We start from the raw sequence: 109,209 nt of genomic DNA, 5'->3' as shown, positions 1-109,209 counted from the left end.
CACCTGTCACTCAAAACATGGAAATATACACATGGTGTGACTTCGTGGCGTGTCGACTGAAGCTTAAGCTGTTCAAATATATGATAATATGATTATAAAAACTCTTCTTGTTATTCTTTGACATCGTGTTTTGATAGCCTCACAGTAGATATATCCGACTCGCCCGTGAGATCGGCTCTATTCCATTTTAATACACTGTATCATAGATTTCAAATGACCTTGCACTTGCCGACGATGTCTACTTCTGCAGCACGAAACAAAGACTGCTAATGCAACATCGACATCGATTATATCGTCGAAATTCACACATACAAAGATTAACTGCACGTTCCTGAGTGTAACATACCAAAATTTGAATCCCCTTCAAATGTCTCTCGTTTTATCACTTACCCAAAATCGTCATCCACAGACTTGAAAAAGAATTTATAATTTGGACGGTTCAAAGCATTCTTGAAATCCCCCAAAGTGACACGATCGGCGGGTATCGGTAATTTTATCAAATAAGGAGTATCCTCGTCATCAATGTAGTAAATTATTTTGGTCTCCTCCATCCCGAAGGAAGGAGATGTTCACGGAAAATCCCACAATGATGATCAGTTATCTTCTGCAAGATGGCGTCCAAATATTTTCAGTGCTCCAAGACTGATGTCAGACTGAGGCTCGAACGGGAGACAGAAATATCGATTCCGAAAATGTATTACAGTATATAAAAAAAATTCGCGTGAGTTGATTCTTTGGCACTTTTCTACAAAAGGAAACAAGTTATCGTGCAAATATTTGATGAAAATATAATTTACGAAAAAACGAACATGGTTTTGCATGAATTTCACTGCTACTACTGAAAGTGTAAAGAAGGTTCTTATGATTTTCGATGACTAATCGTTTCGCATACTAAAATTAATCATTAAATGTCACATATATGTACACATTCTATTAATCTTAAAATTATTTTTGAATTGGGATGTTAACTTTTATATGATCATTCGAAGTGGACTTAATGTAACACCGATTACAGTTATTGGCTAGGGGGTGACAACCAACAAAATGGAACAGCGATAAACAATCCTTTCAGATTGCTTCCGTTCCTACACTGAAAATAAAAGATATAGAAAGTAAGATTTCGTATCATTTGTATGAAAAACTCAGTTACTGTACATTTGTTCATTTATTTATTAATTTCTTCATTAATAATAATTTATTGTTTTGTTTACATTTTATATTGGCAAACCAAATCATTGATTTTTCTCAGTGCGAACAATCAATTCTGCTTCCGGTTGGAATATCGGGATTTTATATTGGAGAAAGTATTTCTGTACTGTTTTTAGAAATACGGGTTCTTTCACAAGGAAGCGGTGTTATTGTAACCTCACAGGTATATATCGTACCCTTACGATTTAGAAAATGATATTCAAAATTCTGCAAGTTCGATTTAAGAAAGTTTATAGCAATATTGGTTTGACCTTATGGAAGGGGTTTCTTGTCTGTCATTTCTGGTCCAATATTTTTTGTCGATTTTCCCTGTTATGTCGTTTTTGTGTTTTTAAAACAGTCATATTATTCTTGAACTGGTCATTTTGAGATTTCGATTGAAATCGGAATTTTTTGTTGACTAATGTTCAATACAGTTTGTATTGTGCATTTTATTTTGGGTAAGGTGATGAAGACATGTGGATTAGGTACATTCATTGTAGCCTTCACACGTTTTATGAAATAAGAAGTGGAACGTTTCCTTTGTTTTAAGAAGTTCCTGATCTATTAAATTATAAAACAAATGTTTCCTTTGTCAAAGAAGACATATTGTCCCCTGAAATGAAGTGCCACACATATATTGTGAGATATAAATGAGGATGTTTATTAGAAATTCAGCAGGTAGGAAGTGACAAGATTCAAGTAGTTTCTGACATGTTCCAGAATTTATTTAGATAAGTGTACAGTCAGGATTCACTTCATTAAACTCGCTGTCGTATTACATGAAGCAACTAATACTGGATATGAATTTTCCCAAAATGTCCAGGAAACCTGTGGTTTTTCGTTTTTTTAGCTACTATCAAAGGTGTAGTGTTTCAGTCACCTGAACACAAAAATATTTCTCGTTTTTCTATTGCATACTTTCTTCCTGATAATATCCAAATACAGTTTCTTCCACTAAACAATTCAAATAGTTATCAGGTTCACTGCCAATGTTTTAATATGTATATTCATTTGATAGACAACATATATACTATTCTTTTTACTGCCAGTCTTTCGACATCGGTATGATGTCACTGGTAAGAGTGGGTTGTTATTGTTGTGCATTTGTTATGTAATATTTAAAACAGCATGTTACACTTCAGTAAAATATGGCAATATGTGATAAATAAATTTAAGTCCTTGTTGAAAAGTTTAAACCAATGTCTATGAGAATATTTGCACAGCAGCCTTAGTCAGTAAAGAGAATTTATAACTGAAAAGAGATATACCCAAATGAACGAATTCTTCAAAAATATGTTTGTAAAGGTATTGGTAATGCATTATATATCAAACTATTGTGATTTTTAATTTCTTTGACAGGCTATGGAAGTGGGGTTACGGGCTGTCCGCGGCCCAGACTGGAAATGGGGTAATCAGGATGACGGAGAGGGTCATGTAGGCACAGTGGTGGAGATAGGAAAGCCAAGTAGTTCCACTTCTCCAGATAAAACTGTTGTAGTTCAGTGGGATTCTGGAGCTCGCACTAATTATAGAGTGGGTTATCAGGGTGCCTATGACCTTCGAGTTCTGGACAATGCCCCAACAGGTTTGTATAGCCTCTAATACCTCCATACTCTGGTCAATCCCCCTGCAGGTTTATATAACCTCTAATATCTCCACATTCTGGACAATCCCCCTGCAGGTTTATATAAACTCTAATACCTCCACATTCTGGACAATGCCCCAACAGGTTTGTATAGCCTCTAATACCTCGGCATTCTGTACAGTCCCCCTTCATGTTTAAAAAAAAAATTGATATTTAAAGTCTGGTGGAGAATCTTTCTTAATTCTTGATTTAGCCGTGAATCTCACTTAACTTTTGTTGACGGTCATCACTGAATGAGTTGATCATTGATGCCTTTTCGCACAAATACTTATATATACACGTCTTGTACCCAGAGGGGAATTATTGTAGCTTAACATGGTGGTGGATGATTTTCTTAAATGATTTTATTAACCCATTTTGTAATTTCATAGGAAATATTTGAGATGATCAATTGTTTTGACATAAAATCTACAAACCTCAAACATGGGACCTAAAAAAAAATTACAGCTATAATAAGAAACTTTCAGTGCCATTTGTAAGTAATACAGTTTTAGATTGGGCACAATTTATTTTTGGACAAGAAAACTTGAGTGGATACATAATAATGATTTTTAAACTGGATTTTAATAATCTGTAAAATTGTAATATTTAGACATTTTGTGAGTAGAAAAGTTTCTACTTCAAATGGTTTAGATAATGTACTGGTGGTTACAGTTTGTACGGTATTCATAAACTTTATCATTTAAGGTGTAAAGCATCCTAACATTATTTGTGATGGCTGTAAGAAGCAGGGAATCCAGGGGATGAGATGGAAGTGCACCAAGTGTCATGACTTTGACCTCTGTACAGAGTGTTACATGTCTGATAAACATGACCTTGGCCACGCCTTTCTCAGGTTTGAGACGTCACCATCTAAAGGGTATGTACAGGTTCAAATATTGTATTATAACATGATAGACAAAATATAGCTATAGATATTATTGAAAGAAAGAATGTTTACTTTATATAAACAGTACTGTTACATTTCTGGGTATTGTCTTCTAATTCTGGAGAGGTTTTGTTATTTTGTGGATATGTCATGGTTTTTCTGTGAGATGTAATATACTGATTGTTTCTCATTTCTAGATTTACAGAGATGTTGATAAATCATCATTCTGATAGATTTACAGGATTATGTATTATTAGAACTTCTTCATGTTTATTAAATCATTAATTACAATATTTATCCTAAAATATGCCCTAGGGTCCAACACATCTGATTGAAAGATTTTATAGTAGCATTAGCAGACAGGAGCTTATGATTGGACAAATCGCATATACAGTTTTTGGTTTGAGTACACATACATTGTACAACATATTGTAGGGCATATCGTCATATTTTAGCCTTAGAAAGTAAACTATTGGTGCAATAATTTCAGGAATGGTGAATCTCCTTTTAGAGAGAAGATACCAGGGTAACATTTTGGCTATGATATACAGGAATGATAACTTTCCTTTCAGAGTGAAGATGCCAAAAAGGAAAGATAGTGTAAACAGCAACAAAATCCAATCCTGGGGAATCTTCCCAGGTGCCAGGGTTTTACGTGGCCCTGACTGGGACTGGGCTAACCAGGATGGTAAGCTAACACATTGTCAGATCATAGCAGTGCCCAGCATAGGAACACTGACAACACAATGACATGGATTTTATATCCCTTCTGTGAAATTTTTGAATATGTAGGAAGGATGGGGTGGAGAGGTCATGGGGCATAGCATTACCGGTCTGTCACAGTTTTTAGCTCAAAGGACCAATTGAGTTGTAGGTTTATCGCATTGTTCATTTCCATTGTTTGTCATCTTACCTATGAATATCTTTTAGTCATGAACACCTGAGCAGATTTTAACTAAATTTTTTGTCTGTAGCATGCTTGAGGAAAGGGGAATTTGTATTGATTAATGAATCTGGGCCCCAAGGAGCCTGAGGGGCGAGGTTCAATAGGGAAAATATATTAATTTCTTTAAAATCTATCTTGTTCCTTAGGAGTTGCAGGATATTGTCCAAATTTGGTGTGAAGCATGCTTGGGTGCAAGGAAATTGGTTTTTGCGTAAATAGTGAATGTTGGGTCTGATCCCCATGGGACAAGAGGATGGGAACCATATGGGGAAAGTCTACCAATTTCTTTAAGGTCTATCTTGTTTTTCAGGAATTGTAAGATATTGCACAAATTTAGTCTGAAGCATGCTTGGGTGAAGAGGGTCAGTTTTGTATGAACAGTGGGTCTGACCCTCCTAGGAGCAAGAGAGCCAGAGGAGTGGGACCCAATAAGGAAAATAAAGCACATTCCTTAAAATCCTACACATCTTTTAGGAATGATTGGATTCTGCCCACATTTGATCTGAAGCATCCTTTGTGAATAGGAATCTGTTCTGTATGAACTTTAAATTTTGACCCTTTGGGGCAGGAGGTACAGGGCCGTATAGTGGAAATGGAGCACATTTTGTTGTTCCAATTTGGCTGGACTAATGTTTGGGTTAAGAAGAATCAATCCTGTATAAATGGTTTGGAGTCCATCAACATAGAGCTCCGGCCTCATAAGGTTAGGGCAGTCAGTAACCCACACACCTGAGTCTGTGTTAAAACAATAATTATGGAAATAAATCGTCTTTTTCACATGCATATCTCAGATGAGTTGAAAAGTCTGTATCTACCCATATTTTGATGGAAATTATGCAGGAACTTAACCCTGTGACTTAATGAGATTCCATGATACCCAAGGTATTTCCCGAAAAGTTAATATGTATATTGTAAAAAAAATAACCAGGACAAATATATGAGGGCTGATTGGATTGATAAGTTGTGAGCCTTGTATTGAAGAAGTTAAGAAGAGGTGTCCTTCTTAAATCTCTGCTATTCCTCGACTTTTTAAGGCTGTGTACCCAAAGACTGGTGTCATTTGATCAATTTATGTCAAAGCGGTAGCACTGTAATGCAAACAAGGCGAGTGAATTTTGCAAAATGGACAAAATCTCTGAAAGAGCAGTACTGTATTTCAATATTTAATGGTAAAAAAGGTCTAGCACCTATGGATATTCATATTGATGTGGTAGCAACACTACGGGATGATGCCCCTTCATATGTCATAGTGAAAAAATGGATGGCAGAATTTTAGCCAAGCAAGCAGAGCCTTGGGGATGACGCCCATCCTGGAAGGCCTGTCACTGTTACAACCCCATAAATGGTGAATAAAGTCAATGATAACTGTTATGGCTGACAGGTGAAATACAGAGAGATATATAGCCAGTACAGTTGGGATTTCACATGAAAAAGTATATTTAATTCTTTTCTGGAAGATCTTGCAATGACAAAGTTCTCAGCCCGTTGGGTACCAAGACTTCTGACAGTTGATCAGAAGCACACCAGGCGGAATTCTTAGCTTGATAATCTGAACATTTTAGAGGCAGATCCTGCTATCTTCTGCAGAGATTTGTGACTATGGCTGAAATGTGGATCCATCATTTCACCCCAGGGGCCAAACAACAGTCTTAACAATGGAAGCACCCTGGTTCACCCCCGTCAAAGAAGGTAAACACTGTTCATCAGCTTGAAAGGTTATGGCCTTAATTTTTTTCTGGGATGCTGATGGTATTCTGACAGTAGATTATTTGCAAAAGGGATTAACAATCAATGGCACATATTATGCATTGCTTCTTAGCTAGGCAGTTAAGAGGAAACGTAAACACAAGTGCTGCAGAAAAGTCAGTAAAGGTTTGTTGTTCCACCAGGACAATGTTCCTATTCATAAGTATGCCATTGCCATGGCAGCCATTAAAGATTGTGGCTTTGAATTGATTGATCATCTGCCTTATTCACCTGATCTCGCTCCATCAGATTTTCATCTATTTCGAAAATTGAAAAAGGCCTTTTCTGGTACCCACATTCAGTCAGATGATGACATCATACATGCAGTGGCAGACTTTCTGAATGGTCAAGAAAAGGACTTCTTTAAAAGTGGCATTGTGACCCTTAAACATTGCTGGCAAAAGTGCGTAGATACTGAAGGGGATTATATTTTTAAAAAATGCAGTATGTCCGCCAAAAGTCAGATCCTTAGATATGAGGCTCGCAGCTTATCAATCAGTCCTGGAAAAAATGTGCTCTCAGCTTTATTTTACGTTCATTGAGTGTATTGGTATAATGAGGCAAGTTCTTTTTAAAAATATTGTAGATAAGGAACAGACCTTTCGATTCATTTGCAATATACATGCGGAAATGACACTTTCTTTCAGCAATAATTGTTCAAATGCAGACCCACATGCAGGTTTCTTGTTTCCTTCACTTTATATAGAGCTGGAGTTCTGATGTTCAGCAACTCCAGACTGATATGGAAAAAAGTCAATAGAATGTCAGAATAATATAGACTATCCCTGAGTGTTATCAAAAATTGATTTGTTTCATTTCATTATTTCACCATATTTAAATTCAGGATTTGAATCACACCTATGTATAGTCAAATCTGTCTATAAAAATATGACAGAAAAGTGCCCTATAAGCAGCTAGCCTTTGTACAGAGATCCTATTACTGTTATGTATTGTAAAACATTGGTACCTGAAATTAGTAACCTTTATAGACATGAATTTGTTACACACGTGTCCTTTACAGACAGGTATTACAGCTGACCTTTACAGACAGGTGTTTTTCTATATACATGTAACTGCAATTATAAATAGGTAGTTACCATATAAAGTGACAGGTATTTGTTATACACAGATGACCTTAACAAACAGGTATTTGTTATACACAGGTGTCCTTAATTATTGTAAGAATTTTTATATACAAGTGACATTTATAGATAGGTATTTGTTATACACAGGAAACCTTAATTATAGTAAGATTTGTTTATATACAGGTGCCATTTATAGACAGGTATTTGTTAAATACAGACAGGTAACCTTTACAAGGGACCTGTATAGACAGGTATTTGTTATGTGCAGGTATTTTTAATTATTGAGAGATATTTTTATGTAAAGGTGACATTTATAGACAGGTATATGCCATATACAGGGTACCTTAAGTATAGACAGGAATTGATTATATACAGCTGACATTACAGCAGTCCTATTACTGTTATGAATTGTAAAACTTGGGTACCTGAAATCAGTTACCTTTATAGACAGGTATTTCTTAAATGCATGTAACTTTTATAGACAATGATATGAAAAACCATTAAATTCATTTTCATCTGGTTATTTGACCTGATTGAATGTTTGGAAATGAATCTCAACATACAGGCGGAGAAGGAAAAATAGGCAAGGTGACAGATATACGAGGTTGGGACTCCGAATCAGGGAGAAGTGTCGCCCATGTTACATGGACTTCTGGGTCTACCAATGTTTACCGTGTAGGACACAAGGGTAAAGTGGACCTGAAATACATCAGTGCTGCCAATGGACCATCTTACTACAAGGAGCACCTTCCTGTTCTGGGTAGGTTAAAAGAATCTTTCCCTATCTTAGAGGTATCACAAAAAATTTACAACCCACGAATGACCAACCTCAGGCCCTGCCAAGAGTTTTACTTTTGTGTATTTGTCTAGAAAATTTGAAATTGAATCATCACACTGACAAGATAGGGATTCATTTTTTCCCCATTTTCAATTATTGCATATTCCAACTGTTGATGATAATGTGTATAGACAAACAATAGTCCATGAGGGACATGTACATCTGGTTTAAGTGCTTAGTGTAATTTGTCATACATGTGATTTTGACAGAAATTGTTCCCTCTAAAACAGTAGACAAATCAGTGAAACATATGTAACATCTTCAGGGGTATGGAGTCAGGCAGTCAGAAACAAGACTGTCTTCTAAGATCTCATAGAAATCTATGAAACTTTTGAACAAGACTGGTGGATTTAAAGCTTACTTCAATAACTGTTTCATTAAATCTAAACAATATTAAGTTATGTTAGTATGTTGTTTTCTTTTCAATGTCAGTGTTTAGAAAGTAAAAATAGTCATACCCTCTTTGCTCTTCTTAACGCTATTATGTTCAAACGTTCTACTTCTACACTGTGTGATATCTAGGGCCTTTATTGTGTGTTTTATTCTACTCTACAGGAGAGTTCCCTGATATAGTGACATCAGGAGGTGTGCAGTGTCAGTTCAAGGTCGGAGACAAGGTTAAGGTTGACCTTGAAGCAGATATCCTGAAGGCTATGCAGGAAGGTCATGGTGGCTGGAACCCACGTATGGCAGAGGTATGAGTACAATTGGATTTATAATGGTCCAGATAATGATTTAAAGAATACATTGAAATCATGTGTAGAGAATTCATGTATATCAGATACAATAATGAGGTGATTGGAACCAAAGTATGGTGGAGGTACCAAAAAGACTAGGGTATATTGTAATCATGATATAGATATAAGGAAAAGGATTGATTTTAAGATGTAGTTTAGATAGAATTCATTAAATTAAAAAATAGTTTGTCATCATACTTGTACAGATGTTTGTTTGATCTAAATTCACCCCATTAGTGAGCATGGCTACTCAGATATAGGATAATAGTTTTTGTGACAGAGTGGCCTACATTTTGATGGTATAGGTACTCCACCCACTTGATGAATATCAGTGCAGTTAATGGATCTTAGATTTATGATCTTTTGACATGTATAAGAACAAGGACTTACATATAGTAGGTACAAGGGAACAGATAATGTTAATGATACCTGAAAAAACCTTTAAGCTTTACATGGTATTATTAAAAGGTTTTTGTACCTTAAAGTTTTTTTTATGTCATTTTGACTTTGACAGATGAATGCTATTCTAAGAACTGAATCGTAAATCACTTACATTTAGCGAATACATATTTGTGAATACATGATGTCAGGAACGCTTATCTAGCAATGAGTTTAAAATTCACAAATTGCAAATCAGTATGGATGCCATCCAGAGGTATGTAAGTACAAATAATAGTGAGAAATTTTAATTTACGATTGACTCTCATCGCATATTAGCATGAAAATAAATCCCACACGAGATATGATTTACAGTAACCATTTTTGAAGACAATATAAAGCCCTGGTGATGCAAGGTTTGAAGGATTTAAATCATTTTGCTGGTTTTCAGTACATTGGCAAGATAGGTTCTGTCCATCGAATCACAGACCGAGGAGATGTAAGGGTTCAGTATGAAGGATGTAGTAACCGGTGGACATTTCATGCGGGAGCCTTGACCAAGGTAAAACAAAGTTTTCATCGAGAGATTCATATTCATGTTGAAATCTGGTTATGTGATATCACAACAACAGTAGTTTTCTGCTAAAGACTTTCCACATGTTTATGAAAGAGGATTTAGGTCATCATGGAAATAGTTTTTTGATGTAAGTTAGATGCAGCTAGATGAACAGAAAAGCAAACTCAACGTATTTAGGTAGAAGGAACTATCTGTTATCTTATTCGTTGATATGATTTGGGTTTGTAATTTCTTCATGATCATCTATTCCTTAAAATTTTCCATTTTCATTAAAACTAATTTGATACTGCACGTGAAGATGCTAATTGATGCATTTCATTCATATGCAATTTCTTGGAAATCATGGCACTTAAGTCCCAAGTTATCAAAAATTAACATTACTGCAACAGAGAATGCATTCACTTTCTATGAATATTGACTAAATCAGTCAATTATGTAGATGGCTAATTACGCTATAAAGCCAACCAACTTTTAACTCATAATCAATTTGGGATTTATAACTTATTTCCCATCACTAGAAAGAACACCAAACAGGTTCTGAGAGATAAACTTTCCTCCCTCATTTATCAGTCACGCTTAATCTAAGATTGAAAATGCAGTTATTAACCATCATTCAGCAACATTAGATACCATATTTTTATGGAATTTTATTTTGACAGGTGCACTTGTTTGCTTTAAATGATATTGTTAAGATATCACAGGACATACACATTGTAAAGGAACTACAGAAGGGTCATGGCGAGTGGTCAGAAAACATGCGACCGGTCAGTATATTGACTGAGAAATGTCATTTAATGTTTTCCTATTAATTTTCCTGTACTTGTGGTGGTTTGTATTCCTCAGGAAGCTGAGAAACAGATTGGTCTGTGTTTTCGTGGCCTTTGGGTAAACACTTATCACAATTTCTCTGGATGGCATGCTTCAAGTCTCCCATATGTTTTTCATTGAAGTAGCCACTAGCTTCTGCAAGGAGACCCTACCTCAAAATAACCTTTGCTGTTACTGGGATGATCAACAAATTAATACTTAAATTTTGCAAACTTGCATTATGTGTCAGAATTTTGAATGGGGTTGATGTCTTTCCATACTTCTCTTGTTGATTTATCTTTGTTTTTCTCCGTGATAATTCTTATCAGTGTAAAAAACTCTGTAGTAAATAAAGAAAAAAAACCTCAGTAACAAATAGAGACAATCACAGCTCTTGATTTGAGGAATTTAGAGTCGTAAATATACAGTTTTTTTTCATCTGAGACAAAGTCTCTTGGTGTCCTATTGTGAAAGCCTTTTGTCCAGCATTGTGCATCCATAAACTTTTAACATTTTTGACTTCTCTAAAATCTCTGAACAGAAATCAATGAACTTTTTTTAAAAACCTTTCCTGGCCAAAGATGAACAAGAGTAGTGAATTATATGGTCCCCATTCCCCATAGGCCTGAGGTTGACCCCAAGGGCTTAAAACATATTACTGAAGTTTTATTATCGTTAATGTTGCACTTGGAAGCTACTTACTCAACAACCTTGATATTAAATATTGTTCATCTCAGGTGACTGTCAAGGCCACTAAGTCGCTTGTTTAAAGTCCTGATAGTTCAGAGTATATAGATTATATTTTGTTCAGTGTTATTTTCTCCTTTAAGTATTGAAACATCAACTTTTACCTTTAAACCAGAAGTTGTCTCCCCTGTTGTAGGCCCTTGGGAAGACGGGTCGTGTGCTGAAGGTCTATCCAGATGGGGACCTAAGAGTGTCTGTGTCTGCTGGTCAGACATGGACCTTGAACCCTGCCTGCTGTACACTAGCTCAGCATTCACATTCAAATGTTAACAACACCAACGGAGCTGCACCTGAGAGGGAGGAGGCATCAGGGGGTAAGTAAAGGTCAAAGGTCAGCACCTGAGTGGGAGATGGCATTAGGGAATAGGTATAAGTTAGAGATTATTTGTTGGGTTTGGGCTACATAGGTCAGGGGTCGCCTGTGCCATCAAGATTTTAGATTTCTTTAGTTGTATAATGTCACAAGTTGATTATCATGTATTTCTGGATATTGTGACTAATTTATGGTTATTACATTGTGAAAAGTAGGATGGCATTTACATTCCATTTATACAGTAATAACAAGAAAATATCAGCTTGTTGACAGAATTATATTCAGCCTCAAATTCAATAAAACGAGGATAAAATATTACATGAGGACTCCTGAAAAAAATACAAAGATAATAAGACCAGGTGTTTTCTGGAAGAAATAGTATCTGAAGCATCATCTACTACACCCACCATGGTTTAGATGTTTCGATTCACTGTGAAAAATTATTGCTAGGTAGTTAATTGTGTGCTATTTTTATCTGCAAATATAGCAAAATGAAATCCCCCATAAGTATTACCAGCTGACCATTGGATCATTATTGTGTATGTATATTGAATCACATAAAAAGTAGCTCAGTATAACTCTTATTATCTATCTGATAATGAGGACCTTATGATGAAAACATCTTTGTTTACAGCGAGTTTGACATCCCTATTGGAACAGCTAATGGAAATAAAATCCTTGGACTCAGGACCAGACAGACTAGTGAGGGAGGCTGCTCAAGGTCACACTGATATCGTCAGGGAGATTGTCAGTAAACATCCAGATAAGGTCAGTTATCTCACAGAAAAAGTCATAAACCCCCAGATCAAGTCAGTTATCTCACAGAAAAAGTCATAAACCCCCAGATCAAGTCAGTTATCTCACAGAAAAAGTCATAAACCCCCAGATCAAGTCAGTTATCTCACAGAAAAAGTCATAAACACCCAGATAAAGTCAGTTATCACACAGATAAAGACATAAACACCAAGATAAAGTCAGTTATCTCACAGAAAAAGTCATAAACCCCCAGATCAAGTCAGCTATCTCACAGATAAAGTCCTGACCAACCAGATAAGGTCAGTTATCACACAGATAAAGTCAGTTATCTCACAGATAAAGTCATAAACACCCAGATAAAGTCAGTTATCACACAGATCAAGTCATAAAAACCCAGATAAAGTCAGTTATCTCACAGAAAAAAGTCATAAACCCCCAGATCAAGTCAGCTATCTCACAGATAAAGTCATAAACACCCAGATCAAGTCAGTTATCACACAGATAAAGTCAGTTATCACACAGATAAAGTCAGTTATCTCACAGATGAAGTCATAAACACCCAGATAAAGTCAGTTATCACACAGATAAAGTCAGATATCTCACTGATGAAGTCATAAACACCCAGATAAAGTCAGTTATCACACAGATAAAGTCAGTTATCTCACAGATAAAGTCCTGACCAACCAGATAAGGTCAGTTATCTCACAGATAAAGTCATTAACACCCAGATCAAGTCAGTTATCTCACAGATAAAGTCCTGAACACCCAGATAAAGTCAGTTATCACACAGATAAAGTCAGTTATCTCACAGATAAAGTCATTAACACCCAGATAAAGTCAGTTATCACACAGATAAAGTCAGTTATCTCACAGATAAAGTCATTAACACCCAGATAAAGTCAGTTATCACACAGATCAAGTCATAAAAACCCAGATCAAGTCAGTTATCACACAGATAAAGTCAGTTATCTCACAGATAAAGTCATAAACACCAAGATAAAATCAGTTATCTCACAGATAAAGTCATAAACACCCAGATAAAGTCAGTTATCACACAGATAAAGTCAGTTATCTCACAGATAAAGTCATTAACACCCAGATAAAGTCAGTTATCACACAGATAAAATCAGTTATCACACAGATAAAGTCATAAACACCCAGATCAAGTCAGTTATCACACAGATAAAGTCATAAACACCAAGATCAAATCAGTTATCACACAGATAAAGTCATAAACACCAAGATCAAATCAGTTATCACACAGATAAAGTCATAAAACACCCAGATAAAGTCAGTTATCACAGATAAAGTCACAAACATCTTGCTAAGGTCAGTTATCACACAGATAAAGCCATAAAGACCCAGATTAAGTCAGTTATCACACAGATCAAGTCATAAAAACCCAGATAAAGTCAGTTATCACACAGATAAAGTCCTGACCAACCAGATAAGGTCAGTTATCACACAGATAAAGTCCTGACCACCCAGATAAGGTCAGTTATCACACAGATAAAGTCATAAACACCCAGATAAATCCTTTATCACACAGAGAAAGTCATAAACACTAAGGAAAGGCCATTTATCACACAGATAAGTAATAAAACATCCAAATAAGGCCAACTATCACACAGATAAAGTCATAGGCACCCAGATAAAGTAGGTAAACACCAGATAAAGACAATGAATGCCCAGATAACATCATCAACTCCTAAATAAACATAGCAAACTTTAAGGTTAGGTCTGTAAACATCCAACTGTAGTTTATTAACTTCCAGATAAAATTTATAAATGTCTTGATAAAGTTAGTAAAATTCCAGACACAGAAAGGCTTGATAAAGCTATTAAACATATTAATTTCGTCAATTATAGAAAGAATGGTTTTTAATGGGTACTCTGACTTTGAGTTTGGGTCTAAAAGCATGATCAGTGTAACTTGTAAAATAGATACAGTTTTATATTTATATCAGTCATTTGGTCAAAAGATGAATCAAAATTCTGTACTGTTGCCATCTTGTACTTACTTACTTTTTGTAAGATCTTTCTTTTGTTCATGGTGTCATGATTTTGGCAGCAATGATGCTGGACATTATGGACTTTGGATTTAAAGATAAAGAAAAAATATCTGTATCTTTGGTGAATATTTACATTATCAAAGGTTGATAATCCGATCTACAGGTTCGTTAATATGCATATCCAACTCAGCCATTGTCAGTAATTGTATGATATATAAATATCATTTGTAGAAACCAAAAGTTGTATCATCATTTATGGCGTTTCATGGATGATTTTAATTTACCATAACATGTAGGTGGACATGAAAAGTTCAGGTAAGACAGCTCTACAGGTGGCCAGTCATCAAGGACACACAGAAATTGTACAGATTCTGCTTCATGCTGGAGCCAACCTCGAGCTCCAGGACGAAGATGGAGACTCTGCTCTCCACTACTCAGCATTTGGGTCAGTACCTCACATATGCATTTTTATGCTTTGGCAATAGCTGTAACATAATGTTAACAGTTTTCAAAGATTGCCTTTTCATATAAGATGACGCTTAGCATAAGAAATGTGTGCCAATCAAAAGATTCTTACCTGACAATGTGTCTAGCTGCACTTGGAAAGCCTTTTATAAAGATCTGTTATTAATCATCCTGCTAAAGTTTCCAAACACCATGCTAAATATATTGAAATGAGAAGTGTAAACACGGAATACTTCCCTTGTGGCTCATACTCATATTTAGCGTATGATTTACTTACACTTCATTCAGTTTTGGGTATTGTCTTTTACAGGAACCAGGCGGAAGTAATGCGTCTACTATTGAGACAGAATGTTCATATTAACTCTCTAAACAATGGTGGCTGTAGTACTCTTCATGTGGCCGTGAACAAACAGCATGTTGACTGTGTTAAAATTCTTCTCTCACATGATCAATGCAATGTGAACATACAGGTATATCTTACACTTTTGCTTTTTTAGGTCATCTGACCCGAAGGGTCCGATGACCTATAGTCATCATGCTTCGTCCGTCGTCGTCCGCCGTGCACCGTCCGTAAACTTTTCATTCAAACGACTTCTTCTCAAATACTAGAAGGTCTAGGGGGCTAATACTTGGCACAGAGGATACTGGCATGGAGCTCTACCAAGTTTGTTCAAATGAATGACCTTGACCCACTTTAAAGGTCACAGGGGTCAAATATGTTAAAATCTTTAAACAACTTCTTCTCATTAACCAAAAGGCTCAGAGTGTAGATATTGGGCCTGTGACATGCTGGGATGAAGGACTACCAAGTTTGTTCAAATGAATGACCTTGACCCACTTTAAAGGTCACAGGGGTCAAATATGTTAAAATCTTTAAACAACTTCTTCTCAATAACCAAAAGGCTCAGATTGCTGATATTGTGCCTGTGGCATGCTGGGATGAAGGGCTATCAAGTTTGTTTAAATGAATGACCTTGAACAACTTTCAAGGTCACAGGGGTCAAATATGTCAAAATCTTTAAATAACTTCTTCTCAAATACTAGAAGGCCTAGGGGGCTAATACTTGGCCCAAAGCATGCTGGCATGGAGCCCTACAAAGTTTGTTCAAATGAATGACCTTGGCCCACTTTCAAGGTCACAGGGGTCAAATATGTTAAAATATACAAAGGACTTCATCTCAATAAGCAAAAGTCTATGAGTGCCGATATTGGGTCTGTAGCATGCTGGGAGGAAAGGCTACCATGTTTATTTAAATGAATGACCTTGAACAACTTTCAAGGTCGCAGGGGTCAAATATGTCAAAATCTTTAAATAACTTCTTCTCAAATACTAGAAGGCCTAGGGGGTTAATACTTGGCCCATAGCATGCTGGCATGGAGCCCTACAAAGTTTGTTCAAATGAATGACCTTGGCCCACTTTCAAGGTCACAGGGGTCAAATATGTTAAAATCTTTAAACAACTTCTCAATAACCAAAAGGCTCAGATTGCTGATATTGTGCCTGTGGCATGCTGGGATGAAGGGCTATCAAGTTTGTTTAAATGAATGACCTTGAACAACTTTCAAGGTCACAGGGGTCAAATATGTCAAAATCTTTAAATAACTTCTTCTCAAATACTAGAAGGCCTAGGGGGCTAATACTTGGCCCATAGCATGCTGGCATGGAGCCCTACAAAGTTTGTTCAAATGAATGACCTTGGCCCACTTTCAAGGTCACAGGGGTCAAATATGTTAAAATATACAAAGGACTTCATCTCAATAAGCAAAAGTCTATGAGTGCCGATATTGGGTCTGTAGCATGCTGGGAGGAAAGGCTACCATGTTTATTTAAATGAATGACCTTGAACAACTTTCAAGGTCGCAGGGGTCAAATATGTCAAAATCTTTAAATAACTTCTTCTCAAATACTAGAAGGCCTAGGGGGCTAATACTTGGCCCATAGCATGCTGGCATGGAGCCCTACAAAGTTTGTTCAAATGAATGACCTTGGCCCACTTTCAAGGTCACAGGGGTCAAATATGTTAAAATATACAAAGGACTTCATCTCAATAAGCAAAAGTCTATGAGTGCAGATATTGGGCCTGTAGCATGCTGGGAGGAAAGGCTACCAAGTTTATTCAAATGAATGACCTCAACCCACTTTCAAGGTCACAGGGGTCAAATATGTTAAAATATACAAACGACTTCTTCTCAACAAGCAAAAGTCCATGAGTGCTGATATTGGGCCTGTAAGATGCTTGGAGGAGAGGCTACCAAGTTTGTTCAAATGAATGACCTCAACCCACTTTCTAGGTTTGGCTTGCTTTTTGTCAGATGACCGTTAAGGCCCATGGGCCTCTTGTTTTTATTGTACTGTATTGCAAGTACAACATTCAAGGAATAATGGTTGAAGTTTACATGGAAATGAATTTGATGAATAGGCGGTATTAACATAACTTGGGGATTTAGGCTTAAAAAATCTTGTATGCATCATGTTTGTCTTGTGAATAAAATTAATACTGTTTACCAACCCTTTTAAACAGCTGCTAACTAAGCAATTCGCCATTTGTTGCAGAGATTAACTTCTGTAAACTATACCATGCTATATTATAATCTTTGTTGACTTGAGAAAATTTGTTTTGATCACTAAATTCAAGAAAATAAATCATACTTACAATAAAGTTGACGTATAATGATCTTAATGGTCATACTGTTACATTTATGGCATAATAATCGAGGCTTTTGTGAGATTTTTCAACCATGGACTCTTCTTAAATGTGTAGGATTCATATGAAGACACTGCCCTACACGATGCGATTGGTAAAGAGAACCGGGAGATTATTGAACTGCTGGTGAATGTTAATGTGATTGATTTCACACTAAGAAACAAGAGAGGATTTAATGTGCTACATCACGCTGCACTTAAAGGAAACAACTTGTAAGAACATGAGTATTGAGATTACTTACGATTTCAGTAATGGGTTTATCATTATCATAAATATCCTACAATAATGCCTGGACTGCTTTCATTTTGAATTAACTGGTTCATTAAGATTTCAGATTTAACATTTTAAGTATAAATAGGGATAGACTTGCAGAAAGTATGACAAACCTTAGGCTTAGATTCATAAATGAACAATTGTAGTCCAACTGGTCAAAGCATAAAACAAGAGCTACTCCAGCGATCAGCAAATACCATAATAATTCCTTTGGAATGTCAGAAAACATTCTTGTTACTGGTGTTAAATGTATGAGTGTAAGCAAGATTCAGTTGATCAACCATATCTATGGTTGTGATAAATAAGATACCTCTTTATGTGGAATTTTGGACAAAGTGTGATAGGATTTTATGATATTTTTACAATACATGTATCAGAATATATATTTGTATTACAGTGCAACAGAGAAAATTCTTACTAAATGTCGACAAATAGTAGATATAAAGAAAGATGATGGATTTTCTGCCCTTCACCTTGCCGCTCTAAATGGACATAAGGAGGTGACAAATACACTTATAACACAGGTATGTAATATCCAATATGTAACATTAACACCAACTCAGATAGTCTCAGACAGCAATTACAAACTTCCATTTTACACAGATCTACAGGAATGATTTAAGCTGTTTTTGGAAATTTTAACAACATATTCATGTTTAATGAGTGTATGGTATGTATCTTTATATCAATCCTTATGAACATTAAATGAAATTTTAATTGACAAGTTTTGAAGTGCAAAATGCTAAATATTTCTTCCACTATTATTGCCCCTTATACAGTACTGCATGTTGGGGAAATCAGTGGTTAACATTCAAACAATGTTATAAATATTCTGATGTGATCCTTGTTGACAGGGTCATGCAGATATAGAGAATCGTAATAACCGACAACAGACCCCTCTGTTACTGGCCGTGTCTCAGGGCCACACTTCTATCATTGAGCTCCTAGTGGTATGTGGAGCAGATGTCAACGTGATGGACGAGGATGGTGACACATGCCTCCATCTTGCCCTTATGAGACAGACTGTTGCCACGGAGAAGGAAAATAGTCCAATGTTGGATGCTGTGAGTTGTCTCCCTTCTTCTGTCCAAAGAAAATGATTAATTTGAACGTAAAGATATTATATCGTCATTCATCTTCAAATATATGTTTTAAAGATACTCACATTTATAACACCAATATAGAGTAAAAAGTAAGATAAAGTTTCCTTTTCAAAGTGTAAGTAGGCAATGATTGAAAGATTGAAGACGTATTAAAATTGTAGATAGACCTGTGTATCGGCAACCAATTCACCATACTGATGTTGTGATACAATATGTATTGTATATGCTTAATCCCATTATAATCATCTTAGACCCATGATCCTTGATAGGTTTTCGCCCATTAGGAACAAAACGAATCATGAAAACCGTACCAAAAATCTTCCCTTCCTATGCCTTTACTTCAAATTTTAAACAAACTTTAAACTTTAAAATTAAAAATAACATGCAGTCTTGATCACTGTCTCTCATCAACCATTTTATAGATATAATATGCATGCATGTAATATGCATGAAATTTTATAGCTTGGTTTTCTCAAGAGTATCAGACAGCATCATCAATAATACACCATAGTAACATTCTAGGGTTTCCTTGATCAAATACAGTAGAACTTATTCAAAATGACCATGGGACATGAATATTTGGCAGGGTTAGGGAAGGTTTGTAGCAAATTGTTAGGTCCAGATTGATATAATTGAATTGATTCCATTCTTTACATTACATTTATCATTCAGTATTACAGAAAAAATTTCATATAGTAAAATACAGTGATAGTTGTTGTATTCTATTTGTGGCTTAAATCAGAAGGAAATAGGCACATTAGCCGGCAATCTTGGAAATAATGTTTCGTTACATATGGCCAGACATAGCTCCAGTCAGATGGTCAGCTTGTCTGAAAGTTAACATTCAATTACTCACAATGCGAAACTGTGGCTTTCTAACTCTGCATCAGTACTCATTTTCACTTTATCTGTATCTGTTTCTTGCTTTGTTGAAACGATGAACTCGTTCAGTATGGTTTCAATTTATTATTGGAATATAACTATACATTAGGTTTAGTATAATCCTCGCAATCCTGGGGAAGAGTGGGTGGGGGGCATTGTTTTCATTCGTTACCACAGGTGTTAATTTCACAGTCTGCTTGTCAGAGCTTGGGTCTTGATTGGTCAGGTAAGGCTCATTTTCAAAAGTGAATTTCAGAATGTTTCGACCATTTCGGACACAACATCAGCCTGGTATTCAGAATTGAGAGGGATCAGCATAGGGCATGTTTATATTACTGTAATAAAGAGGACATCATTCTGTACATTACTATTTCCTTTGGTTTGAAGTGGTGATCGGTTTAGAGAAGGTTCAATGTTGGGAAGTTGCAATGTGTTTGTGGACCAATTCTCACAATGGGAAACACACATTTAAATCAATATGATAACAAAACATTCGTTTTCATTAGATTCGCGTCCAGCTAGGCATGACAGAAGACGATGAACAAATGGGGCCAGCAATTGCTTGTTATCTTGCTCAGCAAGGAGCGAAACTCACACAGAAAAACCACCAGGGCAAGACTCCTATGGATGTTATCAGTGACCAACGCACAGAGGATCTGATAAAACAGTTCGCCACATCAAAGTACAACTTTTACCATTATCAGTTACTTGATAAGCTCTGTATTGTTTTTAAAGTCACTCAGTCAGTTTTTCTATTCAGAGTATCCTATCCCTTTAAAGTTATTTATATAAACATACTCAAATTCAAATCAGAAGGTCTCATTTTTACTGATGTTCACATTCCCTTCTAGATATTTGTTTTTTTTATTCTCTATAAGTCACTTTCCAGGGGCAAACCTGGATAAGATTTTGAGGTAGGGCTTGTTATGGTCTATTGCAATCAGCTCGGAAGATCGGGTACAAATTGGAACTTCTAGGTGATAATTATTCTCAATGAGCACCGTAAAGAATGTGAAAGAGATTTTCACTTGTAGATTAATTTGGAAAATAGTTCTCAAATTTGAAAGTTGATCAAAATCCCAAAATCATATCATAATCTTGATCAAGTGACTTATTTTTTCAGTGCTTCTGGGTCAAGGTCTGAGATGCAGTCAGCCGGCGATGGAGATATTGAATGTGTAGTGTGTTCAGAACAAATGGCATGCATCAAGTTTCTACCCTGTGAACACATGATCACTTGTCAGGAATGTAGTGTAAAACCAAAGCGTTGTCTGACTTGTAAAGTCAACATTGAAGCCAAAGTCTCCAAAGGTAACTTGATGGTGTCTCTTCTTGATATTAAACAATTATGTGACATTATAATAAAATTCATAATATTGAAATGTGTCCAATTAATTCTTATATTACCATAATTTTATGATTTTCTGTCAAAAATATTTGAAGTTTGTTATCGTTACTTCTTCAGAACTCTTAAAAAGGTATAAATTTGTCTGGTATATTAAGAGTTTTATTGGGTGGTCACCAATGGTCTGTTTATAACATAACATTTGAAGTTTGTTTCCAACATTTCTTTAAGGTCTTGAAGATGAATTCTTCATTTTACTCAAGATAATGTTAATAATTCATAGCATAAATACATGTCTGATCATTACAGAGGCAGATACTCATTCTTTGATTAATTTATGTCATCTTCAGCTGAAATTTGGAAATTTTTGTTTATGAATACAGAAAGATATCAATAAAAATATGTATATGTATCATAAATATGATTTCAGATGGATCAAAACTACAGATTCATGGTAATTCTCGTTCGACGGACTCGGAATCAAATGTACTACAGCGCCGCCTACAGGAGATGGAGGAGAACATCTTGTGTACGATTTGTATGGAACGACGACGGGACATGGTCTTTCTGTGTGGTCACAGTGTCTGCAACAAGTGTGGAGAGGCACTCAAAATCTGTCACATGTGTCGTAAAACTATCACCAAAAAAATCACTATCTACAGTTAAATTCTGCTTTGTATTATAAACACAATCACCAAAAAGAAATTACCATCAACAGCTGAAATCTTCTACATGGGCTGTAAAGTGATTCCAAGAAAAACCTGCCATTTGCATTTTAATGTGTCAAGCGAGCTATAAATCAATCATGATATCACTGTCTATAGCTTAAATCTATCACGGGTATCACAAACCTATCAATAAAGAATCATTTACATTTTAATCCTTTATCATAAATGTGTTACAGATAATGTATGCCATTTTATCCAATCACAGACTTGTATAAGAATAACAAAATACTAATTCTGTTAAAATATCATGTCTCACTAACAGTTTTCGTAACTTTATGCTGTGGTAAACATGTTTTTGCAGAAAGTTTTACTTGGCATTATAAATGAAATCAGCTCTAACGGACCCAGATCTGTTGAAACCTGAGGCAGAAGCCTTGTACAAAAAGAAAAGCTGTCACTTTTATTTCGAATTAATTTTGTAAGACGTTAAATCATCATTTTGATTGTCTTGTACATGGTTATTCTATTAGCATCTACATGTTGTGATTCTTGATAAGAAATCAAATGTGTTATGAAAAAAGGTTGTTTTATTTGTCTAAATAACAGCATGCAAAATGGAATGATAGTCTCGGCTTTGACAGATTATTTGAATAGGGTTAAATTTTTGTATTGGAATTCCAGAATCTTTTTATTTAAGCAGCTTAAATTTATATTCTTTTGGCAGCAGCGTAACCATAAAGACATGAATACTGTATTGGAGTTAGATTCTTTGATATCTGTAATTCCATCACTTGCAATAATATTTTTTATTGAATTTAAAAAATTAATTCAGAGAAGGTTAAAAAATTCAAAATACAGAGTAAAGCCTCTGTTATGGAAACAGTATTCTAGGATAAAATCCAGTACTTGCTGAATCTATATTCTACAATGAGTGGTGATATTTAGTCTACAGCTTTCTTTTACTATGTTTTACAGACGATACAAATATTTACTAACAACACTACTGTGTTCTTGCCTATCTCTACAGATGGTGCTCGAACAAAGAAAGCCTGAATTGGTTTGATAGGTAAATTGGTATCAAAGAAATTGCACATACTTACTACGCTGTGTTCTACACTGTATTTAGATTTCATTCGATGTTTGTTTACTGTGCCATCAGAATTAGATATGCCTTAATTTTGTGATGTTGTGGAATTTTTTTAAAAAAGAAATTCCATAAATAAATGATTATATAATGTAGAAATAAGCCAATGGAGAAATATGCTTCCCTCAGAAATTGAGTCAAATTGCTAGCAGTGTTAATAAATGATCTTCGTGTTCATTTCTGAAATGGGTCTGAAAAGTTCAATATGTGAAGAGGAAATGGTATAAATAGGTATATATAGATAGAAGTAAGTTCTTAATTCATTGATTTGAGAGAATTTATAAGGCCTGTTATTTAATCCAATAGACTATGCTATCTTGTCAATAAAATTTTATGAATTTTCAGTAAATCATGCTGTAGTTAAGGTGATAATACTGGAGATTTTTAATTCAAACATCTGACGAGGTTGTCTTTGGGATCATGTATTCAAAGTTTCTAACTGTTGTAAGCTATATATGTTGTACTACAGAAACAATGTGATATTGTTCAGATAGAATGGTGATACAGATTTTATTTTAGATATGAAAATGTTTTTAAAAAGCTTAAAAGTTGCAGCCTTGGTGTTGTACAATGCATGTACAGTGGAATATCACTGGCTGTCAGTGTACACATGTATCTCTAGTCTAGGTGAGAAAGATACATTAAGAATTTCAAACATGTATTTAAGTATGTTTTAAAATGGTTCTGAAAGGAGAAAAAGAACACAAATTTAAAACTTCGTACATCAAATATTTCATTGTGATGTCTGCCAAGGCAGTTCTACTAAGCATTTATATTTAGGAGTTGTTTTTACTTGCTCAGGATGGGGCATTTTTACATCATTTTGAAAAGTATTGGCGAATTGGGAAGGAAATCTTCAGGAGTAAATAGCAAATGTTGAGATTTTTACCTCAATATAAATAACTTCAATTGGGAATGGGACCCTATATTGGCCCTGAAAAGTCACCAAAATATGCCCTGTTGAAGTGAAGTGGTTACTGGAGTGTATAAATGTCTTATAACTTTATAGAATATTATTTAATCCTCCTTATGTTTAACACTAGAATTTTGGGAAAGGTGTTTAAAGGGAATAAATGGGAATCAGTCTATTATGAACTGTCATTAGTAATAGTCACATTGTACAAATAAACAGTGGACAGGTTTCATTAAATCAAGTTATCAACAAAAAATATGTATAATAAGGTTGAAGTAAGTAATGATATAACCTACAGATTTAATTGGAAAGCATTTTAATTAATTATGATGTATATATATGTGAGTGAATGTGTGTGTTATCTGTTACAGCATTGCAACACTGAATTATTACCTCCCTTGCCAATTTTGATTATGTCCCTTGTACATATAATGCTGAACCTTAATTATTGTTTTGCAATTAAGCTTCATGTATGAAAATGTGAAAGTTTTACATCATTGTATCAATTGTTGCTTTACTGTTATCGTCCTATTGCCATAAGGATGGTCTAATTACAGACATATGCCATATGTTACTGTATATATACCAAGGATTTGCTGGAAAATTTAGACTTATATAATGATTGCATTTAATTAAACTGATATATAAGTTACATTATAGTGTGACAGGGTAAAAACCAACACATTTATATACGCATCCCAGTCATTTTACATATATACGCATCTTGTACTTGCTCACATTTTTTTTCTTTTCTTTTTTTTTTTTTTTTTTTAATTTTGGCATTTTAATATCGTATATTTGATAATTACAAAAATGCCACAGTTTTGGAGATTTATATATGAAATGCTAAATGCGTTTACATTGAATTACTGATATATGGAATTATCCCCAATGGCAGTCTCATACCTGTTCCTCTGAAATCAATGGCATTACTTTACCATCACTTTAACAAATGTCTGCTGTGTTGACATAGCGAGGATATGTTTATTTCTTCGGTTCAAAGGTCAAGTCATGATGACTATTGATAAAGAGTCATCAGCTGGTCTGCATGTGAGTGAGGCATTAATGTCTTGTAGACCTTTTCCAGCATAATAATTATAGCTGATATTAGTCGGAGAACAATCTTTATTTGTAAATTTTCTACTTAGAAGCTATTTGTACAGTACGGCAGGGTGATTTTGACTAAAATTCTGTCTAGAGCATTAGTATTACAGGAAAAGGGGATTCAGTTTTATATAAACAAAGAATTATGTCACACTTAAAGAATAGGGGCTGTGCCTGAGAGGAAATTATTATTGGATAAAAAAGATTAGGTTTGTAAAAAGCACAGAATTATGTACTGCAGAGAGGATGAGCGCTATTCTCAAGAGGAAATATTTATTGCAAAAGGGGGATCAAGATTTGTAAAAGTAGGAAATTATGTCCCACACAAGGGATATGAGGAAAAGAATTTCTGTAAATATGCAGGAATTTTAAACTAATTTAACCAGGAGTACCTGATGGTAAAGAAATACCACAGGTATGTCAGGTACAAAAGATAAAGTCAGAAAATGCCAGGTGTACATGTATAACAAGAAATAACAACATACTGCAAAGTTGTTATCAAACATGAAAAATAAATACCTTGAAAATAAAGTTTACGAGAAAATATAAGCCTTTTCATAATTTCAGAGTTTCTGATATTGACAGGAGACTATAGTCCATTTCATAATTTTAGAAGTTCTTATATCGACAGGAAACTATAGTCCTTTTCATAATTTCAGGTTTCTTCATCTTGAATGTATGGGCATGTTTGTTTTCTCTCTCTCTCTCTCTCTCTCTCTCTCTCTCTCTCTCTCTCTCTCTCTCCCTCTCTCTCTCTCTCTCTCTCTCTCTCTCTCTCTCTCCCTCTCTGTCTCCCTCCCTCTCTCTTTCTCTTTGTTTCAGTTTTAATCCTTGATGTCACTGGTTCATAATTTTCATGAACTTTTTATGACACTTCCTAATTCTGATGGATACTTTATTGCAAGTCGTTATACTGTAAATTGTCAAAGAACTTTTTATGACACTTCCTATTTCTGATAGTTATCTTACTGCAACTTATTACACTGTAACCTGTCTTAGAACTGTATTTGACACTTCCTAATTCTGACATTTACCCTACGAGAAGACATTTTACTGTAACTCATTTCATGAATATTTATTTCTAACTTATTTGTTTGTTGGTTAGTTTGTATTATGCATGAGTTTGATGAGTGTATATATATTATTTATGTTGTAAATGGTAGATAGCTTAGATATTCCTTAATCATCCTTAAAGTAGAGCATATCATGTCGACCAGTATCTGTAATGCTATTTTTGTATGAATTCTGATTTATTGGAATCCATTTTCTTCTACAGACACTGTTGGTTACTAAACCCCCACTCCCCTCTCTCCAATATTATTTATTGAAATGCCTTGGAATTTTTTATATGAAAGCTTATTTCAGTATGCTTAATTACTGTAAAATAATATGTTTTTGTAGGGGATTTACTTTTCGCTTAATTTCGTTGTACAAATTGTACTCTTAATCCACAAATTGATATGGGCATGAACTCTTGAAATAAAAATAACAGGCCCAACTTTCGAGAGTCTTCCTTAACTTCAGAACAAACATAGCTACCATGATAAAAACATTATGTCAGTTAAGGAAAAAGTTGAATTAAAAGAAATTTCATTAACTTATGTAATGCATTCCTATGGGCAATTTTAAATTAAGGAAAATTCCTTTTGTTAAGGAAGATTAATGAAACTGTGGCCAGTAAGTAGATTAATTGACTTGTTCCTATACACAAAATACATTTTTTTTAATCCACGAAAATTGAACACCACAAAAATATAAGACCCTAAATAAAGCGGCTTTTTGCTAGATTTTGTATTTCTAGTGAGGAGTTTCAGATTCCTATGAAGTACTTTTAAGAAATTTGTGATACAAAAAGCACACCACAATTATAAATACTGTTGCTTTACTACACTTAACAGAACTATTGAGATAGAAGCCTATTGTGAAAATTTTACTACCCCTTATTTTCATGATCTGTTGAAAAAAATATTCACTACAGAAGTATCAGGTTACCTGTATCTTGTTAGTATCAGATAAACATATTTATTTGATACTAAGTATCGGATAAACATATTGTTTATTTGATACTAAGTATCGGATAAACATATTGTTTATTTGATACTAAGTATCGGATAAACATATTACTTATTTGATACTAAGTATCGGATAAACATATTACTTATTTGATACTAAGTATCGCATAAACATATTGTTTATTTGATACTAAGTATCGCATAAACATATTGTTTATTTGATACTTAGTATCGGATAAACATATTACTTATTTGATACTAAGTATCGGATAAACATATTACTTATTTGATACTAAGTATCGGATAAACATATTGTTTATTTGATACTAAGTATCAGATAAACATATTATTTATTTTATACTAAGTATCAGATAAACATATTCTTATTTGATACTAAGTATCGGATAAACATATTATTTATTTGATACTAAGTATCGGATAAACATATTACTTATTTGATACTAAGTATCGGATAAACATATTGTTTATTTGATACTAAGTATCAGATAAACATATTACTTATTTGATACTAAGTATCAGATAAACATATTATTTATTTGATACTAAATGGAAAAAAAAGTTCAGCATGGAATAAAAAGTTTCAAATTTGGTATCCAATGATTAACAAAGAAAAGTTTCAACCAGAAGAATTGCACAAATTCCAAAACTCCATTGCGGCCCAAGTCAATATGAGGTGCATATGCCCCTGAGAATTAGTGATTCTGATGAATGCAATGTAACTTTTCACACTTTTATTTATAACTGAATACATTACATCAATGTAAATCAATTTTATCATAGGTATATGTTTTATTTTCAGGTTTTTTTTGGTTTGAAATAATTTTTTAATTGAGATCAGCATAAAACTTCTAAAATTGTAACTGAATGTCTGTGTGTCAAATTACTTTTGAAGTGAAGGATATGTTTATGTTTGTATTCTTAAGAGAAGCAGTCATCTGATACTTGGATTGGTTGTTTGAATTTTTCAAAATAGAAATTAAAGGGTTTTTTTTTTTTAATTAATGGTCTAATTATGTTTGTCAAATCAGGCTCAGGTCGTCAGACCTACATCTTTGAAAACATAAATAATTTCCTCACAAAAAATTATTCATTGACTGATTGTTCTGCAGATCATGAAGGATAGGAAAGAAAACCAAACTTGTTTTTGAACATTTACTAACTTTATTATTGTTTGTATTTTAGGTTTTGTTTTTGTTTTTTCATTAGAGTTCACAGCTCGAAGTCATATCCTCAGAATTTATTTTCACATGAACATATCATCCACAAGAAAAGTGTAACATCCATGCAAACATAACACCTTTATTTATACTTCCAATGTTCCCTATAGTATAGTTAAACACCTATGAAGTAAACTTTTAAGTAACAAAATGATTATTTAAACAGAACCATACACTTGGTGATTTTATTCATTCTAGGCATTAGTAGTGTTCTCGGGTAAAACACATTCTTGCCGTTTAAAAACTTGTAATTTGTTTATTCCTTGTCAGTATTTTTATGCCATGTTCATTACAATGGAATTATGAGGAAAGTCTTGTATCCATAGATACTGTTCCTCCTGTATCCATAGATACTGTTCCTTTCCAAATCGATAAATATTGTCCCCCCCCCCCCCCACATAGATACTGTTCCCTCCTGTATCCTTGGATACTGTCCAATCTTGTATCCATAGATACTGTTCCTTAACCCAAAATCATTTAAAATGCCCCCATATACTTAATAACATACTTCCAATTTTACCCAGATACATTTCACTTGGTACATATTCTGCTACACTACACTTTGATACATATTCTGCTACATTACACTTTGATACATATTCTGCTACACTACACTTTGATACATATTCTGCTACACTACACTTAGATACATATTCTGCTACACTACACTTTGGTACATATTCTGCTGCACTACAATTTGGTACATATTCTGCTACACTACACTTTGGTACATATTCTGCTGCACTACAATTTGGTACATATTCTGCTGCACTACAATTTGGTACATATTCTGCTACACTACACTTTGGTACATATTCTGCTACACATTGATACATATTCTGCTACACTACACTTTGGTACCTATTCTGCTACACTACAATTTGGTACATATTCTGCTACACTTTGATACATATTCTGCTACACTACACTGGTACATATTCTGCTACACTACACTTTGGTACATATTCTGCTACACTTTGATACATATTCTGCTACACTACACTTTGGTACCTAATCTGCTACACTACACTTTGGTACATATTCTGCTACACTTCTATATATATTCTGCTACACTACACTTTGGTACATATTCTGCTACACTACATTCAGTACATATACTTAATACAATTCCCCCATTCTTCGCCTACTGCACTAGGTACATCAACATATATCAATAATCAAACCACCCACCCCTCCCTCCTTGCCCTACTATGCTACACTCCAGATATATATGCCTGACTATCATTACTACTGCGTTAATATGAAATTATTGTAGGGCGACTTTGTACCATAGCACAGTTTGGTGGATGTTATTACTGTGTGTTGTATATATCAATGTTGCTCTAGTACCTATGATAATGATTTTCTAATTAATTGAAACTGCAACAAGCTGCATTATTTTCATGCTGTTTGTACAATGGAATACAACCTCTACACTTGCATAAAATAAAAAATCTAAAATGTTATTGTGTTCTGTTCTTTCTAGAGAAATGATTGTGGTCTCAAGTTTATGAGGAGTTTAAAAAGACATGTTGGTACAACCAGGATTTCACAAGTGCTGGTACAACCAGGCTATCACGTGCTGGTACAACTAGGATTTCACAAGTGCTTGCATAACCAAGATGCCCCGTTTATATTGGGTCAACCAAGACAAAATCTCATGGCGACGTATTGTGATTGTCTTTAGTTGTGCAACATGCATCCCTAAACTTTTAATTTTTTTCAGCTTCTTTTCAAAACCTTCCTTGGCAAAAGAATTGAATTATACAGTCCCAACCCCTACAAGGGCCTGTGGGCCTGGGCCAAAAGCAGCCTCAAATTAAAAACAAAAAACAGTACAGTAACAGTAAATTCCCGTCATGGATGGAAGTGACTGGAGATTCTTTACCAAAATTGTGAATTTCATGGCCCCAGGGTCTCCTATTTCCTCCGTGGGGAGGAGGTTAAATTTATTATTATCTCTTGTACATCAAGGATGTGACACGTGTTCAAACTACAAAAGTTCTCAAAAACTAACCGCAAACTTACACTGAAGCCCGTTTTAAGCTTACTTTTGTTTGTGTAATGTCATAATTTTCCATCAATGAAAAGTAAATGATAAAGATAGGCACTGTGGCATAAGCTACCTGAAACAAGTCTCATGCATTCTCGATAATTCATGGGTTACAATCACTTTCGCTCTGTGCAGGGGGTATCCAGGATGAGTCTCATAGGGTATCCAGACACAAAGCGAGCAACTCAAGAAGACATTTAATCACGAGGACATGAAACATCTTGCCTGTATATTGTTTCAACTTATTCCGTGAGAAATGGTTATCGCGTGTGCACACAAACAAATGACCTTGACCTTTTTTCTCATTTGCGCTCTGACGATTGTTTCAGTTATCACCAAAAGAAGTATAATTGGTGAAGTGAATTTTGAGAGATAAGAGATGTTGTCTGTACGCCTGTGTAGCTTTAAATGGGTCAGACAGATAGCAAATATACGGAGATCAAGTATCACTCCGTCAACAGTTGGAGACACCAGTACGGCCGTTAGGGTGTCATCGTTATATCCTGAAATCCCAGTAGTAACATCAAATACGGCCGACTTTAGCAGAACTTGGGAGCAGTGAAAACCCACAAATCGGAAATACCGTCCAGTATTTCCTGCGAAAAGAAATAAAAAGAATTGCGAAGTGACAGAGTGTAAACGGATGGTTAACAGGAGAGGAATAATTTGAAAAAGTCATTATGTTTGGTGTTATAGGTACCTCATATATATAGTCTTGTTGGAAGATCTTACCACCAAAACTAGGGAAGATTATTGTCAACAAGAATTCAACTATTTTCACGAATTTCTATTCGAATTTTTCTGTATTGGCTTGATGTTATTTATTTATACTGCCGTTCCCCTTTCTTATAAGAGAAAACCGCCATGACCAGAGAATGAGGGCGTTCCGTTAGCTTATAATGAATAGAGTATGGTAGTGTACTCTTGTGTCAAAACATCAAATGTTCTTATATAATCCATCAGTTTTGTAAGATTATTGACAAACCTATCTATAGTTCCGTCCTAAATGTTCCTATTAGCAGTTAGACTTATTGTTCAATGGTACATAATTAATCAGTTTTGTAAGATTATTGACAAACCTTTCTATAGTTCCGTCCTAAATGTCCCTACTAGCAGTTAGACTTATTGTTCAATGGTACATAATTAATCAGTTTTGTAAGATTATTGACAAACCTTTCTAAAGTTCCGTCCTAAATGTCCCTACTAGCAGTTAGACTTATTGTTCAATGGTACATAATTAATCAGTTTTGTAAGATTATTGACAAACCTTTCTAAAGTTCCGTCCTAAATGTCCCTATTAGCAGTTAGACTTATTGTTCAATGGTATATAATTAATCAGTTTTGTAAGATTATTGACAAACCTATCTATAGTTCCGTCCTAAATGTCCCTACTAGCAGATAGACATATTGTTCAATGGTATATAATCCATCAGTTTTGTAAGATTATTGACAAACCTTTCTATAGTTCCGTCCTAAATGTCCCTAAATGTCCCATCAGTTTTGTAAGATTATTGACAAACCTTTCTATAGTTCCGAGATAGACATATTGTTCAATGGTATATAATCCATCAGTTTTGTAAGATTATTGACAAACCTTTATAGTTCCGTCTTAAATGTCCCTACTAGGAGATAGACATATTGTTCAATGGTATATAATCCATCAGTTTTGTAAGATTATTGACAAACCTATCTATAGTTCCGTCCTAAATGTCCCTAAATGTTGTTCAATGGTATATAATTAATCAGTTTTGTAAGATTATTGACAAACCTACTAGCAGATAGACATATTGTTCAATGGTATATAATCCATCAGTTTTGTAAGATTATTGACAAACCTTTCTATAGTTCCGTCTTAAATGTCCCTACTAGGAGATAGACATATTGTTCAATGGTATATAATCCATCAGTTTTGTAAGATTATTGACAAACCTTTCTATAGTTCCGTCTTAAATGTCCCTACTAGGAGATAGACATATTGTTCAATGGTATATAATCCATCAGTTTTGTAAGATTATTGACAAACCTATCTATAGTTCCGTCCTAAATGTCCCTACTAGGAGATAGACATATTGTTCAATGGTATATAATTAATCAGTTTTGTAAGATTATTGACAAACCTATCTATAGTTCCGTCCTAAATGTCCCTACTAGCAGATAGACATATTGGTATATAATTAATCAGTTTTGTAAGATTATTGACAAACCTATCTATAGTTCCGTCCTAAATGTCCTTACTAGCAGATAGACATATTGGTATATAATTAATCAGTTTTGTAAGATTATTGACAAACCTTTCTATAGTTCCGTCCTAAATGTCCCTACTAGCAGATAGACATATTGGTATATAATTAATCAGTTTTGTAAGATTATTGACAAACCTATCTATAGTTCCGTCCTAAATGTCCCTATTAGCAGCTAGACTTATTGTTCAATGCTATTTTATTGAGGAAATATCCGATGAAGATATTAATTCTAAAAAATATCAGAAAAATATCGAGACAGAAAGGTTTCGATTCGCTGTCGGTAGAAAATTCCTAAGACGGGCCTTAACACTATGACATAAGCCGAGACTTTCAACCGAGTTTAAACATAACTCCACCTTTGCTGGCTATCTGCCAACCCTAACGTGGCATATTAGAAATGACAGGTAACAACTTTGATTTGGTTATTTTAAGCCCGTTGTAGAGGGCGCCTTACAGCAGGTAGGTTCATATTTCTTTGCCGATTTTTTAAAAAAGTTTCCTAAATACCAGATAGCTAGGATTTAGTGCTCTTGTCGTTGTTGCTGTTGTTTACTGATCTGTCGATATTCAATTATTGAACTTATTAAAACCAGCTAGATATGCCCTCGTTCACATATGTATATACACACAGGTTAGCGGTTTATAAATTATTATAGAGTAAATAAACTTAAATTACACATATCTCACTTAAGTATGATGTCGGATGAATATTAAATATAATTAATGCAGAGATAACTGAATGTCTCTTTTTTTCAGTAAAAGTTGTTCATTTTGAAGTTTTACTCTTTTGGTCGAAATTTGTATAAAAGGTTTTCTCAAAGGTCTTTTCTCATTCCATGGTAATGCCTGGCTAGGTTGACCTGTAATACACATAGAACTGGTTTTATTCGGATTTGTTGGCCTAAGAATTGATAAAATTAAAAATAAACAGATAAAATATAAATAAATCATATACATGTATACTCAGTAAACAAACAATTGTAAAAAAGATACAACTCCTCAAAAAAGAACAAAACAAACAAACAAAGTTAAAATAATAGCAATAATAATATGCTTAAACATTTATGTTAAGTGACCATGTCAATACATCGTGTTGATGTGGTGAATAAATGAATGTGTATACGTAATATCTTATTTAATATACAGATAATTTCAAAATGATTAAGTACATGTAATCATTTATAATTATCATAAAACACAAAATTTGTACATATAATTTCAGGTAGACAATCAAAATAATTGCGATGGAATGCGAACAAAGGAAAAGTGAAATTAGGAACAAATCCGCCCTGAAGAAAAACAGAAGTCGGTCTGGAAGTAGCATATTTAGCTGTACTAAAGGACAACGGGATGATTCTATATCTGTTGACAATTTGGAACATCAGTTGGAACTAAAATCACGAGAGAATGGTGAACTGAAGAGACAGAATGACGAATTGAAGAAACAGGTTAAAAAAATGGAGAAAACATTTATGACCATGATGGAAAAGATGGAAACCACCGTGATATTACAAAATTGTAAAAATGTGATGATGAAGGACGACGGCGTATTCCTCGTGGAGGAAACTATGGATACTACAAAATTAGACCTGTACATAGAAACGGTAACCAAGGCCCTCAACAGTGCTGCGGAGGAAAAGAGCCAGTTAGAGGTCAACGTTCGACGTCTAGAAGTAAGTTTTTTGTAGAAACCGTGGTCACTGTGACACTATAAAATAATTTTGAATCAATTTATCGTTGTTGTAAAAACCTTGCATATGCTGTACAAACTGTTTTTTCCGTGGGGTTTTATTTTCCACTATCTATAAAGATGGAATAAAATAGCAAATGCTATATAACTTGAAAATAAAAATACAGTAGAAAGCCTTGATAAGTTTTATGACTTGTGTGAAAATTATCTTTTTTACTTCATTACCTCGTTAAAACTGTGCATTACAATGACTTTTGAGATGACCCCTGGGATTTCCAAATCTATTTTTAAAGAATTACTTCATTGGAATTATAAATACAACTCAATGTTGTTGGTAACTCTAAGGAAATACCATTTGATTTTGTCATATATCCACTGATCAGCACATGATTTACTAAATAAAATGTCAGATGTGACCCTAACCATATTTCATGTACATTTAAAATGCTTTCATCGCTCTTTAATTTAACATTGCCTTGCACTTTGTATTCGGACGCAGTCAACTTTAAAGCAAATAAAAGATAACTTCACAAGTATATTAAATTGTTAATATTCAGAATCATATCAACGTCATAAATTATGGTAGATGTTTTATTCAAACCTTTTATACTGGTCCGAATCCCAGTACTCATCAAAGATACCAGTCTTGTTGGTTCACTACACACATCAAAAGGAATTCAGTTAGAACAGGGACGTATATATGTTATATATGTCTCTAGTTAGAAGCATGTTACCTTGTAAGAAGAACGAAACACACTCTATCCAGAGACATATATAACGTTATATACGTCTCTGCTCTTTCCCTATATATTTATTTTCATTATTTACAGCACATATTTAATTTATCAGATACTTATGTTTACTGAAGTCATAAAAAAGAAAGTTAGTGAATGACGAAAGCATCATAATGCTGCCCAACAGGGGCGATGATAAGAATCAAGTTACGCGTGCATAGTAATTTTTACCGTATCAACAGTGTTAAATTCTACCGTGTATCTTTTTCATAAAAAGGAAAATTGATCTGACTGAGAGAGGTTGTGGAGTTCTTCATTCATAATAAAATAAATTGTGATGTTTCATAGGATTAATCTGATACACTCGCTGTTTCAAGCCCTTCTTTATCAATAGCGGTAAGCTGTTACTTTTAACTTTATACAAGTGACATAATAAAACGATATGATGTTAATTAGGTCACGGGCCGGAGAACCGTACCCCTTCCATCCTCGTTACTCCAGGGGTTCGCTCTCTGTACCCCTGGAATATGTCATGGCAAAATAGAAGGCACAAGCGAAGTAATTTGATTGATTCCGACAGGAAAAAACTGACCAATCACAGGAAAGGAGAGAAACCCAACTTCAAAGCCATTGCAATCTACCATTATGTGACCGCAATTTTGTGTGTTTTGATGTTTATCAAAGGATCAAATTAATCTTTTCGTCTTGTCCACATGGTGTCGCACATGGAACGTTTGATTTTGCCATGACATGTTCCAGGGGTGCTGAGAGGGAAAGTAATCTTAACCCCCGGAGTATCGAGAATGCACCTCTTTATCCGTGGTGAAAACGTTTTTGTTTACATGTTTACATAGCAGGTTTAGACGAATTATAGGTACTCATCCAATATCAGTCATAATATCGGTGATACCAACCTCTCTATTAAGATTTGAAATGTGAATATGATTGAAAGAAGAATTTTGCTTAACCTATAAAAACTTGGTTGTTTGGAAATACAAAACGTTCACTATCTATATCGACAGAAACTCGTTAAAGAGCAGAGTGGATTTTCAGCAATGCTAACCTATGTGGTCTTTTCCTTATTCAGTTCTGAGTGAAAAATAGTGAGCATACGATTTTTGAAATAACTTTGTTATGTGACGACTTATCTCAAATGCCAAAGGAAACGGTGTGTCAAGTGAGACATAAAAAGGGGAAAAGGTCTTCAAAGGCAGCAGTTTGGACTTCTGGGAAAATAAGATTCGTTAGGGGTTTTGATTGAACTATTAAAATTAAAAGCGATATATTTAGCACGACTAAGCCACCTGGTCCCGGCTGTTCAACCATTGGTTAGTGATTTCTTTTGAAAATACAAATTTAACAAGATTAGAAACATTTTTCTAAATATATCATAGCTTTCTTGTTGTTGTGTTAGGCCAGATTTTAAAATGAATTGTTAAATTTGACATAACACTCATTTTTCACTAACCACATCGATATTAACTAACTGTTGAACATCTGGGGCCTGACATGTACATATGTATGTCAACTACAAGTAGAATATATCGGTCTAGAAGTATTTAGAGGAATTTGCATAAACCATCCACCGAATCCATTTCGTCCCTAGTTAAACCACGTTTTTTTTTAAACAACAGAGTCCACGAAGTCACGTGACAAGTTTGTCGAAAATATCTGAAACGTCAATTAATCCTATCTTATCACGTTCGCTCAAACAGAGAAGGAGACTTCATCATTTCCCGTAAACCTCTGGGTTGATTCTTTAATCCATGTCCTGATGAATCATAGTCTCGGCTATTTGTACAGTACCAATCAAATAATTAAACTATTACATAGAGGAAGATTTCCTGGTGAAATGTCAAAAGGTTTACGCTAAAACGTGTTTGTTTGGTAAATTTTACCCCTGAGGCCTGGTCATGTGGTAAATGCTGTTACAATTCTTTTACAGGAATCTCTTGACAACGTGGAAAGCAAAGTCAACGTGATGGAGTCTCACTTCAGTGATCTCAATGCAAAACTGACACGAGATTTCGCCAAGGTCGCCAAACAGTTGACACAACACAACCTGGACATTGCTGATCAGTTTAGCAGTTTGAGGACAATATTCCAAAGGGCTCAAAGAAGTAGAAATCTGGAGACTGCAGAAGGAGATGAAAGTCGGATAATTGAGGAAGGGATCAATTCCATACGAAACTGGAGTAAACCAAACATGGCGGTGACGGCTTCTACACTTCCGGTTCCTGCCGGAAAACTTAACAAGATGCTCACAGAAAAATATGGTAAGCGCAAAAATTGTAATTTGTGTTAACATTATAACATAATTTTAATGTTTGTGGATCTTGACCACGGTTTACTATCGTGGTAACACTTTAATATCAATGTTTGTGGAAAACAACTTTTTGTGAAATCCATCCATGGTACAAGCGTTTGTAGTGATTAATTACAATCATAGAATATTTTGTTTACTTTAAGCGTTACATATATTAACTCAAAGATTTAGGCAGATACCTATACTATCGATATGTCAACATTAAGTTTTATACGAATTTCTTTTATATATTCATCAACATGATAATCTTTCGATTAAATTATTATGATATATAAGTTAATCGAATGCAGACCGATATAAAATAGGTAGATAGAACGACCGAATGATTGCTAGTCGTGTATTTGTTTCAAAGGTAAGGTTCCCGTGCTGTTGGAGCAGCTATTCACGTCCAGTTCCGAGGGTTACTACAATTCTAACGACACCTTCGATAACACAGTGGCTCGGTGGATGGTAGGATGGGTGCGTAACAGTACAGAAAATACGGCAGACCTTCTACAAAGGGAACTCAACGATCTCTACGTTGTCACGTATGTACACAATTTATTTCTCTTACTGAAAAAATTATAAAAATAAATTGACAAATCATGGTTCGTTTTGACCAAAATTAAGTCAGTAAGTGCTGCACACTAAAACGAGTAGGGATATACATCAACAATTTGATGACTGCAACACAAACACTGTAGCAGATTTAGACTAGAATCGAAATTTGCTAAATTAAACGAAGGAAAAACATTAAAATAATTTGTTGTTATCATATTCTTTATCTAATGTGACATTCATGTAAACAGTTAGTGCATGGTTTTTCTTCGACCTCGAAAAAGTGTGACCATGTATGGCACTTTAGTGTTGGAAAGGAATAAATGTCCTTCCCCTCAAAACGTGTTTACGAATAATTGGTTTATGTTTCTAGCATATATATGTATTCCTTAACCAAATGTTCTAAATCTCAATGTTCTGTTTACCTTTTCAGTGACAATGAAGGCTGAAACTACTTGTCACTCTCGGAAACGGAAGGAATCTCACCCTGCTGAGAAATCGTTTGTCCCAGTGTTCGATGTATGGGGGTTTAGTTATTGTATCATTCCATATACTCATACATTGTCACCGAGTAGGGCAGCTTTATTAACGGGTAGCCTAATTACCAGGTAGCGTAATTACTGGGTAGCCTAATTAATGGGTAGCCTTATAACTATATAAAACCTTCAGGCCTGTTTATTAGCAGTTCATAGAAGTACGTAATAAAATGATATATCCTAATTGATTTTTTTATCACAAAGATAATTTTTTTTAATTCCATCCTTAATTTTGATAGTATTTTATGTGATTGGCGGGATCGCTGATCCGGTATACGGTATATCACTAAGTTTATTCAGAATTCCAAGGACGTCAGGATATCTGTTCCTCTGTTAACACGATTTCTTTCGTAAAATAAGACAGGTTTTGTTTTCCTGATTAAAGGCATAGATTTAAAACCAATGAAAATACCATCGTGTAAACAAACCGATAATTGTGCCTCACAATCAATATAACGAAATAGAAAGGAAAACAAATAAATTATTATTTACATAACCTTTGAACAGGCACCTGAAGAACGTTCAGGGAGGGTTAATGTCTCCAGGTCATACGTCCATGTAAACCGTGGTAAGTACTTTACTAAGAAATTATTTGACGAGGTTATAATGACAACCATACAGCATTCTCTTTTATCATTAACCCTGTGTTTCCCGTCAGCAGTCCACGTTTTTCATAGAAAGCGTGATGTTCACTCGCCATTGGCCTTCTTCGCATAATTTATATGTGTTCCAGCATTGTGTGGGTAATAGGTTCGGCTGGTCCACTGCCCTCAGCTGAAGACATCTGCTGTTCGGTTAATTACCGTATGATAGTAGCGGGTAAAAAAATAATCTGTCCCTTTAAATTACATGGTAATTACACAACATTATCACACCTACACACTGTTTTGACTTACCTTCTGTACATATACATTGTATATACACCACACTATCACACCTACACACAGTTTTGAGTTACCTTCTGTACATATACATTGTATATACACCACACTATCACACCTACACACTGTTTTGACTTACCATCAGTACATATACATTGTATATACACCACACTATCACACCTACACTGTTTTGACTTACCATCAGTACATATACATTGTATACACACCACACTATCACACCTACACACTGTTTTACTTACCATCAGTACATATACATTGTATATGCACAATATAATCACACTTACACACTGTTCTGGCTTACCATCAGTACATATACATTGTATATGCACAACACCTACACACTGTTTTGACTTACCATCAGTACATATACATTGTATATACACAATATAATCACACTTACACACTGTTCTGGCTTACCTAGTACATTTCTGTCATAAGATTTAAAAAAATTATATCTCATTCACTGTCTCAAACTAAAAATATGATTATTACCTATTTAAAGACAGGCGACACCTGATCTCCATCTAGTTACTGCCTGGACCATAGTCTGTCTCCAATATAAACACTGTCTCGTATCAACGATATTTTTATCCTATATAACATTATTTAAACACCTTAGTGCAATTTCCAATAAATAGCGTTTGTTTTCTTCTTTTTAAAGAGTGCAATCTTGTAGCACTGAATTAAGCATAATCCAGAGAGAGAGAGAGAGAGAGAGAGAGAGAGAGAGAGAGAGAGAGAGGGAGGGGGGGGGGGGGGAGAGAGAGAGAGAGGGGGGGGGGGGGGGGGGGAGTTTGACTGTTTCAAGAGAGGAAAGCTGTAATTTTCATTATATGTTTTTTCAGTACGAATCAGCTGACAGACAACACTTGATTAAAACCGGTATCTTTTATTAGAAATGTTTTTTTTCTCTGTAGTCGTAGTGTTAATTTCACGTTTCGTTAGAAATCACGTTACACGTTATTTTCTTACAACTTTGTACTTAATGTTTGTGTTTAGTAAAGGATTTGTGGTGATGTGTTATAGGTTACAGTAGTATAATGTTGCATAGAATAATTTGATATCGATTAGATTTTTTAAGTTTGTGGTTTATTGATAGTTAGTAAAAGACTTTGTAGCGATTTTGTGTTACAATGTAGTTAGTAGAGACTTTGAAGAGATTTTTTGTTACAATGTAGTCCGCAGAGACGTTGTAGAAATTTTGTGTTACAATGTAGCCAGTAGAGACTTTGTAAAGATTTTGTGTTACAATTTAGACAGTAGAGACTTTGTAGAGATTTTGTGTTGCAATGTAGTAAATGGAGACCTTGCAGAGTTTTTGTGTGACAAAAAAGTTAGTAGAGACTTTGTGTTACAATGTAGTTAGTAGAGATCTTGTAGAGATTTTGTGTTACAATGAGTCAGTAGGACTTTGCACGTAGAGATTTATTTTCAAGAAAAAAAATGTTGATAGTATTGTTTTGGCAATAAAGACTTTGTAGTAATTACATTTCGGTAGTTTTTTTTTTATTCAAATAACAAATTAGTTTGGTTTCGGGCTGGAGCAATGTTAAAAAGAAAGTCCCTTCCAACAGACTGTTAATATATTGTAAATAAATCATCTTACCATTTGATTATACTTCCCATCCGATGTCGACATTTCTGGACAGATTCATAGTCGTAATAATTTAAATGTTTAGCGAAAATATGCGAAGTAAAGTTTGGTATATACATGTTTTACAAAGATACCTTCTGACAGGAATCGTTCACATTTTCTGTGTACGTAAGATTTGTACTCTGAAGTGGAATGTTGGAAAATGGTGTTTGCACATAAATCTACTTATGTTCACTAATTCGTAATTCATGATAAAATTGAATTGGCTTTACATCAAGATTGTATATATCATTAATAGCGTAGTATTAACCTTTTAATTAGTATAGAATGTAAATACATACTAATTTGTTTAAATTTGTGACAAAAAGATAATGAAGATATCACATGTGTAAATGACATACAGTTAATGACTCTCCATCAGTTATCTCCCTTCTTGTGGATGGAATAAAATTGAGACAAATAGTTCATCGAAAATATCATTTATATTATTAATAAAGAGAACCGTTTTACTTTGCTTTTTGTTAGAAAAAGAATACATACACTTTTGTCACTAACCATATACATTGATAGATACGAGTATAAAAATCAAATGTCATTAAGACGCGAAATTAATCATTGGAAACACAGGATTATTCAAATAAATACTAATTTTTTTCCTTTTACACTAATAGACATTGTGCATTACTGATTATGGGCCAGTCAACTACTTTTTTAAAAGTTTGATTAGAGTTATCTCCCTTGACAAAAAACCTGCAATATCATTAGTTTCTCTTTGGTTAAAATACCATAACAAAGTGTAACGAACGTTATTTGAATGTATAAAATAAAAAAGCATTGCAAATAAATAATGATTATTTGTGATATTCTTAATTTTAATTGCCTCAAAATCATAAAAAAAAGACCTCAAATCAATGTAAAATCAAAGAAATCAAAACATTTTCTATCAAAAATGTAAATATTTTCATTCAAATATATGGAATAATACATGCTTAGCTGCATAAAAGAATCATCTAATGAAATATCAGATTGGAAAGAACCACTGTGTACAAAATACAATCCTCAATACACAAGGGATAGAACAACACAGTTTCATCAAAATTCTAAATTGGAATGATTAAGAAATTGAGGGCTTATATTTCTTTTTATAAAATGTATAAAAAAGCATCACTACATGTCATTATTATCATGTTAAAATACGAAAATAATATCATGATGATCCTGTCAGATGACAAGCTAAAACAAACATGTTGATGTATGACCAAGCTATGAAAATTGATCAATGGAAATTCCATGTACATGCCACAGGATTTGGTGATATTAATAAACAATACTTTAAAAAAAAAAAAAAAAAAAAAATTTTTTCCTTTTTTAATATGTGATTAGCTATAATTAATGTCCGTATAAAAATCTTATAGGTAAATAATCAGTGATAATACTTACCATTCTAGAAATAGGGAAATATATCAAGCATTGTTGTTAATTTTCAGAGAAATAAAATTCTGAGCAGTACCAGTAACGTTAGATATAGTCATTTTCAGTAAAGGCTAGTTCCTTTATGCATGGAATTTGCCCCGAAAAGAGGTAGTATATATTAAATATACGACCATATGATGTTTTCAGAGCTCATGTTAAGATACTTGACATGTTCTACAAAAAAAACAGCATATGCAATACTAGGCCGACTCCTTACAGCAATTACCTCCCTTCTTGACCTTTGACATCAAAACCTTTTGACACAGTCAGTTTCCGTAGCAGCCGTATTCTAGAGATCAATGAAATTACATTTATTGCGACAAAGAATATGTGTACAAATTATGATATCACATGTTGCACGAGTTGGCACTTTGCATACATTTATCATCTACACGTAAACAAGTAGACGCTGGTTATGTGCCGGACTATTTACTTACGTGTATGGAATGCGCCGAAGGTTCCCGATTGTGACGTCAGTGGTTGTCAACCAGAAAAAGTTGATGTTGGCGGGAGTTCCGGTCTGAGCTCCCCAGAAAATCTCCAGAAAACGCCAAAAAACATAGCAAAACAAGGAAAAAGGGAAAAAGGTGAGTACATAACAAAGTTCTTAATTGCACTATTGCTTTATTTTAAGTCATAAAGTTGATATGATATCAGAATGTTGATTAAGATTGATGTCGATCATGTCGGAGAGCAGATGGGCGGAAGTGCTAAGAACAGGACAATAATCCTAATTTATGGTCTTAATATTCGGTCTCAAAATATTTTTAGTTTGAATTTCATTGCTATTTGATCGGGTGATTGATTTTTTTCACGAGTTTTTTTATTTGTTGTTCATAAAATTTGTTTTTTGAGACTGATCAGGCAGTTGGTCCGATCACTTAGGCTTTACTGGGCCTAAGCCTAAATTTACGGAAATTAACTTCAGACTGTAGATTCCTTTGGGTAATAGATATGTATTTAAGGCAAAAATCCTTTGTGTCAGGTTTTGGTTTCCTTTAAAAATCTCTCCAAAATGTTTTATTTACACAAGATCTGATTTGTTGAAATATTCAAGATGAACTCGTCTGTTGTGGACTGTAGTTTTGTACCTAAGGTTCACTTTTTATCTAAATATTATTCTTCAACTTCTTTTGGGTTTTTAATTGATACATGCCTATTCCATAATATTCTCTTGCTTCCTGATTATACTGGGTAAGTGAGACTGGAGGAGTTGGCCAGGAGCAGCACTGAAAACTACTGAGATCAGACAGTGAAACATACATCTAATATATACTAACATTTTCTCTGTTCACTGTCATCATTACAGCTACTATCTACAGATTTATATCGATAACACTTTAAATTGCCTTGCATTTATTATGTAAGTATAGATTCCATAAACCAGAAATACTTGGCTTAACAACTGAGATTCACACATGTAAAATTAGAGAAAAGAAAGAAAGCAAATGGTATCAGAGGGAAGATTACTCTTCAGTATCTTTAATTTACAGGTTCACTTGTTTTATGTTTTGTGTGTGTGTGCTTTACAGATTGTGTCTTAAAAGAACAGTCATATGAATATGAATATATTTTTGGTGCTAACATCTTTTTCGATGTTCCAACATACTGTTTTCTTTTTAACCAATTATACTATGATAATACCCAACCATGTATTCTTAATATACAGATACAATTGTATCTATCTTTTGGAAAAACTTGTTTATTTTGTGAACTGATTATATATTTCTCTGCATTCAAACAGAAAAATTTTAACTCCCTTTTATCATAACATACATATGTATTTTAATGTTTTAATTTATTTAATATATATTTTGAATGTTAAGAATTTGACCAAATTGTCCAAATTGACATTTTTCTTAAAGACATTGACTTACATTTTTTTACAAACTTGTACCCGAAATATGTGGAATTGATTGTTCTCCTGTTAAAGAAACAATTTTGTTCCTATGATAACTTTGCAATATTTCAATATATAAAATTCCTCATCATGCTTCATTGACTCTTACAGATTTGCCAAGATGGTATTGAACCGTGGCCATCACCGAACTGACCAAGAGTCAGTGTCGGATGGTAAAATCAACGAAGGAAATCGTAGATCTCAACTTCCCCCTCTTCAAGAGCCAAGGACAAGCCTTAGGTCATACCCTCCTCCAGAAGCAGGAAGGAGAATTGTGTTCCCCACTCAGCCAGACAACAAGAGGCAACACCCTCCCACTGAGGCCAAATGCCCCCCACAGGGCTTACTGCCAAAAGTACAGGGCACCAACAGGGGTACAAGCAAATGTGAGTAAATAACACAACTGACAAGTAGCATTTGAATGGATGAAAAGATTTGGATTTAATTATTGGATTACAAATATTTGCTGTGAATGAAATATTAAGCATTCATGGAGGTCACAATATTTTTTTCAGATTGTAACTTAGTTTTAAATTAATTGATCCTATTGTTAAATTTCAAATGATATCTAAGTGAATGATCCTTTTCTGATCTCTAGTCAAGGGATATGTTCCTGGCCTTACTGTCAGAGATGCAGAGCGCCAGCCAATTAAGGAAGACCTTTCCTACATTGATAAGGCAATGGGCAAACCAACAAACCTTTTCCCAGATGTTAAGGTATTTATTTTCTTTATGGTAGATATTAGTTTGATAATCAGCTATATTACTGATAATCTGCTATGCTACATCTGGTTAATACTTTTGATAGTGCACTCGTACTCTCTATCCTGTATTTTGCATGATGGCCTTGCTGTGAGATATTCCATTTTAGTTTTGTTTTGCGTAGAGTAATCGTAGGAATCAATTAAGTTAAGTTTGTCACTATTAAAAATATAAATGATGCAGTCCTTATTCTATGTTGTAAATCTCGCACTCATCATCTTTTGTATATGTCTATCAGGATGGACAGGGGATTGCTACTCGCCATATGCAGAAGATCAAGATGAAGCCAAAGGCACTGATCACATTTGAGGTCATTGAACAGCATGAGCCCCAGCCAGATAATCGCTACAATGACGTAAGTTCTTTTTTCTCTGCAGTATTAACAGTCTTAGCGTGATGTCTGATTGTTTTAATGTGTAATTCAGCAATCCTTGTAGATATTGTTTTATTTTTTAATTGCAAATGTTATTCTACAACAGCCTGTTTCTGTAAAAAGGAAAAAGTCTACAAGATTTGCTTTCCAATATGGAGGATGAATTGCTCTATTTGGAGAGAGCAAATATTGATATATCATAATAAGATAGCAGAAATAAACTATATTTGACTTTAAATCAGGGCAAAAATAAACAAGGCAAAACAAACTGAATATATGGTTTCACCTTCACTTATGTGCAATTAAGATGGCCAATTTTGATCAAACTGTCTCCATGAATGAAGCTGGTTGAATGCCAACAAGGATTTACTAAGATAATAATATTGATCTTGACCTTTACCCTACAATCCCGAGACTCCAACTCATCCCAGATAATGTGGCTTTTTATTTATGTCTGAAGTTTGATCATAAACCCTCAAGAAATGAAGCAGCTAGAACACTAACACTGATTTTCTTAAACAACCTCAAATTCAAACTTTCAGCTGCCTCGTATCCAGCCAAAAGTATCACCTCGTAACATCAGCCAGCCCAAGATATCGCCTCGCATTAGCAATCAGCCAAAGATGTCTCCTCGCTCTAATGAAGGCAGGGTGAACACCCCACCAAAAGGCGAGACACGAGCAGGAGGACAGAAGCTACCTTCTCTGGCAGGAGGACGTCCTGGCACAAGCAAAGCTCGCCGGGGTGTCCCAAAGCTTGGCTACTAAATCACATACCTGTACTGACCACAAGGGAGACAACTTCTCTAATTCATATGTCAAGAAGATGTATTATGAAATAATTTTCTGTTAAATTAGTATGTCAGTCTTATTTTAAGGTTATGATGCATGTTAAAGATAAGCTTTATCGGAGAATACTTTGAAACTTTTTTAAAAACTCTACCAAAATAATTGAATTGCATGGAATGTACGTTCAGAAGAAATCTTATGAAAAAAACATTGTGATAGTCTCCTTGTGTGGAAAGTTGCCCAGATTTATTACCTCCTCATTCTGGGTAGTGTGTGTTTTACCTTATCGGCTGGATCTGTACATGGCTCACGAGTTTGGATCAATGGATTTTGGTGTTTGTCTTTGCTTAAGTAATATTTATGCTTGAGTAATACAACACTCCAAACACATATCTTGCAAATGATGTTTGGTTGCATAGAGCTGATGGATTTTTTATTCAAGGCTGCATTGATGCAGTTATATTTTTTATTATATATAATTGTATGTTTTTTGATGGAATACTTTCCCAACTTCTGTAATTGTTGTATCAGATATTGCAATTTACATTGCTTTTGATAAGAAATCTTTAATCTGTATACACTATATCAGTAATTGTGCAAGGCACACATTTATTTGTGAAAATGTTCATTGTTGTAGTCATGTGTACATAGTAGCTTCTCTTGTACGGATCAATACTTAGCATATACAGGGCCACATCAAACAATGTTACTGTACACAGTTTCACACCAAAATGTGCTACTGTGTACAGCACCACACCATGAAGTGTTAAAACCAAACAGTGCTACTGAGTACAGCACCTCACCAAACAGTGTTACCGAGTACAGCACCTCACCATGCAGTGTCACACCAAACAGTGCTACTGAGTACAGCACCTCACCAAACAGTGCTACCGAGTATAGCACCACACCAAACAGTGTCACGCCAAACAGTGCTACTGAGTACAGCACCTCACAATGCAGTGTCACACCAAACAGTGCTACTGATTATAGCACCTCACCAAACAGTGTTACTGTGTACAGCACCTCACCATGCAGTGTCACACCAAACAGTGCTACTGAGTACAGCACCTCACCATGCAGTGTCACACCAAAGAGTGCTACTTTGTACAGCACCTCACCATGCAGTGTCACACCAAACAGTGCTACTGAGTACAGCACCTCACCAAACAGTGCTACTGAGTGCAGCACCACACCAAACAGTGTCACGCCAAAGAGAGCTACTGAGTACAGCACCTCACAAAACTGTCACACCAAATAGTGCTACTGTGTACAGTGCGACACCAAAAAGTGCTACTGTGTACAGTGTCACACCAAAGAGTGCTACTATGTACAATGCAAAACCATACTGCACTAGAACTATGTTCACCAAATTAGCAGATCTAAAAGTGTAAAGTATATATAACAAGGTGCTGATATGTATTTTCTTTTCATAGATATTGTTTATTATAATAAGTATTTGAACATAGATTTTTACATGGTCACAATTGTGCAATACATTGAAATCAGGCTATTTGTATATTCTATTTATCTAATCTTTTTATATAGTATTTATATATGAGTCCAGTAGGCATTGTATATCTGTGCCAAATCAATAGTTTGTTATATTTCTAAATGAGTTTTAATATCTTGAAACAACACTGCTTATTGTTTTCTAAAAATCTAAAGATATACATGTGCTTTTAATACATATCAAAATTTAACAGATACTCACTTCCTCAAAACTTCATGTGCTGATTCCTTTAATCTGAAAGAAAACTTTGATGTCTGAATTTTTTAAATCAAAGATAAATCACTTTATTAAGGAGGTTGAAATAGGGAGATTCCAGATAATTATGTTCGGTTTTTAAATTTATCCAGGATAATAGGGAAATTCCAGAAAAATATGCTGTTTTCAAATTTATTCATGATAATAGGGAGATTTCAGATAATTCTGTTCGGTTTTCAAATTCATTAAGGATAATAGGGAGATTCTAAATAATTATGATCAGTTTTCAATTTTTTCATTATAATGGAGATATTCCAAATAATTATGTTCAGTTTTCAAATTTATTCATTATAGTAGGGGGATTCCAGATAATTATGTCCTGTTTCATATTTATCCATAATAATAGGGAGATTCTAAATAATAATGTTCTGTTTTCAAATTTATTCATGATAATGGGGAGATTGTGATTCAAAATAATTATGTTCAGTTTTCAAATTCATTCATTATAGTAGGGGGATTCCAGATAATAATGTTGTTTTCAAATTTATTCATGATAATGGGGAGATTCCAAATAATTATGTTCTGTTTTCAAATTTATTCATTATGATAGGGGGATTCCTGATAAATATGTTCTGTTTTCAAATTTATTCATGATAATGGGGAGATTCCAGATAATTATGTTCTGTTTTCAAATTTATTCATTATGATAGGGGGATTCCAGATAATTATGTTCTGTTTTCAAATTCATTGATGATAATAGGGAGATTCCAGATAATAATGTTCTGTTTTCAAATTCATTGATGATAATAGGGAGATTCCAGATAATAATGTTCAGTTTTCAAATTTATTCATGATAATGGGGAGATTCCAAATAATTATGTTCTGTTTTCAAATTTATTCATTATGATAGGGGGATTCCTGATAAATATGTTCTGTTTTCAAATTTATTCATGATAATTGGGAGATTCCAGATAATTATGTTTTGTTTTCAAATTTATTCATTATGATAGGGGGATTCCAGAATATTATGTTCTGTTTTCAAATTCATTGATGATAATAGGGAGATTCCAGATAATAATGTTCTGTTTTCAAATTCATTGATGATGATAGGGAGATACCAGATAATAATGTTCTGTTTTCAAATTTATTCATGATAATGGGGAGATTCCAAATAATTATGTCTGTTTTCAAATTCATTCATGATAATGGGGAGATTCCAAATAATTATGTTCTGTTTTCAAATTCATTGATGATAATAGGGAGATTCCAGATAATAAGGTTCATTTTTCAAATTTATTCATGATAATGGGGAGATTCCAAATAATTATGTCTGTTTTCAAATTCATTCATGATTATGGGGAGATTCCAAATAATTATGTTCTGTTTTCAAATTCATTGATGATAAAAGGGAGATTCCAGATAATAAGGTTCATTTTTCAAATTTATTGATGATAATGGGGAGATTCCAAATAATTATGTCTGTTTTCAAATTTATTCATGATAATGGGGAGATTCCAAATAATTATGTTCTGTTTTCAAATTCATTCATGATAATAGGGAGATTCCAGATAATAATGTTCATTTTTCAAATTTATTCATGATAATGGGGAGATTCCAAATAATTATGTCTGTTTCATTCCAAATAATTATGTTCTGTTTTCAAATTCATTCATTATAATAGGGGGATTCTAGATAATAAGGTTCTGTTTTCAAATTCATTCACTATAATAGGGAGATTCCAAATAATAATGTTCATTTTTCAAATTTATTCATGATAATGGGGAGATTCCAAATAATTATGTCTGTTTCATTCCAAATAATTATGTTCTGTTTTCAAATTCATTCATTATAATAGGGGGATTCTAGATAATAAGGTTCTGTTTTCAAATTCATTCACTATAATAGGGGGATTCTAGATAATAATGTTCTGTTTTCAAATTCATTCATGATAATGGGGAGATTCCAAATAATTATGTTCTGTTTTCAAATTCATTCACTAGAAATAGGGGGATTCCAGATAATAATGTTCTGTTTTCAAATTTATTCATGATAATGGGGAGATTCCACATAATTATGTCTGTTTTCAAATTTATTCATTATAATAGGGGGATTCTAGATAATAATGTTCTGTTTTCAAATTTATTCATGATAATGGGGAGATTCCAAATAATTTTGTTCTGTTTTCAAATTTATTCATTATAATAGGGGGATTCTAGTTAATAATGTTCTGTTTTCAAATTCATTCATGATAATGGGGAGATTCCAAATAATAATGTTCTGTTTTCAAATTTATTCATTATAATAGGGGGATTCTGGATAATAATGTTCTATTTCAAATTTATTCTGTTCTACATTGGGTAATGTTGGATTTAATGAATAAGTTGGTGTATTAAAGTAATTGATTTTCAAATTTTGGGGAGATTTCAAAATGTATTATTGTTGGGAAAATTTTCAAAAAATTGGTGGATTTATTTAAATTTTGCAAGGATAGAAGGGAGATTTCAAGATAATTTTATTTGTAAAGATTGGGAGATTTAAAACTATAGGGGATTATTCAAATTTAGTAAAGTTCATAGAGCCCTATTGCTAGGTGATGTTGGGGGTTCCTGAATTGGTATGGTTGGGAAGGGACACACATGTTTGGAACCATAAACCTCCTGGGTTAAGGGATATCTGATAGCCTGTTGTGGACTGAACTGACTTGATCTGACTAGACCAAAGGTGTCACGATCCTCTGGGGAAACCAGGATTAGTGGTAGAGTAAATCTTTGAGGTAGTGTTGCTGGGTAAGGTTGAGTATGTAACCTGTCTGGTGACAATACTTTATGGATTTAAGTTCTCGAGAATGCCCACCTGGTAGATCTGGAGGGGATGTGGTACTGGAGGTTTGGGATTTGATGGGAGGGGAGGAATACTGAAGGCTGGAGGAGACACCACCTTAGGAGTAGGGACAGAACCTCGGTTGTGGACCATCTTTAGTGGGAAAGGCAGGAATGTACCATGCATGAAACAATGGGCTCTATATGATGTGAGGTATGGGTCTTTGGCTTTAATGTGGGAAAGGTCTTTAGGTTTAATTTGGGAAGGGTCTTTGGCTTTAATGTGGGAAGGGTCTTTGGTTTTAATGTGGGATGGGTCTTTGGCTTTAATGTGGGAAGGGTCTTTGGTTTTCATGGTGTGGGATGGGTCTTTGGCTTTAATGTGGGAAGGGTCTTTGGTTTTCATGGTGTGGGATGGGTCTTTGGCGTTAATGTGGGAAGGGTCTTTGGTTTTCATGGTGTGGGATGGGTCTTTGGCTTTAATGTGGGAAGGGTCTTTGGTTTTCATGGTGTGGGATGGGTCTTTGGCTTTAATGTGGGATGGATGGATTTCATGGTGTGGGATGGGTCTTTGGCTTTAATGTGGGAAAGGTCTTTAGGTTTAATGTGGGAAGGGTCTTTGGCTTTAATGTGGGAAGGGTCTTTGGTTTTCATGGTGTTGGATGGGTCTTTGGCTTTAATGTGGGATGGATGGTTTTCATGGTGTGGGATGGGTCTTTGGCTTTAATGTGGGATTGGTCTTTTTCTGTAGCGTGGGGTGGGTCTTTGGCTTTAATGTGGGATGGGTCTTTAGTTTTGATGTGAGATTGGTCTTTTTCTGTAGCATGGGATGGGTCTTTGGCTTTAATGTGGGATGGTCTTTGGTTTTAATGTGGAATTAGTTTTTTTTTTATAGTGTGGGATGGGTCTTTGGCTTTAATGTGGGATGGGGGTTTGCTTTAATGTGGGATTGGTCTTTTTCTATAGTGTGGGATGGGTCTTTGGCTTTAATGTGGGAAGGGTCTTTGGATTTAATGTGGGAAGGGATTTGGATTTAATGTGGGATTGGTCTTTTTCTATAGTATGGGATGGGTCTTTGGCTTAAATGTGGGATGGGTCTTTGGCTTTAATGTGGGATTGGTCTTTTTCTATAGTGTGGGATGGGTCTTTGGCTTTAATGTGGGATGGGTTTTTGGCTTTAATGTGGGATGGGTCTTTGGATTTAATGTGGGATTGGTCTTTTTCCATAGTGCGGGATGGGTCTTTGACTTTAATGTGGGATGGGTCTTTGGCATTAATGTGGGATGGGCCATTTTCTATAATGTGGGATGATCTTTTTCTATAGTGTGGGATGGGTCTTTGGCTTTAATTTGGGATGGGTCTTTGGCATTAATGTGGGATGGGCCATTTTCTATAATGTGGGATGGTCTTTTTCTATAGTGTGGGATGGGTCTTTGGCTTTAATGTGGGATGGGTTTTTGGCTTTAATGTGATTTAATGTGGGATTGGTCTTTTTCCATAGTGCGGGATGGGTCTTTGACTTTAATTGTGGGATGGGTCTTTTTCTTTATGGGTCTTTGGCTTTAATGTGGGATGGGTCTTTGGCATTTTTTTTGGTTTTAATGTGGGATGGTCTTTTTCTATAGTGTGGGATGGGTCTTTGGCTTTAATGTGGGATGGGTCTTTGGATTTAATGTGGGATGGTCTTTTTCTATAGTGTGGGATGGGTCTTTGGCTTTAATGTGGGATGGGTTTTTGGCTTTAATGTGGGATGGGTCTTTGGATTTAATGTGGGATTGGTCTTTTTCCATAGTGCGGGATGGGTCTTTGACTTTATTGTGGGATGGGTCTTTGGCATTAATTTGGGATGGGCCATTTTCTATAATGTGGGATGGTCTTTTTCTATAGTGTGGGATGGGTCTTTGGCTTTAATGTGGGATGGGTCTTTGCTTTAATGAAGGATTGGTCTTTTTCTATAGTGTGGGATGGGTCTTTGGCTTTAATGTGGGAAGGGTCTTTGCTTTAATGTGGGATTGGTCTTTTTCTGTAGTGTGGGATGGGTCTTTGGCTTTAATGTGGGATGGGTCTTTTTCTATAGTGCGGGAAGGGTCTTTGGCTTTAATGTGGGATGGGCCTTTTTCTATAATGTGGGATGGTCTTTTTCTATGGTGTGGGATGGGTCTCTGGCTTTAATGTGGGTTGGGTCTCTGGCTTTAATGTGGGATGGGTCTCTGGCTTTAATGTGGGATGGATCTTTGGCTTTAATGTGGGATTGGTCTCTGGCTTTAATGTGGGATTGTTCTTTGGCTTTAATGTGGGATTGGTCACTGGCTTTAATGTGGGATGGGTCTTTGGCTTTAATGTGGGATGTGTCTCTGGCTTTAATGTGGGATGGGTCTTCGGCTTTAATGTGGGATGGGTCTTTTTCTTTAATGTGGGATTGGTCTCTGGCTTTAATGTGGGATGGGCCTTTTTCTATAATGTGGGATGGGTCTTTTTCATTAATGTGGGATGGGTATTTTTCTATAAGATATAAGATCAAAATTTTCTTTCAAAAGAGGATTCATCCCTTCAAATAACTTTTCCATAGTTGCTCAACAATTAACACTGTAATTTACCTGTACAATTTTCCTGTTGTTTCAAAATTTAGAAAAAAAATATAGTATAGATATTGGAACTCATACTCTATCTGATATCCCACTAATAATGTAAAGATATGAAATTTAAAACTTTCATTCAATATATCTTACCACAAACTGAAGTTTTATATGTTCTATACAAAAGTTCCTCTGAACAATGCCTACAGAGGTAATATTGTTAACAATAAAAGATTGATGGAAACAATTTCTGTTATTGTTCTTATTGTGTATTGTCTACTGACTGGCGTGTTATCACATGGTAATGTCCATCTGTCTGTTGTACACTTTAATTTGTCAACTCCCACTGCTTTTAACTGATCTCTTTGAAACTTAGAAGGTTTATCAACATGGCATCAAAGTTTTGTTTTCTCATTTATATTTCATTCAACAATCTTAGAAAGAGTTGCTGGTCTTTGTTTTTCTTCTGTGTTTTTATTTGTCATCATATCACATATATCAGTTTTTGATAATTTATTTTAAACCTATTTTAGCAAGTGCTTAATAGTATTGTGTGTGGAAATTGAAAATGGAACCAACCAATGACCAACATATTACATTTATGATTCATGTTGATCTATCATTTCTGGTTTAAGTACAGTTATCGGTATTACCAAGTGTGTTTTGTATTCAATGTGGAATCCAATAACATCCAATATATCATGCTCGCTCATAAGCAGGAGGAGCCTGTGTATTCCTGAAAAGCGTTTTGATTCAATAATTTTTGTAGGAGTTATGACTGCTTGTTTTTTTTAGCATGTTCTTTCTCTGGATACTTCTTGTACCTTGACTTGATCTTTCATCCTGACCAACAGAAACAATACCAATATACATAACAAATACATAACAAATTCTTTGAGAAACAAAATTCAGCTGTCAATGTTCATCTGTCTTGCAATATTTTGATTTACTAAGTTTAAACCATGAAAATAGAATTTGAAAAAAAAAGTTATTTAATATTGCTGCAACATTTCTGAAAAAAACTTGAAGAATACTTCAAAAGAATGAGATTGTGTATCAATTTCATGATCAGGCGTGCTACTAAAATGCTACTGATCTAGGGTGATTTCTTTTTAAGATATTTAACACTACGGTAATATTTAAAATAATTAAAAACTGACAGCAGTGTATGATATATGGAACGACACATTCGATAAATTTCTGTAAACAAATTTTTCAGGAATATCAGTTCTCATGACGATTGAATCTTCCATGAAGCCGCTGAACGTTCCGGATTGTGCATGTCCTTACTTTTTTTTGTTACACAAGCTTCCGGTTAATTCCACCGCGAAGTTTCCGAAGTGTCGGCTGTACAGACGTACAATCGGGTGACAGTCATGAACATTGTATGATGTCTGTTGAACCACGAAACACACAGCTGTGTTCGGAAACAACTTCTGGTATGTTTTTACACATTATACGGCTATGACATCTTTCATTGTATGTCCTGGTTGAGAGCTAAGAGCCCTACTATTTATAGACAACATGCCCCATGTAAACAATAACAAAAAGTCTAGAATTGTTATTGTCGACCTTACAAATGGGATGGCGGGCTCTTGGTCAAACGAATTAAGTCTATCTTAATTAAACAGAGTAAAAGGAACAGAGAATAATAAGAATGTTCGATCGGGAGGAATAGGGTGGGACGAGTTGACTCATATTTCCTATTGTGATAATAGTTACTTGCTCTTTGTCATTTTTTGGGTCTTTGTTAGGCATAGTTGTTTTGCATTTGAGTGATATTTAGTGGTTTTAGTTATAAGGTTGTTAACCATATCAACAACCCCACATGCTTGTTTACAATATGAATGGCTTCGTGTAAATTACAAGAAGAAATAATATAGAACTATAAGGATTTTATCAGCGTGCAAGGGCCTTCATAAATATTTAACAGTACAGACATCAATGAAGAGATTGTTTAGTAACCCATACGTACCATTAGGCCATATATCTGTATGTTGACAGTCTTTAAAGGCTCCAAAGTCAAACAAGTTTGGTGTTTGCTTTTTTATGTTTTGTTGAAATACATCAATGACATGAAGGGTTTCTATATGTAATAAATTTGCAAACTTTATGAAAAGTTTCACTGATGATCTTTATAAATTGCCTTCTGTTGTCCGCCATATCAACAAACTTTGGTCAACATGACAGTCACCACAGAAAGGCACCAGTGTGGCTTATATTCCGGTATGGATAATTTGTGGATCAAATCGGGAAAAATTGTTAAAAATTGACTCTGCAGTTTATATACCAGTTGGCTTATACCCCAGAAAATATGGTAAAAGATCAATAAATATTTGTTACAATTAATATACAAGTACTGTGAGAATATATAACAGGTGCCACCACTTAAAGTTCGATCTTTTCCCAAAACTAAATAACGGCAAATGCTAGCCACACTGCTGCTCAAGGTAAGTATGTGTGTATGGTTTGCTGGTCAGTTGCAACAATAATCATAACACAGATTATCTGACTTTTGAATATTTTAACTTCTGTGTGTTGAAGTGTGTTATTTCTACAAATTAAGTTATGATTAAAGTAGGTTATAATGTAGACAAAATTTTACGATTTATTTGTAAAAAATGGATGATCATGATGATGCCTTTTTGTTTAAGAACTTTTTTCTTTACATTTTACAGATGTCTTATAATGATGAAGTTTAATGAACAACATTTTCAGGTATCATCAACAATTTAACACTTAAATGGTAATTAATTGAAATTGACAGGAAAAGTATCAAAGCTTGAGATTATGAGAGTAAGAATGGTAATACATATGTAATCCCTGTGGTATTTCAGTTGGTTCTGACATTTTGTGCGAGTTCCTGGAGGTGACTATCCATTCCATCCTCTACTTACGGGACCTGTACCCACGAGGTGTATTTGAAAAGAGGAAGAAATACAATGTCCCTGTACAGGTAAATAAACAGGTGCTTTTTGTAATCAAGACATTTTTTGTACTTAGTTTACGTGGCAACAAAAGGATCCTTTGAGTCTGTGAATGATTAAATCAAAATGTTTCTCTAATTAAGAACTGACCACACTTATGTTTATTTTATGACTTGTATCTTGATAATTTAAAACTTGTGGCTATCTTGTAATGAAATAATAATTTTTCAAACTATTTTTGGGAAACTTTTTTTTTCAGGTGTTGTAGGGGGGTTGGGAATATGTATTGTGGTATGGTTCTATGTCAGTTTATTCATGTATGTAATTACAAACAATTCCGAATTCTGATCTGCATGACTCTGACTGGTTACCCTTTAGCACCCAGATGTACATGTGTTTTGTATTTTACATGATAAGATTCCTGTATACTGAAATTAAATTAAGTTATTGGCCACATTATAGTAGAGTTATTGCTCTTTGTTTACTGAGTATCATGTTGTTTATGGCATATCTAATACTTTTTCGTACACTCAATCTTAGAATTTTGTATGTCAAATATTCCTTTGGATAACAGAGTGTGTCATGCACACCAAAGCCCTAGCCAGACAATTAAGAGAGTTATGGTCCTTTGTTAATTTTTGATAATTTTATAACTATACAGCATTAGTTTTTAGAGGTGACAATTTTAATTTTGTAGCTACCTTATACATTGGAGAAGGTTTTACTTTATACATAATAGGTTGACATGTTGTAGTTTTTAACTGCTGATAATTTCCTGTTTAACATACTTTTCGCTGTAGATGTGTCTCCATCCTGACGTGTGCAAGTATGTGGTCAATATAGTGGACAGCGTCCATCGACTCAACCAGCTCAACCAGGTGGAGAAAATTGCCATGGTGATTCTAGGATCTGACCATCGACCACTTGAGAGATTTGTGATAGAGATTAGTAAACACTCAGACCACTTAAAAGGGTAGGCAGCTTCAATAGTGGAAATTCAAAGACATAGAAATAGGAGGGTGGTGGTTTTATAGAAGTGAATTTAGAGAAAAAGATACGAGGTAACAGAAATCTGCCATGGTTTACTGAGGCTAAAACATGAAGTGTATTACCAGGTATTGTATGTTGTGATAAAACTCTCTAAATCTTATTGAATGCATTTTATGATTCTTACTTGTGTTTTCTTTCTAACAATGATGAAAAAAGTGTTTATTATGTGCCTGTAATATGACTGCTGTTTACGGAAACAATTACACCCTTTTTCCCAGAGAAAAAAAAACAGGAAAATGAAAGGTAGGCTAAAGTTGACAATGGTGTATTAATGGGTGAATTGGAGATGAGGTGAAAACTGTTTCATGCAAGGGTGAAAAACAAGAGATCCCAGAGGAATCGTGGTACCAACCATTATTATTTGCAGTTTAAAACTGTGAGCTATTCTCTTCTTTTCCCTTATTTACTCATAATTGTTTAAATTTGAGAATTCCCTTCAAGAAATAGCTACAGCAATCTTAAACTGTCAAGGTGAAGATCGTTGCCTGTCAGTACAGTATTTTGTTTTTCTGACAGTCCCAAAATCAAAAGGGCACTACAAAGGACTAATAGAAACCTACATATGAAATTTGAGACAGATCCATGCAGTTCTTCTTAAGAAATAGTGATAATAAACTTTCAATGTAATAATCTAGCATGGGTGTCTGATGGCCATTTTATTTCTGTGATCAGACTGAAAATTGATTGTGCACAGCTAGGAACAGGAAGGAACCTACATATGAAATGTGAGACAGAACTTCCTAAAAAATATTGATAACGAACTTTCAGTGTCAAATCCAAGATGGCCGTCTGTTGGCCATTTTGTTTTTCCTAGCAGACTAAAAACTGAAAGGGCACAATTGAGGAATTAGTGAAACAAACTTTCATTGGCAAAATCCAGGATGGTTGCATGTCTGATAAGTCCCAAAATCAATACTGCACAACTAGGGACCTTGCACAACAAGGGAACAAGGGGAATCTACATATGAAATTTGGGAATGATCCTTCTCTAGAAATAGTGTTAACAAATTTTTAGAGTTGTAATCCAAGTTGGGTGCCAGTCAGCCATTTTTTTTTCTTTGGGTAGTCCTTAAATCAAATGAGTGCAACTAGTAGCCAAGGGTAGGTAGATATGCAATTTGAAAAAAATATGTCTATCCAATAGTTCTCCAGAAGTAGTGATAATGAACTATTACTGTCAAGATCCAAGATTGTTAACTGTAGGCAATGTTGCTTATGGGATTAGTCCTAAAATGGGAAAATGCACAACTATAGGTACCAAGGGGAACCAACCACTGAGATTTGGAAAAAGTCCATCCATGGGTTCTCCAGAAATGGCAATAACAAGAATTGTGTAAGAGCATACCACTGGACTACGGACAATGGACCATAGGTGCAGGGTCTTTTAAATAGTCTGCCATGTGATGATGGTGGGCTAAGATCCAGGGCTGAAGTTTCTCAAACAATATTTTATCTCCACAGAGATGATCGTTACCTGTATCAGTTAGAGCAGTCTTTGCGTGCCTTCCTTCTCAAACTGACGGTCAGTGATGCTCTTCTCCAGCCACTCCCTAAAGGTACAGTCAAATTTGGAATATAAAGACAACCTACTGTGTTAGTGTATTGTTAAAGGATACCTATTTGAGATCGAATGGAGTTGTTGAAATTTCTTCCCTTCCAAAATGAAAACCTAACTTTTGATCCATTAGAGATGAATCTTGAAACATAATTGTATCTCTAGCAGGATGTGTGTAATGCACTAAAGTTAGGTCTTTGTGACCATCTGTGATCAAAAGTCAAATAACTGAAAAACATTCAGCACATTCTTTTCTGGGCCATACTTAGTCAAAGATATCATAATAAACTGCTTAACACACAGATACTCTGCAGTGACTTGTGCTGTTTTTCAGATTGCACATGGACTATACAAATCGAAACAACAGAATCAGCAGCTAACAACATCAATGATCACCAGATGATTCAGGTAAATAACTACAGGTAGGATATGGATTACCAAATCTATTGTAGTAAGACACTACAGGTAGGATATGGATTACCACATCTATTGTAGAAAAACACCACAGGTAGGATATGGAATACCACATCTATTGTAGAAAAACACCACAGGTAGGATATGGAATACGAAATCTATTTTAGTAAGACACTACAGGTGGGATATGGAATACCAAATCTGTTGTAGAAAGACACTACAGGATTGAGGAAGGAAATGGATTACTGAATCTATTGTAGTAAGACACGACAGGTAGGATATGGATGTCCGCATCTGTTGTAGTAAAACTCTACAGGTAGGATATGGATGACTGAATCTGTTGTAGTAAGATGCCACAGGTAGAAATGGATGACTGAATCTGTTGTTAGAGGTAACAACAGTTAAGATATGGTTGAATTTGTTGTAGTAAGTAATCACAGATAGGGTATGGATAACTGGCTGTTTTTGGAGGTAACTACAGGTAGGATATAAATGACAGGATATAAAATCACAGGTATGATATGGATATCTTAACTATAAAAGTTACATGTACATTAAGTGTGCAATTACAGTATGGGCTTGAAAAAAGATCTGGTCACATAAAACCAGAAACATGTGTCATGCATTTAGTCCATACATGCTCACTAAAACACAGCTGAGCAAAGTTGAGACAAAAGTGGGGATATGATAAATTTAACCAGTAGATAGTGTTGAGGAATAATGTGAATTATATATGATAGTATATAGTGTCATGGAATTCATAGTCTCGTTAGTGGTCATCAGTAGAGAGGTTTATAGTTAGATATGCCCTAAATCCTCAGATGTAAGAATGTTTGTGTAAGATTTGTCACAAATTCCTGAGTAGACTTTATATTTATCTCCAACATGGTGGTGGGGGGAATATCTCTTTAAGTTTTATACTTGGTAAAATTTTGATGTTATGGTTCAAGCTATATTTAGTAATTTAGTACATAATGTAAATGAGGATTTTATGTTAGAAATCATGTGAAGAGTATCATCTCTGATAATACAGATGTACACTAAAGTACACTTAAATATCTCAAAACCATAGAAGGTTCAGTGAGCTGGCAAATTTCCAGATCCAGCACTCTATTCTCTTTTTGATTTTGAACATGTTTTACCAGGGATTTCCTTGGGTAGAAGCTGAAGGAAGGGAGACAAATCTAGCTGAGCCCAATATTGTCCCTCTGAAATCAGTGACGTCTGACTATATAAAGGTAAGGAATGTGTATTCTTTTCACTCTAGTCAACAACATTATTGTCTATATAAAGGTGTCTGAATATATAACAATGAGGATTGAAGGTGGTGATGTCTGGCTATATAATGGTGAGGATTGAAGGTGGTGACATCTGACTATATATTGGTGAGGTTTGAAGGTGGTGACGTCTGACTACATAATGGTGAGGATTGATGGTGGTGATGTCTGACTATATAATGGTGAGGATTGAAAGTGGTGATGTCTGACTATATAATGGTGAGGATTGAAGGTGGTGATGTCTGACTATATAATGGTGAGGATTGAAGGTGGTGATGTCTGACAATATAATGGTGAGGATTGAAGGTGGTGATGTCTGACTACATATTGGTGAGGATTGATGGTGGTGATGTCTGACTATATAATGGTGAGGATTGAAGGTGGTGATGTCTGACGATATAATGGTGAGGATTGAAGGTGGTGATGTCTGACTATATAATGGTGAGGATTGAAGGTGGTGATGTCTGACTATATAATGGTGAGGATTGAAGGTGGTGATGTCTGACTACATAATGCTCAGTAATGCTCTGTCTTAGATCTACCCCATGGCAGCATATTAATCATCAAATTTAATACCAGCAATTTTCAGAGAATGTATATTATATGTCTGTATAAAACATGTTATTTCTTTTTGACCTCAGTTGTTGCTTGTTCATAAGAATGGATTTTTCCATTTTTTCACTTTTTGCAGTTTAATTATACAGAACATTACAGAAGTGGTTCACTCAGTAGAAATGGCATAGATACATGTAAATACTCTACAGTATACTGTGAGAGATGTTTATAAATAATATGACACTTTAATTTGTTTCAGATGCAAATGTTTGTTGAAGAGACCACAGAGAAAAAATTACACAACTCCTGACATAGTAATAGTTCCTGGAGAGAACTTCTGACAACACAGTTGGTTACTCAGTGTTTCTAAAGAGTCCTCAAGAGAACTTTCAACAGTACCACGGAATCCTGAGTGGACTTCAGAGCTTTCTTAAGAGAGTTTTGAAAGAACTTACACCATTAATGTCTTCCTGGCAACTTCTTTCCTCAACCTTCAGGTAGTTTTTGGGGAGTCAACAACAGTGTTTTCCTAACAACCTCTTTCTCTAAAGAGAGATTCTAGCGAGGACTTTGACATTAGTGTTCCTAGCAATTTTCTTTTCTATAGAGATTGATCAAATTTGATACAAATGCCAAGTTTGACATTACATCGGATGACCTCATGTATCAGGGTTCAAAGGTCAATGTCACTGTTATAGATCTTTTTTGTTAATCATGTTATAATTGTTTTGTTAATGGATATTTTTCTTTTTTTAATTTTGTTTTGACATAAGAATAAAAACATATCAATAAAAGTAAACAAAATTCTGTTTGTTATTTGATACTTTAATTGATAACCTCCAAAACAGAATGAGTATTTACATGCAATATGGCATAACAACTGAACACAACAAATTCATTCATTACATAACTAAATCTGCCAATCTATATGTAGAGTGTACTCTAGCTAAACTAGGTTTTTATAGAGACACAAGTAAAACAATGTAGAGTCTACCCTCGCTTAACTATGTTTTTCTTGAGGCCATATATTTTTTGTGGTATGTTACTACATAGCAATTATTGTGGATGCACAGATTAATCATCATGCTTATTCAACAAAAAGTGAGAATACACTGAAATTTGATTATCGGAACCCTTTTCTACTCTCTAACAGCCGATGGTCTGCTGTATATACTGATGGTCAAAATCCTCCAATTAACCTTTACCCTATACAGACTGGTGTACTGTTGTTCCACATCCTCTAATTGACCTTTAATCTATACAGACTGGTGTACTGATGTTCCACATCCTCTAATTGACCTTTAATCTATACAGACTGGTGTACTGATGTTCCACATCCTCTAATTGACCTTTAATCTATACAGACTGGTGTACTGATGGTCCACATCCTCTTATTGACCTTTAACCTATACAGACTGGTGTACTGACGGTCCACATCCTCTTATTGAACTTTAACCCTTACAGACGACAGGTTTATCTTTTTACCTCAATGCATCCTTGAGTAAATGTTAACTTCATCACATGCATCACAGTTCAGCTGCACACAATCTGAGAAAGTGAAAGAACTTTTGATTGAGATCTAAGAAAGTCCAGAGGAAGATGATCATCTTCTCTATGTAGTAGGTACTACCATTCTGACTGGTTTGATGCTACTGGCATCAGCAACACTTGCTCCACACAGAGGGCAGGAAAACCCTGGATCAGCTTTATAGTTGCTCTGAAATATATACACTGGTTGTTGTAGTAATTGTAACCATGGCGAATGAATTAGATTAGTTCGCTGGGTTTATCACCCCAAACAGCAAGGGTCATTTTAAAGAGGTGTCTCCTTATAGTTACTGGTGGCTACCTCACTGAACAACAAAGGGGAGGCCTGTAGTATGCCATCCACGGCACTTGTTCTTAAGTGTCTTACCACACAAGTATTTCAGCACATACCAGTCTGTTTTTCAGCTTCCTGAAAAACACAAACCACAATGTGAAGAGAGCGTTGAACCACACACCTCAGATCTTCACTTGAGGTTACGTAGACAAACGCTCTTCTGACTGTACTATTGTGGCTCCTTATTGTACTAGAAGCAGTTAGCAGTCTGGTGTATCTCACCATCTGAATCTCTATATGCTTAACAACATTGTCTCGAAGATTTGTGTGAGTCATAACTTTTAAAAGACTCCTAACAATTTTTTAATGACACTTAAGATTTGTTATCATTGGTAAATTATCACCTAAAACCAGTGGTGTCATAAATCTTCAGGTCAAGGACACAGTAAAAGCATAAAAAAAGAATACCTACCATCTTCAGTACATTTACATGTATTTATGTTAAAGGAAAACCAATAGATATACGTATATCATAGTAAACACACACACTGTAAAAGTTTCCAATTATAAATGGTTCACAATTTCACGGTCATATGTTTGAAGAAAAAAATATGAATTTTTCACTGAAAGCTTGAAATCAACAACTAGTTTTTGCTGTTGTTGTTGATATCTTTTTTATGATATAAATTTTTCACATTTTATTTCAACCTCAAAAAAGTATAACATTGGACCCCTTGAAAAATACACAACAGGAAATGTATAATCTGACCAATAACTTCTGAGGAGTTGAAATATTCAATCAGCTGTTTGAAACCTTAACTACATATCACCTACAGCCTTCAGCAATATTGGTTTTACTATACACCCAAATATTAGGAGAGCTCACCTCTATACAGTAATAGCAGAAGACATGGACGCAGCTGATTTCCCGTGCGTTGGTTGGATTGTCACCACACACAGCACATTTCTCTAGTTTACGACTTGTTAGGTCTGTAGATGGTTTACTTACAGGTAACACTCGTCTCATCACAAAGTTTTTTAGGCGTTGGAAATTAATTAATGGCAGTACAAAGAAAAGGAATTCCTGAAACATAAGAAAAATACACTTATTTACCTTTAGATGTAAGTTCCTTTTCTACTTACAGTGTCCATACCCTATACGTTTTGAAGTTTTAACTGTTGTTTTCTGTTCAAAGCATGTTTTCTTAAGGGACTGTTCACCAATATAACCAAGTGACCAGCATTTGCAAGTTTTTATAAGATATAAAATACCAGTCATTCACATCTCATACAGGTTTTTGTATGCTATAAGTACCCACCATTCACACCTCATTCAAGTTTTTGTATGCTATAAAATACCCAGTATTCACACCTCATACAAGTTTTCTGAGCTATAAAGTACCCACCATTCACACCTCATTCAAGTTTTTGTAAGCTATGAAATACTTGCCATTAACACCTCCTACAATGAAACTTGTCCTGTTTACCTACAAACACTTTCTGTGGGTTGTATAAACTCAAAGAACATGATATCATTTTAGGTACAAGAGATCCCCCAGGGACCTTAGTGCCCACTATTGCATGATATCTCTCACTCCTGTGTAAGTTATATCACCTTGACAGGTAAATCAAACATGGGCATCATCAGTAAATAACTATGGTATAAAGAAGGGGCCATAACTCTATCACCTTGAAGCAGTTGCTTGTAGTGGAAATTTGGCATTCTAGCTGACTGCCTGGTATATTCCCATGAAAATTAAACTTAACTGTGAACAAATACCATACCTCTGTAAAAATTAAGATACAAGATATAATTTGAAACTTCAGAAACGTTGAAAACACAAGGACAAATTTATAGAATTAGTACAAATCTATTGATGGACACCCATTAAACAGTCTTATAATACAACATATATACTCACTGAGAATCCATGCCATAATAATTCTCTGGTCATAAATTCAAAGCTGACCTGAAATAGCCAAGGGTATAATTAATTACACAGAACTAGAAAATTATATTGTAATGAACCTGACATCACATATTAATCACACGAGCATTGATTCTTCTGTTTTTTCTGAACAGTGTGTAAATAAGGAACACATAAATATTTCTAAATTCATTTATTTGCAGCAATCACCATCTAACCACCACATTTTACTAAACATACTTATTTCAGCATTTAACTGATTTCAGAGTCTGAATTCATGGGCAATATAAATTTTCATTGGATACCGTCAAACTAAACATCTTTAACTATATGGCATTGATAATGTCCAGGAATACCAGCCTAACTTAAAATTTGTACATATGTGGATTATCAGGTAATCATTTTTTAATTTTTGATTTGTTATAAGGGGAGACAATCTCAATGTATTTACATTGCTCACTTTATTTCTTAATACCACACAATGGTAAATAATTGAAATAAGTCAATGGGAAAGTACATCTTTGACTTAGTATTGGAGTGGGCTTATCACAGGACAAATATCTTTTGTTGGTATTTCTACTGAAACTACAATACTGAGGGGGATGGCTTATTACCAGGGATATCCTTATCACTATGAAGTGACTTATTACTAGGGAAGGACTTATTGTATGAATGTACCTGTCTGACGCCTTGCTGATTCGGAAACATTGCTCTGATACCCAGAATTCTCTCTACCAGGGCTCTGTAAACACCTTGCCGCAGAAACACTAGGAAGTTGATAAGTGCTGCCACCTTGAGGCCAGTCTCGGTCCAATGTAGCAGCTGCTGAACCTGTGAAGAGAATCAGGTCTGTTTGTCAATAGCAAATCACCTCTGTGTTACACAGACTGAGATATCTCTATCTAAGAGTATGATCTTAAAATTTAGCACATGTCTGTATTAACCGATGAACATCACTTTGTTATATTTTCATGTTTGATCTTGTATAATTTAATCTATTGTGACATTATTGTATGAAAATGAAAAGACGTCACCAATTAGTGAAATACGTTATGACATCACAATGAAGACCACAGCTAAATACGACTCTGATAATGCTACAAAAGTATACCTTTTCTGTGATATTTACAAAAATAAAACAATCATTCTTCTGATAAAAAAGATAGCTTTTGTGCCTTTACTGTATCTGTGAGTATTATTAGATTCACATTCAAAGCTGTCTGATTTTATCATGCATTTCTGAATCCGGTGACAACTTACCCTGTGTTGTGAATCCCCCAGGACCTTCAGAGTCTGGTAACAACTTACCTTGTGTTTCCAATGTGACAGCTTTAACATACTGAGGACATCATCAGATCTCTCCTTGAACCAGGGACATCCAATCAGAATTAAAGCATAAAGTATTTTTTGTCGTGTGCCAAGCCAAGGTCCAGCCCCCTGGCCATTCTCACTGGCATATCTGAGATTAAGGATTTGCTGACCAATCGTACAGTCATGGGTGAAAATGGAAAACTGTAACATACAAACAATAAACAATCTTATTCTCATGATGTGTTTTATAAACTGGAATAAAATTTGCCATAACCTGAGTTAATACTTTCTCAAATATTGTAAAAGTTCCAAAAATCCCGGTTATAATGTAGAATGCACAGATCATCTTACTGGCCTTAGCTAGTGTGAATTTCTCTTAAAGTCAAGAGGTAAAGTGTTAGGCTACAGAATGGTCCCATAGCAAGGGCAAGGTGTTTTCATTATTATTTCCTATAACAAATCTGGAGCTATCGACCACATCAAATGTAGAAGATATAGACAAGTGCTTCCTTTGAGATATTAAGTTGAGGCAGAAGACTTTGTGAAGGAGGGAGTACGGTTGAAGTTGAGAGCCTTTCTAGCCTCAGCTAGTGGGAATATTTTTCATTACTCCTTTTGACTACAACAATAGAATTCCATTGAATTTATGCTATTATAGTTTCCAAATTTATATATATATTGGAGTTACCTCCCTTCCAATAATATGGTTATCATTTCAAAGTAAGGTTCCTGTTGACTCCTACTGATTTACCAGGTATTCATTTCAATGATATTTTTAATATGTCTCAAAATATTTCCTATAAAACTTGTTGAGATGATGATCACCAATTATGATAAAAATAAATGATTTAACTTGATTCGAATTCAGGAATTACCACATATATGACAAAACCGCAAACACTAAACCTTTTTATGACTCTATAACCTTACACAAGGTCATACTACCCATGTGTTCTGATTCAAGGTCAAAAGGTCAACTTTAACACTACTTTTGCTGATTGGAGAAACACTACACTTAAATAGTATACAATTTTTAACCCATGATTTCCTCTGTTGTAATTTATAAAACTATACCAGGTAAGTCCACAGTTCTTATCAGCAGACATAAGTAAAACCCATTCTGTTACTAAGATTTCTTGAAATGCTTTTTACATTTATTATGATCACCAATCAAGTGTCAAGAATCAGGACACAGTTTTGACATTGTACCTACAGAGAAGTTGCATTATAAAATGTCACGGATATGTCATTTGAGAAATTCACAAGTATACATTTAGATTTGGTTTTAAGACTCTGAACTCATTTTTCCATTAAACAGCTGTTCACAATAAGGGGACCACAGCAGTGTCAAAGGGCTGACATTAAGTTGGTGGACCCAGAAAGGGGGCTGGAGAACTGTGGATTGTGAGTTGGCAGTGTAGAGAAGGGGTTCTGAGAATTGTGGATTGTGAGCTGATGGGGGTAGAGAGTGGGTCCTGAGAATTGTGGATTGTGAGCTGATGGGGGTGGAGAGTGGGTCCTGAAAATTGTTGATTGTGAGTTTGTGTGGATAGAAAATGGGTCCAGATAGTTGTTGATTGTAAGTTGGTGGGGGTAGAGAGGGGGTCCAGACAGTTGTGCATTGTGAGTTTGTGTGGGAAGAGAAAGTGTCCAGATAGTTGTTGATTGTGAGTTTGTGTGGGTAGAGAAAGGGTCCGGACAGTTGTGCATTGTGAGTTTGTGTGGGTAGAGAAAGTGTCTAGACAGTTGTGCATTGTGAGTTTGTGTGGGTAGAGAAAGGGTCCGGACAGTTGTGGATTGTGAGTTTGTGTGGGTAGAGAAAGTGTCTAGACAGTTGTGGATTGTGAGTTTGTGTGGGTAGAGAAAGTGTCCGGACAGTTGTGGATTGTGAGTTTGTGTGGGTAGAGATTGTGAGTTTGTGTGGGTAGAGAAAGTGTCCGGACAGTTGTGGATTGTGAGTTTGTGTGGGTAGAGAAAGGGTCCCAACAGTTGTGGATTGTGAGTTTGTGTGGGTAGAGAAAGGTCCCAACAGTTGTGGATTGTGGGCTGGTAGGGGTAGAGAAAAGATCCCAAAAGTTGTTGACAGTGAGCTCATGGGGGTAGAAAAGGGGTCCTGAGAGTTGTGGATTGTGAGTTGTTGGGGGTATTGAGTAGGTCCTGAGAGTTGTGGATTGTGAGACAGTTGAGGTAGAAAGGAAGTCCGGAGAGATGTTGGGCATTGTTGATATAAAGGAGGTGTTGGGCCCTTTAAAGTTATAACTTACATTCGTTATATTGATCAAATCAGAAGAAAGAGCTCTTTGTCAGCGCGGTTTGCTATGAAGTAGACACTTTCTATGTTTCTATGTCTATTTGTTTAAATCAAACTATGGACTGAATAATAATGAAGGAAATGAATATTACATAAGACCTGAGTTTGAATACACTGTGTCATGAAAGCAATTATTCTAGTAGTTTTAAAGGAGATCCTTTTCATTTTCAAATCCACCTGTTTGTGCTGTACACATGTACGAGCACTAGAATGGTAGATACAGAAGTACCTTAAAGTCATGAATTCTTAAAGTTAAACACAAAACAAATAAAATATGAACAGCTAATATGTATATTTCTCAGCTCTTTCATAGTTAAATGCTGGAGTCAAGTGTTGAACAACACCACACTCTACACAGATATTCTGGATTAATGTCGATGTAACTGTATTAAATTCTTAATTTTAGAAATTCTGTGTAACAGAAACCTACTAAACACTTAACATCACCAGTCTGTCACTGGTGTTTTTTATTGCATAAAATTAATTTGTTTTGCAGCAAGCATGAAGCAACTTATTTTAAGTAAATCAAATGTGAAAAAAATCATTCTTTACCCTAACATCAGCCATCCCCCTCTCCACCCCCTTCTGCCCTTCTATTTCAACAAAAAACCAATAACCTTCAACCAAACTAAAGTCAGAGTAAATTTGTTTTAACACCATATCACGTCATATACGCAGCATTTGCCATTTTTTTCTCTTACATCCAAGCATTTTGGTGATAAACATGGTACATGGTACATAGTACAAGTCGTCAACTGCAAATTTTTCAAAAAATGGTGTACATTGTTTAAGGAACTCTAGATATAGTATTACCATGGTAATAAAGGTGTATTTCTGGAGCAGCAATATCCTTCACACAGTACACACACTCAGTAATAACACTTACACACTACTGAGGTAATTTGTTTGTCTTCAGCTGACTTTCTGTGCACCGGAAACAAACTTAATTTGGTACAATCTTGTACAGAGCTTTTATCACTATTTGGGAAAATAAATCAACAACAAGATGCATACCATCACAACATGAGTTTAAGTCAAATTCAGTAAAATGACAGTGAAGTATGAACAAGGTAAAGATTTACAGGCAGACTTTTGAAAAAATACCACGATCATAGGATCCAGTATTCCAGAAAGGTAAAACAGGTATTTCAGAGGGGTAAGCAGTTGGTTTGGGAATCTTGGGTCAGTTTGGGAATCTAGGGTCAGTGTGGGAATCTAGGGTAAGAGTGGGAATCTAGGGTCAGTGTGGGGATCTAGGGTAAGTGTGGGAATCTAGGGTCAGTGTGAAATTTTATGGTCAGTGTAGGAATCTAGGGTCAGTGTGGAATTCTAGGGTCAGTGTGGGAATCTAGGGTCAGTGTGGGCTTCTAGGGTCAATGTAGGAATCTAGGGTCAGTGTGGAATTCTAGGGTCAAATTCTAGGGTCAGTGTGGAAATCTAGGGTCAGTGTGGGAAGCTATGGTCAGTGTGGGAATCTAGGGTCAGTGTGGAATTCTAGGGTCAGTGTAGGAATCTAGGGTCAGTGTAGGAATCTAGGGTCAGTGTGGGAATCTAGGGTCAGTGTGGGAATCTAGGGTCAGTGTGGGAATCTAGAGTCAGTTTGGTAATCTAAGGTCAGTGTGGGAATCTAGGGTCAGTGTAGAAATCTAGGGTCAGTGTGGGAATCTAGGGTAAATGTAGGGATCTAGGGTCAGTGTGAGAATCTAGGGTCAGTGTATTAATTCAGATTCAATGTTGGGATATGAGGTTGTTGTTGGAATTAAATCACTCAGATGTGAGGGTCATGCTACAACTGTACTAATAAGTACCTATATCCTATATCAGCCCTTTCCTATATAAACATCTCTGTACAAATTCTCAACAATCATTGATGAGATTTGTATTTTGGCCCCTCTGTCCCTAGACCCACTGAGAAAAGGAAATGGCTCTGATATTGATCAATTCTTTAATCATTTATAGTACATTCTGTTTTGGGATCAGGTTCTCTGACTCTATAATACAACTCAACCTAAGGGGAGTGACAAGCCTTTAATCAGGCTCGGCCCCTCTGTCCTTACACCCACTATTTATACAAAAGTGAGAGCCCTTCAACTGAGACCAGAGCAAATTTGGTTAAAGTCAATGTGGGTATTCTTGACAAGTAGCTTATAGAAGTTGACAGACAGATAGACAACAGGTGAATGCTGTGTTTTGACATCTACTCATTGACCCTCTACAATATCAGCTAACAAAATACCAGTTGGGCCTGTATCTGTCATTTATTCCTATTAGTTGTCTGATTTCTGTGAGCTTTAAAGGAGGAATGTCAAATTCATTGAAATGAGATTTTTGTAGAAGACATCATTATGGAGAGAAGATCTTGCCAAAATAATTTTTACTCAAACAACTATCAAATGTTATCCAAGACATTCATGTACATTTTGTAGGCTCCAAACTTTATACTCTTATTCTAGAATATTATTGAGACTGTCATATACTACTGACTCTGGGACTCTGATTATTTTGAAGAAATTTTTCTGAAGATTTTAATGCATTGGAATCCTGTTACCTTTAAAAAGGATCAAGGTCATTTCAATGAACAAACTTCATAGCCCTTCATTCCAGTATGCTATATAGTAATCCTCAGTGTCTTCATTAAGTGAGTTATTTAGGCAGTGAAAGTATGTCCAGATATTTCATCAAACAAAATAGCCTTTTATCCCAGTATACTACTGGCCAAGTATCATTACCCAAGGGTTTATGGTAATTGAGAAGAGTTTGTTTGAAAGAAATGGCTGACCTGTAGACAGGAAGTTCAACAGAAAAATTCTGGACACTTCATCATGGTATAAGTCTATAACGTGTCCTTCTGACAGGTCAGCATATATTCTGTATAATAATTCTTTGGTTGAATAAATTTGTCCTCTTCAAATAAATACTTTCATCACTGAAAGAAATGTTTCTTCTGGTATCGTACACATTGTCAAACATAATTTCTGAACAGTGAAAGTGAAAAGAAAAAAATAACTGAAAATTTAACATAATTGATTTCAAAGAGGTAACATTATCAGAACTTGGTCCTACTTTCGTCACGCAGGAGATTGAAAAAATAAACAATGAAATCCTTCACCTGAAAATATAGAACAATGATAAAAAGGTTAAAGTGCAGGTTATACCAGTATTGTTGTATGACAGGAGTATAATATGTTTGAGGTAGACTTATATATCAATGAAGTTCATAAATAATTGGAAGGAATGTTGCCCACACAACTGATAACGTACCTAAACACCTATACAGTATTGTGTCCATTTAAAGTCCCTCTGTCTGTCATTCACGACCATGACCAGTCAGAAAACGGCTGTTCATTGTCTCTCAAACGATGATTAGTGTATGCTTTGTTTCCCCTCAATACCACTGCTACATTGGGAAAGGCCAAGAACAGTAATTTTTAGTTTAAATGTTATAATAAAATACAACAGTGTAAATATAATCTATTAATTTTAATGAAATATTTTTGTTTTCAACAAATTTAAAAGCCAAACTGATTACCTCACATTCCATTTCTAGCACAACATTTATAATTCATAAAGTTAAAATAATTTTGCAGGAATCAAGGATAAAGGATAAAAATCTAAATCTTTTGTTAGTTAAAAAAACCAGATATTTATTTGTGTTGGTTTTTTGATGTCTATACATGTAAACATCGACAGGAATGAACTTGTATTACAGTGCATCATTCCATATTTTAATTCTTTCTGTGTATTGCATTCATTTTAGATACTTAATTCTTTCAAGTATTACACAAGATTTGGTAATCTTCCAACAACTTTCAAATATTGCCTGAATAGACCTTCAGATTTATTAAGTAGCTGTTATATAAGCAGGATTATGTGTACATGAACCCACAAGTGTGAAAGAAGATGGATTTCAGATCAAAATACTTGGGTAATTTGGACACGGACAGTTTCCAGGATAGCGGTAGAGGGTCGGACCAATCAACATCAGGAACACTGACGGAGGAGAACCAAGCACAGCTGTTAGAAGCCCTGGGATTGGATGATAGAGGCAGTAACTATAGCAGCCGATCAGGAGCCACAGCAAGGAGCATAACCCCAGTATGTAACTTTCCATTTTAATTCCGACAATATTTCTTATATTAACCATTCTGTTAACAATAACTATGTTTATGCATGATCGGGGCTAGGTTACTGTTCCAGAAACCTAATGCTAATATTTTCTGTAAATTTTTGATAACCGAACATTTCTGACATAAATTTTAATATCTGGCTGAGAAATTTTTGTCCTTTGACCCCATGCATTTAGTGACAATGTTGTGACATATGGTGTCATGACTTTTACAGTTCTCTTGTACTACAGCAAGTCTGGTTAGTGACAGCAAACTGTCCAAATATCTGTCACATCAGCCCACACTGACCTTTTGGTCTACGTCAAAACAGAGCCTAATGTGTTCCATAGTTAAAACTTTTTTCACTTTCCCTATCAGGATGACTGTAAGCAGTAATATCAAAATGTCAAAATCTAAAGAGAGGGAAGCTTTGTAATTACTAAAACAGAGGGATGGGACTGAAACATGGCAAAAATACAGCATATTATATTGTAAATAAAGAAAAGTAGGAGACATGCTGCATTGATAAATGTTCATTTCATGCATTCATTGATTAATAAGGGGCTTAATGTTCTTTTTCTGTGGAATTCTTTTATTAACTTACACACAAAATTACCAGAATATCTGCATTTAATCCCAAATCAAATATATTCTGCAAACTATGGATATATGCTTGAAATATTCTTTGATACTTTTATAAAGTTACACACAAAATTACCAGAATATTTGCGTATAATCCCAAATCAAATATATTCTGCAAACTATGGATATATGCTTGAAATATTCTTTGATACTTTTATAAAGTTACACACAAAATTACCAGAATATTTGCGTACAAATATATTCTGCAAACTATGGATATATGCTTGAAATATTCTTTGATACTTTTATAAAGTTACACACAAAATTACCAGAATATTTGCGTTTAATCCCAAATCAAATATATTCTGCAAACTATGGATATATGCTTGAAATATTCTTTGATACTTTTATAAAGTTACACACAAAATTACCAGAATATCTGCATTTAATCCCAAATCAAATATATTCTGAAAACTATGGATATATGCTTGAAATATTCTTTGACACACAAAATCTTTTATTAAACTTACACACAAAACAAAATTACCAGAATATCTGCATTTAATCCCAAATCAAATATATTCTGCAAACTATGGATATATGCTTGAAATATTCTTTGATACTTTTATAAAGTTACACACAAAATTACCAGAATATCTGCGTTTAATCCCAAATCAAACATATTCTGAAAACTATGGATATATGCTTGAAATATTCTTTGAATGAATAGAAATATATATAATTGTGTCATCATTTGTCATAATCAAGTAAAAGTGAAAACATCTCCCACCAAAGCAATGTTCGTGGTATGTTCATATAAGGGAAGTATCTCTAATCTCAGTCACCCAGATGCTTGATTTCTCTACACATTTTTTCCCTCACTGAAGTACTGTATTTGGTTACTTATGTATATCATTTAAACTAAAAATTATATAATTTAACCAAAAAATTAAGGAATTCTTCTTTCCTGGAATATTGTATTTATTGTGTTCCTTACTGGTTCATGGTGTTTTGACTTTCATAGTTTATCCTTTCATTTAATCTCTGTATGTTTGCTGAGAACTAATTGCATAGTCTCGTTCAGCCAAACTTTTGTTGTCAGCACATGTGATGGAGCACCCTGATGAGCGAGACTATTTGTTGCTATGGGAAATTCCACTTTCATGTCACAACTTCATGACTGATAGTATGTGTGAAATTTTTCATGTTTTTCTTCTTCCAACATGTTATAAGGGGCCACTTGCGCTAGGCTTTCTATCATTGGTAACACATGTGGCAAGGGATGCAACTCTGTTTAATGTACCATTTTCCTGCCTTTGCAGAGCTATGCTCAGGTGTGTGTGGCACCCGAGAGCAGCACTCTTACAAATGTCCTATACCGTCTTTATTGAAAGTTACAATCTTGTCCATGTATGTTTTGTTTATACATTTATCCCAAGGATAAGAACAGCATCCATTTTATAATAGGAAGGAGTAATAAAAACAACCTGCCTCAGCTGGGTTCGAACTAGTGACCCTTCTCTCTCTAGCCAGATATCCTTACTCTCACCTAAAGGGAAATTCCTACAAGTAAAAGCTTTAAAAGGGACATTCAATTGTGAGATTTTGAAAAGCAAAAGGACAAGAACAGAACTTTAGATAAAGATTCATTCATGAAAAAACTCAACATTAATGGTAGATAAGTATTGCATCTATTTTGCAGCAATAACATTGTACTAAGAATCTAACAAAACTACAGCACATGCCAGTGGGAAATTTTAAGAAAGTGGCCATTTCAAAAGATAAACAAATTCCCAAATTAACTTTTTTCTAAAATAGGTGTTATAAATTCCCTGATATCTTTGTTTTACTTCTGTGAATGATGAATAATGTACTAAGATCATTTTTGCAAGATTTGCAAACATCCCACACAATAATAATAGTTTTCAGACTGTCTGTGTCCTTGGACCGTTATAGTGCTGGCAGGTTGCCGATGGTATTGTTGTCACCTGTCTGTGATGTACCTGTAAATTTTAAGGTATACAGAACTTCCTGGCGTACCTGTCCTGGATATCTGCCACAGGTCTCAAACACAAGTGTTACAACTATCTGACCATCTTTATTTGTCTCTATCTGACTGATCTGACCGTCCATATCAGGCTGTACAGTACTAGGTCCACTAAGATGGTCAGCCATCTATTGTTTGTCTTGTTAACTTTATAGTGCATTAGCCATGTTTAGTAATAAGCCCATTGAAACCTAATGCAGTTTCTTTAACATTGTACAAGTACATACCCTGACTTTGAGTCAGAAGTTTAGAGTTGGTCCTCTGGGCTTATTGTTCAGTAACAAGTCCACCCCCTCCTTGAGTAATGTTGGTCCCCTGGGCTTATTGTGACCTGATCACATGGTTAAACATTGTACCTCTAAGATATCTCTGATTCTGTGATATACCTAGTATTAATTAGCTTAATTTAAAAAATTCTGAAGTATTGATGCTACAAAAAAAAAAACATATTCAAAACCATTCAATAATTAAATAAAATTCTCACGCTATTTTATTACAACTAATAGTACTAAGAGTAGACACCAAATGATCATGTTTTAAATGTTCTGACAAAAAATATCCCCCTGTAAACTTAATTATTTCACTGATAGAAAGACAGAATTGAAGGGTCCACTTATTGTTGTTGTAGGTACATTGTACTACAATTACCCTGGCTGGACAAATCTGAAATTTATAAAAGGTCAATAGAGGTCATATACACCCCTTTAAAATTGACCTTCTACATGAAAGGCAAATTAAAATGTTGAAATTGAGTAGTATATCACATTTCAATACGTATACTTCAGTTTAATTGGAAATACTTCTGCTAGCCATGTATGGATATTGTAGATCAAATACTACTGATATTTTCTTAGTCATTCGTTATCAATGTATCAGAAATTAAAAAAGAAATTTTCCGAAATCAGACAACATATATTTGTACTTAGTATTAGTGGTACTAGGTACAAACCTTATCATAATCTACTTTCCAAAGATATGTTTCAGTACATGTAAACAGTTTTTACTCTGGTCATGTCAAAGAAGTAGAAACAAGATTAATGAGACTTAGTGCTAATTTACTTCCATAGTTACAGATACTGAAGCCCATATCAAAATGTTGCTTTCAGTTCAGTTTCCAAGAAAGAATGAGTATTACAGTAGCAAAATTTTGTAGATGGTGCATGAGACCATGTTCATAAAAAAAGTGATTAATTTTTTATTTTTACATGCAGATAAAAAATTGGGAAAACATGAAATATTGGTTTATTAAGCCGAGATTGTCTTCAAGAATAAAAACACTTGAACAATTTCAGCAGCCAATATGTTTATCATATGAAGAGAAATGAGATTTTTTGGTCCATGCAGCCACAGGTTTTTCCTAATTTGTAAGCGTTATGCAGTTATCTTTTAACTTGTTTTAGAGAATCAATGTGAAGGAGGGACGTCAAGATATATAATTCTCCAGGAGGATAAAGAACTATCTGGCACCCTGAAAATTTGTTTCTCCTGTCAGAAGTAAATCTTCGATGTTGTCATTTCTTTACTGAAAATGCAACACTACATATAAATATGCAAATTACCATATGGAAACTACCTTATTGAAATTTGAACTGAAATGCTTTATCAGCATAATCCTTTGAGTCTGAGCTTGCGTGTGAGTTATTCAAGCATGTGACATGTATTATAGTGCCAATCCCCGATCTCATCTGCTGGAATAACATATACTGTTATATTGTAGTGTAATTGTTCATGGTATTGTTCTTAATTACCTACCATGTAGATCATAACAATTATTAATATCCAGCCAGTTAGATCATGAATTATCAATGTTAATATCAGGTTATATAGTCTACATACAGAACATTTCTGAAGGTTTACATATGCTAAAATTTATAGCTATACCCACCTGGGGCTGCAAATCTATATACATGACAGTCTTGTAAATTTTTGGAATTTACAACATTATTTGTCCTTTAAATCTTAAAATGTTGATAAAAATATTCTCTCCTTGGTATCTTGTTGAGTTTTATTGTATTTAAACTATCTGAACAACATTGTGATCTCCCTGGAAATAGTTCTAACCAATTTTGATTCATTGTTGGCGAATCTCTTTCAAACTGCAGACGAAGTACCACAGATCAATAAGACTGAATTTGTCTTCTGATGTGTTCACAGGAACATCAATCAACTGATCTTTAGCTCTTTGTATCAACATTTTGTAATTCAGCATTTTGGCCTCCCATTTATACAGTTATAGATCACATGACAATGGTATCATTTTGGTGCCATGTTGATGTACATGTATGTTTCCTCAATGGTTTGTACGTCCCCACTGACAGCATACATGACAGCTTTATGTAAATCATTCAGATAATTACGATATTCAGGATGCTGTTCCAGTAAATAACACACAGGAGAAAAGAACTTAATTATATTAAATAGACATGTTGATATTTTGAAATAATATCATAAATGTAAATACATGTATAATCATTGAACGGTTGTCACAATGCACTGGCATTTATTGTCAATATAAATGCAATCTGAGTGAGTGATAAATCATGACATCCTTGCATCGTTTTATTTATCTGTCGCCCATAATGCATTCATATTAACAATAAATCCAGTCTAGTGACTGTTCAATGGATAAAGGAGTGTAATAATGTTAATTCTGTGCAAGAAAAAAATTGTGTAACTTTTATTTTTTGTGGTTTAACCTTATAACCTTATTTCAGGGGTAAAAAAACATAATTATACACCGAATGCTTTTATTTTGAATCTTTATTCTATGTATGTTATTTTCCTGATCTGTCTATAGCCACAAAAATAAAATTTCAACAAAACGATCACCTCTTATTATATAGTATCAGGAACAGACCCTTGCCTGTTGGGGACGGCAAAAGCTTGTAGTTGGTAGAGTGTTGGCCTATACAACCTTGAGCAAAGAGGTGTGTGATTCAATCCTTCTTCACAGTGGTGGTTTGTAGTTCTCAGGAAGCTGAGAACGGTCTGTGCTGACCTGGTTGTGTCCTTGACAGAATTTACCCCAGGAGTAGGAATTAAAACAAGCAGTCTTATATAAATCAAAACCAGGTATTTAACAAGTTTGAATAAAAGAACCAGGATATGATGACAATTACAACGTACACCAGTCAATATAAATCTGGCGCTTTTTATGTATCATGAGATTTATAGCTGTCCTGTAAAATATACAGAGCAGTTATATGTACTGCACAATACCTTAATAGCCTTATAAAACTCAAGTTCAAGAAATATACCCCATTTACGATTATATATCAACACCATACTTGTTTTTTAGTTTAGTGATGTTATTTTAAATTGTACAGTCAGGAATCAGACTGGAGGGTCTCGATTGTACAGTCAGGGATCATCCTGGAGGGTAAGGATTGTACAGTCAGGGATCAGATTGGAGGGTAAGAATTGTACAGTCAGGGATCAGACTGGAGGGTAAGAATTGTACAGTCAGGGATCAGACTGGAGGGTAAGGATTGTACAGTCAGGGACCAGACTGGAGGGTAAGAATTGTACAGTCAGGGATCAGACTGGAGGGTAAGGATTGTACAGTCAGGGATCAGACTGGAGGGTAAGGATTGTACAGTCAGGGATCAGACTGGAGGGTAAGAATTGTACAGTCAGGGATCAGACTGGAGAGTAAGGATTGTACAGTCAGGGATCAGATTGGAGGGTAAGAATTGTACAGTCAGGGATCAGACTGGAGGGTACATTCAAGGACCAGACTGGAGGGTAAGAATTGTACAGTCAGGGATCAGACTGGAGGGTAAGGATTGTACAGTCAGGGATCAGACTGGAGGGTAAGGATTGTACAGTCAGGGATCAGATTGGAGGGTAAGAATTGTACAGTCAGGGATCAGACTGGAGGGTACATTCAAGGACCAGACTGGAGGGTAAGAATTGTACAGTCAGGGATCAGACTGGAGGGTAAGGATTGTACAGTCAGGGACCAGACTGGAGGGTAAGGATTGTACAGTCAGGGACCAGACTGGAGGGTAAGGATTGTACAGTCAGGGACCAGACTGGGGGGTACGGATTGTACAGTCTGGGATCAGACTGGAGGGTAAGGATTGTACAGTCAGGGATCAGATTGGAGGGTAAGAATTGTACAGTCAGGGATCAGACTGGAGGGTACATTCAAGGACCAGACTGGGGGGTAAGGATTGTACAGTCTGGGATCAGATTGGAGGGTAAGGATTGTACAGTCAGGGACCAGACTGGAGGGTAAGGATTGTACAGTCAGGGATCAGACTGGAGGGTAAGTATTGTACAGTCAGGGATCAGACTGGAGGGTCTCCATTATACAGTCAGGGATCAACTAGAAACCAACAGGAAATATTTAATAAATAAATGCATTTCAAGAAGTGATGATAACAGTAAGTGAGGATTGACTGAAGACAGACCATTGTCAAAAGTTTATTGTAATAGTCAGGCTAAAGATCATAAGTATGATATTGCTGATTAACTTCAGTAGTTTGAAATCAGTTATTTAATGATGTTATAGCTTTTGATCTTTGTAAGTCAAAGACAAAATTTATAAAAAGTCTACTAAATTTCTTAAAAACAAATATGAAATTCAGCTATTTCCCCAGAGAACATTTCCTTGACTAAAGTACTGTCGGTTTTAATCTATTCCAGGTATACCTTTATTTACAGTAGAAAATAAGGACAAAATGAAACAAAGTCAATGTGATAAATACTTGTAGTTCTTTAGAAATGGTAAGAACAGTACATAAAACATACACATAAAGTATGAATTACAGGCAACCTGTCTAACACAGCCATAATTACATGACTAGGCAATAACTAAACATCTATTGATTTCTCTGGTTAAAACAATTTGTGATTGACAGGTCAACTTTGTCACAACAGAAATACTATAACTGATGTATATATATCAGACTATTAACAATGTACAGTCAGTACAAAGTAATCCTGTGTATATACATTACACGTGTAAGTCAACCATTCTGTTAAACATGGTGTGTAACCATGGTTACCATAACAGTGGACATGTGGCCATAGCCATCCTCAAACACCTGAGGTCATGGTTACCCTCTCAGAGAGACATGTGACCATGGTGTAGTTACCTTTACAGAGGACATGTAGATACGGTTGTCCTCATAGAAAAAATGCACCCATGATTACCCTCACAGAGGACATGTGACCATGATTACTCTAACAGAGAACATGTGACCATGATTACCCTCACAGAAGACATGTGCCCATGATTACTCTCATAGAGGACATGTGCCCATGATTACTCTCATAGAGGACATGTGCCTATGATTACTCTAACAGAAGACATGTGACCATGATTACCCTCACAGAGAACATGTGACCATGATTATTCACAGAGAGGACATGTGACCATGATTACTCTCATAGAGGACATGTGACCATGATTACCCTCACAGAGGACATGTGACCATGATTACCCTCACAGGACATGTGACCATGATTACTCTCACAGAGGACATGTCATCATGGTTACCTTTACAAAGGACATGTTACCATGGTTACCCTCACATAGGACATGTGACCATGGTTACCCTCAGAAAGGACATGTGACCATGGTTACCCTCACAAAGGACATGTGATACAGTTACCCTCACAGAAGACATGTAGCCATGATTGCCCTAACAGATAAAATGTGAACATGACCATTCCAATAATCATGGTTACCCTGTTAAGTGTTTGAACTTGCTTGATTATATTTCTGTAGAAGATAAATCAATACATTCACCTTACGATGTGCATGGAGTTAATAGGTTCCATCAATTAACTGTCCCAATTATCTCTATATATGTTACCTAGTCCACTGTCCAATACTACCTGTACTTATAACAATGGTAGAAATCAATACCAGGGGTCATTTCACCTGGCAAACACCTGGTAAACAATATCTATCTCACCTGGTCAACACAATATCTATCTCACCAGGTCAACACAATTTCTATCTCACCTGGTCAACACAAGATCTATCTGACCTGGTCAACACAAGCTCTATCTCACCTGGTAAACATTATCTATCTCATCTGGTCAACACAATATCTATCTCACTTGGTCAACACAATATCTATCTCACCTGGTCAACACAATATCTATCTCACCTGGTGAACTCAATTTCTATCTCACCCGGTCAACACAATATCTATCTCACCTGGTCAACACAATATCTATCTTACTTGGTCAACACAATATCTGTCTGACCTGGTCAACACAATATCTATCTCACCTGGTCAACACAATATCTATCTCACCTGGTCAACACAATATCTGTCTGACCTGGTCAACATAATATCTATCTCACCTGGTAAACACAATATCTATCTCACCTGGTCAACACAATATCTATCTCACCTGGTCAACACAATATCTATCTTACTTGGTCAACACAATATCTGTCTGACCTGGTCAACACAATATCTATCTCACCTGGTCAACACAATATCTATCTCACCTGGTCAACACAATATCTGTCTGACCTGGTCAACATAATATCTATCTCACCTGGTCAACACAATATCTATCTCACCTGGTCAACACAATATCTATCTCACCTGGTCAACACAATATCTGTCTGACCTGGTCAACATAATATCTATCTCACCTGGTCAACACAATATCTGTCTGACCTGGTCAACATAATATCTATCTCACCTGGTCAACACAATATCTATCTCACCTGGTCAACACAATATCTGTCTCACCTGGTCACCACAATATCTGTCTATCTATCAAAATCAAAATCCTTAAAAACAAATCTGCAAAAACATGAGTACCGACAAAGAATTTCTAAAAATAGAAATGGTGAACTTGACCTTGACCATGTTAGCTTGAAATCTAAAATCTAAAAAGTTAATAAGGTCAATACCAATTTTAGGACAGTCCTGAGGAGTTAATTGGGTCAATACCAATTTTAGGACAGTCCTGAGGAGTTAATTGGGTCAATACCAATTTTAGGACAGTCCTGAGGAGTTAATTGGGTCAATACCAATTTTAGGACAGTTCTGAGGAGTTAATTGGGTCAATACCAATTTTAGGACAGTCATGAGGAGTTAATTAGGTCAATACCAATTTTAGGACAGTCATGAGGAGTTAATTGGGTCAATACCAATTTTAGGACAGTCCTGAGGAGTTAATTGGGTCAATACCAATTTTAGGACAGTTCTGAGGAGTTAATTGGGTCAATACCAATTTTAGGACAGTCATGAGGAGTTAATTAGGTCAATACCAATTTTAGGACAGTCATGAGGAGTTAATTGGGTCAATACCAATTTTAGGACAGTCCTGAGGAGTTAATTGGGTCAATACCAATTTCAGGACAGAGTACCAGGTTAATGCTAATACCAATTGAAAGACTGAAATGAAGTCATTTATTTTTTACATTTTTAATATTTTTCAATCTTGACAAAATTATATTTCATTTTATATCTTATCATATCTAGTTTTTATTAAAAATACAAACTGCCCTGTGGGATCAGTAATCACAAACACCTGGACATAGATTAAGTACACATGTACCGATAACTATGGGACTATTTAATACCAGAACTTTCCTGATAAGAAAATGCAAACTTGACAAAGAAATGGTATTGTGTATGATAGATAGGACAAATATTGGAGCTGTTATTGACTGTTTGTGGTCAACATTCAATAAACTTGTTACTTATCTCATAGATTTACGACCCCACAGTAAATATACACCAGTAAGTGATGGGACTGGAAAACAATGCCCACCATCACCCTACCACATATATTGTACACACTATCCTACATAATTCAATGAAATTCACGCTGAACCAGCTGAAAAGTAATAAGTTACCAATCTAAGCACGAGGCGGAGGGGTGCAGGACAGTCATTATCTAGACCATTGATCCAAAATCACGGGGTCAAGGGGTCCTTGCATGATAATAAAACAGTATTTGTTGAAAATACTATTGAACTGCAATACCTATGTGTGGGGTAATTGTCATTCAATGGTTTATAATAGGATGAAAAAAGGGTTCACTGTCAAAATATAGAAAGGGAGTTGTTAGTGTGAGACAATAACTGTAACACACAGGTAAATACTCGATTCCTTGGATATTGACAGTATAAAATACACTGAAGGTAACAGATAATACCATGAACACTTGATCATTTATACAATAAAACAGAATTGTCATAAGTAAAATACAATGTATGTATGACACAGGTAGAACCATGAACCCTTGGATATTTACACAACAGTAGTATTAAACACAATGGCATAACTGTTCTTACTCTCAGAATATATAACATTCATCTCGTCTTCAATAGATCTCTGATCTCTTACTGAATGCTTGCAGAAATAATATGTACATTACTTTATCATACCTGTAGTTAGTTACATATGTATTTTCTTGTTACTTTAATTACATCAATTACGTATAAGAGAAACAATAGCAACATCAGTATTATCTGGATTTACTTGTAAATGCTGCTGTTTTATGAGTAATGTTGATGGCAATTATTTCTCAAACGGTTCTACTACACACTAATTCTAATACAGTTCTACTACACACTAATTCTCACACAGTTCTACAACACACTAATTCTCACACAGTTCTACTACACACTAATTCTCACACAGTTCTACAACACTAATTCTCACACAGTTCTACTACACACTAATTCTCACACAGTTCTACAACACACTAATTCTCACACAGTTCTACTACATACTAATTCTCACACAGTTCTACAACACACTAATTCTCAAACGGTTCTACAACACACTAATTCTCACACAGTTCTACTACACACTAATTCTCACACAGTTCTACAACACTAATTCTCACACAGTTCTACTACACACTAATTCTCACACAGTTCTACAACACTAATTCTCACACAGTTCTACTACACACTAATTCTCACACAGTTCTACTTCACACTAATTCTCACACAGTTCTACAACACACTAATTCTCACACAGTTCTACAACACACTAATTCTCACACAGTTCTACTACACACTAATTCTCACACAGTTCTACAACACTAATTCTCACACAGTTCTACTACACACTAATTCTCACACAGTTCTACTACACACTAATTCTCACACAGTTCTACAACACACTAATTCTCACACAGTTCTACTACACACTAACAGTTCTCACACAGTTCTACTACAACCAGAAATTCTCACACAGTTCAACTACTATACACTAATTCTCACACAGTTCTACTACACACTAATTCTCACACAGTTCTACAACACACTAATTCTCACACAGTTCTACTACACACTAATTCTCACACAGTTCTACAACACTAATTCTCACACAGTTCTACTACTACACACTAATTCTCACACAGATTTACTACTCACTAATTCTCACACAGATTTACTACTCACTAATTCTCACACAGTTCTACTACATACTAATTCTACACACACAGTTCTACTACTAATTCTCACACAGATTTACTACACACACAGTTCTACTGTATTACTACACACTAATTCTCACACAGTCAACTAACATGGACACCAACAGGTAAAATGTAGCAATTTATCGCTGGGTGAAACCTTACACCCGTCCAGGTATAAAATTCAGCTGATTGACTTCAGTAATGGATAAAGCATTTGGACATTTAAATCCTAAATGAGCTTAGACAGGCTACATTAAATTGTACTACCTATATAAGCATTATGTTGTATAGTCTGGCAAAATACGTAAATATATAAATAACCCATTCTTATCATTTTTGTTCAAATAAATACCTATTGTTATTGACTTAAAAACTATTCAGTCAAAAAACGATGTATTGATTACCTATCTTATTAATGTTACACATATAAAAATTAATCTGAAAATCTTTACATCAATAAAGAGAAAGTAGTGTTGGCTGTTCCCCCATTGTGCCCCCTCCCCAGGATATGTAATAAATGCACTGAGAAGAAAATCAATGAACAGCATAGATTGTGACTAGTAAAAACAGAGGGCCGACCTGACATGTCGGGGAAGTGTGTGTTTGTATACTGCCGGTATTGCTGGCATTAGGCCATGAGTAAAGCTACTGTTGGATTTAACAACAGGACCAAGAGTACCCCTCTGCCCCTGTGATACCAGCAGAGTACCATCCTCAACACTGGACACAGTTCCTTCCACCTTTACTACCTCCTCCCAGCCTTGGAACTTCAACAGGTATGCAGTACTGACAACTTCAGGTGTTAAAACAGGTGTTGTATGTAGTAATACGGACAAGTAACACTGACCCTTAATACATCAACAGGTGTCAGAGGTCAAATCTTACTCCTCCCTCACATCAGGATCCGCAGGTAAACATTCGTCCAGGTGTGACTTCACCAACAGGTGAGATATCAATGAAAAGCATTTGACAACTGGCACGTGTATTCGACAGGAAGTGAAAGTATGGATGTAAACAAAACAAATGGGGTGTCTCTTGATGGGTCTAGTGTAGATGGTCTTGGCCCTGGGGATGAAGAATACAGCTCCATTCCAGAGAATCAGGACCCTGAGGGAGAGGTCAGTCAGAACAGGAGTGAGGGGGATGGAGTGGAGGATCTAGAAGATTCCCGTGATTTTGTTGATGCAGTGGCTGTCACTCAGGAGGAATCAGAACCCATCAAACCTATACAGGAAGTAGATGTCATTGATGTGGAGAGAATGGAAGAAGAGGTCAAAGGTGAAATGATGACCCCAGAAAAGGTCAAGGAATTAGAAAGTGTTGTTGATAAGAAGCCAGAGATAATTGAAGAACAGGAACATTCTGGGTATGTTGAGTTCTTAGATGCACTCAGTGATATTGAAACCAAGCCTCAAAGTGAAAGTAAGGAGGTTCATGATAAAGACGAGCAGGATGATGACGGTGAGGATGACAGTGATGAAAACATCGGAAGTGTAAGTGACGATGAGAATGTCATCTTTAAAGAGAATGATTTAGATGAGGAAGGTTTCCATGACTTACCAACTCCTAAAAATGTGATTAAGCGACAGAGTGCATCCACAGATGAGTTGATGCTAGGTTTCCATGACGATGGTCAGTCATCAATAGTGAGTGACATCTTCACCGACGTCAATGCCAGATTCGGACAAATGTACAGGTCCGGCTATCGGACTCCGTCTCGTGATGCGTCTCCTCCAGGATCAAAGTTTGACTCTCTAAGGTCTAAGTATACACAGCCAAGGTCATATACACAGACAAAGAGCCGAACACCTTATGAGATGAAGGCTCGACCTCAGACATCCAAATCATACCTGGACTTGCCCAACAGTACCACTCCCCTTGGATATTATCTTGATGAAGATGAGAGACACGTAAGTTTGAACATACTGTCATATGTTGACATTGTAGCATCCAAAACATATACATATTAAATGTCTTCAATGGACATGTACTAAATTATAACCATGACTTCACAAATAACTATAGCCTTGACCTTGATTACATCTCTATAATAACTGTCATCCTTGACCTTTTTTACATCCTGGCACCATAACAACTGTTGAATGATCTTGTGTACATTTTTGCTCCATGGCAGCTGCCAACCTTGACCTATTTTTACATCCTTGCTCCATGACAGCTGCTAACCTTGACCTTTTTTTATTGTGAGCCCATGACAGCTGCCAACTTTGACCTTTTTTTATATTGTTAGCCTATGACATCTGCCAACCTTGACCTATTTTTACATCCTTGCTCCATGACAGCTGCCAACCTTGACCTCTATCATATTGTTAGCCCATGACAGCTGCTAACTTTGACCTTTTTTACATCCTTGCTCCATGACATCTGCTAACCTTGACCTATTTCATATTGTTAGCCCCTGACAGCTGCCAACCTTGACCTTTTTTATATCCTTGCTCCATGATATCTGCTAACCTTGACCTATTTTATGTTGTTAACCCCTGACAGCTGCCAACCTTGACCTTTTTTATATCCTTGCTCCATGATATCTGCTAACCTTGACCTATTTTATATTGTTAGCCCATGACAGCTGCCAACCTTGACCTTTTTTACATCCATAGTTGATGACAACTATCGAAAATGACCTTGTGATTAATTTCAATTAACAGTGAGCCTTTTACACAAAGATTTTCAAGCATCTAGCATCTATTGCTTTTATGAAATGGCAAGTTAGCCCAATTTATCATAAATGTGAATAATCTTATTTCCACATAGGTTTAAACATACCTTTGATATCAATGTACTTCCAGCATCAGCAATAAACAGGAGGAGTTTTCTGTAGAACTAGGCCATTAACAGGGGGAGTATGCTGTAGAACTAGGCAATAAACAGGGGGAGTACTATGTAGAACTAAGCCATAAACAGGGGATGTAATCTGTAGAACTAGGTCATAAACAGGGGAGGTATTCTGTAGAACTGGGCCATAAACAGGGGGTGTATTCTGTAGAACTAGGCCATAAACAAAGGGTGTATTCTGTAGAACTAGGCCCTAACAGGGGGTGTATTCTGTAGAACTAGGTCATAAACATGGGGGTATTCTGTAGAACTGGGCCATAAACAGGGGGTGTATTCTGTAGAACTGGGTCATAAACAGGAGGTGTATTCTGTAGATCTAGGCCATAAACAGGGGGTGTATTCTGTAGAACTAGGCCATAAACAGGGAGAGTATTCTGTAGTACTAGGCCATTAACAGGGGATGTATTCTGTAGAACTGGGCAATAAACCAGGGGAATATTCTGTAGAAATCAAAAGAGGCTGTACCACAATGATATCAGATGTTTTGTCTTGTTGATTTGGGTACAAAATGGATAAACTTTTACAATATACACTGGTAGATATAACAAAAGAGAGACTCTCTTAATATGTATCCCTCTTACCTTCTAACCCGATAAAGAAATGACCCACTCATATATAATGATATTTAATAACTCCTTAAAATTCCAACAAAAACAAAAAATATCTTGTAACTTTATCCATAGCCTTACACCCATGTGAATCAGTTTCCAAGCTCTGTATCCCAAAATAGTGTAGAAAGACCTGGAAAACTGTTATGAACTTACAGCCATATGAATGTTTCCCAACTTTGTATACAAAGGTAGAGAGAAAAGACATGAAAAACTGTTGTCCATGACCATTGAAAGGTACCATTTATGTACAGGTCTTCAATACAGAATGTTGTTATGAAACATGTGTACTATGACCTAGCAGAGTTTTGATCGGCTGAAAGTTCCCATTGTTTCTATAGTGATGTCATAGCTCCATGGGGACATATTCATGATAATTTCACAAAACAAAGAGACTTAGAATGAAAATATGGCCAAATTTGTATAAATCTAATAAAATATTGTTTACATGCATGTTTGTGGAAATATCTACATGTCAGTTACATGTATGTGATAAACAGAATCTTACATTTGTTTCTATTTCATATGAAATTTATGAGACTGATGTCATATTTTTTTAATTTAGCTTCCTAAGAAGCTTGAAAAAATGATAAATTCTCATAATTTATGATAACTTTCTTATGAATTGATGGTCACGACGTAAAATCCTCTATAGAAAAAGTGGGTGATATAATAAAATCCACAGGATTGACATAAAACAGAATTTTTTTCACTTGGAAATGGAATACACTAAACCATTGAACATTGGTCAGATCGCATCTATTGTCAATATGAATGCAGTCTGGGTGTCAGATAAATAGAATGACATACATTATTTACATTTCAAATATTGTTCTAAACATCATTATGTGTTTCATTCTTATTTCAAAATTGTTTTTATTGCTGTATGTTAACATACTGGAAAAGCTTTTTGAAAATCTTAGTCAGCATAATGGTTAACATAAAGCTATAATGTGTGTTATCTGAGGCTAAGTGTAAAGTGCTGACATAACGTCGGACAACTAGGCGTCAAAATGACGTCATGTCATTATTCTGTGGTCTAGACTGCATTTACACTCCTGTGAATACAATCCAGATTAACACTGAGTTAATGCAAGGTCATCATGCAAAATATAAATGTTAGTATTTCTAAGCGTCATCAAAATATTGTAACAAAGATGTTTGTATAACGAAATCGAGTTTAATTGAAAAATATCTAAACAAATGAAGATAGCTATAAACATTGTATGAAAAACACCAACGTCTTTATAACATTAAAAGGATTCCCAGATTTAGCATTAGAGACTTAGTCTAATATATTCAGGACAAAGATTCCAAAGTGTAACACAATATATTTTCCTGTATTTACATATTCTGTTCCTCTCCAGCTTTCTGTGCGAAAATTTCAAGCTTGAAGAATTTTTCTGAATAAAGGCGTCTGAATTCAATATTGTAGGACACTCGCTTTATAAATAATATAGATTTTACCTGCATGTCCTCAAGTAAGACATATTCATGAATTTTATGCAAAATCAGTCTTAGATGTTAAACTGTGGAAGTGTTAAGACAGAACTGAATTTAGACAAGACATGGCAGTCTCTACATAAGTGTATTGGGTGATAATGGCGTGTAGCACTGACTGTAGTGGAGCAGGTGTAAGGACAGCCACTGAAGCCTGAACACACTATATACATAAAACATGAACATCACGCCAGAAAAAGTTCATAGGATACAATATGAAATATTCTACTATACCCCTTTTGATGGCCCCAGAAGCACCTGCATCAATGTTGCATATCCCTGTTGTGTGGACCCAATTATACCTAGCTTTATAAATCCCGCCCTCCCTTGGGACCCCAAACATACTTGCTGTATGTTGTAGACCCGTTTTTTGGGGGTTGGGGGCGGGGTCAACAATCATTCCTGTATTCTTCTTTTATCTTTGAATTATTGTTACTTTTTAATTAAGTTCCTGATAAAATGTAGTCAATGATCAGGTCTATTACTAAAATATTGATATGTTGTGAAATCTTGGGAGAATTCAGGGCAGATCATAAAAAAAACAGCAATTTCTATAAAATTTTTATAAACATTTCCTGAAGATAAAACTAGTCTGATGTTTCACAAAATACATGTCAGTTTTAAGGATAATTATATCTAATTCACAGAAATAACAATGTGATTGTACACAAATGTCAGCTGAGTGACAGTGACCTAATTTAACACTTCGCACAAACCATAGTGAACCATTTTTTTAGAATAGCAGCTGAAATATACAAAAATAGTTGTAGTTTTGAAGACCATCAATAGCATAAAATACGCCAATAAAAGAAAGCTTTTTATGTGCCGTTTTTGATTTTATATACATGGATCTTGTAGTAGTTGAGTTCTCAACCTCTTCTGTCTTAAACCAATACCATAGCAGAGACTGGGCTAATGAAGTATATAGGTCGTACCTGATATCTGATTGGTACTGAACTATTACTATAAAACTACACCTTTTATGTCTCTGTAGTAAAACAGCATTAATAATTCATGTCCAGGTACAGGAGGGCAAAGGTCAAAATGGAGAGTCAGTATTGATTGTAATAAGATATCCAGTAAATCTTATGGTAAATCTAGCTGTAGGGTCAACACCAAGTCTAGTCTTATACCACATCCATCAGCATGGACAACACCAAGTCTAGTCTTATACCACATCCATCAGCATGGACAACACCAAGTCTATCTTATACCACATCCATCAGCATGGACAACACCAAATCTAGTCTTATACCACATCCATCAGCATGGACAACACCAAATCTAGTCTTATACCACATCCATCAGCATGGACAACACCAAATCTAGTCTTATACCACATCCATCAGCATGGACAACACCAAATCAAGTCTTATACCACATCCATCAGCATGGACAACACCAAATCTAGTCTTATACCACATCCATCAGCATGGACAACACCAAATCTAGTCTTACACCACATCCATCAGCATGGACAACACTAAATCTAGTCTTATACCACATCCATCAGCATGGACAACACCAAATCTAGTCTTACACCACATCCCTCAGCATGGACAACACCAAATCTAGTCTTACACCACATCCATCAGCATGGACAACACCAAGTCTAGTCTTATACCACATCCATCAGCATGGACAACACCAAATCTAGTCTTACACCACATCTATCAGCATGGACAACACCAAATCTAGTCTTACACCACATCCATCAGCATGGACAACACCAAATCTAGTCTTACACCACATCTATCAGCATGGACAACACCAAATCTAGTCTTACACCACATCCATCAGCATGGACAACACCAAATCTAGTCTTATACCACATCCATCAGCATGGACAACACCAAATCTAGTCTTACACCACATCCATCAGCATGGACAACACCAAATCTAGTCTTATACCACATCCATCAGCATGGACAACACCATATCTTGTCTTACACCACATCCATCAGCATGGTCAACACCATATCTTGTCTTACACCACATCCATCAGCATGGACAACACCAAGTCTAGTCTTATATCACATCCATCAGCATGGACAACACCATATCTTGTCTTACACCACATCCATCAGCATGGACAACACCATATCTAGTCTTATACCAGATTCATCCCTCAGCATGGACAACACCAAATCTTGTCTTATACCACATCCATCAGCATGGACAACACCATATCTTGTCTTATACCACATCCATCAGCATGGACAACACCAAATCTAGTCTTACACCACATCCATCAGCATGGACAACACCATATCTTGTCTTACACCACATCCATCAGCATGGTCAACACCATATCTTGTCTTACACCACATCCATCAGCATGGACAACACCAAGTCTAGTCTAATACCACATCCATCAGCATGGACAACACCATATCTTGTCTTACACCACATCCATCAGCATGGACAACACCATATCTAGTCTTATACCAGATTCATCCCTCAGCATGGACAACACCAAATCTTGTCTTATACCACATCCATCAGCATGGACAACACCATATCTTGTCTTATACCACATCCATCAGCATGGACAACACCAAATCTAGTCTTACACCACATCCATCAGCATGGACAACACCAAATCTAGTCTTATACCACATCCATCAGCATGGACAACACCAAATCTAGTCTTACACCACATTCATCAGCATGGACAACACCAAATCTAGTCTTACACCACATCCATCAGCATGGACAACACCAAATCTAGACTTATACCACATCCATCAGCATGGACAACACCATATCTTGTCTTATACCACATCCATCAGCATGGACAACACCAAATCTAGTCTTACACCACATCCATCAGCATGGACAACACCAAATCTAGTCTTATACCACATCCATCAGCATGGACAACACCAAATCAAGTCTTATACCACATCCATCAGCATGGACAACGCCAAATCTAGTCTTATACCACATCCATCAGCATGGACAACACCAAATCTAGTCTTACACCACATCCATCAGCATGGACAACACCAAATCTAGTCTTATACCACATCCATCAGCATGGACAACACCAAATCAAGTCTTATACCACATCCATCAGCATGGACAACACCAAATCTAGTCTTATACCACATCCATCAGCATGGACAACACCAAATCTAGTCTTACACCACATCCATCAGCATGGACAACACCAAATCTAGTCTTACACCACATCCATCAGCATGGACAACACCAAATCTAGTCTTACACCACATCCATCAGCATGGACAACACCAAATCTGGTCTTACACCACATCCATCAGCATGGACAACACCAAATCTGGTCTTACACCACATCCATCAGCATGGACAACACCATATCTAGTCTTACACCACATCCATCAGCATGGACAACACCAAATCAAGTCTTATACCACATTCATCCATCAGCATGCACAACACCAAATCTAGTCTTATACCACATCCATCAGCATGGACAACACCAAATCTAGTCTTACACCACATCCATCAGCATGGACAACACCAAATCTGGTCTTACACCACATTCATCCATCAGCATGGACAACACCAAATCTAGTCTTACACCACATTCATCCATCAGCATGGACAACACCAAATCTGGTCTTACACCACATCCCTCAGCATGAACAACACCAAATCTAGTCTTACACCACATCCATCAGCATGGACAACACCAAATCTGGTCTTACACCACATCCCTCAGCATGGACAACACCAAATCTAGTCTTACACCAGATTCATCAGCATGGACAACACCAAATCTAGTCTTATACCACATCCATCCATCAGCATGGACAACACCAAATCTAGTCTTACACCACATTCATCCATCAGCATGGACAACACCAAATCTGGTCTTACACCACATCCCTCAGCATGGACAACACCAAATCTAGTCTTATACCACATTCATCAGCATGGACAACACCAAATCTAGTCTTATACCACATCCATCAGCATGGACAACACCAAATCTGGTCTTACACCACATCCATCAGCATGGACAACACCAAATCTGGTCTTACACCACATTCATCCATCAGCATGGACAACACCAAATCTAGTCTTACACCACATTCATCCATCAGCATGGACAACACCAAATCTGGTCTTACACCACATCCCTCAGCATGGACAACACCAAATCTAGTCTTACACCACATCCCTCAGCATGGACAACACCAAATCTGGTCTTACACCACATCCCTCAGCATGGACAACACCAAATCTAGTCTTACACCAGATTCATCAGCATGGACAACACCAAATCTAGTCTTACACCAGATTCATCAGCATGGACAACACCAAATCTAGTCTTATACCACATCCATCCATCAGCATGGACAACACCAAATCTAGTCTTACACCACATTCATCCATCAGCATGGACAACACCAAATCTGGTCTTACACCACATCCCTCAGCATGGACAACACCAAATCTAGTCTTACACCACATCCCTCAGCATGGACAACACCAAATCTGGTCTTACACCACATCCCTCAGCATGGACAACACCAAATCTAGTCTTACACCAGATTCATCAGCATGGACAACACCAAATCTAGTCTTACACCACATTCATCCATCAGCATGGACAACACCAAATCTGGTCTTACACCACATCCCTCAGCATGGACAACACCAAATCTAGTCTTATACCACATTCATCAGCATGGACAACACCAAATCTGGTCTTATACCACATCCATCAGAATGCACAACACCAAATCTAGTCTTATACCACATCCCTCAGCATGGACAACACCAAATCTGGTCTTACACCACATCCATCAGCATGGACAACACCAAATCTAGTCTTATACCACATTCATCAGCATGGACAACACCAAATCTAGTCTTACACCACATCCATCAGCATGGACAACACCAAATCTAGTCTTATACCACATTCATCAGCATGGACAACACCATATCCTGTCTTACACCACATCCATCAGCATGGACAACACCAAATCTAGTCTTACACCACATTCATCCCTCAGCATGGACAACACCAAATCTAGTCTTATACCACATCCATCAGCATGGACAACACCAAATCTAGTCTTACACCACATTCATCCATCAGCATGGACAACACCATATCTAGTCTTACACCACATCCATCAGCATGGACAACACCATATCTAGTCTTACACCACATCCATCAGCATGGACAACACCAAATCTAGTCTTACACCACATTCATCCACCAGCATGCACAACACCAAATCTAGTCTTATACCACATCCATCAGCATGGACAACACCAAATCTGGTCTTACACCACATTCATCAGCACGGACAACACCAAATCTAGTCTTATACCACATCCATCAGCATGGACAACACCAAATCTAGTCTTACACCACATCCATCAGCATGGACAACACCAAATCTAGTCTTATACCACATCCATCAGCATGGACAACACCAAATCTAGTCTTACACCACATCCCTCAGCATGGACAACACCAAATCTAGTCTTACACCACATCCATCAGCATGGACAACACCAAATCTGGTCTTACACCACATCCATCAGCATGGACAACATCAAATCTGGTCTTACACCACATTCATCAGCACGGACAATACCAAATCTAGTCTTACACCACATCCATCAGCATGGACAACACCAAATCTGGTCTTACACCACATCCATCAGCACGGACAACACCAAATCAAGTCTTATACCACATTCATCCATCAGCATGGACAACACCAAATCTGGTCTTACACCACATCCATCAGCACGGACAATACCAAATCTAGTCTTACACCACATCCATCAGCATGGACAACACCAAATCTGGTCTTACACCACATCCATCAGCATGGACAACACCAAATCTGGTCTTACACCACATCCATCAGCACGGACAATACCAAATCTAGTCTTACACCACATTCATCCATCAGCATGGACAACACCAAATCTAGTCTTACACCACATTTATCCATCAGTATGGACAACACCAAATCTAGTCTTACACCACATCCATCAGCATGGACAACACTAAATCTAGTCTTACATCACATCCATCAGCATGGACAACACTAAAGATATTGTTACAGGTGGTGGTGTTATTATTTGAAAGAAATTGCTACATCAATGCTAGGCTAGACAAAATTTATGAAATCTAGTGATATAAATGGTGTACTAAAATTATTTAATTCACACTTGTATATGATGGAAAATCAAATTTGTCATTTGCAATTATTTAATTCTAACTTCACATGTACATATTTGTGGTAATGAAAGACAAGCTTACATTTCTAAATTTCTATGCTGGTGCAGTAAATTTTTCAGTCAATCAATAGTTTTATGTCTAGTTTAAATGCAAACTCAGCAAAATTTGAACAGCAGGACCATTTCTGAACAGCATGAAAATTTATAATTTTAAACAAAATCACTACAGATATGTGACCGCTGAGATAAGCTTCATTAGATATAATGGGAATTGTTCGAAAGACACAAGCAAATAACAACTTCATATGCAAATTTAGAATTAGATACGATAGATTCAAATAATGAATTAAACAGTGTCATACAGCTGTTTTGTCCTTCTAGGACTCATCAGTGATGCTACATCATACAGCTGTTTTGTCCTTCTAGGACTCATCAGTGATGCTACATCATACAGCTGTTTTGTCCTTCTAGGACTCATCAGTGGTGCTACATCATACAGCTGTTTTGTCCTTCTAGGACTCATCAGTGATGCTACATCATACAGCTGTTTTGTCCTTCTAGGACTCATCAGTGATGCTACATCATACAAATGTTTTGTCCTTCTAGGACTCGTCAGCGATGCTACATCATACAGCTGTTTTGTCCTTCTAGGACTCATCAGTGATGCTACATCATACAGCTGTTTTGTCCTTCTAGGACTCATCAGTGGTGCTACATCATACAGCTGTTTTGTCCTTCTAGGACTCATCAGTGGTGCTACATCATACAGCTGTTTTGTCCTTCTAGGACTCATCAGTGGTGCTACATTATACAGCTGTTTCGTCCTTCTAGGACTCATCAGTGGTGCTACATTATACAGCTGTTTCGTCCTTCTAGGACTCATCAGTGATGCTACATCATACAAATGTTTTGTCCTTCTAGGACTCATCAGTGATGCTACATCATACAGCTGTTTTGTCCTTCTAGGACTCATCAGTGGTGCTACATCATACAGCTATTTTGTCCTTCTAGGACTCGTCAGTGATGTTACAACATACAGCTGTTTCGTCCTTCTAGGACTCGTCAGTGATGTTACAACATACAGCTGTTTCGTCCTTCTAGGACTCGTCAGTGATGCTACATCATACAGCTGTTTTGTCCTTCTAGGACTCCTCAGTGATGTAAAAGGCCTAATATTTGAAACCTAAGAGACGATTAAGGAAAAGCCCAAAGTAATAAACAAACAAAAATGTCAAAATCTAAATGGGGATGTGAACTTGATTGTCCCACGATTCAATAAATTTCTTGATTTTCAAATATTGTAAAATCAAATATTTTTATTTTGTTCAAATTTTACGGTTTTACAAAATTATGCATTTTTGCTGGCTTTTGATTCTGTGGATAAACATTGCTCTCTAAATCCATGAGTGGCAAAAACCATGTCAATTCTAATCTGTTTTGTCATGTTTTTGATGTGTCAATTTGTTGATTAACACTACCTATGACTTCTAATTGAAAGCTTTCATACCATGAGTAAAGATCCAGTATGATGTTGCTGATACATCTGTGTGTTAAGCTGAAGAATAACACACACCTTTAGACTTAACTCTCGGCAGATTCTGAAACTCTCCTGAAAGTGACTGAACCAGTCTAGTGAGAGGTGGGCTGAGCTTGTACTTAACTCAACGCTCTTTGTTATCAGTCGTGCGACTCACGTACAAGTCTAAAACTACTGAAGGGAAGAGTTTCATGGGAACTACATGTAGAACATTTAAAATTGTTTTCCAAAAATATCAGTTTACTTACAACTAACATACATTTAATGATAAATAACCTGTAATTCTTTTTATCCTGTATTTGTCTCTCGCACAAACCGCACAAAAAATCTAAACAAAACAAACAAAACATCATTTATGTTGGCGTATATCAAGTGTCTGCATCCAAATTGATTTTAAAAAGATGCCAAATTTTCTCGATATCTCCTGGTCTGTCTTCAGCTGCCAAATTTGCACATGAGTATATAATCAATTTTAGAATGAGAACTGTTTGGTACTGTAGATGGTAGGTATATACTCTGGAATGTAAGGTATCATTCACTTAAATCACATTCCTTCCATAACATGTATTGATTAGCTCAGTATTCTAATACACTGCAGACAAAACTTTATCACTGATATTTCATCTCTACTACACTTGAGTGTAGCTTAAAAAACTGCTGTGTTCCTACAATCAGAAAATTTTTTTCAACAATGATATTGTTTACTCTTTTTTTAACATCTAAATTACTGTCTAGCGGGTTAGTTAGGTAGGGGTGATGTATTTTCACAGTAAGTCATCAACATTAAACAATAGACTCTAAGAAAACAATGATAATTGTTATGAGAGATGTATTTTTCGCTACTTTTGAGTGGTAAAATTAGAATTTGGAAAAGCACACATCTCAAAAATAAGATTAGTTACAAAAAAAATCAGTCTGTGTTTCGTATCTTCATGTGAAAAATACACCCTGTGTATTTCAAGCTATCAGTAGAACCATGAATCATTTCAATGCTTCTGCTAGGATTTGAACTCAGGACCATGGCTTAAGTAGCCTGACACTCAACCATCAAGCTAAAGAGAAGTTCTCTCCTCTCTCACTGAGAAGTATATTGCGGCTAGTATTTTACCAGGGTTACGATAACATGTACAAGAAGATCTTTCAATCTCACTTCAAAAGGAGTAGTAACAAATATCAAATGTTTAATTTAAAATTGACACTTGGTGGCCATCTTGAATATTATATCAAGTTAACATGGTATCACAGCTTCAACCCAATTGAAAACGTCCCTGAAGTTTCAAGAAGATTTCTTTGGTGGAAGAACAGTGAACCAATTTCTATATGTCAAAATACATCATGGCTGACTAACTGACAAACAAAACATACATAAGAGATGTGAAAGTCCACCCTCTGACAGAGGGGCGAAAACGAAGCATCAAACCATCATAATGAAATACAGCACTCAAGTATTCATATAACGTAACAGGCACACCACTAGTTTGTCATCTAATTTACAAAATTAGGAGTAACATAATCTAATTGTTCCGTGTTTGTTTACAAATATTGATAGTTATGATAATATTATGTTCACGTTTCATCGCCTGTAGTTGTAGCTGTCTCCACATCTAAATAAAACTTCAATATCTACTGACTCAGCATATTTTTGTCAACTAGATCAATAGATGAGTCTATTATAAAGTGCTGCTGTATTGATCCTACAAGATTGTGTATGAATGCAGCAGCACCATGTTTAGCTTTGTTTGAATTTTTCTGTAAGATTATTTTGTTATTTCCTTGGGTGTCTTGCAGTCTCTATATGTACATACAAAAAATCTCTCAATGGTGACCTCTATAAATACATACAGATCTCTCAATGGTGGCTTCTATATATACATACAGATCTCTCAATGGTGGCCTCTATATGTACATAAAGATCTCCCAATGGTGGCCTCCATGTGTACATACATACAGCTCAATGGCGGCCTCTATGTGCACATACATATAGCTCAATGGTGGCCTCTATGTGTACATAAATATAGCTCAATGGCGGCCTCTATGTGTACATACATATAGCTCAATGGCAGCCTCTATGTGAACATACATATAGCTTGATGGTGGCCTCTATGTGTACATACATATAGCTCAATAGCGGCCTCTATGTGTACATACATATAGCTCAATGGTGGCCTCTATGTGTACATAAATATAGCTCAATAGTGGCCTCTATGTGTACATAAATATAGCTCAATGGCGGCCTCTATGTAAACATACATGTAGCTCAATGGCGGCCTCTATGTGTACATACATATAGCTCAATGGCGGCCTCTATGTGTACATACATATAGCTCAATGGTGGCCTCTATGTGTACATACATATAGCTCAATGGTGGCCTCTATGTGTACATACATATAGCTCAATGGTGGCCTCTATGTGTACATACATATAGCTCAATGGTGGCCTCTATGTATAGATACAGATTTCCCATTGGTGGCCTCTGCGTACATACAGATCTCCCATTGGTGGCCTCTGAGAACATACAGATCTCCCATTGGTGGCCTCTGTGATATGTAAGATCTCAGGAGAGCCTTTATATATATATATAGATAAGAGATCTCTGAATGCTTAAACAAAATGTTTCATATTGCAACTAAATTCATGATCACAATAAAACTGTGGAAGCAAAATGATATGTAATAACCGTTGAATACTGGCCTCTGTACTAAACCAGGTAAGCTTACAGGTGTGGACAGAAAAGGTGTGAAGTGATTAACTTGATATTGGAATAAGTGTCAGAGTATATCATTACCTACACTGTCACAAAGGCGATCATAAAATCTTGTCTGATAGGACCAAAGTACTGATTCCATAGTCCCTGCCTACTACAATCAGGTTTTATCATTAATGATGTACAAATCTAAAGGTCAAAGGTCAAACTGAACTGTCAAAGGTAGCATGAGGTAATATGTCATGTGAGATCTTGTATTTTTCATCATGACATTTATGAAATGAGACTAGCAGACTATTTAGGGAAATAAACATGATAATGTCCAAATGGTGTGAATTCCATACAATATTATGAACCAGACAGGGGTACGCACTGTGACTGTAAATATAGATCTAATTCTCCATAAAATTTAGACCATTCCATGAATCTGAGTTACAAAGGCTCACATAGATATATCAGTAAGCAACTATCCCCTATCAAGAACAGGTACTTATCAATACCTGTAACTGAGAGGTCTTGTACACACACTTTTTTGAAATTGGTCAAGTGAGTTCATTGGCTCTAACTTTAACCAATGACCATCATGGTTATGTTACATACATTAAATCACATTTATGTTTAACCTTTTATTACAATCTCATGTACTATAAATAGAATACAGAGAAAAAAAATAGCTTTTATTTTTTATCTTTTTGCAAATACCTCAAGTGTGAAACCAAAAATATACACTGGTGCTCTGTTTTAAAATGGAGACTTGACAGGTGGTCATGGGTGTTTTTATATCAACATAATTATAATGTATAAAACCTATTTAAATTTAGTTCTTAATCCAGTGTTATAATCTGGTTTTGGTAATTTATTTATAAATCAATATCTGCGACAGAGTATTGTCACATATGAACTGGTAAATATAAGTTTTGATCAGGATACAGTAACACAGAGTAACAGGCTTTACAAGGTACATATATATGTCCCAAATATCAATTAAATATAAGACAGATATAGCTAATTAATATATACACCTGTAAATGTTTTATAATTAAATTTTTATTAATTAAGGTCAAATCAGATCTTTACAGCAGCTAATGTGTATCTGGAGATCTGACACGATAATTCTGTCTTTCCCATGATACACTTCATAACTAATCAAACGCCTAACTGTATGTTCTCTATAAGACAATTCTTAATTTCCTTTGTCACAACTTTTAACAGGTATAATACTTCCTATAAATCCTGTACTAACTTACCCATAGACTTTGCCATGAAATAACAGATGTGATACTTCATAACTTACACCTAGATTTTGTCACAACTATAGACAGGTGCGTTAGATATTTCCTTCAAATTCTGTCCTTATTCCTAGATACTGACATGACGTTAAGCAGGACAACTGTATGTTGGTCTTTAGGACAAATGGTTGGAATAATTGCTATGACAATATTGATATACTGAAGAATGTAATCATATAAGTATAATTATATGTCTATCATCCAACAGAACTTTACCATACGAAGAGGTCATTTTGTGGTACTGTAAATGACCAACAGTAACTCTAACTGCCCAGTTCTATAACACCACTTGACCAATCAATGAAGACCCTGTAAAACTTGAGGTGAAGAATGACTGATTAAACAGTATTATGTCATGTCATGATGGGACAACATATTTGGTAAAAACCCTGATGAGTTGTGACATAAGGGGATGGCATCTTTGGTAAAAACTCTGATGAGTTGTGACATAAGGGGATGGCATCTTTGGTAAAAACCCTGATGAGTTGTGACACAAGGGGATGGCATTTTAGGTAAAAACCCTGATGAGTTGTGACATAAGGGGATGGCATTTTAGGTAAAAACCCTGATGAGGTGTGACATAAGGGGATGGCATCTTTGGTAAAAACTCTGATGAGTTGTGACATAAGGGGATGGCATCTTTAGTAAAAACTCTGATGAGGTGTGACATAAGGGGATGGCATCTTTGGTAAAAACCCTGATGAGTTGTGACATAAGGGGATGGCATCTTTAGTAAAAACTCTGATGAGTTGTGACATAAGGGGATGGCATCTTTGGTAAAAACTCTGATGAGTTGTGACATAAGGGACTGGCATCTTTAGTAAAAACTCTGATGAGGTGTGACATGAGGGGATGGCATCTTTGGTAAAAACTCTGATGAGTTGTGACATAAGGGGATGGCATCTTTAGTGGTGGCGCAGTGTTAAAAACTCTGATGAGTTGTGACATGATGGGATGGCATCATTCAGGTATGACATACACAGTCTGATATATTACCTTATGAGTCGGATGCTAACTTTCCACACTATTCATGTAATATTCTTTTTACAGTTTTATTGATGTAACAAACTATTTTTACAGAGGAAGTTGAATGGTGCCGTGACCAGTAAACAGGTAGGAATGCAAAGGCACACATAATTATTGTCCCACACTTTAATGTGTCAGTGTGTGTTTCCAGGGAGGGGAGGTCACTTACTGTCTGCACTTTAATGTGTCCCACAGATAAGTCCACACTTTAATGCGTCGTGTACATCCGGAGCCAACACTTTAGTGATGTGTGTGTAGAGAGTGACATAACTTGTTTAATGTGTCAATGTGTGTTAAAAGGTCAATAAAGTTTATTTTTATGTTATGTGTGTGTCCAAAAACTCTGATGAGTGTGACATGAGGGGATGGCATCTTTGGTAAAAACTTGATGTGGTGTGTGTTTCAGAGAGGGAGGCATCTTTGGTAAAAACTCTGATGGGTTGTGACATGAGGGGATAGCATCTTTGGTAATAACCCTGATGGGTTGTGACATGAGGGGATAGCATCTTTGGTAATAACCCTGATGGGTTGTGACATGAGGGGATGGCATCTTTGGTAAAAACTTTAATGTGTTGTGTGTTTCATGAGGGGATGGCATCTTTGGTACTTTAATGTGTCAGTGTGTGTGTCCAGAAGGGGAGGTCATCTTTGTAAAAACCCTGTCATGTGTGTGTCCACACAAGGGGGTCATGGCACTTTAATGTGTCAGTGTGTGTTTCCAGAGAGGGGAGGTCACTGACTGTCCACACTTTAATGTGTCAGTGTGTGTGTCCAGGGAGGGGGTCACTTACTGTCTGCACTTTAATGTGTCAGTGTGTGTGTCCAGAGAGTGGAGGTCACTAACTGTCCACACTTTAATGTGTCAGTGTGTGTTTCAGAGAGGGGAGTGTCTGGCACTTTAATGTGTCAGTGTGTGTTTCAGAGAGGGGACAATCTGCTGATATATGTGTCAGTGTGTGTGTCCAGAGAGGGGAGGTCACTTTGTCCACACTTTAATGTGTCAGTGTGTGTTTCCACAGAGGGGATTGATGTAACAAACTATTTGTGTGTCCAGAGGAAGTGTGTGTGTGTGTGAGAGAGTGGAGGTCACTAACTGTCTACACTTTAATGTGTCAGTGTGTGTTTCCAGAGAGGGGAGGTCACTAACTGTCTACACTTTAATGTGTCAGTGTGTGTTTCCAGGGAGGGGAGGTCACTTACTGTCCCAACTTTAATGTGTCAGTGTGTGTTTCCAGGGAGGGGAGGTCACTAACTGTCTGCACTTTAATGTGTCAGTGTGTGTGTCCAGAGAGGGGAGGTCACTAACTGTCCACACTTTAATGTGTCAGTGTGTGTTTCCAGGGAGGGGAGGTCACTAACTGTCTGCACTTTAATGTGTCAGTGTGTGTGTCCAGAGAGGGGAGGTCACTAACTGTCTGCACTTTAATGTGTCAGTGTGTGTTTCCAGAGAGGGGAGGTCACTGACTGTCCACACTTTAATGTGTCAGTGTGTGTGTCCAGGGAGGGGGTCACTTACTGTCTGCACTTTAATGTGTCAGTGTGTGTGTCCAGAGAGTGGAGGTCACTAACTGTCTACACTTTAATGTGTCAGTGTGTGTTTCCAGAGAGGGGAGGTCACTGACTGTCCACACTTTAATGTGTCAGTGTGTGTGTCCAGGGAGAGAGGTCACTAACTGTCCACACTTTAATGTGTCAGTGTGTGTTTCCAGAGAGGGGAGGTCACTGACTGTCCACACTTTAATGTGTCAGTGTGTTTCCAGGGAGGGAGGTCACTAACTGTCCACACTTTAATGTGTCAGTGTGTGTTTCCAGAGAGGGAAGTGGCACTTAAATCTCTCCATACATATTCATTCTTGACAAATCGTGACAGTTCAGTCTATCTGTAGATATTCACCCCTGACATGTGGTGACAGTTCAGTCTATCTGTAGATATTCACCCCTGACAAATGGTGACAGTTCAGTCTATCTGTAGATATCCACCCCTGACAAATGGTGACAGTTCAGTCTCTCTGTAGATATTCACCCCTGACAAATGGTGACAGTTCAGCCTCTCTGTAGATATTCACCCCTGACAAATGGTGACAGTTCAGTCTCTCTGCAGATATTCACCCCTGAAAAATGGTGACAGTTCAGTCTCTCTGCAGATATTCACCCCTGACATATGGTGACAGTTAAGTCTATCTGTAGATATTCACCCCTGACAAATGGTGACAGTTAAGTCTATCTGTAGATATTCACCCCTGACAAAGGGTGACAGTTCAGTCTCTCTGTAGATATCCACCCCTGACAAATGGTGACAGTTAAGTCTATCTGTAGATATTCACCCCTGACAAATGGTGACAGTTCAGTCTCTCTGCAGATATTCACCCCTGACAAATGGTGACAGTTCAGTCTCTCTGCAGATATTCACCCCTGACATATGGTGACAGTTCAGTCTCTCTGTAGATATCCACCCCTGACAAATGGTGACAGTTCAGTCTATCTGTAGATATTCACCCCGACAAATAGTGACAGTTCAGTCTATCTGTAGATATTCACCCCTGACAAATGTTGTCTGATGCTGTGTAGATGTTGTAATACATTATCATTATCTATCTGTATCCACTGCACAAAATAATTACAATGATTAAATAATTAGTCACTGCCAGGTACAAAGACAATACAGTATGATTGCTTAAATCCATACTATAAACAGTAAACCCATAGCAGGCCTGTGGACAATGACAGCGTCATCTCCGCTAATGTAATGTTCTAATTCAAATGTTTTCAAACAGTCATATTCCATGTCCACTACACCCAGGTTCCTTGTGCCAATAGGCAAACAGTGGAATGATCATAACAAGATGTAAACATGACCATTAATTTGATATCTTAGACTGTAAGAAATAAAGTGTCATAAAATACAGGGTCATTATAAGATACAAAGCAATGATGTAGGGTCAGTGTGAAATACAAGTTCATTTTCATTAGAAATACAGGGTTATTTTACGATAAAATGCAATTAGAAATAGGGGGTTATTACAAAATAAAAGGCAATTAGAAATAGAGGGTTACTACAAAATATAAGGCAATTAGATATCAGGGTTATTTTAAAATAAAAGGTAATTAGAAATACAGGGTCATTAGACATACAGGGTCATTGTAAAATACAGGGCAATTAGAAGGAAAGGGTCATCAAAAAAAATAAGGTTATTTGATATACAGGGTCATTAGAAATACATACAGAGTCAATAGAAATATCATTGATATACCTTTCCCTGATCATATATCAGTACTTAATCAATATATAGCTACTTAGGTACACTGAGTTTGTGTAGTATTTACATACAAAACTGTAATGGGCTTAGATCTAGTGTCCAGTGTTTATTTGACCAGCGACCCAATAGTCAGTTGTAACAACAAACACCTTATTGAAGTGGATTTCTTTTCATAAAAGTTTCTTCTTCAGACAAAACTGTAAATCTTCTATTTATAAGAAAATATCTTTATTTGGATCATGTTTGGAGTGTGGCAATAAAAACATAACCTGTATTATGGTGTAAGTATATATCTACATTTACATAGTGATGTCACGAAATGATCCAGCCAGAGAGAAGGGTTATTAAAAATACTGCAAACGACATTTAACATGTGACATTCTGACATTATCATCATTAGCAAAGAAACAGTAATGCTTCACAGTCAATATAACAGTTCCACTTGACTGACCATACTGTCAGTAATGATTACTGGTAGCTTGTGAGGTCATTTAGAAATAAATTTAATAAATTCTGTCACACCAGTTCAAATGATATGACAATATTGTTTAAAATATAAATAAAAATTTGAAATGTCAGAGTTAACATAGTCAAAAACTATCTAAATTTAAATCCTGTTGTAATTGGTATAAAACGACATCAACATAATGCAGACTATGGGTAAGCATATGTTACCAGACTTAACAGTCATAACTGATGCAGACAGGTTTCTTTGTTTAATGGTGTTTAATCGAATCTGTTTGATGTATAGAGAGGTTCTGTTTGTTTGAACGGTATGAGAAAGAAAGGTTGCCATATAAGAACATTTAACTCAGAGTAACAAAGCCAAGTTAAAGTTGAGGAACAAGCTCTCTATAAATTCCAGGAATAGATTGACTTCTTACCTTCCAGACGAGAATTTTGAGAAGTGCATCCACCTCAGGTCCGTACTTTACAAGTGTGTTTGACTAGAAATAAAAAACCCACAGATATCATTACACATGTTATAAAGTTGATAGAAATACATGTATTTCTTCAATAAATATGAAATAATTGATATTAGTAAAAATGGTCATTCAATCCAAGCACTCAATCACAGTGTACCAATGGCCTAATACTTTGACTTACAGCTTACCCACTTTCTCGCCCTACAGACATATATACAGGTTAATTTTAAGCATATTATTTTTGACACTCTCCCCAAATCATAGCAGATAACAGTATATTTTCAAAATTCTGTCTAACTTTGAAACAATAAATGAAATCTGTAAATAGTCAAATTCAACTACAGTTGACAACAAGGGGGTGTCACCAAAAGTTGTAACCAAAGGTGACATGTATTACCACCACTTTGCCTAGGGGGCCCAGCTCCATAAGGTACAGTTACTTACAACATTGTGTTCATTTTTCATAGAAAAGGGGCATAACAACCTTAAAAAGGGTTGAAATTAAAAATCACTTCAGAGAGCACTAACTAACTGAACACTGACGATTCGAATGAAATTTGAAAAAAATAATCCACTGTAAACTAAGGAAAATCCAAGCTGAAAAAAATTTGTTCACAGACAAATTGACGAGCTGATTTCAGTATACGCCACTAATTTTGTTGCGGAGGGTATAATAATTACCTGATGATATTTAAACAATTGCATCAGCTGACTCTTTATAAGGGAGATAACTTCATTGTCAAGTTCGGCAGCATCAAGCTGAAACCACAGAATAAGAAAATATTTAAAGAAAAAGACAGGATAAAAAAAATCTTCAAACTATTCCTTTTTCTTTTAATACACAGATACTATTAAGTATAGAAAGCTACAATGTACATAATATGGAAATCAAGTTCATGAATATTTCTTAACTCACTCTCAATGAGGAGACTTAATTGAAACCCATATATTAGTCTGAGGCAATGTTGCTTTTTAATTAACTATGAAATCATATTTTTTATTACTCATATGCCAAATTACACTAGAATCTGCAGCATATCCTACAATTCTTTCTGTTCCAAATTTTTAGATTTACAAGGCTTAGTTTCATCAAAGAGAATAAAAAAAAAACTTTCAGCACTAATTTTTCTAGGCCCAACATATATGTACAAAAAGTAAATAATCTTACATTCCAACAAGGATTTCCAACATCAGTGATAGTACATATAAAGTTTAAAAGAAAACTTGTTAATCTTGTATCTTATATATGATGTTTTCTTTACAGGTATCATGTCTGTCATATATTGTAGCTTGTTCAGTAATGTATATCTGTAGGTGATTTATTGATATAGTTGTTAGGTGTTGATGGCCATCCATCATAACAAGGAATTGAAGTTGATTACATATAAATATGTTAAAAATGGTTGAGGAGAAAAATTTAAATGGTGAAAGAAGAGTATTGTTACATTCTGGATTTAAATTCAATTATCAAAGCATTCTTTTACTGGTCATATTACTTAATATTGAAAAAAATATGGCTATAATGGTTATATCGTACAGAGTTAATTAATTATGTATTGATGGATTGCTACAGAATATGATTTATGAGTATCTGATTTCTGTCGTCTACATTGTATGTATGACAGCCGCTTGTATCTCTCTATATAGACACAGACATCTATATGATACTCTAGTTCTCTGATAGTCAGGCTGTGATAGTCTAACATACATAGAACAGTCACAGAAATTGTGGTTGAATTGAAAACTTGATTTATTATACTGTAGATCTTATGTAACCCAACAACACTTATAGCTAACCACATTCTAAGTACTGTTAAACGTTCAGTACAAAAGGGATAAGCTAGTCTAAACTGCATATGATGTTGTGTCAAATACCGAATTACACAAACACGTTATTCCAGTCTGTGATGACACGCTGACAGCATGGTCTACAATTTTATGTGCGCATGTTTAATAACTTTGTTTCAAGCATACGATGTTATCTGCTAGTGCATTAAATAATAAAAAAACAATCACTTTCTGTAATTAGATCACCAACAAAAAACACGTGTTTCATAAATTGAACAGGTGAAAATATTGATACTGGAATACGGAGTCATCTTCAGGTTTGACAGTGCATTTATTATTTAAAACAAAACATAAGGTAAATATAGATTGACTCCAGTAGCGACATTTTACCACACAGATCTTACAAACCTGACTGACACGAAGAGCAGGAATGGGTGTATCCTTCTTGGTAGTCGCCATATTTGTTTATGTGCAGCGCCGAGTGTCTGTTTGTAAGAAGATATGTGATTGGTCGAAATCTTCCAACAGGTTTTAACATGTTTTGGTGCTGCCAGCACGTATCATATTAAAAATAACGGATCCGTATACCTTATTACATAAACAATTTATATATTGGTAAGGAATCATAGAAATAATCTTGCAAAATCTTTATTTTAAATATTTATATTAAAAACAAGATGATACTGAACTGAAATTTAAGCCAATCAAATA

At 35.6% G+C, this 109,209-nt stretch overlaps 6 protein-coding genes across 6 annotated transcripts; 4 read left to right on the top strand and 2 right to left on the bottom strand.

The window, feature by feature from the left end:
• Positions 1 to 2,553: 2,553 nt before the first annotated feature.
• On the top strand, positions 2,554 to 22,085 carry LOC132553545 (E3 ubiquitin-protein ligase MIB2-like). Its single transcript, XM_060217801.1, has 17 exons — positions 2,554 to 2,776; positions 3,524 to 3,695; positions 4,277 to 4,392; positions 8,047 to 8,241; positions 8,875 to 9,014; positions 9,886 to 9,996; positions 10,671 to 10,775; positions 11,702 to 11,879; positions 12,513 to 12,646; positions 14,943 to 15,091; positions 15,422 to 15,581; positions 17,874 to 18,028; positions 18,487 to 18,613; positions 18,944 to 19,153; positions 20,581 to 20,756; positions 21,198 to 21,385; positions 21,850 to 22,085. The coding sequence occupies exons 1-17, from the start codon at positions 2,554 to 2,556 to the stop codon at positions 22,083 to 22,085; spliced, it is 2,775 nt and encodes a 924-aa protein (XP_060073784.1).
• An 11,953-nt stretch (positions 22,086 to 34,038) lies between these two features.
• LOC132553524 (uncharacterized) lies at positions 34,039 to 38,530 on the top strand. The gene is made up of 4 exons (XM_060217772.1): positions 34,039 to 34,467; positions 37,164 to 37,494; positions 37,897 to 38,071; positions 38,515 to 38,530. The coding sequence occupies exons 1-4, from the start codon at positions 34,039 to 34,041 to the stop codon at positions 38,528 to 38,530; spliced, it is 951 nt and encodes a 316-aa protein (XP_060073755.1).
• A 6,077-nt stretch (positions 38,531 to 44,607) lies between these two features.
• On the top strand, positions 44,608 to 46,388 carry LOC132553493 (uncharacterized). The gene is made up of 4 exons (XM_060217740.1): positions 44,608 to 44,872; positions 45,085 to 45,203; positions 45,487 to 45,603; positions 46,164 to 46,388. The coding sequence occupies exons 1-4, from the start codon at positions 44,608 to 44,610 to the stop codon at positions 46,386 to 46,388; spliced, it is 726 nt and encodes a 241-aa protein (XP_060073723.1).
• A 4,549-nt stretch (positions 46,389 to 50,937) lies between these two features.
• LOC132553523 (uncharacterized) lies at positions 50,938 to 51,441 on the bottom strand. Its single transcript, XM_060217770.1, has one exon. The coding sequence runs from the start codon at positions 51,439 to 51,441 to the stop codon at positions 50,938 to 50,940; it is 504 nt and encodes a 167-aa protein (XP_060073753.1).
• Positions 51,442 to 54,873: 3,432 nt separating this feature from the next.
• On the top strand, positions 54,874 to 62,014 carry LOC132553546 (mitotic spindle assembly checkpoint protein MAD2B-like). Its single transcript, XM_060217802.1, has 7 exons — positions 54,874 to 54,948; positions 56,347 to 56,465; positions 57,237 to 57,409; positions 58,948 to 59,042; positions 59,376 to 59,449; positions 60,601 to 60,693; positions 61,547 to 62,014. Exons 1-7 carry the CDS (start codon positions 54,897 to 54,899, stop codon positions 61,595 to 61,597), a joined length of 657 nt encoding a protein of 218 aa, XP_060073785.1. The 5' UTR covers positions 54,874 to 54,896; the 3' UTR covers positions 61,598 to 62,014.
• A 77-nt stretch (positions 62,015 to 62,091) lies between these two features.
• On the bottom strand, positions 62,092 to 108,957 carry LOC132553529 (peroxisome biogenesis factor 2-like). Its single transcript, XM_060217777.1, has 8 exons — positions 108,907 to 108,957; positions 107,392 to 107,469; positions 106,669 to 106,731; positions 66,346 to 66,549; positions 65,716 to 65,868; positions 65,032 to 65,079; positions 63,996 to 64,193; positions 62,092 to 63,004 (listed from the first exon to the last, which is right to left on the bottom strand). The coding sequence occupies exons 1-8, from the start codon at positions 108,955 to 108,957 to the stop codon at positions 62,900 to 62,902; spliced, it is 900 nt and encodes a 299-aa protein (XP_060073760.1). The 3' UTR covers positions 62,092 to 62,899.
• Between the last annotated feature and the right edge of the window lie 252 nt (positions 108,958 to 109,209).

Source organism: Ylistrum balloti, unplaced genomic scaffold (genome assembly GCF_031769215.1).
Source record: "Ylistrum balloti isolate Yb309-2 unplaced genomic scaffold, AGI_CSIRO_Ybal_v1 Utg370332, whole genome shotgun sequence".
NCBI classification, from domain to species: Eukaryota; Metazoa; Mollusca; class Bivalvia; order Pectinida; family Pectinidae; genus Ylistrum; species Ylistrum balloti.
This window is presented reverse-complemented; position numbering and strand designations above follow the sequence as displayed.

Bases quoted from the DNA above. Each gene is read 5' to 3' on its own strand.
- LOC132553545 (XM_060217801.1), top strand. From the start codon at position 2,554: ATGGAAGTGGGGTTACGGGCTGTCCGCGGCCCAGACTGGAAATGGGGT. The intron at 12,647-14,942 runs GTCAGTTATCTC...CATAACATGTAG, and splicing joins TCAGTAAACATCCAGATAAG to GTGGACATGAAAAGTTCAGG. The intron at 15,092-15,421 runs GTCAGTACCTCA...TGTCTTTTACAG, and splicing joins CTCCACTACTCAGCATTTGG to GAACCAGGCGGAAGTAATGC.
- LOC132553524 (XM_060217772.1), top strand. From the start codon at position 34,039: ATGGAATGCGAACAAAGGAAAAGTGAAATTAGGAACAAATCCGCCCTG. The intron at 34,468-37,163 runs GTAAGTTTTTTG...ATTCTTTTACAG, and splicing joins TCAACGTTCGACGTCTAGAA to GAATCTCTTGACAACGTGGA. The intron at 37,495-37,896 runs GTAAGCGCAAAA...TTTGTTTCAAAG, and splicing joins GATGCTCACAGAAAAATATG to GTAAGGTTCCCGTGCTGTTG.
- LOC132553493 (XM_060217740.1), top strand. From the start codon at position 44,608: ATGGTATTGAACCGTGGCCATCACCGAACTGACCAAGAGTCAGTGTCG. The intron at 44,873-45,084 runs GTGAGTAAATAA...TCTGATCTCTAG, and splicing joins CAACAGGGGTACAAGCAAAT to TCAAGGGATATGTTCCTGGC. The intron at 45,604-46,163 runs GTAAGTTCTTTT...TCAAACTTTCAG, and splicing joins CAGATAATCGCTACAATGAC to CTGCCTCGTATCCAGCCAAA.
- LOC132553523 (XM_060217770.1), bottom strand. From the start codon at position 51,441: ATGAAAACCAAAGACCCTTCCCACATTAAAGCCAAAGACCCATCCCAC.
- LOC132553546 (XM_060217802.1), top strand. From the start codon at position 54,897: ATGATGTCTGTTGAACCACGAAACACACAGCTGTGTTCGGAAACAACT. The intron at 59,043-59,375 runs GTACAGTCAAAT...GCTGTTTTTCAG, and splicing joins TCTCCAGCCACTCCCTAAAG to ATTGCACATGGACTATACAA. The intron at 60,694-61,546 runs GTAAGGAATGTG...AATTTGTTTCAG, and splicing joins TGACGTCTGACTATATAAAG to ATGCAAATGTTTGTTGAAGA.
- LOC132553529 (XM_060217777.1), bottom strand. From the start codon at position 108,957: ATGGCGACTACCAAGAAGGATACACCCATTCCTGCTCTTCGTGTCAGT. The intron at 107,470-108,906 runs GTTTGTAAGATC...CTGTGGTTTCAG, and splicing joins CTGCTCTTCGTGTCAGTCAG to CTTGATGCTGCCGAACTTGA. The intron at 63,005-63,995 runs GTGAGCTCTCCT...TATATATTTCAG, and splicing joins TCTGCTATTACTGTATAGAG to AGCAACTATAAAGCTGATCC.